General features: G+C 31.3%; 1 long non-coding RNA gene across 1 annotated transcript; it reads right to left on the bottom strand.

Moving 5' to 3' along the window:
• Nucleotides 1-50,085: 50,085 nt before the first annotated feature.
• Nucleotides 50,086-109,029, bottom strand: LOC123259257. The gene is made up of 4 exons (XR_006508199.1): nt 108,739-109,029; nt 108,540-108,653; nt 86,530-86,646; nt 50,086-50,229 (listed from the first exon to the last, which is right to left on the bottom strand). It is a non-coding gene; the product is annotated as an uncharacterized LOC123259257 (long non-coding RNA).
• Nucleotides 109,030-121,896: the final 12,867 nt, after the last annotated feature.

Consider the following 121,896-nt stretch of genomic DNA (forward strand, 5'->3'; position numbering starts at 1 on the left):
GTCTTGATGATCATTACCATTAATTTAGTTGGTAAATCAATCAGCGTCTCTTACAGTTCCCTCCGAGAACAAAGTTTAAAGTCAACACCGAAAAACAAGTGTGCGAAACCGACTATTGGGAGCAGTAGCCCACAAAACTTAATCCCGCAAGCATTGAAACCGATCTCGATCCCATTATCTGTCCCGAATTCGCTTAGATAACTTTTCGGCGAGTCAGATTTTCGTTCAAACAAGTTAAGTATTACGCTGGAGGATAAATGAGAAGAGCTGAGAAGAGACGAGACTAGGAAGAGCCAAGTTTCAGGCGGATAGGTTTGATATGGGTTGAGGTGTCTCGAGAGGAAGGAAATAACCGTCTGTGGATTATCAACGGATTATCTCGGTTGTAAATGCGCAGGAGTCTGACTGGGTGGTATGCCAGTGCTGGTGAACTCAAAATAGAGGAATGAAATACTGAGTGGTAAAAAAGATATAAAGAACCGAGCCAACTTTCGGGTTTAAGAAAAGTTTTAGCATTAACTCCTAAGAAGAGAGTTGCGCTTACGACTGTTCGTTCTGGTCTGCTTTAAAATTTAAATCAAGATACTATACGAGTGTCTCACAGATCAAGTCACACGTTTTCCCGTTGTTAGACCGCGAGTTTTCGCCCGAGTTATAAGGAGGATATTATTTTCGTCTACTTTCGATCGTAATTGATAGTTGTATATTATGTGTTAATCTCTGTAAATTTATTAGATACAGAGAAAGATTTAAGTTAGCTATTGACGTCTAAGTAGTTTTTTAATCACGGACAGAAAAATTTATGACATTCCGGCGAAATTTGGTGGTTTGGATCGTTCTTAAAAAAAATTATTATGCTAATAAAATTCATAATGAAAATTAATTGAGACTGATGAACATAAGTTAAAGTTTTAAATTTTAACTCTGGCTTAAACATTTAAAATGAAAAATTGCCAACTACTTCATTGTAGCAAATTAATTCTCTGTAAAAATTGGATTTTTCATTTTATAACACATTAGTAACATTTATTAGATTTTTTATATTAACAATAATCATTATTATTAAATATATCAAGCTAAAAATAATAATCGCTATTTTAAAATTATTTTAAGACTTAGCTTTTCTATTATATATTTATAATCAAGTATTTTCAACCCTTTTATTGTATTAATCCCAATAAAGCAACAACTCAACCTATTTATATATCACAATTAAATTAAACTTAGCAAATAATACTGAGCAGAATAATGAGGCAAATAAAGTTTTAACGTAAAAAACACACTTGTAGTCTAGTCGCTATTATTTCATCGAATAATATTCCGACGATGTACGGCCAGTTTGCGAATTGGTCGGAATAAGCTAGAATAATGATAAATAAAACATCACGATTCGAGCCTACAGAACTAATTATAGTGCGGATAGTTCAGAAGAGTGTAGTTTCATAACTTTATAGAAGTTACAAAAACTACCAAGCTTTCTTGAAGGTAATAATAATATTCTACCAAGACAGTTATTTTTCACCCTCTGTGGAATCGTACTAATTTTAAATATAAAACGTGAGTCTTTCTAGTCCCAGTTGATAATTTTTTAAGTCTTAACTTCATAAGTACGGTCATTCGATGAGTCAGATCTAAAGTTTGCTAATTAAGGCTCGAGTTTATTGTTTTAAATAGTGTTTATATGCAAAAATAGCTGATTTGCATGAAAAAAAAATTTTATTAATAGTTAAGAGTTAAATTGTTTGAAGCTGAATTTTGTAATAAATTTTTAATTGAATTTTTTACAGCATCAAAAATGAACTCTTTTATTATTAAAGAGTGAATTTGAATAATTAATCGGTTCTTAATGAAAATTTATAATTTATATTAAAATATGAAATAAATCTTTGAGAAAAAATACAGCAGCGCAATTGTCGATCTTTGATGTATTTGTTTTTATACTTTTTCGGCTGCACTATCATCATGGGCGTTCTCTAGGAAATATAATATTTCTCCATAAAAAAACTGGAGTAAAGATGATAGGGATGATGGAATATATAACGTTTTAAAACAAAACCATGAATAAGCTACTCTGGCACTGCAGGTAGTTCATTATGTGTCTTAGTTCGTAAGTAAAAGTCTCTACCCTTAATTCAACTCCTCTTTTTCATTTTCCGTTATTAAGTATGCATCGCTACTTCTGAATTATTTACGCCTATTTCTAGCCGAGTATCGTTAAAAGTTACTAAATAAATGGCCCTTTTTTATTACTCTCACTGAAATTATTTCATTCTGTCACCTCCTGTTCGTCTCCTAATATCACCGTCGTCGTAATAATGAAGAGCTTTGGTGAATATTAATTCTCATATTGTTCTGAACGTTGAAAAATTTTAACACTCTAATCTATTATCATTTACGATAGAAAAATATTTTTAAATTTCTCAAAGAAAATATTTTAAAAAACTTTGCAGTTGTAAAATTACGCGTAAAAATTTTTTTTTTGTAATACCAACCGCGAAACTTGGATTTTCGAGCTATAGTTAGGAGGGGTAAAATGAATGATATCTGGTCATCTATAGTTGAGTCTACTTTTCACGCAGACGTACACAGAAAAAAAAGTCATCTTGAGTCAAGTAATATTTACTTGATCCAAGTATATTCAACTGAAGATAAAATATATTCTTGAGTTAAGTAAATTTTTTTCTTGTATTGGTCAATCTTGGTTTAAGCAAATATTCCCTAGTTCCAACAGGCTTACCAACTTAAGTGAAGAAAAAAACTTCTTAATCCAAGTAAATCATTCTCTTGGTTTTTGAACTTGCTTGATGTACACACGGGCGCATTGAGGCCCGAGTAGGACAGGAGTCACGCGGAAACTCATTTTCAACATTAAATAAAAATTGTTGTTTATGGAGCTAGAGTTCCGGGAGTCGAGATTTTTTTTCAGAAATTTCCTCCTCTTTAAGGATCTTTTTTCTGATTGTCGATATCACTTATAGTTATTGAGTTATTAACGCAACAAATTTCTAACCGTGTACTTGGTATAAGTCGAGCAAATACTTGTATATACATATATTTTTGTCACTACACACTTAACTGTAAAACAGTAATATAATGGGAAATCAGCACGTTAAAAATTAATCAAAAATGTCTAATTAAATGAACATAAAAAATAAAAATTATGCATAAGGTTATTTTTTTAAATTTAATTCTTTATTAAAAAAATTTCGGTTTAGTTCCAAAAAATCACGTCGCCAACGTTGGCGCTACTTTCTCAAACCAAGAGGAAGATTTACTTGGGATAAGTATATGACATTATTAGTTCAAGAATAAATTTTTTCAACTAAGATAGCAGAATAATTTGAAACAAGAAGTAAATTTTGAAGAAAATGATTTTCTTGAGTCAAGATGACTTTTTTTTCTGTGTAAGGATAAGTGACATCTCTCTCTCTCTCTATCTGTCTCTACATTCCCGCATGGATGCTAAAAAGTACTATAGGATATTTAGTTTCGTTTATTTCTACAAGCATCCACCAGGGAGAGTATGAATCGAAAAAAAAAAATCTCGCTTCGCTCGACCGATAAAAACGTACTCGGTTTTGTTGAGAATGAACTCATAATCTCAGCCTCGTGACGTCACTTCAAGTTTACCAAAATACCTACCATTGCGCATACGTATCGAAAATAACTATTATCTAACGGCTAATAATTTCTGTAAGAGTAAATATTTTTTGCAATACGATTCGCTTGAGTTCGTGTCGATGCATTAATTATACTCACATAAATTTGTTATTTTTACCACTTCTGATAATGTGAAATTTCCGCACACTTTTCTCTACAATATTCAAATAATTTAATAGCAAAAAAATTCAATCACATTGATACGAAAATAACATCAATATTTCATCTCGTCACTGTGCCGTTGAAATATTTTTCCATTAAATATTTTTACTGGTTAATTTTTTTCATTTAAAATTTTAGATAAAAAAAATGTCACTATTTTTTAATAGATTGAAAATATTTCGAATTATTTTCTTCAGAAAAATTGGTTTGCGGTGTGCAATTAAATAACAATAAATTAAAAAGAAAAAAAAAACTAATATTTTAAATTGCGTACGGTCTGTAAAATCACTGGTTCCAATTTCGAGATAGCTAGTAGCCTTTAATGGATAACTTTTATGGATTTTCGCATCAATAGTTGACAATATCCCCGAGAATCAATCTCTTTAAATCCACAATACACGTATCGGTTATTTTGAATAAGCTTTTCTGTGATCTGAAGAAGATTTATATTAAAAAGCATTCGCTGAAGCCACACAAGACATGACAGAGAATACATTAGATATCTTATGCATTGGTGATGCTGCGGTTCCGCGGAAAATTTTTTATATTACCGTGTAATGTCATATTGCAATACCGCGGAAATATTTTAAATAAAATTCTACAAGAATATGAAAAAAAAATGTTAAATTTATTTTTATAAAAAATTAATTAATTTATTAAAAGTTGAGATAATTCTTGACTCTCATTGATAACAACGTTTATATTAATTTAATGAGCGGCAAAAAATCAATAGTCTGTGTAAAAGAAACAAGATGCGAGAAAGGAGAGAGGGCATACACGAGCACTGTCATTGAGGCACGACAAAAAGAGTAATGCAAGAAAAATAAAAGACAAGAATGAAAATAAAACAATGAGGGTGGAAACAATTGAATGGATTCTTAGGTTCGTTTTCAGTGATACATGACGCCACGGTAGTGACCCTCCTCGCCTGCAGAAACAACCCTATTTTCCTCATTCTCATTTACAGCCTTACCACCCTCTTTCTCTCTATTTATATTTTTTTTTCCGTTATCCCACACTTGAAAACTTTTCCACTTGCCGGTTATTTATTTCCATTTATTCACCAAGACTTTTTCGATTTTATCGAGTATCTTCGGTGAATTCACAATAAGGCGATTACCCATCTAATGGCTACTTTTATTTCAATTATATTTTTATTCAAGCTCTACAATCAACGCCTTTGTGCTCGTTATTCATCAACTAAATTCGTGATTCAGGTTTCGTTAACGCTAACGACTAGCTATATTCTCTCAAATACGGATAGTCCCTCGGCTGAAGAGGGAAGCCCGTATGCACTTTTAAGTCCCCAGGTTCTGATAACTGGTATTTATGTATTTTTTTGCTGATGATTACGAAAAACTAGGTTATTTTGCTCGCAGATGGTAAATTTAGTTGTTAATAACAATTTAATTATTTAAAACGCTATAACTCAGAAACAGCTGATTTGACAGAGAAATATATCTGAAGAAAATGTTTAAAATTAAAAAATCAACATAAAATGGTCTGATCAATTTTTTGATAAAATAAATATTTTCGGAGATATCGCGAAAAAGGAGAAGTAGCGGTCGAACCTCTCTGACGCGCGCACGCATCCCACGGACTCTATCGACATATACGACAAGCAAAAAGAAAATACAAAGACGAAAAAAAATTAGAAGCTCGGTGTCCAGCAAAAAATGAAAGATGAACGAGATAAGTATCTTACATAAACACATTCTAGGATGTCGAAAAATCAATGAGTTTAATCCACACATTTAAAAATTTATTTCTCAGTGTCCATTGGTAATTAAGAAAAAAAAACTCATGGAAATTAAAGAGTACACTCTACTGAAGATTTTCAGAACCATAATCAGTCGATAGGCGCCATGAACGCGGAGAAACAACCCCATAGCTGATGAATATCAGCTGATTTTACATAACTGTAGAATTTAAAAATTAATTTCTCGGTGTCCTCATGATTAAGAAAAGAAACTCATAAGAATCGTGAAGAAGACTCAACAGAAGATTTTCAGGCCCATAATCGATCGATCTGCTCCATAGGAAAGGAGAAACAGTCCCATGGGTTGCTATTTCAAGCTTATTGCACCGGAATGTGACACTTGAAAATTCAGACGTTTAAATAAAAATATGTCAGCTAATTGAATAGAAATTTGATTGTTTAAAAGAAAATAAGCAGCCAGTGGATATTAGAATAAATAATGATCTGTCAACAAAAAATTTTAACCGCAATTTTTCAATCGATTATAAAGCATAAATTTCAAATATCTTTCAAGTATATTGATAGTCAAATCAGCCGTTCCTGAGTTATAGCAGTTTAAACAATTAAATTGTCATTAACAATTAAATTTACCATCAGCGAACAAAACAACCTAGTTTTTCGTAATTCTTAGCAAAAAAATACGTAAATACCAGTTATCAGAACCTGGGGACTTAAAAGTGCATACGGGCTTCCCTCTTCAGCCGAGGGACTAGGAGTAATTAAATCAAATAGTCAATTAATTTTTTCTTACTATTATCATTTGTGATCACGTCTAAAATTATTATATTTTATTTTAAAATAGAATAATTATCAATCGGTGGAAAATTTTTTTTTTATTTTTTGGCGTCCTGATATAAAAATCATCCATATGGAGCCTGTTATATCCATAAATAATTTTTTAATCAAAGATAGTTTAGAAAATATCCGAGAGATGGCGCGTTATCGTTAAACTTCCTCATTAGAGGAGAGTTAAATTTTTAAGAATTAATTTCCAAAATAAAAATCATTTTTTGACTTTCTTAAGAAGCTTATCATGACATTAATATATGAAAATTTATGAAATTTCATTGTTTACTTTCATACATCAGAAAATTTCTTCGCAGATAAAAAAAAATTTGTAGACAAAAAAAGTTTTAAAAATAAATTCAGTAGAAATGATGAATAATAAGAATCTGCTATGCTTCCTGTTTAGTAACTTTTTTTGAGAGCCATCTGTTCATCAGCGCCGAACATACATTTCGTGCCTCGTGTCGTAATCAGCTACTTCTCGTTCTCTCTCATTCTTCTCCCCTCAATAATTTGTCCCGGTCTCGGTCTCAAAAAATGCTTCATCCTTTTTTTTTTATGTATATATATATTCTAACTCAACTCCACTAGACTTTTTTTGTTAAACTCGTACTCTTGCAGAAAATACCCAAGTACTCACCCGAAAACAAGACGGCTATTACATGTAACAAGCACGTACCTCAAGTAAAAGTAAAACAGAATAGAACAGAAGAGCCGGAGTAAGAGGAAAAAAAATAAATTAAAAGAAAATACTGACAATAAAGGTAACTAATCTTGAGACTAAAGCTAATAATGTCATTCACCATTGTATTTATATTTCATTTCGTCAACACGTATTCCGATAAATAAATATAATAAATAATAATAACGAAACGAAAGTGAGCCTCATAAAAAATAACGAGTAATAAGTTTAATAAAAAAATTATTACAACTTTTAATCAAGAGCATTTATCACGTCTCGCTGCATTCTCAATGAAGCCATCAAAGTTAATGTACATGTTTATATATATATATATATATATATATATATATATATATATATATATATATATATATATATATGAAATAAAGGGAGGGAAAAATATTTTTCATCTTTAGTTTTTATCCCCGTCGATCGTAAACTCTAAAATGCGTAGAATGAACTTTTGGGTTTATAGACGGCAATTGAGAGAGTATAAGTTGGATCAGAGAGAGCATTTTTTGACGTCGGGTGACTATTTGAGCCACTTATATATGACATTTCAACTTCTTTTTACGAGCTTATTTTCTGTTGGAAATATTTCGTTGGAAAGTATTTCGACTTGTACACAACCTTGTACGTGTGCTTAGATGTCTCTATGTTTGAATGTCTGTATGTCTGTAAAAATGTACTGAGTAGAGGGTGCTCCCGATCCCGACACTGCGCCGAATATAACGTCAGACACCGTACCCAATCCAGCAACAGGGGATGGGGAGACTGAATTACTGATAAAATAACACGAGGGTAACATATGTGATGGGGATAATTAATTTATTGAGGTTTTTTTCATTTCAAATGGATCAGATTTTTTTTGTGATTTTATTATTATTTTTTTTGTCTAATTACACACTGAGGGAAAATTTTTTTGTATATTATTCACACGAATTTAACAACCTGTAAAATATTTTTCTGTCATTGTTAATTTTCATTACAGGCTATGTGTGAGTCATTGATTTTTTTCAGTCAAAAAAAAAAATAGCAATGAAACTGAAAATAAGTAAAATGTGAATATTGAATGAGTAAATATCAGGAAGGGTTGGAAAATCGATAGGCGGCCGCTCAAGAACATTCTACGAGGGGAGATCTGGATTTTTTTCGTCAGCGTATATATTTGCATTGGTGTAAGAGCAGCACATTCGACGGTGAACGGCGAAGCTGCATAAATAAAGCTGAGCTTACCCACAGTCGTGATACAGATAAAAGAATCCTCGTGTAATTAATTTATTTCTGAATAAATGCCCTTGCTGCTCGGTAGTATACTGCTACTGCTACTGCTAGTACTAACTATACATAACAATTGAAGTGGTTTATGTATAAAACGCTGGTTTCCTATTGATTGATTGTTTTTAAAGAAGCGTAACAAATCTACGGGCAACTCTAATTCAAACTGTTTTTACTCTCGAGCTCGAGAGGGCCAATTTAATAGAGTGAGTGAAAATAAAGGATGCATCGGAGTATCCCAGGTGTTATTAGCCATAGGCAGCTGCAGATAAAGAAAACGAGCGTAACAATGGGATTACTACGCCGAATTACTATTCATCGAACTAATACCCATGGTAAATAGTAAATGTCTATCACGCGATTCGTGTTTCCGGAAATTAAGGGCGTACTAACCCAAATAAGAAACAAACAAAATGGGTCACAGAGTCATGATACCGGATGGTATGCTCAAACCTCTTCTCTAACTTTGTACTCAACAAAACAATTTTAAATTTTATCAATTTTCTTCTCACATCATGTGAGTCATCATTTTTTTTTTTTTTTATATTAACTGTCCTTTATTAAAGTAGATCCCCAATTTTTGATTAAAAAATTTCATTTATCATACTTCTCACATTTCAACGGTGTTTTTTTTGTATTACGGCTATATCTCTGGTAATTTTTTATCAAATTGATAATTTTTTTTATCAAAAAATTGAAAAAAAAGTTTTTTGGTAAGGACACTTTTAATTTTTTTAACGCGTAAATTAAAAAAAGAATTGAACTGGTATATAGCAATCATTAAAAATAAATTTATCGAGAGTTTTAAAGCCTAATATCTGACGCTCTCTGTTACTCATTAGAATAATAAATCAACAGAATTTTTTTTTCAAATAGAAAAATTAAAAAAAATTCCTTTTATTGATTAAATCCTAAGGTTTCTTTCATACTCTTAATATTCAAACTCAAAATTTATTTTATTAAGTCCATAAAAAAAAAAATCGTGTTTGAATTTTTTTCCACTTTGCCACTCTCGAATAGGACTTTTTGCGCAAAAACATAATGATCAAGAGTTGGTTAGAGGCGCTGAACCCCGAAAAAAGGTGTTACCCAAAAGAACCCCAGGTGTTTTAAAAAGTGACGTAGAAGTTTTAGCCGGTATATGTATATATGTAGGTGCCAAAGGCCAAAAACTCGTGTATCATTCTCCTTGATGTCTCACTCTTTTTTTCTTTCACATCATGAAATCTTTTTCGGTCCCTCCACTCTGGGTGAGATGCACTATTTTTTTTTCTTCTCTTTCTCAACTTTTCTCCTTCTTCAGTGTCTTTTTTTTATTCATTTTCGCAATTCTAACTTTTCCACTTTGTGAAATAAGAACACGTAAGACCGAAAATGCCAACTTGCCTTTCAGCGAATCTTGATAAAACGGATTGATTGATTTAAAACTTCTAGACGTGTTATCGAAACAAATGTTTCCACCGGATAATGGATGAGCTTACTCTCTAAGTCCGTGTATACTTCTTATGTTCCTTGTTACGTATAAAACTCTACACTACACAACATATACTCATCTTTTCACATTCTATTAAAAAACTCGCTCACACATCAATTTATTAATTATTTCATTCATTTGTCAATTAATTTAAAGGAAAAATAACAAAAAATATTAAGCAAAATTGATAGTACGAAAACGAGGAGTAGTTAAAAAACTAATTTTATCACGAGTTTTGATAAATTGAATGAAGATTCCCAGTTGTATATTTAAAATGAAAAATAATGTATGGAATTATAGTTATTACTTTTTTCTCTTATCCCCGACATGTTCGGAGATAAAAAATATAGGTATATTTATATAAGAACGTGTGTTCGCGGAAGTGCGTTAAATTTTGTACGAACATCCGTAGTAAGCGACTTTGATAAATTCAAAGAGCAGCTAACGACGCGCAAGCAATTCGCTTCTGTCACAGCGCTAAAGCCGACTTTACTCTTTTTCACCGTGCATACCTCCGTCTACATACATCTACACATATCCACTGAAAGGAGCGAGCTATAATGCACCACCCGAGGCATTAAAAGACTTTTAAAATTCATTTTATTTAAAAATTTATCTTCTCCCTCTGATTTATCATCACGTGCTTTCATTTATTTTATCGCTTTCAGCTTACAACATATCGGGTACGCTTACTCCAAATGTCGATCTCAACTTTATTTTCTATTCATTGTTTTTTATTAATCACTTTCAATAATCGCTTCCACACAGTAAAAAATTTTGTGTCATTGCGTCAAAAAATTTTGTGTTAAAAATTTTTGTGTTAAATATTTAACACTTTTTTATGTTGATTTAACAAAATAAATGTTAAATTTACACATAAAAGTGTTGAATATTTAACACAAAATTTTTTGACGCAATGACGCAAAATTTTTTACTGTGCATGCTTGCTAAAATATTGCATAGAATTTAATTAAAAATATTTTTGTAAAATTTATCAGTCAAAAGTACTCCAAAAGATGTAATAATTTACAAGATAAAAAAAATATTATCAACTTGTTAATTGTAAAAATTTTTTCAGCAAATTGACAATCAAAAAAAAAAAAAATTTTATTTTCGACCTGGAAAAATATTTTATATTTAAAAAAATTTTTTTCAACTATTTGAATCGAAAATTGACGACTCTTAATAGTTTCTTCATTGACAAAAATATATTTATTTAAAATAAACGAACCACTGGCTCAAAAAAACCTAACAAATAAATTTTACAATAACAATTGTTCAGCAACAGTAACATGTAAAACAGAGTTACCGAGCAATAAGATCAAATGAGCCGCATATTAACGTCTGTACTAAGTCCTTTTTTTCGGGCCCATAAAAAGGGGATGTAGCTTTTCGCAATTAAACGAAAAAAGAACATCGCTGTGACTGTGACTGTAACTGTATATTACATCTCTACATACACATCCCCGTGGATATTTATTGCATGAACATAGGTATAGAGAACCGCCTTGGAAAAGTCAGTGGTGCACGTAGAAATAGCCGGTGTGTCCCATATACGCAGAGGATTGCCTGGGGAATTACTTCGGGGGAGAGTACAAGAAATGCAAGAAATTCAAGTAGTTTTATTCCTGCAGAATCAGCACGTGTGTACAAACACACACTCACATTTACACACCACGTGTAATAAAAACTAAAAGCTAGATGTGGACGCGGTACGGCAGACAGTTGATGAGGAAATAAAAGACTCGGAATGAAAACAAGGAGTCGGGGAAAGAGTTTAGTCGGGAAAAAGGTAAACAGAAACCGAAATTCGCCAGTCGCATATGTCGTGTGGTCACCTTGACGATTTTTTGAGGGTCCATGCCACCGGGGCCGGATGTTCAGCTGAATGTATTTGGCATGTTGTAAAAATAACGCGAGCATATGTGCAGATCTGGGTCTAAGAAGTTCGCTATATTTGTACCTACGCGGCTCTCTTTCGCTCCTCTGTCCGCTGCATGCTGCTAATATTGCTGTTATTATTATTGTCATCAGTGTTATTGTTGTTGTTGTAAGCTGTACGTGTACTTGTGACCTTACAGTGTCACACTGGGAGTAATATTAGGATTCCAGTTTACTTTTTCCTTTTATTATATTTTTGTACACGTGTATTATATTTTTATAGCGTTGTTTGTTTCCGGTGAATCACAAAATATAAACACGCATTTATTTTGTTAATTACATAGTTGGTTATTTTTTATAGAAAAATTATGGGATAGTTATTTATAGCTTCACCTCGGTCGTTAAATTATCAGGTTTTTGCAAATTTGCACCACAATGCTTAGGCACCTGATTTTTTAATTAAAGCATGTCAATAAAACTTCTTTTCAAGGTAAATTATTATTAATTATATACTAGCTTATAGTCCGTAAAAAAAAAGTTTCTCTTCATTCGTTATGAAGTTACCAGCCGTCACACGGTCATGCGATGTCTCTAGCCTCACGACGCAATTCGTGGAAGTAAAGTCTGTCTTAGGGAAAAATACGTTGAAGTTAATGTCAATAGAATGACACATTAAGTACTAGGTTTATGACCCATACGATGCATTAGATACAATAAAAGTAAGTTTGAAGTTTATCTATTGAAATAATTGTATAAGCAATGCTCTATATTAGAGTTTTGGTAAGCAATAGAATAAATTCTGAATTTTCGGTACCTCGGTACTTAATCAAGAAACATAATTTAGTTATTATTTTATGAATAAATTGAAAAATAATGAAATTTGTTTTTCATTCAATTAAAATAGATAATTTTGACGCTACTGTATCTAATTTTGTCATCACAGGAAAGGCTTAATAGAAATTCTGTTCTTTATGAATCAATTTGCGCCTGTCGCGGCTCACCAACTCATTAAAACTTTCCTCTAAAATCACATTGACGTAAGAAACAATGCCGTATAAATATACATGTAACATAGGATGTTTATTTGAAAATTTACAAAGCTGGATAGATATATTAAGTACAATGTTTTTATTTGTCGATTAATAAAACCATCAAAGGTAATTTTGTTCAATTACAGATACACGTTTAATTCATCTCCTCCGGCATTCTATTTACTCTCTATAGAATCATCTTAATAATATACTGTCTTAAGCGACTTTTGTTTTTTCCTATAAACGTAATTTATATGAATGCCTGACGATCAATAATTTTTATTTCAATTAAATGTAAATCGACTGATAATCACCAGTAAAGATTAGTTATAAATTACATGTGTCAATATTATGTTGATTTATGCATCTAATTTGCAATCGTATTATCATTTTTATTCATAAATAAATAGTTTAATGCATTAGAAGATGATTGCTTAGTATCTTAACTGTTTATTTAAATTATCTTTATTTTATTTTTCGATCGAAAGGACTGTTAAAAAAATCCGACAGGTGGCGTATCACCCTTAAGTCTTCTCGCCACTGAAGAATGAAATCAGAGGTATTTAAAATAAAGATCTTTTTTTTTAATTAAAAATAAAAAATAAAACGATTATTTTTGTTTTTCATTTATTGCCACATCAAAAATTTTCACTACAAAAATTGTCTTATAACATTTATCAGACACATTTTTTTCTCACTCCATCCGAAAAACCCCGAAAATTTCTATATTCATTTCTCAACACAATATGTGTATCTATTATGCAAACAGTAAGTAGATAAAAAAGTATATTGCAAAGTGTACCCAAGAGCACGTAAAAGTATTTGTATATTCAAAAAAACAGTTTGCAGTAAATTTTACCCATTATATTTTTCTCCCTCACTCTTTTATTTATTTTTTCTTTCCTCCTTGTTGGTGTTAACTTTCGTGCTTTTTCCGATATGCATGTACAAAAACAAACATATACAAGTATGTATTAGTATAAATCCACACACAAGATGATAAGTATATAAATATGAGAGTAAGTATATACGTGCATCGTGATGATAGCCACCCATAAGCATACAGAAGAACTAAACGTGGAACATAGCAGAGGCGGTAAAGGATATCGGAGTCACGCTTCACAGCACATGCGCTTAACCTCTTGGAAAATTTTTAAAATATTGACTAGCCAGCGGTGAACCAACAGTCTGTGTCTGAACGATCGTCTGTTTTGCTTCATGTTGCTTTTTGTATCAATTTTTTTTTTCTTACTTTTATCTTCATACAATTTTTTCATCAAACACTTGACTCCTGATGAATGATGGATTTATTACTTCTCGTTTATTTTTATTATCAAATCGGTAATAAGTAAAAAAATTAGGAAAACGGATGACCCTGAAGGCCATCCCTGCAACTTCCTGCCAATTCTATTTCAACGCTTGAAATTGCACTTATGACGTTTTTGAGCTCTTCGAGCTCATAAATACAATTTATGTATTATTTTGAGCTCTCCGAGCTCAAAAAATAGCTTTTGTACGATTTTGAGCTCTTCGAGCTCAAAAAGTTGATAGAAGTTTGATAAAACACTATTTTTTGAATTTTCAAATCGCAATAACTTTTGAATGAATGAACCGATTTTCACGCAGTTAGTGGCATTCGACGCAATTTTTTAAGCATCATGAAGAATTTTCAAGTTTAAATTGATACAACGTAAAATTTTGGAGTAATTCCGAAGAAACACTTTTTTCGGTATTCTTTCGTCATCGATAACTCACGAACGAATCAACCGATTTTGACCGGACTGGCGGCGATCGACGTGGTTTTTTTTATGTTAAGAGCTGATTAGTTTTTGGAATTAATCAGTAGAGCCGTTTAAAAGTTATTCCAAAAAAACCACATTTGAAAAAATTTTTTTTTGCAGTTTTTTTGAGATTTCTCAAAATTTACTAGTTCGAATCGGTCCAAATTATGGTCAAAATCTAAGTTTAGTAAAACCCTTTCGAATAGCATCAACCACGATCAAATCGGTCAAGCCGTTCAAAAGTTATGAGAGGTTTACATACATCCACACACACACACACACACACACACACACACACACACACACACACACACACACACACACACATACATACAGACATACAGACACCATCGCGGGAATAGTCAGGGAAGCTTCCTAGGACCTCGAAACGTCGAGATTCGATGAAAACTCGAGTTTCGTAAAACGGGGTGAAAACAATAACTTCCCGATTTTCGTAGTGGGAAGTTAAAAAAGTAAAGCTGATGAACAAGAGTGCGTTAAATAACCTGAAAATAGCTTCAATAAATGAAAACGTAGATCGTAGATTGGGTAATGAGAGATGAATGGGGCGAGATTACCATCAGTAGCTTATTAATAATTTCAGCGGTGGAAAATAAGAAAAAGGAAGGAAGAATTCCGGCTATGAAGTCAATGGGGAGGGCGAAAAAGGTTTAGAAGGTAATCCTTACAGAAGACTGCCGAGACACAAAGATAATGGGCAATCCCTTTGCTAGGGGATTACCTATTAACCTTAGTTTCCTTTTGCTCGGTAGCTTCTCATCGTTACTTCCATGTGATGTTATATTCGTTGTCGTTGTTCTCATCCACCCGAAATTCAGAGCACGTTTCGCCAGCGAGAGCTCGAGTTGAAAGGTAAAGCCTTAACGAGTTTTAGATAGTATTTAGTGAAACACAAGTATCACCGGGTTAAACGTCTTTCTGATGAATTGATAATATGTTTTTGTTTTAGTTCTCAGGTCATATTTGCGTTTGAATTAATCATCTATGTCCTCTATGTATACATTGCCATTTATATTTTATCCGAGTCACTCGAAAAACGAGTCCCAAGTGCGGATTAGAAAGTGAAAACTAATCCCCATTTTCCTTAGGGAAGAAACTCGATTGTTCCTGCTGGCTGAAGTAGTTTTTGGCTTGATTTCAGTTATATCCAAATTTGTTCGTCCAAAACTTTGGAATAACTAATTCAGATTGTCTCATTTCGCCTCGATTTGACTTTTAAATCTTGAAGCTTTCAAACGTAGCTTTAAATTTTCTCATTAGTCGAAAAATTTTCGAATGTAGCTAAATATAATGATATCAAAAGATTTCATATTGTATTTTTTCAAACACTGTTCTTTCTGCATTTATTGAATGCATTGGAAAGTGTACAATATTTCTATTTTGAAAGTACTGTGTCAGATTTCAGCAATTTTTCCTTCCAATAATCGAAACTCGGAACTCAGTAGAAGATGAGGGCAGTAATTTAAGTTTTAATCAGGTATAATTGAAAAAATAATTGGTACGAAATGTAAGTCTTGTTGGGTGACTAAGAAATCAGAGAACAGAAGGTTGTGTTCATTGGCAGGGTGAGGTCAAGGATACAAGTAAATGTGGGTTGGATAGACGCGAGGGTAAGCACTAAGGCGAGGTACTTTTCGCTTCTATCAAGGTCTTCTACCTTCTACCTTCAGCCTCTTCTCGCTCGGTCACAGAGCTGAGACTTTGTTCTGTCCTTATCGAGCAGAAATACCATCAGAGTATACATCAACAGAGGTATTTAATAATTTAGAGCGAACCAGCGGAGAAACGCGTGAGCCCTGTTGCCGTGGCTTCGATGTGACATAATCAGCTAAATAATTTAACAAGAGTCGAACCCGGAGCCAGAGGATGAGTTTTGAGTTTGGTCTCGCGCTTCCCAAGGTCTTCCAGCACCGTGGGAGTTTAAACATTTGGTAACTATTCTATTCCGTTAAGCCCGAAATTGTGATGGTGGCATGAGGAATTCCTAAGTAAAGAAAAGTAGGAGACCAAATACCGGGATTGAGCGAGAGAAGATCACCGTAAACTAAATCAGGAAACGTTGTTAGATGTAATGGTGGTTCAAGATAACCGTACCAGCTCCAAATCACCAATCTGTTGAGGAATGTCTGAGGTCTTAATATTTCAGGGGAGAATCTTCCTGTGACAGTGTCACCATCGATTTTCGTCACTCTTGGCTTTCATTTTTATCAGCGAATAATATAAATTCTGAGGCATTAGTTATCTCGACCCTTGACACTTCATTTGTTTGATGATTTTTTCTGTTATGTTAATTAAACTTCACCGTTCAGAAAAGTTCTGCTAAACTTTAGTGATTAATGTGATCTTTTTCGTTTCAACTTTTAAATTTATCCAAACTAAAATTTTATGAAAAATCTGTGTTGTAACTTTAATCAATGTTCATTAGATTCAATTCAAGGCAATCGCGTCGACTGGGGAACTTACAATTCAGTAAAATTTTATTACACAAATCTTGCATCAACGTAACACCACTTACTTTCAAAGCACTCTCGTTTCCCGACCAATAATTCATCCTGAAAAAGTTATCAATCACCAACTAATTAATTAATCGTAAATGTATCATCAATTATAGTTTATCATAGATCAATTACAAAATAAAAAGAGTGATTTAATGGGTGCAATAAAATAACTTTCTCAACAAACGGTAATTTTAGTCTAGCTAGATCGTTAAGTCTGGTTGATAGGCTCAAATCAATAAACGATATGCTAATAATATGCAGCAGTCGGAGCCAAGTAAGGAGCTGGCTATATTATTCTCACAGCTGTAGAATATGCAATTAAATCCATCGTATTAATCTGGTGCTTGTCTATATGTAAGAAAAATTAATAACACCGTTGAGCTACGGAACGGCGAGGAGTAGTTGTAGTTTTCATTGAGAATAAAACTACCCGCATAAAGACCATTATGTTTGATTAGAGCTTATATTGAAGCGGCGATACCTTTAATTACAGGTAACCACTTTTGAGATCGGTGTGTTTTGTTAATTTATAAGTACCGAGTTCTTGCGCGGTTGCTGCTACAATCATCATTGATTTTGTCTGCTCGATAACTGGTAGCTTGTAACTTGCAGTTTATGGTAGGTAGCTTATAGTTGATGGTTTAGTATTGATTGCTCTATTTCTGCACCTTTTTTTGTAAAAATCCGCAAGTGACTGTGGATTTTTTGATGATGTGATGAGTAAAACAGAAACAGATCAAGTGGTTGAATTAGTTGTGCGGTTTAATTAACGTCAAATATAATTAGATGGGAATAATATCAAACGCGATACGAATACACGATGCAAATGTCACGACGCGTGTTCCTTAAATCAAGCGTATCAATGTCAGTCAGATGTAAACAGAGTATTAATTACAGATCAAACCATGCGATGATTGCTCGATTTCGCAATTACGTGAATACCTGTGATCTACAAGCTCTCTTTGCACAAGCCCACTGCACATACATTACACATCACACATCACAAATCACACATTTCATATACTTTGTGTTAACTGCACCGCGTGTTTGGTGATTTTGATTCTTCGGATTAGACATTAACGAGAAGCTGTTAACCACGCTTCAGTAATTCAACTAATTGAAGTTTGTTTCTAGTTCACGGCAAACTCAATTCCATTTTATTTTATCAAAAGTGGTTCTTTTATACTCCGAAGGGTTGGATCGATAAAACTTGGCTTGAGGTTATAAAAATACTTGACAGTAAAAAGTACAAATTGGCCAATTTTTCTTGAATTACTTGCAATTTTATTATTACTTTGTGCAATACTCAACGCATTTACATAAAAAATGTATTTTCCAACCCCAGGAACTCAAATTAGACTCCAATCGATAGACCTCCAGCAATTGTCAAGACAATAACTATAATAGAACTTTGAGTTTAATCGAAAAATGGAAATTCTGATTTGTTCATCAAATTATCTGTAACTTTATTTTTGCTTCATGAATCTTAATGTCTGAATGTTTTATATCCTTGGAAAGTCTGTTCTTTTTTGACGATTAATAAATACTAAATATAAATAATTGCTTGCGATCATTGACTTAAAGTAAATCTGTCAATACTATTTTTATTTATTTTCCAAAAGTCTTTTTTATGTTTCTAATTTTGAATTAAATATAAATATAACAATTATTTATCATCATTGGTTTTAGTTTTGAAGGAAAAATCAATAATGAATCATGGAGTAATTTTTATTTAAATACCCAGCACTTCCTAGTTGAAAGAAAAAATGTTTGAATTTTTAAAACTGGAAATTTATCACAAGAAAAATGTTATGATATACTTTTTGACTTTGACCTTGTCAAAAGTGTTGCGATACTTTAAACAAACGCTATTTTAATTATTCCCGCAATACTCAATGTCAAGTTCTCTTGGCATGAATGCAAAATTGTACGCTGACAGAATAAAAAGCGAGATAGACAGCACGTCGATTCTAAAATCCTGACCTCGGGCTCTCTCACAGTGGCTCGGAGCTTACGAGATTAATGAATAATTCCGGTTAAAATATTTATATCTCGACTGTCGTGAGTGAGTGAATAAGTGAGTGACAAGCGTCCTCTCAGGATAAATCGACCGCAGCTTTGAATTTTTATTCTTGTTCCCGTTTATTTATCTTTGTATTTTTATCCGTTTTATCTTTTTCACTCGCTCACTTTTCTAATAATATTTTTTTTTTTTTGGTTGATTGCATTAATTTACGCTCGCGAGCTGAGTAGTATCCACTCGACTCTGGCGAGCCGCCTACGCAACCAGCTTGCCAGCTAAGCTCTAGAGAGAACACAAATGTCAGCGAGATTAGTTTAATAGTTCCCGGAAAATCATTCATAGTCCGAGTGCTTAAATTCAGTATCACTTCATCCACATATTATACCTAACTCGAGTTTTATTTGACAGTTGCATATATTATTGTATATTTAACTCTGCGAATTCGTGTTTTTCTTCACCTTGATGTCTAAATCACAATAATAAGATCTGTCAAGCATTATTAACTCATGTCACAAGTCACTTGTTTACTTTATTTCACCAGTCATTTATTTTTCTCTTTTATGCACTAATTCAGCTACCAGTTAAATTTCACACGCCTTAGGTGGGATATTAAAGTATCAGTTTTTGCAATTTTTCAATGAATTTTTATTATGAAATTAACTTCAAATTTTTTGTGAAAAAAAAATGTGAAAAAAGTCAAAAATTAAAAAAAAATTTTTTCAATAAAAAAGATTATCAAGATCAATAACTGCTAAATAAATTTATAATTAATAATTAAGGTAGTTTGGGTGCCAAATGACTTCAACTTGACCCCATATTTTTTCATATTCATTCGAAAGATTATGATTTAATACATCTATAGAAAAAAAATCGGATTTTTTTACCACACCGTTTAAAAGATATAATTAATTAAAGTTTTGCAAAAATACACGATCTCTTATGAATGTCCTTGTTCAATAACTCCGTAAATGGAGGATTTATAAAATATCGGCCAACTTGACCCTTATATTTGTAAAAATGATTGCCGTAAGATGGACGGTGTGGCTTAATGTATATAAAATAAGCGAAAGGAAATTTAGTATAGACCGGATAGCTCAAGTGGTAGAGTAGCCAACATGTCTTCGGAAGGTTCTGGGTTCGAATCCCAGTCCGAGCTATCTAATAATTTTTTCTCGCATATTCTATAAACTCACATCAAGATGATCCTCCACATTCCTTTCTCAATCCTTTCCTACCAATATCCTGTTACGTGAATGTGGAACGCTTCACGTAATAATTACCGTAACTCCTATTCTTTCCCGCTTCACAGCATTATTTATATTTGTAAAAAATGTGGAACGCTTCACGATTTTGCGTGACCCTTATCATAAAAAAAACTTTCCAATAGATAGAACAATGTTTCACACATATTCTATCAAAATTTGATAACGATTTACCACATAGTTTTAATTTAATTAATTTTTTAATATCAAAAATTGGTTTCTATCTTTGTTGTTTGTCGGAGACATTACTCCCCCATCTTTATCAGGGGAAAAATAGCGACTTCTCGGTGCGCGGCAAATTTGGAATTGAAATATAATCATAAAGTTTTTTTGCATTAAAATAAATTGTTATTAAACATACATTAAAGGTTCACGTAACTTACAGCAGATTTAACATATTGAAGTGATATTTGCAAATTTAAACAATAAATAAACACCGTAAGCAACTGTTTTAAGTACCAACTTTACATAACCTATGACAGTTGTTATTGTTTTGTGACAGCCCAGTACTTGTCAGTTGATATTTTAATATATATATTATTATAATTATTTAACCATAATTATGAATTGAATTTATTTAATTAAATTCTGATTAGAAATAATTTTATATTTTATGTTATTTTTCGAGTGATCACTTGCAAAAAAGAAAAAAAAATATCTATTAATTTGACCTTGGATTGTGACAAGCAAACTACCTTAAAAAAATACTCTTCACATTCTTTATTTCTTTTTTTAATTTTGATGTAAAATAAAAAAAAAATATTTTTTCTTTAAATGTTATAAAATTCATAAAAAAAAAATATTATTTTGGAATAATTATTGTAACCTATCGAATTTCCTAAATTGATGATGAAAGTTTATGAATCGACAATGTAGTAACTCACCATATTTATGCCCTATTATTAACTATTTATTTAACCCGAGTTATGATGCAGCATAAGCTCTGATGAGGATATCTTTAACATGAAATTTATCTGGGTTTAAACAAGTGCCGAAGCATGGTGACGGCAGGTTTTACCCGGGCGTCAAAGATTTAGTTTGGTAGCGTGTAATGGGGAAAAACGTAAAAAAGGGCATAGTCATCCTGGATCCATCGATCAGCAGAGGGTAAGTCGATCAAGTGAGCAAACGGGGCGTGAGTTACGATACCCGAAAGCAAAGGACGTTTGGTCTGATATCCTTGAGGCCTACAACAGACGGGGTAGAAAGTAGTGAGTAGGTAGGCCCCTTCAACCGCTCGGAAATGAGTAAACACCTCGTTAGATTGACCGTGCGTGCAATCCCACTTAGGGAAACTGTTATTTATTTAATTAACCCGGAGCCCGGCTAGTTTATCTAACAACTCGATTCATTACCGCCATGAGATAAGTGCATCAAGAAATAGAGAGAGTTATTTTATAAAGCAATCTTTTGGTTAAACATTATAGCTAGTAGGTGTGCAAGAAAAGGCCTCCGAGGATTATGTATTTCCAGGCTCACTGTCATTAATTATTGGTGATAAATCGCTGCTTAATTACGCAGTGGAACATCGGGATAATCTTTGCACCGTCACCTTAAACCGGGCTTTAGAGTATTGAAAAATTAATCAAACAAGAACAAAGAGCTTTGTGCTTTTCTAAGATTGTCATAAATGATAAATAATAAACTTTTTTCACCGAGATATAAAGAGTTATATTAAAAATTTATAATAGTAATAATTACTGTTGATTCACTTTATCTTGACAATCTTTTGTCTTGAGGTATCGATGTTTTCACCAGTAAGAACTCTTATTATTGCCCCTCCCCCTTAGAAAATATATCCTTGTAACTGTAACTAAAATTCTTTTATTCGTTTGTTCTTGTCTCAAACAAAAAACTGAATAGAAAGAAGAGCATAAGCTTTTACTCTTACTCTGGCGGACTGCCAGCAAAGTTCAGCTGCATGAAATATTTTTGTTTGTTTCTCGAGTCACGTTCTATTCAGAATCCCTGAATTTTTAGTCTGCTAAATTAACATTGAAGTAATTATATACAAGCTTGATATTCCAATTATCTTAAATAAATTATAAAACATTAATACCTTGGTAAAGTAAAAAATATAAATAATAAATTCTAAATTCAAGTAGATACAAAATTATTCTCAAGAGTTTGTGCATAAAAGCGCATGTTTATAATTGAATAAATTATTCAAATAAAATGGCGAATCGATAGTAGAATATTTTTTCACTTCGCCGTTTAAAAAACTCTGGAGTATTGTAATAATTCAAAAAAGATAATGGTAGTTTCTTAAGTTTAAATGTGTATAGATTTTTTTTTTTTTTTTTTTTTTTTTTTTTGGGTTCTTTGTGTTCGGCTCTAGATACTATACTCAATTTATTATTCCGGATGTATAGCAACTGGCAAGAAGAGAGAAACTTGGTAAAGGTGAATTTTATAGCCATAAGCTTCACTACTCCTCTTACCGCGTATTATGCAAACAATATCCAAACTATATGGATTTTGAGCTAGGAAGTCAGCGAACCGAATAAGTGAGTGGGAAGCTATGTGGTATGTAGTTTGCAGTATCCATGAAATAAAGAAGATCGGTGATGGAATGAACGTTCAATCGCAAAGGGTTGCTTAGTATTTTCAATCATAATAGTAATACTAATAATGATAAATTATTATTATTATTATTATTGTGTTATTAAATGCTCAGGGGGGTTGTCCCCGGAGTCCGATTCTCCGAGGGCCCAGCCTGAGCTCCATCCATTACTGCTGGACCACTCCGCACAACAAGGCGGTTAGTGATCACAGCAGGCCAAAGTCATTTTCCTAAGTAGACGGAGGGAACCTAGTATGACAGCCTTCTGCATCCTGACCGCCAAGAATTCAGCTTTTGATGAGCAAGCTGGAACTCTGGCAAGTGAGGATACAAAAGACTGTTTCATCCCTCCGAGGACGCCAACAATCAGGACGACGAGCTTGACACGGTAACCTGGGTAAAGTTTGCCAATTTCAAACAGGAGATCCTGATATATCTGTCTTTTGTGCTCTTCTTTGGCTGAGATGTTGTATTCAGCCGGGGCCGAGAACTCAATGACATAAATGTCACGAGTAGCCTTGTCGAAGAGCACAATATCAGGTTTGTTGTGATCTATCCGCCGAGTTGTTGCAAACGGCATGTTCCAATAAATTTTGCAACTGTCATTCTCAACAACCTGGGGAATATCTCCTGGCAGATAAGGCAGCACTGGTGTCATATCAATACCGTAGTAATGACGAAGATAGTAGTACAGTACTCTCAGGGCAGCATTGTGACGCTGGATATATGCACCTCTCGCCAGCACAGGACATGCTGACAAAAGGTGCATGAGCGTCTCCGGGTGTTGTTTACACATCCTACATGACGTGTCCAGAAGCTGCACCTGGAGCACCTTGCTACGGTATTCTAGAGTGTTAATGACACCATCTTGGCAAGCAAATATGAACCCTTCAGTCTCGGACATCAGGCCAGCTGACTTTAAGAAGGAAAACGTCAGCTGGGTGGACAAGCCATGATCACGCACGTGTTTGAAGAACACGCTGTGCATGGACTTGTCCATCAGTTCGCCTAGGAGTAGTTTTTCCTCGGCGTTCCTGATGACGCTCTTGAATTCCTCCTTTCGGAGTTCCATAAGAGCGTTTATCTCTCCAAGACCAAGGGTTCTTGCTGCATATATAGCTGCCTTATACAAGAACGACCCCTTATGCGCATTCTCATGTTTATGAACAATTTGCATAAGAAAGTCATCCTCGTCTGCAGTGAAATTGACAACTTCGTGTGTTAAACCCAGGACCAAACGATCATGCAGCCGCTCCAAACTCTGCAGACCTCTCCCACCGATGGACCGGGAGAGGTATAATCTGGCGACTGATGAATTGGGGTGCATGCTCCGGTTCATGTTGATAGTCTTACGGGTTTTGATGTCGAGATCTCGCAGATCCTTTCGGGCCCATTTTAAGACACCGAAAGAGTATAGTAAGACTGGGACAGCGAGCGTGTTAGTAGCGGAGACTTTATTTTTACCGGAAAGTTCGGAGGACCAAATTTTCCGGAGTCTCCTAACATACTCGCTACGGAGAGTTGCTTGGACTTCGGAGACCGCATGCATGCGGTGCTCTTCCATTCCTAGATATCTATACAACTCTCCGGCGTCTAATTGTCTTAAAACGCTCCCATCTACCAACTCGACATCATCACCCGTAACAGAGCACTTACCCCTCGCCAGATGTACGACCGCACACTTGTCCAACCCAAAAGACATTCCGACATCCCGCGTGTACTCTGCTACGATGTTAAGAGCCGCCTTTAGATGATCTTCATCAGCACTATAAAGCTTCAGGTCATCCATATAAAGCAGATGGGTAATCGAGTATTTTCGATCACCCGGAGGCCCCACAGAGTACCCACGAGTTTTACGGAGAGCAACAGATATAGGCAGCAGTGAGATGCAAAACAGCAGAGGGCTTAAGGAATCACCTTGGAAGACCCCTCGTTTGTACTCTACAACTCCGGTTATGTGCAATGCGTTTCCACTTCCAATGTGAAAACGCGTTCGCCAGAGCTGCATTGTACGCCGAATGCATTCCACTATTTCAGGATTGACCCCCAGGCATTTGAGGAGATATAAAATCAACTCATGAGAAGTTGAGTCAAATGCCTTGCGATAGTCGATCCAGGCCATTGACAGGTTGCGTTGATAGTAGATCGCATCTTGTGTGACACATCGATCAACTATCAAGTTCTCTTTGCAACCTGACAGGCCTCTTTTGCTGCCACGCTGTTCATATATCTGTTGCCATACAGGTTCTATCTCATGCAAAATACGGTTGTTTAAAATTTTTGTAAAAATTTTATAAACCGCATTCAAGCAGGTGATAGGCCTGTAATTCTTTGGGTCAGACAAGTCACGTTTTTGGTATCAGTACGGTTCGCCCTTCCACGAGCCAGTCTGGAATCGGTTCGTCAGCTCTAATGTACGATGTAAATATACGGGCCAGATGGAGGTGGGTAGAAGTAAACTTCTTCCACCAAAAGACATTTATGCCATCTGGTCCGGGGCAGCCCAATTTTTGCTGCCATTTAGAGCTGAACGAACTTCATTCACACTGACTGCAGGGCTCTCTTCATCAGCATTCTGTCTACGGTGTTCCCGACAGAATGCTTTAAAGTCGTGCAGAGCTGGAGTATTGGCGTTCACGTTTGGTTGATCTCCATACAACTCAGTCCAAAAAGCTTCCACCCGCTCAGGTGTTGGATAATTCCCGGTAACATCGGTCTTTGGTGTCAGAAAGCGTGAAGGGCTGGATCGAAACAACGAGTTGTCGACCAACCGCTTCAGCCTTTTCTCTAGTGACTTTTTGGCAGTCACTAAAGCCCGCAATTTATTGAGAGACTCTTCCTTGATGACAAGAAGAGTACTTTTATTCAGTGTGTGATGACGCCACCGAAGTTCAGCAGCAATGCGCCGAATTCGGGGCGTGTATGCTCTTTGAGTTGTTTCAAACTCAATCACACACTGAATGCGGGAGACCTGTTTCCGGGATCTGTCAATTTTGAGTCCAAGTTGTGAGATGCGCTGTCTCAACCTTGCCTCGATTGAGAGACAATGTCTCTCTCTCGGAAAAGCCGAAACTGCTGCACCATACACAACCTGGCTCACAGTGAGCAGGGTGGAATCCTCCAGGATGTTTGCACTGAGATCTTCATTTACCGCTTCTAGCTGTTGTTGGGAGTAAGTTATCTTTTTAGATATACTTACTTGCCGTCCTATAAAGGGATTGTTGTCATCCAAGGAGGAACGGCGTCGCTCTTGGTGTAATTGCGCCGGAAAGGAAAGTCTATTAGACTGCCTTCTATCCGGCACAAGCGATCTTCTATTACGCCGAAGATAAGCGGCATAATTACGCAGGTGTTTAGGCGTAAAATGCTCTAGCTCCGGATGCATATCACTCCAAAGAGTGTGCATCCGGGCCATATAACCGTTCACCCCCGGCTCGCTACGTTGGTAGCACACCAAGAGGTCGACTCGTAGTTCCTCCGTCCACTTAAAGAAAGTCCTTAAAGCGCCAGGGTCGTCATCGTTCATCGGGTCCGGCGTGCTCCTCCCACCTGATGAATGGTCTTCATCCGAAAAGGACCGGTTGTGGGGAGCACTTCTGAGATTACGCCTTGTTGTAACTCAGTATTTCAATGCAGTGGGTAGTTGGCCCACTGCATCGGCTACGTCGTTCGCCTACAGACCTGGTGTTATGGTCTGCGTTTCCCGCGATGCGCCGCTTGGAGGCCACGTAGCAAGCACCGCTGCTAATTATTATTATTATTATTATTATTATTATTATTATTATTATTATTATTATTATTATTATTGATTAATTTATTCAACTATAAGCTAAGATAAAAGCTGAATGGCAAAAATACATAATATATTTATAATCACATTAGTACTATAATATATTTAGAGCCTATGGTGGTTGATTAAAATTACACTGATAGAAGAATTTATTACGGAGTACTAAACTGATTTAGTAAAAAAATTTTTATTCATTTATTTAGGAGAAACAAATATTTTGTATCCATCAATATTATTTGTTACAGTTTAATAAATTATTTCTTTATATAAACAAAATCTTATTACATGGAAATAAACATTTATTTCCACCAAATAATACTTAGTAACAGGTACTAAAAATTTCTTTGGTAAGTATTGTCGGTAGATGGCTAAGCTTCGATTCCAATATTTATCTGACACATAACCTATTCACTGACTCAGATTTTTTTATTCAGCTCGTATCGATTTTGGTAGATTTATCAAACCTCTGAAAACATACATACTCCCAATAAATAGCTTCTATTTATGTCTTTTCTCAGTGGAGTTTAATTTACATTTTTCAATTTATCTATTATTGATATTTTAAAAACTCGTTTAATTTTAAATTTTGTAAATGTCTCAAACAAAAAAATATAATTTAATGAGATTTTTTTCTTTATAATATCTTATAATTTTACTTAAAATTATTTAAAAAATTATTTTCTTTGATATCAATCAACGATTTATTGAGTACCAATAAATCATTTGTTAAATATTACCAAATATTTATTTGGTGGAACTAAATGGGCTTTAATGAATAATTTAGTACACGGAGAGAAACATATGGAAATCTTTCCTATAATTTTATCAGAAAACTTCAAACACATAATTAACAACCAAAAAGTATTTTTTATTTATTTTATTGGGTAGTGGGGACCGCGTGTTCAAAGATTGCGGTCTTTCCACATTAAATCGCGGTAACACCATCCCAGCTCACTAGGTTGCGCCCCGGGAGATTATGGTAATATACCGGCAGACGTTTCGGGGCCATAAAAATAATATGATGATGCCTGGACGCAGCTACTTGGCATACGACGAACGAGTTGTTGCTTCTGTTCTATCGCTATCGCTATTTACAAGTATTTATAAGCCTTATGAATAAGATGAATGTTAATGTCAAATATACTCGATCTCCTGAGTCTAATTAAACTAAAACTGAGTGCATTAACGAGATTGGTATGTGCGAAAACAATTTTATTCGAGTATAGAAGTTAACTATCTGATAGAAAAGAGTCGTAAAACCGACGGAGAGCCAGCTCGTCAGGATTTAAACATTGATGTGTTATAAAAAGGTTACTGCCGTTGCCTTGCTTGGGGAGTTTAACAAAGGGAGAGAAGGATAGATTGTCTAAAGACGGGGCATAAAACCTGATGTAGATGAGCTAAACTGTGAGCTTTAACTCTGTGGACGTATTCAGTGCGTGATTCTTTCAACTATAAACGAGAGATAAAACCCTTCGAACCGCTGCTGCGCGTGACTTTCCTTGATGAAAATGGATCTTCCTGAGAGTTCACGAGAGAGGACTCAACCATTATTTCACAGTCAAACTTTATTGGTATTATTTTAATCTCTATAAGGGCCATTTATTATTCATTTTATAAATATTATCACTGTGCTAGTTCTTCAGCTAAGCTTTAAGCCAATTATCGCATCAGGGGTAATTATTTTTTGTGTCAACGACTTAGAATTATTTTTTTGTCAATAGAAATTTACTTAATGAAATTATTAAAGTTTTAATTTTAATTAATTAATATTGTTATTTTAATTGCTTTTTTATTCGACTTTATGCTTTATGAGAGAATATTTTTCATAATATTTTATAATAATTAATATTTAGATTTTACAAAAAAAAAACTATTTAAAAAAAAATCATCAATTGGATTATTTTTTTAAATTTTTTCTCTTAGTTATCTAAAAATTAAAATTTTTTAATATTTTTCGGTAAGTAGACGTTTTAAATAATTTATTAATGAAATAATAAAAAGCTTTCAACTATTTTGTGATTATTTAATGAAATAATTAACCAAGGAAATGAAGTACGACAAATATACCCATAAATAAAATAAAAAATCTTCAAATTTATTTAAAATGAAAATGAAATTAATGTGATCGGTAATTAGGCTATTAAATGAAACTAATTCAATAGAATAAAATTTGAAATAAATGAATGGAAAAAGAGTAATAAAAAAGTAATGAAAGTACGAATTGAAAGGAAAAAAATAAATGAAATGAAATGAAATAAAATCAACCTCTTGGAGTTTGAGTTATTTTTTTTGTCTACTCCGCAAAATTACTTCCGAAAGCTTTGTCGAGGATTTTCATTTCCCGAAATTTTTTCTCTCCTTTCAAACTAAACTAGCGAGCAGACAAATCACCTGCCGGCGATCTTTTCAACCCATCACGGACTATACGTGCCCTTTACTCTCTTTTACTTCCACACTGTCCATAAATTTCGCTTTTGATCAACGTTAAAGAATAAATAAATTTCGGGTCACATTAATTGATTTTTTTAGCCTTTATTCTTTCGTCCTTCCCGGAGAATCCTTCAAAGTAAGTATCCTACCTATATTTATTTTTAATTAAACTGCTTGAGCTGTTCTGAATTATTGCTAAATTTTCTCGGAAAATTTATTGATATTTTATTTCATTGAGTTGCTTTATAAACTTTTTAATTTAATTTTAAGTATCTGTAAAAAGCGTCAATAACTTTAGAAGGAAACTTTTTTATATATATTATACACTTTGCATACGCGAACTTATTCGTAAACTTTAATAATTTCTAACTTTTCATTCAAATGTAAACTTTTTAAATTACACACGATAAAAATTACTTTTAACATTTTTTCTTTTTAAGTATTAAAATTATTATTAGTTTCCTCGAAATTTTTATGATAAATTTATTTTTTTTAACAAGTAATAATTATTGATTTATTTTTATTCAATAAAAATTAAAAATTGATGAATAATAAAATAAAATTTTTTTCAGAGTAAATTTTTTACAGTTCATTTTTAAAATTATTTCCTAGCTTATATGTAATAAAAAAAAATTTATTTTTTTAATATACAATTTCATAAATTTAGATTCAACAAACTCATCTCATTCTCTCATAATAAAAGTATACATTACAAACTTATACGATGCGCAGAATTAATTAGGATAAAAATATTTCCGTCTCAATTACCGGGTGAACAAAAATTAAATATTCGCTGACGGCGCGTTTCCTGCGACCAAAATCTGCATAATAGACGCATGAAGATGAGACGTATGAAAAGGAAAAAAAAAAAATGAAAAATGAATTTGTTGGCAAACAAAAGAAATTGAAAATTAAAGATGAAAGTTTTTGTGTGTGGCTGGATCATAAATGTTGAGTTGAGTGGCTTTTATGCAGACAATAAACTATTTTATTTTTCGTTAACCGAATAACCGAGAGAATGTAGTGTATAATATATAATAACAATAATCGGAGAACCAAAAGCCTGCATAATAGTGGAACACCGCAGACTTCTCAGTAATACATTTTTGTGTAGCTCTTTCTCTGGACGGAAATGTCGTCGACCGAAAAATTCATTTTTTCATTTCGGCATCCGACCACAGACACACTCTTTTGCCCACTCGTAAAAATATTATTTACGTCCCTGACGGAGACATATTCACACCAGCCCGGTTTTTTTGTTTGGACAGAGATCTCAGCTCGTGTTTTTGAAATGTTTGACTTGGCGAATAAGAGGCGATAGCAAACTTGAGAAAATAACAAATTTAAAATGTTACACGGCTATGAATATTTTAAACAAGATCTATGAAGCTTCTTATTCAATTATCTTTCTCTTGCACTTCTTTCCTGAGTATCGCACTCGGGAGAAAAGGAATAATGAAAAAAATTCATTTTTCATGCGACGTTTCTTCCATGAGTTATTTTTTAAATTCTAGCCATTTTTTCTCACTGCAAGCTTTCATGCACAAACAAATCTGACGGCTGTGTTGACTGACGCAGCATCTGGTGGCTAAAATTTCACTTGACTCAGAATAAATTTTCTTTGTATGAAAATTTGATTTTATCGACGGAAGACTCATAAATGTTCAATCGAGAGTTTCAAGTCCAAGATAAAACATTTTTATTTCTTAAGGTAGTTTGGTCGTCGCAATCCGAGGTCAAATTAATAGATATTTTTTTTTTCTTTTTTGCAAGTGATCACTCGAAAAATAGCATAAAATATAAAATTATTTCTAGTCAGAATTTAATTGAATGAATTCAATTCATAATGATGGTTAAATAATTATAATAATATAACTATTAAAATATCAACTGACCAGTACTGGGCTGTCACAAAAAGATAATAACTGTTATAGGTTATGTAAGGTCGGTACTTAAAACAGTTGTTCACGGTGTTCATTTATTGTTTAAATGTGCAAATATCACTTCAATATGTTAAATCAGCTATAATTTACGTGAACTTTTAATGTATGTTTAATAATAATTTATTTTAATGCAAAAAAACTTTATGATTATATTTCAATTTCAAATTTGTCACGCATCGAGAAGTCGCCATTTTTCTCCTGATAAAGATGGGGGAGTAAAGTCTCCGACAAACAACAAAGATAGAAACCAATTTTTGAGATTAAAAATTAATTAAATTAAAACTATGTCGTAAATCGTTATCAAATTTTGATAGAATATATACGAAACATTGTTCTATCTATTGGAAAGTTTTTTTTATGGAGTCAAGTTGGCCGATTTTTTATAAATCCTCCATTTCCGGAGTTATTGAACAAGGACACTTATTAGAGATCGTGTATTTTTGCAAAACTTTAATTATTTATATCTTTTAAACGGTGTGATAAAAAAATCTGATTTTTTTTCTATAGATGTATTAAATCATAATCTTTCGAATGAATATCAAAAAATGTGGGGTCAAGTTGAAGTCATTTAGCACCCAAACTACCTTAAATCTTGAGACTATCGCTAAGAACATAATTAAAAACCTAAAAAAATAAAATTCGGAGATAAAAATAGTTTATAGTCCATAAAAAGGTTTTTTAGTGCGGAAAATAATGAAAGTTGTTACGATTTTTAATACATAAGATCCTCGTAGAAAAGTGACGCCTCTTGTCTGCTTATTTATCGTTTAAGGGAAGCTAAAAAGGGGCCGAAAGTAAAAGAGATATCCTTTTAGCGTTGGGAGTCCTCCTTCAAGTGGCTCCCGCGCTGTTCCTCCTATGTAGTTTAGATTTTAAGGGTAACGCGTTGGGCATTGGCTCCCTAGCTATACCGGCACTTTATCTGCATTTTATTGCTGAAGGGTATACGCACCCACTGAATATAGGTGAAATGTGACTAGACCGAAGAAATGGTTAGGTTATATTAACAAAGAGGAAGCACCAAAGGCCAGGGAAGACTTGCTCATGGTATTTCGATTGCCCATCTAATCGTAGTTCCGTTTTCGAGCCGGATATATTGTTTGTGTGGATTCAAAGCGTTATCATGCCCCATACTTGTCCTTACTTTTTTTTTTCGTCACTTTTATTTGGTGAATGATGGATTTTCTAACTGGAAGCGACACTGAACCCTCTAATCTACGCTATTAATGCTCGGATTTCGTTCAACCCCTGCATAAATCTATTTTATTTAAATTTACTGTTGTATGTTTTATGACAAATTCTTTTCATAATATGTTTATTTTAGGTTTATACCTTTTTTCACCGCATCTCCATTTGTGAATTAGAGCTTTACTTTTAAAATAAAAAGGCAAGCTATTATGCAGATCAACTTGTTAATGGAACAATTTTTTTTGTCATAAATCTCTCGTGTTATTTTTATCGTGATAAAATGAGACGTTTTTTATGGGTTGAATTATAAATAATATCATGTTCATAAAATCCGTGAAAAAAAAATTTGTTTCATGATAAATTCAATCTTGAAAATTATATTTTGGGACAAATATAATTTTTTTTTTTAAATTAAAAAAAATTATTTAATTAAAGAAAAAAAAATTTTATCTTTTTCAAAAAACTTTTTTAAACCGAAACCACGAAAATAATAAACTATCGTGATTATTTTAAATTGTTATTATCAGTAGGAACGTAAAGTAGAGGATTTCCTAGCATGTAGAGCTTTCAATCAACAATTTACAGAGCAACCTGTTCCCGCGGTCAATTAACTGAATGAGAAGCAATAAAACTTTTCAAGCTTTTAGTATTATGAGTATGTTACTAAGCTTTTAGTATTCTTTTATGGGCAATTTGATGTTGGTTCAATCCTAGAATCCACACTAAGTTGGAATAACATGTTGCATACACGTCGATTTTTCCCTTCGTTTTTACCGCAATAAAAAGCTCGTGCATTTAAGTGCTTCACGAAAAAATTTAATTGCTTCTAGTGTTTTAGTTTATTTTCAAAATAATTCTCTATTGATGAATTATGTAAGAAAAATTTCTCAATTTTTAGTTCAATTTTTTATTTTTCAAATTTATTGCAATTTCCTAATTTTTAGAATATTTTTTTTTTGTAGTTAAAAAAGAGTGCAAAAACTCGGTGTCATAAAAATTAAGTTGCTTTTAAAAAAAGGGTGGTAGAATTTTTTTTTTATCACCGTGCAAGCACTCGTTAAATGTTATAGCTTGAACGTCTTTATCTATTTTTCTGGTGAAGACGTTGAACAAACTCCCCGATGTCTCTGACACTCTGTCCAAGTGACAATATATCTCAAAACATAAATTTTATTCACGTCAATAAAAAAGTAAAAAAACGGAATAATGACTTTTTAAAAAAGATCGTATGTATTTTACGACAAGATTTTTGTATATGTATCCTGAGGGACAATAAAAAATAAGCAAATCTTAGGTATAATTTTCTTAAGATTTTATTTTCCGAAAACGTTAATCAGGTAATCAGTTGACGAATGAGTGATCGTTAAGTTGATTAAAAATAACAATAACGACCGATAAAATGTATATTAAATCCAATTTATTGTAGACTATTAAATTAAAATGATTTTTTAAATATCAAGCTGTCTCGGGCAATAAACAAAGCAATAAAATTTATTTTTTAGATTTACATTTTTTCGGCGAATGCTCTTAGCCTCAGACTTTTAGGCCAGACTTCTCGAGAGTCCGATCGCATTATAAATAAAGTGACATTTGAGTTTAAGTCTAAAGATATAAATATAGCAAAAAGTATCAAGAAAATAAAAGCGAACAACCTTGCGAAGGTTAATCTCCGTCAGGAAAATCGCAAAAGTCCACTGGGAGCTTCCAGGAGCTGACAATAAATCACTGAAGGCGATCAGTTGTTTCGGAGAAGCTCATACCAAATAAAACGAAGAAGAGACTTACTATACGCTCCGAGCCGGAATTTCGGATCATCATAAAACCGGGTGATTCACCGTCGAATATATATGTATGAATGGCTGTTGTGTTATTTTTTATGTATGTATAGTTTACAGAGTTTAAGAGATACGTTAAGTAATCCAAGTCCATACCAACATTTTTAAATAATAATCCAGTATGTTGGAGAATTTTCTCTTTGTTGATGCTTATAACACTGTTGCATTCTTGGTACGCGGACATTCATAACATCACAACATCGCTAAATCTTTAAAAATGTGACGGATTTTATTGCGTCGAGACGTCGTTGATATTCTTCATTATGGGTTATGTTGCTTCAAGGGGTTGAAGAGGTCACACACATGGATATAGTCATTCTTAATACTATTCTGTATTCATTTATGTCTGCTGGACCAGTGAAAGTGACTATGGACACTTATCTGACGCCCACGAATATTTTCTGACACGCGAATTAAATGCGCAATTGTCCAGGAAGGTCATTATTGAAGCGATGTTGCATTGTGTTGGTCTTTGATGGATACACACGGCTGAATATATTATACAAAGCTTGATATTTTAAAAAATTAGCTTGAAAAACTCTGAAGTTATTTTTGATATTCTAAATACATAAAAATTGATTCTTAGAATTCGCCCCTAGTGGCCGGAATTTGAATTAATTTTTTGTCTAACTTTCTATTTTAAGTAATTTATTGTTACTATTGCGATGACTGGCATTATTATCGCTTAATTTTATAAACTTGAAGACAATGAAGACATAATAAGGAAAAAAAAAGATGTCGAAAAGTTTGGTGCGATAAATAATATTTTGGCGACGCCATGAACAACAGCGACAGTTTGTAGTAGTTAGTTATTATGTTATTATAATATTCTTCACAAAGTAGTATTATATATCTATTTTGTGGGTAAAAATAATTAAAAGTTTGTTTAACCCCCCATAGTACTGGGTAGTTATGTGCACCAGAAGTAATAGTAGTCTCAAGAACGTCTTCTTCACTTTCTGACACTTGCTGTTACGAGCAAACTGCAACTCGGCTTTCTGTATATACTTACTTTCTTTAATGCATAAACTTGATGAATATTAATGTTCATTTTCATGATTTACGAATACGAACTAGACTTTACACTTTATACATCAAATATAACATTATACATATTTATATTTTAGTGTTTGTAACACTTTAGTTTGTTAATTAACTTAATTCCAAGTCTATGGATTAACATTTATTTGAATAATCATCATTTTGGTAATTTTATAATAATAATTTTCATATGCACTAAATTTTAATAAAAATTCTGTTGTATTTGAATATATAAAATAATAAATAATTATATTTATTTTCACTTATTTCAGCACTTAGAACTTAAACTTGAAAAATCCAGATGCAACGATTTACTGCAAGTTGATTTATTAAACAGAAGACAAAATTTAAATTTCTTTTTTTAATAATTCACGTTTAGTTGATCCTGGTAAAACATAAATCGCACACAGTTAACCTCTTTATAATATCATGACTGCACGTTGACGTTGAAAATCCTGTTACTAAGTAAAATTGAGGATTAAAAGGTACTAAGACTCGGCTGTTGAATGTTTATCAAAAGACTCAAGATAATAAAGATGTAAACCGGTGAATTATTGTCCAGGATTTGAGCTTCATTTTTTAGTAATCTACAATATTTAGACATTTTATATCACTCATAAAACCGAAATTAGTCTCGTAAAATGCCTAAAAATTGAGTAAGTTTTCTACGAAAGTGAAAAAATTAATAGAAAATTAATTTTTTTATAAAACTCAAAATATTTTCAGAATTAACTGTAAGGTTTTTACTAAAATAAAGCTCTAAGTAATTAAATTTTTCAGAGCATAAAAAGTAAATTTTGTATTTTCAGCAATTAACTCTTTGATGATTTACACCAGTAGTAAACGCTCGATAACACAGTTTACTGCTTCATAATTTAAGTTCCTTTAATAAAACGTGATTAACTTTCTAAACTTTAAATTGTAACAATTTATATTTTAAATAATAAATTTTTAAATTTCTACTCTTATAATTCTATTAAAGAAAATTTATATTAATGTCAAATAAAATAAAATCTTGGTTCAGACAGACGATATCTGATTTCAAGCGACTAATCAGTCGAATGGGCAATTTTGATTACCAGCTGGTGCTTGAGAAATTTTTCGTGTACAACCAGGCGTATAATGAAAAGATCAATCAATTGATAACGTTTCAAATTAATGTATCATAAATGTCATCATTTCATTATTATAAATTAACAAATGGTTGTTGATAAAAAGTGTATCATGATGGCTAGTAATTAATTTTTTATTATTCAGTTTAAAGTTGATTAGTTAGAACAAAGAAAAATTCATGGACGTTGATAAAATAACGCGAAAATTATTAGGAGCGTTTATTGGACAGAAACATAACTGTTACGCATTAATATATCATGTTAGCAATATTATAAATATTTCTGGTAGACTTAAATTAAAGATAGACTTAGATGTTTTATATCCACAAATCTGTCGTTAATATTCATGGCTCTGGCCATTAACTAAAAAATCTAAACTGATATCTCCTCTAAAACATTTTATTTTAAGAGCTTTTTTCTTTTCTTAACTGATACACATTTTTTCACCGCAAATGACACGCGATAAATCAGAGCCCTGACGCATTCAGATGATCGCGCGAACTAGTATAAGTGATTATAAATTAACTATATACATTTTTTCTCAGTATCTTGCTTTGTCTGGTGTCTTATTTTCTAGTTTTGTGCACCAGATGTTTAACAGTTATGAAATCGGCATTAATAAAATTATTTTTTTAGTGTAGACAAACTTTTTAAAAATATCATTTATCAAATATATTTTTATTACACTCTTCAAAAAATTTTTTATAGTTATAAATTCTAAAGAGCAGTTAGTTAATAAAATAAAATTTTAATTATAAAGTAAAAACTAGGTCATAAATAATAACAAATTAAATTATAAATGAAAAATAGTGAATTATATTTATTGCAATATACAAAAGTACAATTTATATTGACAAACAAACTGATAACAATGATCATTGATCATTGGTATATTTTAAAAATGGTATTTATTATTTGAATTATGAAGGTGACCAACAAACGAGCTTACGGGTTATTGCACATGCAAACGTATCTGGTTAAATTGTGCAACGAGTGTGGGCAGAAGTGTCGTAATTTTATTCATGTAAACAAACTTCATTTTTATAATAACTAATTTTCATTCTTGATAACTCGATGAATTTTTAAAATCTCTTGACATTATTGATATTTTATTTTATTATTATTCTTGTTGGTATTGTTGTTTGTTTGCATTTTATTAACCACTTCTTTGGCATTTTATTTTTTATTTGTTTGTTATTTATACGAGGATTGCAATTTTTTATTAAAAAGATTCTCACTTTCCTTTCACTCGTTTAAATATTTCTAAAAATCTTAAAAAATTTTAAGAAAGAATAATAATGAAGGTCGCGAAGCCTCAATTTTAATTTTAATTAAATTGTAAGTTGTACTATGAATCATTGTAAATAATTGTGATGATCATTTCGTAGATATTCAATTTTTTTCAATTTTCTCATGTCTTCTATTTTAAATCATTAATTAGTTGATTTAATTATCAATGAAAAAAATTAACGAAGGGATAAATAATAATAATGAGTAATGAGTAACGAGAGAAGACAAGTAATGATTGATGATAATAATAAAGGTTAATAAATATGAGCTACGATAATGGAGTTAGTGTTTAGCTGAGGAATTTAATAATCGAAAAAGAAAATAAAGGGAAGAGGAGTAACAAAAAATTAGATTATTAGTGGATGCAATGCATTAAGTGGTTAAATTGTTAGTCGGTTCGCTCTTTAATCAGTTTAATTGCTGGACGTGAATCAAAAATCCAGGGCCATTACGAACTTAAACTTATGCCTTGCGTCATATGTTAACTCTCATCATATTGCAATCGTCGTCTGGCTTCATTTGAGTTACGAGAAAGTCCCAGTTGTTTTGCTCTTTCACATTTGGACGAGTAATAACACATTTGCGCCTCCCATCACACTCGTCCTCATCCAGAGAGAGACAGACTGTTTTATATTACTAGTGATATTAGTACATATAAATACATATAAGTTCGGTGACAGTGGGGCTCCATCATCTTAAAACATATTTTTATATTTTTTGCCCGAAAGAGTTGTAAAAAGTTCAAACAAATAACTGACACAGATTCTTTTTTCTTTGTAATTTTTAGTTCTTCACTTGTCGGAACTGTTAATCATTAGGATTAATCGTGATTATTTATTTTAATTGATTGAATTTTGGAAAAAATATATTAATAAGATTTATTTGCTGTTAAAGAGTTAAGGTAATTTGGTCGTCGCAATCCGAGGTCAAATTAATAGATATTTTTTTTTCTTTTTTGCAAGTGATCACTCGAAAAATAGAATAAAATATAAAATTATTTCTAATCAGAATTTAATTGAATAAATTCAATTCATAATTATAATTGAATAATTATAATAATATAACTATTAAAATATCAACTGACAAGTACTGGGCTGTCACAAAACAATAACAACTGTAATAGGTTATGTAAGGTCGGTACTTAAAACAGTTGTTCACGGTATTCATTTATTGTTTAAATGTGCAAATATCACTTCAATATGTTAAATTAGCTATAATTTACGTGAACTTTTAATGTATGTTTAATAATAATTTATTTTAATGCAAAAAAACTTTATGATTATATTTCAATTTCAAATTTGCCGCGCACTGAGAAGTCGCCATTTTTCCCCTGATAAAGATGGGGGAGTAATGTCTCCGACAAACAACAAAGATAGAAACCAAGTTTTGATATTAAAAAATTAATTAAATTAAAACTATGTGGTAAATTGTTATCAAATTTTGATAGAATATGTGTGAAACATTGTTCTATCTATTGGAAAGTTTTTTTTATGGGGACAAGTTGGCCGATTTTTTATAAATCTTCCATTTCCGGAGTTATTGAACAAGGACACTCATAAGAGATCGTGTATTTTTGCAAAACTTTAATTAATTATATCTCTTAAACGGTGTGGTAAAAAAATCTGATTTTTTTTTTATAGATGTATTAAATCATAACCTTTTGAATGAATATAAAAAAATATGGGGTCAATTTGAAGTCATTTGGCACCCAAACTACCTTAAATTTTTAACTAAAAATTTTTTTTGACAAAATATTACTTTTATTTTTTAATTAAAAATTAAAAATTTTCGCATAAATTTTTTTCATTGCTTTCATAAATTTTAAAATTCACCTTGTCGTAAGTTAAAAAATTTTTATTTTACTATTTTCTGTATTGTTGCTTATAAAAAAAAAAAAAAAAAATTAAATGAATTTCAAAATTATTATTGAAAACCTCAATAAGATTTCACAAAAAAAAAAACTTTATAAAAATACTATATCCAAAATTTGATTGACAAGTTTTAAAACAACAAACTGACGTTTCTTAGAATTATAATTTATAGATCCAATTAGTAAATCCAACGGTATAGTAATATTATATCTCTTTACAATTAATAAAATAATAATAAAGGGTATTAGCTTACGTTGAGTGGCGCTAATCAATAATTATTAGCATAGAGCAAACAAACTATCACCCAGAAAGTCGGGACTAAGGTGTGCGCAAATATACTTGGCAACACATCAGCTGGCGGGTATATAGTGGAGATATAGAGACGTGAGTGTGAGTCAAAAACTTTCACTACGTACTATACAGCATATAATATACAAGACATAGTGTAGAGTTGTATAGTTGTATAGGCTAATATAAACCGCGAGTACCGAGTACCAAGACTAATGTTAGTTAATGCTAAAGAAGGCACACTACCTAACCAAGAAATAAGACCCTGAGCGAGAGAAGCCTCGCCCATCACTTGTGTAACGAAATAACACGACCTGGTTCCCATAACTGCTCCAAGTAGCATCTACCGCATATCATTTTACTTTATATCATACAACACATCCAACACACGTGTTATATCCATGTATAATATCAGCCTCAGCTAGGACACTCAATATTTATTTGTCTACCACTATGTTGAATAAATAAATATATCACGTGAAATTACTCATTGAAATTTTCATGACAGATTTACAGCCCCCATAATATCGAGCACATTTAATTCTATTTTATTGTCGAGAGTCTTATATCTAGTGTGATATAAATTTTTTATTTATGGGCCCATTCAAACGCGCCTTTAGCTCCTGGTTGCATATTGATTAGCTTTCAATTTTCACACGCAAGGATAATATTTTCGAATAATTATCAGATAAATTATTCAAGGTGTTTAGCAATTTTTTTTTTCATTTTTAAATAATTCAATTATTCGGAAAATAATGATAAAAAAAAATTAAAGTTATCTCTAGCAGAAGATTTTTTTGGGATCATCCTGAATAATATAATTTTTGTGAAAAAATTAAAAAAATTTTTGGTGCTAAAAATGTCCCTTACATAATGCATAAGAAGAAATTTAAAGTGAAGTGAGAATTTACGAGATTCTAAAAGCTGAATTGAATGGAAAGATTTAAATTCTGGGAGGATAATTCCTTAATTCGCGTTAAGTATACGTGTGAATCTTGCGGAATGGGCTAGAAGGCCGCGATCCAGGCGAGTTGGTTGCAGTTGGGTGAGTAGAGTGCATTTGCCATGTTCCGGGTTCATCTTACTCATAAAACCTCGTCAGGAGGATTCAGGATGGCGAGAAGTATTGAGCGTCTTGGCCCTATGCTGTTCCTATACTACTATACGCTATAAAAAGTAAATTTATCTGTAAAATAGGAGCGCTGCGGATCCTATTGATGTTCGAAGGATCAATGATTAGTGATTCGTCGTGGTAATATTATAGCAATAAAACCTTCGCTAACATGGATTACGTTTAAATTAGGTATGCTATTACCCCGATACTTTATATACATACAAATCATACCACATTTCACGTTTTATCAATTTTTAAAAGTATTTTCAGACGAGAAATGTTATCAAAAAATTTTAAGCTTACTAACAAATAATTTTTTTATTTTAATATTTATTAACTGTTAATTGATATACTTTTACCTCAAAAAATATTTAATAAATTTTAAATAATATTTACTTGTATTCAATAAATGAATAAATTATTTCCAAATAAATGAATTTATTAATAGTTAATAAATTCTATTAGCGAAATAATTATTTTGCAATTTTTCAACCTCAGTTAACTTTTTTACTATTATGATTATTTATAATAAGTTATTTTATAGCTACGAATTTTAGTGTGTCATAAAAAATTCTTCGTAAAAAAAATTTTCGATTTTTATTTATTCTTTAACGCTCTCTTGTGATCATAAAATATTTATGTAAAGCTGTCGTACTAAGAACTATGATTTATAAATATTTTCAAATTTCTTTTATAAACGTACATAATTTTTTAAATTCTTATTTTAAAAAATATTCCAAAGAAAAGTAACATTAATTTTCACTTATTAAGTTGAAATTTATCAACAAGACAAAAACAAAATAATTTTTATAAAAATTTGGTTCAATTAAAAAAAAATTACATCTTTTTAGAAAAATATAATTAATATTTAAACTTAAAATAAAATTGCAAAATAATTAAATATTATAATTCAGTGTAAATATTTATCTAAAATTGAATAAGCGTCTCAATAAAATCATAAGGTTAATATGTAATAATTCATAAATTTTTTGAGTACGAGATTATTTAAGCACACAGTGGAACGATAAATTAAAAGATCAATTCATTAACATAATTCAAAAAGACTAATCATAATTACAATTAATAAACAGTTGAATTAACAGCCGTAATTGCAGATGAAATAATAAAAATGAATAATAATAATTATAATAATACAATGTAATTTAACATTAAGGTGCATTTTAATTTGTTAATAGTCTTTTTGAGAGTATATCATTAAGTTAAATTACACATCGTGCGATCGTATTACTTTAAATTAAACATAATGCTGAAAATCTAACACGGAGGCAGTTACTTGGTATACGGGGTCAAACGAGGTCACCCTTGCATGCACATTTTACACATACACCATTAACGTATAGTCGTATACTACACTTTATACCAGATAACTTTCACGTAATTCAAATGAAATACAAAACCTAATGGATCTCGGTACGTTGTTTGTGAAAATATATATATCTCTATACATATATATACACGCAAAATATCATTATCGATGTACAATAATTCGTACATAATAGGATCTTGATAATGATATCTATGTTATTGATACCCAAGTAATTGGTTTCCAAGATACACAACTTTTAAATCTTTTATACAATCATTTTTATTTTATCGTTATTATTGTGCTTGATATTATATTAAAGACTGATTGTTATTGATATTATGTTATTACTATTATTACTCTATAACTGTAAAGGGATTTGTGCAATTTCATAAATTAATAGGAGATTGTGGCATTACAAACTACTTTTATTAAAATATAAAGGAAATATATTGAATATGAATCTGAAACTTTTCATTACTATATTTATTATATTCGATATTCATGGAATGTTAACCGACTAAACAGCCGAGAAGCTTTGATGAATACTTGAAATTATTACTATTCACGATTCAAAATATATCAAGCATTTTGTATCCAGAAGAATATTATATTTCACATTGTTTGAATTCAAGAAATTCTAACCATGAAACTTTCATTCGCGATAAAATTACTTATTAATTTTCCCCGGGCAGGAAAATTTTTTTTTCCTGTACACACAAATTTTAATTGAGAATGTTAAAAAATAATTTTATTAAAGTCCTTAAACATGTCGATAAATAAATAATTATAAGAATGAATTGAAAAAAAAAAAGTGATGGTGAATTTTTTTAGCAATTCCTATTTTGTTGTTAATTTTTTTGTTTTCATTGGATTGTACAGTTGACCAATATGATTGTTGGACGAAACGTGATTACAGAACGTTCTCGCGTTCAATTACAGGTAGCCGTGACTGAGCCTGTATATTTCACGATATTCCGTTTCGTTCGCAATACATTCTGTGTAATTCTCTCTCGGCGTTCCACAGCACAATCCTAAAAATATAACTCAAATGTACGGTATCGCGATAATTTTTTACGGCTCAATTTTACCCATTATCAACGCAAAAAATGAACTACCACTTTTATCATACCAGACGTAATTTGAATTTTAAAAAAGAGAGAGGAATAAATTGCTGGTATTAAAACGTCGATTCTAATTTTTTAAATTACTAACAAAAAATATTATTACCATCATTGGCCATCAAACTACTGTTCTTGTTCCAATGTTCATTCAGAACTGCTTTTTCAGTTTTATTATTAATCTATTTTTTAAAGCCAAAGTCATTGACAAAATTATGACTTTGTCTCATAAAATTGTCAATATAATTACTCGATAATTTTATGGAATATCAAACTATTCCGACCAGGAATTTGTCAAGTGTTCTCAATCATTAAACTATCCAACCATATCCAAACTTCCTCAATTTTCTTAGATATCTCACGTGACATATAGATCGACAGTTAATTTATGTGTCCTACTAGAATTGGATTCAAACATTCTTTAATTAAATGTAACTATTCGATTGATGTTGACTGCTAAAAATGATGCAATATTATTTCTGAAAAATCAAATATTGAATAAGCATTAAATTTTGCAGTGTCATTCTTTATTTCTAAACCAAAGTAATTTAAATTGAAGAGTTTGATGTTAATTTTATCAATCTAACTGATAGTTCAAAAATAAAAAAAAATTTATAATTCAAATAAATAAAATAATCAAAAAAACGTTTTTATCGGGTCAAATTTTGGATCTAAACTATTTTCGAATCAATTTACATCTTCAAAATTTCCCGTAGCTTCAAAAAAGTTCACTTACGTTCACACCGACAAAAAAATTATCATAAAAAAAATAATTACAGTAAATTTGAAAATATTAAAAAGCTTGGAAAATTCAAAAGTGCACGCCTCATAATTTCATTTTTTTCAATAAAATTGATTAAAATAAAATATAAAAAGCAAAGTAATAAAAAACAGAAAACTGCTATGGTTTAGTGGCGCCATAACTCTAAGATGAGGAAAAAAAATACTATAATAAAATGTATAGATAGATATACAAAAAAATCCACAGTCATACATTAGTTTTTTATAAATAATAAATTAACGGCAGTGAATTGAACATTCATATTAATTAAGAAAATCCGTCGTGTGTTACTTTGGATAATAAAAAAAAAATTATTCTGGTACGATCATTTTTTCAACCAATTTTCCTGCCACATACACCCATTCATACACAGACGTCCAGAAAAGATTATGTTTAATGTTATTATTTACTACGTTAAACAAAAAAATTGTTATTGAAATATATCGCGTGACTAATGCAAAAAGGGCGCATAGCTACAGGTTAGTAGGGATCCATGCTAAAAGGGCGCATTAAAAAAATTTTTTTTGTCATTCTTCTTGAAATCACTCAAAACACAAAGATCTGTAAAAAAAAAAAATTCGATTATACTAAAGCTAAAAGGGCGTACTTCAAGACATGCGCCCTTTCAGCTTTTAGAAAAGTAGTGCCTAAAGCTAAAAGGGCACATAAAAAAAATTTAAGTTTTTATAAAAAATTTTGATAAATAGCTTCACAAGACATAAAATAAAAAAGTTTTATGAATAAAAAAACAATTTCTTAACAGCCGGTCCCCACACGGAAAGAACAAGATGACACTGGGTATCATCCTAGATTATTCTCAGTATTATCTGTGGTGAAAAAAAATTTCAGATAGTAGCTAGAAAAATCCAGATTGTACTGCGTGATATCTGGATTATACTCATTGTAATCTGGATTATACTAACTACTATCTGAAATTTTTTTTTACTCAGTATGATCCGGGATGATATCCAGTGTCATCTTGTTCTTTTCACGTACGATTGCAGCTTTATATTTCTCTTCTAGACAAAGAAGAATTTTGAAAAAAACGCTCTGCTACGTAATAGATTTATTAATTATCTATTTCGTATAGCAGGGTGTTTTTTTCAAAATTCTCATTTGTTTAAAAGAAAAACATAAAATTTCAATAGCTTTATAATCATGAATGCACCGAGGATAGTACCGTTTCTTGCAGTGAGTGCGACGCGAGAAAAAGAGGGGATCGGCTGTTTTTAAGTACTTAAACAATATTTAAAAAATAACGATTTTTAACTATTTTTATACAAACAATGGATAGTTAAATTAATCGAAAACTAATGGGATTGAAATAATTTTAAAATAAAAAATAAATTAATACAATCACGCATATTTTGCAATTTTTTAAAAATATTTTTAATTGTAATTTTAAAAGAATGTATGTTGAGTTAGAATACGCCTCTTTCGTGTGAATCTACCGTTTTTTTTTTAATTTTTAGGCTAAAAATGAGCATTTTAATTAATTATTTAGAAAAAAAATTTATAAGCCCTTTTAGCTTTAGGTCATAAAATTTTCAAATTCCTTAAGCTAAAAGGGCGCATAATTAGAGACACACGCCATTTTAGCTTTAGGAAATCAATGCTTGATTTTTCGACGAAGAATATGTCAACTAGTCGATTGGTGATAAAAAAAAAGTATGCGCCCTTTTTGCATTAGTCACGCGATATTCTATGTGCCTGACAAATTACTTGACTTGATATAAGTGTACTCATATTAACCTGTAAGTGCGATATAAATAACAAAAAATCAATTTCAGTTTCGAGAAAACTACTTTTTTCGAAATGTCGAGAGCAGAGCACAACCTCAACGCTTCGCTTATGAGGCGTGCAAAAATCATCAGAAAATGCAAGGGGTAGTCTAACAATTTTAATAAAAAAATTAATAATTCTCAGCATTAAAAGTCTGGAGATAATTAAAGCCGAAAGTTCAAACTAAATATTAATAAAAAAAATAGTACTCCCATAAGGCTAAAATATCGAAATTTCCTCCAATTTAACAGAATGTTACGATAAATCCGATTATACGAGACTTTATAATGAAGGTAGAACACGTTTCACTACTCACCATGACAAACTTTGTGAAGCGAGCAGTAAAGTCCACTGATCCATATTCATAAACTCAAATCTCCTGGAAATTTGAGCTGTCCGATGAGGCGAGGGAGAGGCCAAATTTCGCTGTCAGTGTGTTGTGTCAAGAGAGAGAAAGAGAGACTCTACTTGCTAGTGTCATAGTCGTAGTGTCGGGTCTAAACGAGTAAGACAGAACCTAACGGCAACATAAGCAACGGGATCGGGAACGGCAGTAGCGGGAGTTAGTGGAATATCTGGCAGTATATATGTGTATATGGCATGACGACGGTCGGCCTTTTCGACGAAAAGGGTTGCTCAGCGCCGTAAGGCGTCGTTAAGATTAACATTGCGCACCCTACACACCCCACACTTCGTACTCATAACCTCCACCCTCTTTCATCTATCTACTCCTTAGTCGAGACTGCTGTTCCACTGAGCATAAGAGGTGAGATCTCTCCGGTCAATAACGCTCCACCTATTTCTATTCTGACCTTGTTATTTACTCTTTATTGTATTCCCACCAATCGCACACCGTCTCTGGTCAATTTGGCTTTTATTGCTTTTATCTGATAACCGGACTATTAAATAATCATTCGAGATAACTTTTATATTACAATAAAAATCCTTTCAGGTTTATTAATATGTTTTCTGTATGGTCGAAAATATTCGATTTAATTTTTGGGGTGACGTTAGACATAAAATTATTTTTTGAATAAAGTAAAATAGAAAGAAATTGTTGAAAAAAAAAAAAAAAGTTCGTTAGGTTTATGATGTTCAGTAAACATGATTTGATCATACATGCACTCGACTCAACTCACTTAAGTCATATTATAAATGCTTAACAACAAAACGGCACCAGCGATTAGATTTAGAGCTCGAGGGTAGAAAAGGGACGGGCCGGCTTGACCCGTAAATGTCTGGGAGAACTTGGTAGATTATAGGTTGTTTCAGCGTGTGCATCCATACAAGGTCTTGTTGATGAATAAATCGTTTTGATAAACGAACAAAAACGTATCACACGGTGCCTAAGAAAACGACCATTAAAGTATTTAAAAATAAGCTGACAAGAATATGGAGCTCGTTGCCATAAGTTCTAGAGTATAATATCAAAAGAAAAAAAAAATTATAAAAGGACGAGCAACATAACAACCCGCTGTTGCTCTAATAAAAATATTATAAACACAGTAAATGTTTTTAAAATTTTTTTAATATATATTTTTTGCATTTATTAACGCTTTCGTGACTGTTATGCGATAAATTTAAATTGCCTGGTATTTTTAGGGCTCTTGACCTCCTAAAGAATGAGAACGCAACTCACAACGAACAAGATATTATGATGCATCCTAATTTCAATACTGCTCCGTTATATTTGCTTTTATTACCGATTCTATAAATACACACTTAATGACATGTGTGATACGTCATGTATTGAGGATTTTAAATTATGCTGAGGATTGAGAAAAAGAAACTTTCTCAAAAAAAAATAAAGTGCTAAAATTTTATGTGGCTTATTTTTTTATTTTATTTTATTCATCCGGACTATTAAATTATCATATTTTTGTTAATTGATGAATTTTTCATCAGGCAGTCGTAAGATGGAAGTTTAATGTTAATATTACGTTAAATAAGGTACAAATGTTTCAGATGTAGTTCAGCTAATTACTTCACGAAAAAAAAAAATTAACTTGATTCTAAAGAAAAACTTAAACTTTCACCAAGTAAAAAAAAATATTTAAATTAATTATTTAAAGGATTTTCCATATAAATTTTATCAACTAATTTTATTTATTTTCGACTCTTAAATACCGAAAAAAAAAAAAAAATTACTAACAAACCAATTACAAGAACACTCATGTCCTATCAGAAACACGGAAAAAAAGGACCTGTAACATGAAATTATTTAAATGAGAAATAAAATATCCTTTTTCACATACTTTTTAATTCAGATTTTTTTGAACATGATCGTGAAGGTTCGTAAGTCCTGGCAGTGGCAGTGGCCATGATTCTCGTGTATAAGGACGGATAGCCTGGAGGTATATATCCAGGAATAAACCAGAGAATATAAAGTTTAAGTGCATCGATGCCTAGGAGGAAAAACATGAGGCTGCGGATGAGGTGGAGGTCTCTCTCCGAGGATGACATCAATGACTCGAGGCGAATAAGCATACCTGGAGCCTGGATCAGCATAGCATAGCCTCCTTATTCACTTCGCTGTTGCATTAGGCGTCATCCGGAACAGTCGATGCACCCGGTCCTCCACTCGGGACGACGTCTTCGACTGACGACCGCCGGAGCACAACTTGCCGCAATATTTTTATAAATAAATCCAAGAATAATAAAAGCTGTCCAGGGAACCAACAGAGTCCGTAAAGTTGCGAGGAAAATATATATATATATATATATATATATATATATATATATATATATATATATATATATATATATATGTACATGTATATTTATACATGTATGTGTGTATGTATATTTATATACAGATATATGATCGTAAATCTCTGTCTTGTAGAACTGGTTATACAAAATAGGCACTTGGCTTCACCATCGAAGCTACTTCGGATGCAAACTCTACACCAAATGCACGTTCCGGCAAGATCTACGCGCTCCTATAAGTTATATATTATTTTTATATGGATATATAACATTACTATCAGCTCGGCAACCTTATATTATACTCTTTTTTGTTTTTTATTTTAATAAACGAAAGATTCGAACACAATGAACTGGAAAAAATTCGCAAGGTAGATGCGGACCGAAAAATATCGATCTACGATCTGAATCTTCCATTCAATTCAATTTCATTATTTGTTACTTTAATAAAATGTAGACTCAGGTTTTAAGTTGGATTATTAAATTTTAAAGTTTAAAAATAAACTTTATGAAAAATTTTTAGTTTGGATCGAGATCATATATCGAAATTTTTATGATAAAAATGAAATTAAAATTTTTTTGGTACTTTTTGATTGGATTTTTTTGTTAAGTTACTTGTTTGAAGGTGTATTAATTAAAATTTTGGCGATTGTTTAATTTTAAGGTTTGTTTTAGAAAATATTATACATCACAGTATATAATAATAAATAATAATAATAATAATAATAATTATAAAAATGATATAGTCGACTGAGTATTGATTATTAAGTAATAATAAAAAATTAAAAACTAATAAATAACTTGGATTTTGATCGTCTCTACTGCTAATTTGAATAAGAGTTTTTTTTCTATTGTATGCAATATTACTTATTCAGTTTTTATTTGGATCCAGTAATAATTTACTAGCCTGGAGAACTGATCTGAAGAACCGGCTCTGCATAGTGCAGTATACCAGATTCTATATATAAGGCAATCAACTTTCCTCCCGTTTGATGCGTCCAACAGATGTACGTGGATATGGCCTAAGGCCATCATTGGGCGAGAATTATTCTGCACAACACACACAAACATCGCTTACATCCACACATATGCACTATATACGCAGAAGATGATAAAAAATCAAGCTAATTGATAGATTACATGCTAAAGTTTATTGACGATCATCAAAAGATCATGAAGTGGCCTTTCTGGTGAATTTATTGCGCTTATACTTTATACTCTAGACCGGAAAGCTGCCGTTTATGCTCCAGGATAATGGCAATATATAAGACAAGATCAATAAAGTTTACTTCGATGCTCAGATTCCCTCGATAGGAATCACCAACTGTTCAGTTCCGACATTCCCTAAGTCAAGCTAATAAAATTATCTAATTACTTATAATTGTTGCATTTATATTTGCTACAATTGAATTTACCGATTAAAGCGAACTTTATTAAATAAATGAATAGTAACTTTGAATTTCAGTAATTGAAAGGAATAATTTTAAGAAAATCCAGATAAATAAAACTACAACAATAATATCCGCTATTAAGAAGCAATTGATAAATAATTAATTTAAAGTATTGGCAATAAAAATAATTAGCGAATTAAAAATGTACTTACGCGCGTTCAATAAAAAACCGATTCACTGGTTTAATTACTGAGACATTACCAGTCTGATGAGTACTTCGGAACAGCAGCTTTTAAGGTTTTAGCTTCTCTTTACCCTTCTTGAGGCTCTTCGTGATTGGTTCGTCGCTATTTAACGACTTTACATGAAACAAAAATGAAATAATATTTATTTAAATGAATAGTTAAGATACTAAGCTATCATTTGATAATTGATTTATTATTTATTTTTATTACTTAAGATGTAATTAATAAAAATAAAAAAAATTTTAAAGATACTCAAAAATATTTCTAAGAAAAAATAAAACTTAACTTTTTATAATAACAATAACTATGATAATAATAATAAAAAAATAATTTGAAAGATATTAAAGTTGTATCGAAAGTAAGTCATGGCCTCGTGATTTCACGAGTAGTGTTTCATGCCAGCGAAAAAATTCAATTGTTATAATTTATAATACAGTATTGAATATCTGTAAAAAATATTCCGATACATAACAAGGCCGTAGATTAAAAAGATTATAGTCTCGACCGTTATTGACAATGAATAAAATTTTTGGAATACCTCTATCATTATTATTATTATTATCATTATCATCAAGTTCAATATTAAATATTCAATTACTATAAGAAAATTTGATTATTATTATTATTATGTTTTATCTAATTTTAAACTCTTTAAAGTAATATATTTTTTAGATGGGTACGCGATTCGTCTTGCACGTGCTCGGTGTCTCGTAAATTGTTTTCAAAGGACCCTACTGTGCTCAGAGTCTCTCAACTATAGAATATAATGCGGTTCGAGGAGGGTAATTACCCCAAGCAAGAATCGTGCGAATATTAACATCAGGCCCTTGACTCGGATCCATGATATTCAAGGGTCGTGATATCTATTGTTGCTGGAATTGAAGCTTCATAACAGCCGACTCGAATATCTCTGCACAATCAATAACAAAAATATCAATAGTCTGATTAACTATCAAGCCATGAAATGTTTACGAAGTAATTTCGGGCTTTTTAATGAATGGAAGTTTAAAATAATTTGGGGGCAGGTGCTCGTATTGATGGATTTTCGTGCGTAATTTGCTGAAGTGGAGCGAAAAAAATAACGAAGATGATGAAAAAGTGAAGATATAAATATAATAATGTAAGAATGGAAGATAATTTGAAGTAACGGATTGTGAAGCAAGGACGGTAAGGAGAAATGGAGTAAGTACGTCCAGCTAAATTTCATTTCAATCACCTAACCAATGAGAATTGACAGTATTATACCTGAGTTTGATTTCGCGGGAATCGACTTCCATGGTGTTTATTTTTAACAGTCTCATTTATAAGATCACCAACATTCAAAATTATGAATTGCAATCGTATGTATGTAAGTATCTTTTATTAAAAAAAAAAAAAAAAAAAAAAAAAAATTAGGAAAACGGTTGACTCTAAAGGCCATCCCTGCAACTTCCCGCTAATTCCGTTAATACCTGACTGCTTTTTTTGAGCTCTTCGAGCTCAAAAATACAATCTGTGTATTGTTTTGAGCTCTTCGAGCTCAAAAAGATACCTTTTCTATGCTTTTGAGCTCTTTGAGCTCACAAGTCTGATAGAAGTTTCATAGAACACTATTTTTTGAATTTTCAAACCGCAATAACTTTTGAATGAATGAACCGATTTTTACGCGGTTGGCGGCATTCTACGCAGTTTTTTAAGCCTCATAAAGAATTTTTAAGTTTTAATTGGTCAAACTAGAAATTTCGGAGTAACTCCGAAAAAACACTTTTTTCAGTTTTCTTTCGTTCACGATATCTCTCGAACGAATCAACCGATTTTGACCGTATTGGCGGCGATCGGCGTGGTTTTTCAAGGTTGAGAGCTGATTAGTTTTTGGAATCGATCGGTAGTGCCGTTTAAAAGTTATCCCAAAAAAAACCACTTCTGAAAAAAATTTTTTTCCTATTTTTTTTTAAATTTCTCTAAATTTCTCAAAATCTATCAGTCTGAATTGGTTCAAATTAACAGGAAATCTAAGTTTGGTGGAGCCCTTTCGAATGGCACGATTTTTGAAAATTTTCAATTTTCTTAGCGGGAAGTTAAAAAAATTGCAATTGGATTAATAAACCGCAATTTCAATATCTATATAGTATGTAAGAGGATAATAAGGGTTACTTTGAACTCGGATGAGTGAAATTATTTTTAGAATTAATTTTTTTACGGTTACTCGTTTTTAACTTCTTATTATACCGATAAAAAAAGTTTTCCTTTAAATAATTTGAAGTTTTCTCATCTTCTATTTAATAAATTCTATTTTATATCAAATTAAAAATATTTCTTGAGTTTTTAAAATAAAATTTTTTAAAGTTAAATTATCATAAATTGCAGTAAAATTTTAATGCCTGTACAAAATTTTCTGGCGGATCAAGAGAATTTTATCACGCGAATCATTGAAGTAATTCGCCACCTATACCGTGGCAGTATTTTACATGTAGTACAAAGAAGGGAGTAAAAAAAGGATATTTAAGAGGTTGACACCTCCATATTGGATATTAAGACATGATATACGCATCGATTATTCATGAATCATGTTCAGTTATTATGATTCACGTTGAATTAACACGCAAACTGGTTTATAGCGTGGCTATGGCGTCGTTAGAGAGTGTCGGCACGCGCCACACGTGGCGGAAGTGCTCAGTAGAAACCACGTGTACTTAATCCATATAGAGGATAGACCGATGTAAGATATATGAATAGGCGCCTGCAGGAAGTGCCACGTCCATGATATTGATATTGATATCGATGGTTAAATATTTAAAAAAAGAGACTTCTCTGGAGTATGCTCGACATCAGAAGAACAAATCTTTGCTCAGCTCGCCAATAAATTTCCCCTAATCATTGGATTATTAATGGAACAATTTATGTAACGGTAACGGGTTGAAAAAATGTTACGTAACAACGTAAATCGTGGAACGGCAATAATCGCAATTGAATCAGAGATGCTATCAGCGAAGTAGTTCATCATCACTTATCAACATGTTTTATAACCACGGGGCGTTGTTGTAACCACGCATTACAACTTGAGCTCAGTTTCATTAAATTTACTGGTGTGTCTACATCTAGTCAACTGACTAATCACTAGTCACTAGTCACTATTCGCGTAATATCCATGCAATATAATATAATGCATGGCACCATGTTGAGCAACGGAGTATTAGAAGATCGGCCGAAAGATCTTAACAAGAGATACTGCAACTGCACACATTGAGTAAAACGATCACACTTGAACCGGTCTTTACTTATATCAACGGCTAAGCCTTTTCCTGGGATCAATCATCATTATTTTGTAGCCTCAACACCTACGTTCGACACAATGCTCTCACAATACCTAAATTGCATTAGATTATGCATTTACGGTGTAATATAAACAGCTAACGTGCAAGCAATTGCTTTTCATGATCCGAGGTTGTATTAAGGGAAGGGGGGAGGTGCTACGATGCTAACTGGGAGCAATTTTAACTGTTAAAAACTCCCAACAAGATGGAAAACATTTTTTTTATTCTAAACAGTTACTTTAGATGTGGACATGAACTGGTGCGTTAATTTTTATTTAAATACAGTTTTTAATTTTGAAAAACTTTAAACTGATAGGATTTATTAACTACACGGAGAGAAATTTATAGGAACCTTTCCAAAAATTATAGGAATGGTTACTATAATAAAATGATCATTATAGGTATCAATACTATGCTCATTATGGGAACCATACTCATCATTTATTGGAAACATTCCTATACAATAATGGAATAGCTTCAATATATTATGGGAATGGTTTCTATAATATTATAGGAATGGTTCCTATGATATTATGGGAATAACGCACATAATAATAGAAAAATTTTTATGTTCATAATAATGGAGCAATCACATCAAAAATATAAAGTAATTATTATATATTTTTTTGGTAATATATTTTTTTTTGTAAATAAAAATTGATCTTTCACTAGAGTGAAAAAATTTCTTTTTCATAATTTTTATTCACGTGTTTACTTATTCTTAAATTGTTTATTCCAACTCAGTTATAATTGTATTAGATAATATTGAAAAATATTGTAGCAATTCTAAAGTTTCTCTAATAAAAGGGATATTTTCGTACTATACAATTAGAGGAGCAAGGTATACCTATATGGAAATTCATAGTTTATTTTTACAATTTTATTTTATTTTTAAAACAAATTATTTATTTACAATACATAAGTTGAATATTTATTAAATCCACCTTTTGGGTATGTAACTTTTATCAATTATATGAACAATATTACTTATTTTACAAATTTCAAATTATGTTATTAGGAAGCAAGTAAAATTATCGAAATTACTAATTATTTCAAATGCTTCAAAGTGGTCATCGAAGTCACAAATAACTTGAGTTGTAATGATAAATATCTCAATATTATTAGGCATCATCACTATAATATTTTGGGAATGGTTCCCATAATATTATAGGAATGGTTTCTATAATATTATAGAAATGGTTTCTATAATATTATAGTAACTATTCCTATATATTATGGGAACCATTCCTATATATTATAGGAATCATGCCGATATTACAGTTATAATTATAGGTATTGTTCCTATAATTATAGGAACCATTCCCATAATTATAGTAACATTTCCCAAAAATTATGGATACAATTACCATAATTTAAGTAATCGCTCCTAAAATGGTGTAGGAAAACATTTCATTAAAATTATAGGAATGATTTCCATATTTTTCTCTCCGTGTATCAATAACTTTTTTAAAAATAAATATATAAATTAATTTATTAAAAATTGTTGACGTCAAATAACTTTTCTCCGTGTGAAAGGGTCCTCGGTAATAAAAACAACGCGACATCTATGAAGTTAAATGGAAAGTAAATCATTGAACATGTTTCATGGCGGCTACGCAGCAGCTGGTTCCCTTGGAAGTTTGTAGGTTATGTGTTGTGTGACCGTGGAACCAGTTTGAGGAGGGGGCGAAGGATAGATAAAGATCGCGCAGTTTAAATACGGGGAACAGTGGTAGCGGATAGAGCCAATACAAAGTACAAATACAGGATAAAACGGCGGGCATAAGAGTGGAAGGGAAATAAAGGACAAAAGTGTCATTGATTGATGATGATCGTAATTGAACAACTCGAGAGAACAATCGATGCTCTCTGAATGGTCACATAACCACAATACCCTGGATTAAGTTCTCTACACGCGACTACATACTGCTCTCCCTTCGCCCTTGTCCCTTGTCCCTTGTCTCTTCTCTCTTGTGCTCGGACACACTAATACAGTGTGGGTGGACGAGTCAACCCGGTAGGATTGGGTGAGTAAAGTGTAAATGAGGGGTGCAAGTTGACACGAATTCGCTATCTTTCAAAAGTTTACCGTGTTACTGTTAAATTCCGACCCTTGAAATCCCTAAAATCTATGGGTTATGTTGTTAGTGACGCTGCCAGCCGCGGTACAGGAGTCTGTTATATTACGCGGGCGGATACTGAGACCTCCGAGCGGGTTTTTATCTCCCTGTGTATCCGAGGATTTGCATGTTTTAATATGGATTCCTCATACACGTTTATCGGCCATATAAATACCAGGTTCATTCCTATCAGGATAAATGTATGAAGGAATAATAATGCAGTCAAGTGAAAAATACTTTTGGTTATTTTTATGGAGGTATGAGATCGCGTAAATAATAAACATTGTTGATACATTAATTATTGTAATAATTATATAAATTACAATGAAAAAAATCGAGGTTAATATTCTATACTACGGAGTTTTAACACTAAATAAATTTAGATTTGAAATTTTATCCATGAAATTCGGGATTATTTTCTCACGACTAGATTTAATTATTAATTGGCTTGATCATAAATATAAAAAATTACAAAATCCTGAGTGATAAAGAAATAAAATAAAAATATGCAAATAATAAAAATTATAATTAATATATACTTCATAAAAAAATGATAAAACAATTAATAAGATAAATAAAACGTGAATGCAATTCCAGTGAAATAGTAGAATTATATGCCGGATCGGGTGAATTATTTACGAGGGTCCGATTTACGAGCAAGTCAATAAAACAAACAAGTTGTCAGAATAATATCATCTGAAAACAAATCCAGATTTCTGCAAAAAACGGTATCATAAACTTTTATTTATGAATTATATTATATAAATGTGATACCGCAGAGATTTATTATTATTATTATTATTATTATTATCATTATTATTACTACACTTGAAGATAAACAGCTAACCACCCGAAAGAGTTTAAAAGAACGAAATTATGAAACAAAATATAAAAATAATAATATGTGCTAAGACCCACCAGCGAGTTGGTCTGCACATGTAAAACTTTTTGAGTTATTGATTCTTGAAAAGCAAATATTCATATGTTTTTTTCATGGAAACTATCATTCTCTCACAACAGCTTGACAGCGACGAATTTTTATTTTTAATATTATTTATGGATTGCTTTGACTGCTGGGAGCCCGAATAAGTTGACCAATCTTTTACAGCTTTATTTAGTGTATCTCCAACTTGTTAATTCATCCAGTCACCACTTTTATAAATCAGTAGATTATTTAATAAAGTTATATTTATTTTTTAATTTTATAAATAATTTTTTACTTTTTGCACGTTTCATAATGCGAAATATTAGAAAGTGCTCTTAATTTTATATAATAGGAATTAAAATAAAACAAGAATTGTAAATAAAATTAATTTCTTGTAATTTATTTATATAATTCATTCCAGCAGTGCCCAGTAGATAATTTTTTATTTATTTTTATTGATCAATTAAGAATTACGAGTTGTGCTTCAAGATTTACCAAACTTTTTTTGTTTAACTTTTACCTTTGATGAGTATAATTTCTTGATTTTCAGCGAACAAATACAAAAGAGCAATAAATAAATTTACCCCTCTGTCAAGAGAAGTTAATGATGTTTACTCTCATGTGAGTTTAATGATGCATTCGTGCAAGCAAAGCCATCTAAAATCTCTTTTTCCAACATTATACATGATACCCAACATATATATCCGTATATCCATTGATATGTATACTAGTGTGTAGATATAGGAGCAAAAACTATGAGGACAAAGCCGCAGTCTATTGAAAAAAAATTATAAGGGGATATTGTGTGACAAGAAGCTTGTATACCCCGGCATTAACCGTTGACTCTAACGATCATTAGTCAGTGTCGGAAGAGGCATACACTGGATTGTCACCGGGTATTTCACCTTTTTTTTCTCCAATCTCGTCACCCTTGTAAAAAAAACCAACCGAGTTATAAAATCACTCAACGATTTTTTAACGATATCTTCCGAGGCTCAAGCCCAGCCCGAAATCACTTTTTTACAATAGCCTACTTAATATTTAGCTGATACAATCAATTTGCATTTTTATTTGCATTTGGAGTTTTTTATTTCCATTGATAGGCTATGAAAAATTATGTTGTAGGGAAACTATTTATCTTGGTATTGTATCACGCTGCAGTCGAATCACTTATGCATGAGCACATCCATGAGAAAATTTTTTGGTTTTTATCTAATCTCTAACTTTGAAAATTGTGGGGATATTTAGTGAACAAACCTTCAGAACATCAATTGAAACGTCGGAAAAAAATTAATTTAATATTTAATAAGCTTTATTAACTGTTTATAAATGATTTTTTAATATTATATGGCTCAATAAATATTAATTAATTAAACGGTCATTACAATATGCCCATTCATTTTCATATTAATCAATTAAAAAACCTCTTCAGAAAAAATGATTGAAAAATCGCTTTTTTGCACCCTTTTAAATGTATAAGCCCTTAAAGATAAATGATGATTTGTAATTTTCAAGAGCTTGCTTAATCACGTTTTATTCCAATTACGAGCATATGCTGGTGACGTTTTAGCGCTTTGTTACCAAATCGTGTATAATGCTTAGAGATCGTCGCAAATTCATTCACACCCTCACTTTAAAAGAAAAAAAAATTTAGAGTATAATAATTTTCAAAGATTAATTATTGATTACGATCCACAAAAAAAAGAAAAATTTACATTTCTCTCAAATCTGGATGTTGCCGACTGTACACGGAGAAAAAAATTTTGCTATAGGAACTCTATAGTAGTTAGTTAGTTGTGAAAAGTTCCAGTAGGTTAACGTATTCTTATGGTAACAATACCGTTTGGCTCCTGCAACTCGACATCGTTGAGCTCTGAGAGCTAAACGTTATTTACCTCTCACAACTCTACAGGATCGTTCTGCGACTATAACAAATTTTTGGAAGTCTGTTTAATAATTTTTTTTAACGATTTAGCATTGATAATTTAATAAATAAATGCGGCAGAATGAATTTATATTGCCAACAATAATTGTATATGACAAATAAGAATAGTATTATAATAGAAATAAAATAATAATAGAACTTATATTACAAATAAGAGTTATTTGTTAAATAAAAATATAATCGTCACAAAATTATCTTATTTTCTTAATTATATCAATAAATATTGGGGATAAAATCACTACCGTATATGCACAAGAAAAGATAAATAAACGAAAACAAATTTTATTTTGTGTTAAATGGGGTCTTTTGAATGTATTCCGATAACTTATTACTTATCACAATATATTAAACTAATAAATTTAATTAACAGTCACTGCAAATGAACCTTGAAAAACCACAAATACAAAACTGTTCTAACGAAATTCAATTTGACAAAAAAAAACCTATTTCCTTAAATAAATAAACTGGAAACTTAATTGTCCTCATATATTTTTAATAATATGGATAACAAAATAATTCTGTTTGTCATTTTAGAAGGTTATGAAATATGTCAGCGCATTCCACTACTGCGTAACGCAGAGCGCTCTCAACTGTGCCGTTTGGCTCTGAGAACAATCCCGTAGAGCTCTGAGAGCTCAACAACTTTGAGTTATCAGAACTAAATAACATTTTGTTACTGTAACTCTACAACAAACAGTAAACTGTGTATAGTTGTGGTAACTCTACAGTTAGGTTACCAGAACGAAATTTTTTTTTTCCGTGTATGAACAAGAATTAATACTTGGTTATAATGATTACTCCTGTATATGTGAGTGTTAAAGTGTGTGTGTGTGTGTGTGTGTGTGTGTGTGTGTGTGTGTGTGTGTGTGTGTGTGTGTGTGTGTGTGTGTGTGTGTGTGTGTGTGTGTGTGTGTCAGAAATAGTTAACAGTTTGTAATCACTATGCCGACAAATTTACCGAGGGATAGAGACTAAACCATGCAGAAGGGTTAAACCTAGGGCGAAGCTGCGGCACCTTGCGAGTCTTTGCTAATTAAATATTCCTTGAGGGTTGGGTTTACTTTGAAACTGTACTAACCTTCTAACCGTACCGATCTATTTTGGCAAGTACTTGCTCCAACAAGACACTACAAACTGTCAAACTTGGCCCACGTCAGCAAGTTATGTCTTGATCTTCATACGCTTATGTGAACACTTATGGCGATTATCTTCTTCGTCCTCGACCATCCTTTTTTTTTAGACTCATCATATTTTTTTCAACGTTCAGCACAAGCTCAAAAATATTATTTAATTTTAACTTAAAATTTAAGTTTGAGTCCTGTAAATTTTTAATTATTATGTAAATTTTATTTTCGACCCAAGACTAGGCAAATTTTGGAAAACAATTTAAAAATTTTTTGTTTTAATTACGATTAATTTCAGTGATCATTGACACACAAATCAACCGTTGCGCTACGACTTTAGATGGATGAAAATACTAATTTTGAATTAGATAATTTTATTTAAAAAAAAAAAAAAAAAACAGTAAGCAGAGCTGACGATTTTTCATTAAAAAAAGGAAGTTTTTTATCCGGATTTCCATTTGTATCCATGTTGGCTGTCAACAGGTTTGACATTGTTTCTATTTGTCTCATTCCTTCTATTTTTTGTTCTGTCACTGCCCGGGGCCAGTGACAACAGAAAAAATACATACAGCAAATACATATACATATACATATACATAGGAGTAGAGTAAAGAGGAGAAAAGTAAACTAAACAGGCAGCGAGCTGAAGAGGGGTGCCTTTTCATAAGCACGTGACTCGATGGTTGAGTGATTGATGAGAATGAGGATTCACTGATCGCCGTACAGAGAAGTAAAGCTAAAGCCATCAACTAATTTGCTTTCACAGAGGATACACTATTTCCCGCTATACTCTTTGTTTACCAACAACTTATTATATTATTCAGGCGGACAAGACATTAACAAGTTAGTTTTTCAGTGCACTACACCCTTGTGAATCAACGCCTAGCTCACTACCACAATTTGGGGCATCTAAATCAAAATCCCTAGGAACGTTGACTGCTAAGTGACGATATAATTTCTATTTAGATACATTATTATTCTTTTTTCTGGATTTTTATAAGAATATTATTTAATTGAACTGTAATTTTTACAGTAAGACATTTAAAATATTGAGGAATTAATTTTCTGAGATATTATTAATTTTCTATATTTTTTGTTTTGATATAAGATGTAAATTTATATTGGATAATTTAAATGCAAAGAGAATTATACGATAGATCATACTCATAAGTAACAAGAAACAGATATAATTATTTTATTATGTATTCCCATGCATTACAACATGTGTGGGTCAGAATTTGCATGATCCAATCGCGGGTTAATGAAAAACGCCGTCTATCAAAGAATTTTTAAACAAAAATATTCACCGGGTGAATATGTTACACGTAAAACTCACCTCATACTCACACGCAGGATGAATAATACCCCTGTTGCTCGCATCTCAAAACAGCCTATCCCTTTCCGCAATTTTCCCCCAGCTATTTTTTTATCTACCCGCGATAGACATGCGTACACGTACGCGTTATTTCTTGGTTATTACGCTCCCCTAGGTCCAAAAAGCGCATATTTATTTCGCATGCCATGTCTATAATAATCTCACGTATGTATTACACGATACACATGTGTAATAAACTTCAAAAATTTTGCAATTTGCTTCCTTTCTTAATTTTCTCAAATCGTACCATTGAAAACTTTTTTAAACATTTTAACAAAGAAATTAATTAATTTTGATTTTATTTTTTTAAGACGCAAAAACATTTTTTTTTTTTTTTTCGTACTTGTGTCCCATGTCGCCGTTTCGCTCCGAGCAACTCGATGTCAATTTTTCGAGCGAATAAATAACAGATCTTTCATTTAATAATACGGCTACTTGAGACACAATTATTTTGAAAAGTTCTTTATCTTCTCCCCGACTAATTATAATATGCCCCGGAGTAATCGAGTATGTGAGCTCTTTTTTTCCAGTTACCGAGTAACTGCGTATGCGCTAAGGTTATTTATTTGCTACACAGACTTTTTACTTTTTTCATCGTAGGCGGTACATGTATTTTTTCCTTTACCTCAAACCTACATACACACGCACATGACACACGGGAGACTTGGATGAAAAATATCCAGGCCGAGTTGTAAAGTAACGTTTAGTTAGTAGGAAAACGTCTATATTTAAATAACGAGGAGAATTCTATCCTGGGTTATTTATTATTCTCATTCGTTCTTTGAGCATTCGTACGTAGATTTTTAACAAGTGGCCACCGTGACGCCCTTATGTGTCATAACAAACAGTGTCGGGTCTCGGGAATAACGCCACCGGAAAAGCCATTCGTTAATAAAATTATGTATTTGTATTTATAAACCGAGTAAATGACAGTCGAAACATACTTTTTCTAAAAACTCCTCTTTATTTTAGACTGGTGTTGTAATTATCACGCAGATGCTGACGGATATATGTGATTTTACTTATGGTTTTATGTTTTTCTTCTTTGTGAGTTACCGTGGGGTAAAATTAGTGTAATTTATATCTTTTTTTTTTCTTTAATTATTCAATTATGGAAAATTTAGGTCGAATATGGAGTAAAGATGTTTAGAGATATTTTTTTTTAATTGAGCAATAAATCTTAGACTTTTTATCATTCGACAAATTTTTTTAAATTGATAGAAAAATTTTTTTAAATCAAAAAATTCTGAATTGAAAATAAGAAATCAGTTATTAGTTTGAAAATTTTTTTATCATAAATTACCGAGATAATTTGAGTACAAAGTAATTTCCCAACAAATATAAGAAAGAAAAAATTCAAAAGATAAAAAAATATTTTATAATTACTCATCTTTGAAAAATGATGGCATTAAGTTGAAAACTAATTTATCCAATATTAAAAATTCACTTCAGTTCACCCGTCTACTGCATTTTGAAATTATAGCTCTCCGAAGTAAAGTATACTCCACACGAGGGAAATCAGAAACTTGTTATAATACTTAAAATTTGTTCACTCACCTTCTGAATACCAAGTAAACATCCATCACATTACACTGCATTCATCAGCCAATGAACTTCATCACCGCTCGTGAAATAACAGCTTACAGCCTCTCAACAAATTGTTCGTCTCAACGATTGCAAAATAAAATTAAAAACATAACTATAAAACATAACTAATAAATAACTAAAATTTGTGATGAAAAAACCTGTCATTGATCATCAGCACAAATTTTGATATTAAATTTTATTTTTCCAATTTGTTGATCAATCTTTACTCTTACTAAATTCATACTTTTTAATAATGATTAAGTAAATTTATTAATCGAATTTAAGTGATAAAATGGATTACTCGGATATTAGACCAATTATTGACGGGTTGAAAAACTAAAAGGTGGTATTTATTTTATTTAGCGGCTTAATATCAACGAAATAATTTTTATCAGAACAAATAGTATTAAAGACAGTAAATATCGATCTAACGTCAGTGGCGTTAAATTTGATGAAGAAATAAAGTTTAAAGGCACTTTAAATTCTCAGTGGTGGCATAATAAATCTTAGCTGGGTAATCGCGCTTTAGATTCTGGTGTACAAAAGCTACGGGGAGAATATAACAGCGACAAAGACAAAGACAATAAATATAAATGAATGAGAAAATGAATGAGTGTAAGAAAGAGAAAGAGAGGGTGAAAGTGTAAGACTAGAAAGTACAGGCAGCAGGTCCCCGATTATTATTTTCCTCAGCACAGTAGTAATAAATTTAAAAAGTAAATCCTCCCTTGGTTTGCATTTTTCTTAGAATAAAAATAAAATTTATAAAACGATCGGTGTGTAATGTGTAAGAGTATCACATCAGTGTAATTCATTCGTGAAAAATATTTTTTTTCAGCTTTTAGCAGCACGAAAATTAAAGTGCCTGAAATGAATATATGTGTATAAATGTCTGAGGGTATATCTGCTTAAATGTAATGCAGTAACTGCCATCGTATAGAGGAAAGCCACCTGCGCCATTCAGAGTTATCACTTCGCCCAACCAAAGGTCTTATCTACGAATCCAACGAGAATAACAACGGGATTACGAAAATTAAACCGGTTTCTCTTCATGTGTCCCTTCTGCATCTTTCCTTTCACCCTTAATCCTTGCGTCTTGGTTCTGTTTCTATTCGGCATTCAGAGCTTTTCTCTTCTCTTCTTTATTTAATTCGGCCATCAGCTAAATAACTGATGCTGTGTAAATGTATTACTAAGTATACGTACAATCCGGTACCGAGGTGTGTATAGAATCTAATGAATTCTGGATTCTGTCGGAGCATCAGCTAAAGCTGTGAGACTTTTATTTTGCTTTCCAGAAAGAGGAAACAAAGTTAATACCCCTGTATACCAGCAGATTTGCCCGATGAGAAAGATAGTACTGGCTAATGCTCCAAACTGCTGTCACACAAACTTAGCTTTCGGGGACGTGATCCACCGGATGGTTATTTCAACTCGTACTTGATGTTAGAATTATTGTTTTAGAGTTAGTCGCTTGTGTTTTGGTTCGATTGTTCTGTTAAAATTATTTTTAACTCCACTTTTTCGAATTAATCGTACCATCAAAAATTTTCAACTAAATTATTAAAATGGAAATATTCAGCTTAGTAAAATCTATTTTAACTTTCTGTAGAGTTTTTTTATTCAAAAACTAAAAAATTTCTTGATAAATCTTCACTAATAAATTATCATGTTATTAAATTTATAAACAACAGGATAATGAATAAAAATATTTTTCATAACATTGACCAAACACTGTAAAAAATTTTTGAAATGCGTGCGGAGTGGATGATTTTTAATTGATTTATTCCCTCCGGGAGTAAAATTCATTCCGAGATGAATTTAAATTGTATTATTCAATATTAGACCCGTATAAAAATCATCTGATATCATGATGAGGTTCATTATGAATATCATAATGATTATATTTTGATACAAATACGAGATTCATATTAAAGCCATGTCAATATATATTTGAGACCCGTAATAAATAAAATACTTATGAGAAAGAATTTTTTTTTAAAGTAGATCAGTTAAATTTTCATTTTTTCTGTTAATCAGAGGAAATGTATAATAATTGAGAAAAACAGTATTTTTATCATGCAACATACTGTTGAACTACTTTACTTTCTTCCTTGATTTTCTTAACTTAGACGAATATTTAAAAAAACACCAACTATCTTGGTTTGAAAAAAATTTTTGACTGAAAAAATTTTTTCTTCTTAAGATAATTATTTTTTATTTTGAAAACAATTTGAATACTCCTGAAAGTTTCTTTAATTTAATTAATTTGCATCGTTTCCTGTAAATAGTTATGACTATAATAATTTTATAGTACGATTTAAAAAGGCTAACAATATCATTCCGAATTCTAGTTAATATCATAATGATTTCATAATCAAATTACTAGAAATTGTCTTTCTCCAACAAGAAAAATAAAAATTTTATAATCTAGTAGAAAAAAAAAAATTTGTTCCCATAAATATTTTACTTGTTACAGGTTTCAAATGTATATTAATATGGCTTTTATATGAATCTCATATTTGTGTCAAATTATGAGATTCATTATGATGCTCATAATGAACCTCATCATGATATCAGATGATTTTTACACGGGGAGGTTGATAAGTATACTAAAAATAAGCTGATTTTAGATACTCGGGTGGATGTCCATCAAACAGAGACTAAAGTACAATACCTTAAAATTGGTCTACAAAATGATAAATAAAATTACAACTATATATTTACAAAATTATGTAAAATTAAATAGTGAAAATAACAAATATTATACACGCACACGGAGAAAATTTTATGGTAGAGTTTATTATCTAGTTATGTTAAAATCTATTAACTGAATTCGATAGTAGTAAATATTATTTAAATAATTAAATAAACCATCTGAATTGTAGTATTTACCAACCTGATGGTAACTACTACTATTATGATGGTAATCAGTAATAATAACTGTTATTATTTTAATTAGTTACTACTATTATCAAAATCATAATTCCTAATATAACCTGATGGTTGCAGTTACCATCAGTAATAATAATAACTGCTACTTAAGCTAGTAAAAAATATTAAAAAAATTAATTTATTAATTTAAAATATTAAAAAATTAATATATTAAAAAAATAAATTTTTATTTGTCTAAAACAATTTTCAACGCCAAATTTTTCAAAAAGAACTTGGAATTTCGAAAAAAATCAAAATTTTCAATAAAATTCAAATTAAAAAAAAAAATTAAAATTTCAAAAAAGAAATTTTAAATCAAAAAAATCAAATTTTCAAAAAAAAATTTTGAAGGGAATTTAAAATATTTTAATATTTCAAAGAAAAAAATGTACATTAGGTAAAATATGGATGTAAATAAAGGATTTAATTAAATTGATATTATTTTTTCTTTCAGAATTTTTACAATCTGAGATGGTTACAGTTACCATCTTTGATTGTAACAGTTATAATTTATAATAATTACAATTATTATTTTCGATAGTAATCGTTACCATTATTAATAGTAACTATTACAATTGTCAATGATACCACCTATTATTTTGTTACTAATTAATTTTATTACCATTTTAGATAGTAGGAGTTATTATTTTTGTATAGTAGGTAGTATAATTAATTTTTCTCCGTGCAATGGATGAATGATAAGAATAAACCGTACAAGAACATATAATGCTGAAAAATTGATAACTTATAAAGGCTTTCAATGGTACAATAGTTGACTAAATGATATTGAAGCAGAAAAAACATTAGAAAGATTTAAAAGATCATTAAAAAATTATATTAAATCGAGTAATTAATTGTAATTTAATTAATTAAGTTAATTAACTGTAAAAAATAGCTGAATGCTAACATAAATAAATAAGCATTTATATTATAATCAACTTTGCGGAATAAATTTTTTATTTCTTTTTTAAATAAAAATAAAAAAATAGTTTTCACTCCGCTGAGAAAAATCCCGGATTCACTCCGATCGGGGAGTGTCGAATTATTTCACTCCTGTAGTCCAAGTGGTGGGAGTGAATGGGGAGTAAAATTCACTCCCGATTTTTTACAATGTTTCTCCTTTTTTTCTGTCTCTATTGCATATGAATATATGAACGTACATCCTCGGCAGTTGTATCGCCCGGGGATATTGATATGAGGAAGGAAAATATCCGACGCAACCCTGTTTTAGTATGGATAAACTGTTGACGTGGGCTGTATAGACAACTGTAGCGTCCGCGCTACTACTTTTGAATACACAAATATCAATATCGAACGCGCTACCGCTAGAATATTATAAAAATCCGGAAGAGATATATCCGAGTTTCTGGTGCACTGAAACCCGACTCGACACACCTGATGTTTTCGTCAGCAGAGCTAAGCTTGCTATTATTCATGCTTTTCGGTCTCATATATTGCGATATTAATTTACATAACATCAGAGCCGGCTTTGGAATTTTTTGCTTTTATTCTATAATTTTTATTAATATTTCCCGATAGTGATAATGATAATAGTAATGATATGGTCGCTGGTTTTTTTATGAAGAAAATCATAAAAGCGTAAAATTTTATTGCAATTTTACCCCAGTCAACAAACAGAGACTAAAATAAGCGAAAGGGTTCGGCTAATAATGAATAGGCTAAAAAAAGACGGTCATAAGTTGAAAGTCAGTAAATGTGGTATTTATATATGGTTAATATGTATAGATATAGGTATACATAGATTATCTGTGGTCCTTTGGGGCGCAAGTTCGAACAGATATTTCAGGGTCGACCAGTCGTGAAAATGCAAAAAAGGGCTCTAAGCTATTGCGAGTAAAGTCGGTGATATCGCGCGCTATTAAAAAAGTTTCGTCGTTCATCCACTCATAAAATGCACGCAGCTAATCCCCGGGTAATTTAAAACCAAGGGATGAAAAAATTTTGTTGCGCATCATTACTGCGAAATGGCCTTCTGGCTCGGGAGTATGAACGAATCGTCAAGGGGACTGCGCTAATTTACCACCGCTAAAGGGTTTTTCGACCACTTTTTTTATCATCCTCATTATTATCATTGTTATAAGTCATTATTGTTATTATTATTTTCAATTATCTTCTGGGGAAGTTCATGCGAGGGCAATTTTCAGACGACCTCATTAGTATTTGATGCGTTAGTTCTGGTTTGTAATCTTCTAACTTTCAAAAATTTATTACTCTTTTTTAGAGTAGTGTCAATATAATTTTATTGAATCAGTTCTTAATTTTTTAATTAATTTTTAAAAGTTAATTGATTTAGGAAAAAACTTTCTGATGTGGTTACACCCGATTAGAAATTGTCCCAGTACTTATATTAGGGCCCGCTTGGGATTTGGTGGGGCAAGCCCTATAGGACTATCCCATTCGAGAACCTTTTGGGATATCCTAACGAAAAAATCGATGATTTTGCTATAGCTCTTCCCTACTGGGGTCTAATCTATAGATGACGATATGTCAATTTATACATGAGAATTTAAAATATATTTTTATATACTCAAAAAAATTAACTTGAATCAAGAAAAAAATTTTTTTCCTAAGAAAATAATCTTAAAGCGGTTCATTGTCTTGATTTAAGTAGAAGAATTTTTGAACGGAGAAATTTTTATTTATTAAATTATATTAACTTGAAGAAATTTTTAGTCTAATTTTAGATCAGAAGAAATTTCTTTATGATAAGAAAATTTTCTAGATTCAATAAAACTTAACCCCAGCTCAGAAAATATCGGAAATTGCTTTTACAAGATATCAATTTCTCGAAATTATAATGTCATAAAAATGATCCACTGATTTTTCATTATAAATCACTGTTCGCATTAAAAAATATCCGACGTTTTTTCCCTCGATCCGACTAGTGAAAAGTTACGAAAAAATGAGGGTTATAAGAATGAAAGGAGACGATATTTGTATCCTGTATAGTGAAAAATGAAAGCTCGTGAGTGAAATTGGGAAAAACGCTAATTGATATTAATGAAGAATAGTTAATTAGGGAGTGGCAAATGGCGGAGGGTTACCAAACATCTACAGTGAATCCATTGGGGATGTATTTGTACAATTGCCAAGTGGATAGTGAATAGATATTAATGATCTTTCTCTCCACGCAATCCGACTAGCAAGTGCTTCCTCAACAATCTTTTTATGTTTACTTTTAACTTTTTCCTTTAAGATAAATAGAAATAAATCTGACGTGACTTTTGACTAGATTCTGGTAATGCAATAATTATTTAAGATTCGAAATTCCTAAAATATAAATTTAAAATTGATAATATTATTAAAATTAAGTTAAATAATTGATGTTTTAATTTATTTAATTATTGTGATTAGAAAAGTTTGTGATAAGAAAATGCTTGTGAAAGAAAAAAGTTTGAAATAAATGAATAGAGAATGATAAATGTGGAATAGAGTGGGATTAAATTATAAATAAAATGCAGAGAGATACAAATTGAAAAGGAACTTTAGTTATACGAGGCTCTTATTAGTGAGAGAGCTTTTCTCATTTACATATTTTGATTATTTTCCTCCCGTATTCCCTTATCGCTTCTCTCGGTACACTTAACAAGATTATTATTCTCGTTGACGTCAATAAGATGAGTGTAACACACTTGACAAATGTTATAAATTTATTTCAATCTGTTCTGTTGAATTTTTTATTTTTTATTTTCATTGTACTTGTTTAAATAATTTTCAACAATCGATAAATAAAAATTTTTAAAAAATTAATATGAGATAAAGCTTAAAGTAGTTATGTATTGTTTACTGTAAAGTGTACACAAAATGAATATGAAATAATTAGAATAGCTTGTATCTTCATTAAAACAAGTGGTAATTAAATGAATGAATATTTGATAAGGTATGCGAGCATCAGGCATCTTGATGAGAATTTTCCATAATAGTCAGCTACCGTCTAGGTAAGAGTAGGGTGCACCCAATGTAAAGCAAGCTGAAGTGAAGTGAAGTAAAGTGAAGGGGTTACATGCAAATCCTCCGCAGATTGGAACGTTCGCGTTACGAGTAGTAGTAGAGCGAACCCAAGTGAGATGTAATGTCGTGAGTTTGCAGAACCCAGAGGAAACACCTCGGTGATATGATCCAACGATACGAGCAAGGGAACGTAATAGAAGTTGGGTTCGCTCAAAATAATATCTCGGGTCGAGTAGAAGAGTCTTCTTTGCAAAAGGGTTATTGTTGGAGTTTAAATCCCGTTTTTTTATAATTTACGTCACTTGGAAGAAATATTTTTTATATATATGAGATTACGTGAACACTAAAAAATTTTTTAATTTATTTATCGTGATTATTGAATTTGAACCATAATTGATAAATTTGTGGAAAATTTCATAAATTTATTATATCACTCATGTGAAATTTTAAATTGCTTCACGTGACATTTATGAAGAAAAATTAAGTGGAAATCGCTGAGATAAGATATGCAATCAAAATATATGTTGAAGCATGAAAAATATATTGATAATATATAAAATAAAACTACACGGAAAAAAAAAATAGAAAAATTACATTATATGGATGATTCTCTGTAAGGATGTTTTTCACTGTCCCAGTCATTTTTTTATTAGAAAAATTGTTATTTTGTTACTAAAAAAAATTTGTTACGAAAGTAAAAAAACATTTCTACTTGGAGCATTGAAAATTAAAATGAGATAAATTTTGGTTTTTTTGCTATAAATTCGTAAACCACCGACATAAAAGTCCCCTAGGCTTTCCCATTCCCAAAATTAAAACTTTAAGATTAAATTTTAAGTTATTCGTCCATAATATATAATTTAGTCCATAATGTTTATAAATTTAATTAGTTAACTAACAATCTTCTTCAATAAAAAGTACCAAAAATTAATTTGTTTCATTAAATTCATTAAACCAAAGTTTTTCCCAGGCATTTTAAGAACAGTCCCTTGCCAGAAGTTCAAAGCCAAAAAAAAAATCCAGCGTGTTATTTTACCTTTTGTAAGGTTTATAAGGATCTAACTAGCCTTAAGTTAATAACCATGGGGTTGTTAGCGCTTTATCGTCAATTTATTTAGTGTCAAAGCACCGTTTGTGCTTGAAATATGTGTCTGGGCCACTTCAAAACTCAGTCCCCTGGCAACTATTTTTATTTATAATTTATTTATAAAATTGGATCCATAAGTCTTAATATTATTCTAATTAATATAAACATTAATTGAGAACTTGAAAAGTTGAATGCATTGAAATAGTTTGCTTGATTTCTCTCAATTTGATAAAAAAAACAGTCTCCTGGCAAACAATCCCCTGTCTTGTTATATGGCAAAAAATACACAAATATCGAAAAAACAAAAATTAATTTGGCTGTTTATTTATTATCATTAAGCTGATAGTTTTGTAGCCCTTGTTAATTATTTTTCTAATAAAAATCAAAAATAATTGGGTCGGACAATTTTGTACAGATTTAAGAGAATCACCCATATAATGTAACGTGGCGCTCCGTGATGAAAACTGGAAAAATTAAAGTTTCAGATTGTAATTATTAAAGATTTTATAAGAATTACATTGTAAAATGTAAATATTGCATTGAAAGCTCTGAAAATTAACATTCAAAATTTGAATTTAGAAAAATATTATTTCAAACTGTAATTTTTCTAGTTTTGAATACGACGGGACACTTATTACTATTTTTAATGTAATTTTTTCAAGTTTTTTTTTCCCGTGTATAATAGTAGTTTCTCAAATATTTTTGTAATAATTAATATTAAAATTTATTTAGCAGTAAATAATCCAGAGACTGATGAAGCCTGAAAATTGCTATTTACTGCAGAGTAGACGTATAAATGCTTAATGCTTACTTATAAAAAACTTTTTAATCGATAAAAAAAATAAACAACTGGTATGTTACTTTTATATTACTTTATGTCAATACTTAAATTACAAGCTTGTAAATTATTTTAAACTAACTTTACGAAGTTTCTTAAAATTATAACTTAGTGTTAAACTTTTTAGTCATTTTTTATTGATCTAAGTACGCGACTTCGGGAGAAAAAATAGATTAGTTTTTTTTTTTTTTTATTTGAAACATTTTTTACTGACATAGAGTAAAAACACAACTGGTCATTATTATTATAATCAGCATCTCATAATAAACTCAACTTTTTTGTAATTCAATGTTGAATTTAATTCTAATTCTACTTCTACTGCCTTATACTTGAAAAAATAATTCCAAAGAAAAAAAAATCCTGTAATATTAAGTATAAACCGATTGAATTGGTTTGATGTCAGCAGCATATACTTATTTAATCGATAAGACAATATGGTATAGACAGAGTTTCTATCGTAGGATAGTAAAAAAAAATGTTAGGCGAAATAATAATAATATGAATAATGATGATAATAATTTAGTGGATGAAAAAACAGTATCGAGCTTAAACGCTTGTATATAAAACTCGGAAAAAGCAAGTTGCATATACGAATTTATCGAATAAAATATATTAGCGCATATGTATATTTATTTGCAAACATATGTGTAATATAATTAGACTAAGGTTGTGTTGAAGAGAACTAAATAGAGAAGGAGGAAAGAACAGGGATCGAGAGATAAAGAGCACAACGCAGCTTAACGTTTTTCGCGCTGCTTTCTGCAGGTTTCTTTGCACCGTTCGACCGGGTATAGTCGACTAACTTCTTATCCCGCGCATTAATTAAATTAATTAAGTCCAATTAGCAGGGCGCTACGCCTTTTTCCGCCTTTATTTTATGTACATTGTCAAGCTCTTCTTTAGCCGTGACGAGTGACTTTTATTCTGTTTGACACTTAATGTTCAATCGGTTCTTAAGAAAAAAATTTATTTTTATTTTAATTATCAATTAAAAATCTTTTATTTTTTTATCACGTCCAATTCTTCTAACTAATTTCTGAGATGACAGATTATTTACTTGTGAAATTTGATCAGGAAAAAAAATCTTTAAGCTAAAAAATTTTTTCATGGGTAAGAAGTAAAGCTTATTTAATGTTTTCTCAACTCATAATAAATTTCTTACTCAAAATATAAGATTTCATCCCAAGATTCGATCCCATGAATAATATTTATCGCACGATACCTTCATCTATACAATAAATCTCCCATATTAAGCAATGTTAATTTGAATCCTCGTAGCATTAAAACTAAATCATAATGAATATTTAAAGGTACATTTTAGTAATGCTCATAATTCCCAAGATTTAACATGTATTAACAGATTAAGCCCTGAATATATTATGAAGCGTATAAATTATTGTATTGTATAAATTGCTCTTTCACCCAGAAAACCACCAGTCATTTTCCGGATGACATTAAAAATATTGTCATTGACAAAATATTGCTTATTATTTTTTTCCACTTGCGTGAAAAATATATGTAGTAATTTTGTATATAAAAAAAAATTAGCAAAACGGTTGACCCTGAAGGTCATCCCTGCAACTTCCCGCTACTTTCGTAATTAAGCGCTCAAAATTGCAGTTATTACGTTTTTGAGCTCTTCGAGCTCAAAAATATAATTTTCGTGTAGTTTTGAGCTCTCAGAGCTTAAAAGTCTGAAGAAGTTTAATAAAAAACTATTTTTTGAATTTTCAAATTGCAATAACTTTTTTCAAGCACAAATTGATCAGACCGGAAATTTCGGTGTAATTCGAAAAAAACAGTTTTTTTCGATTTCTTTCGTCAACGATAACTCTAGAACGAATCAACCGATTTTGACCAGCTTGGTGGCGATCGACGTGGTTTTTTGATGTTAAGAGCTGATAAGTTTTTGGAATTGATCGGTCGAGCCGTTTGAAAATTATTAAAAAATAACCACATTTGAAAAAAATTTTTTTCGCAGTTTTTTAAGATTTCTCAAAATTTATCGGTTCGAATCGGTCCAACTTACAATCAAAATCTAAGTTCAGTCGAACCCTTTCAAATGGCACCAACCGCGATCAAATCGGTTAAGCCGTTCAAAAGTTATGAGAGGTTTACACACACACACACACACACACACACACACACACACACACACACACACACACACACACACACACACACACACACACCCATACAGACATACAGATACCATCGCGGGAATAGTCAGGGAAGCTTCCTAGGACCTCAAATCGTCGAGATCTGATGAAAACTCAATTTTCGAAAAACGGGGTAAATACAATAACTTCCCGATTTTTGAAAATTTTCAGTTTTCTTAGCGGGATGTTAAAAATTACCAACTATTGTTAAATGTATTTAAAATAATTTTCATCCCTCAAAAAATTTCTTAAAAATGTTCAGTGTTGTTACGGTTCAATCCTGTTTTTTCGCTGTAATCGTGAAAAATAAAAATGAGCATAAGTAAACAAAACAATTAAAGCAGTTAGCGCACTAGAACATATTAATTCAGTATAATTATATTCTGGGTTAAATGTGTTAAATTTAACGATCCCATAATTTAGTTTAATGCGCGTCTACATGTCTGAGTGTTAGTAGAGAAAGCAATTGTACAATATCTTTAAATTAAAGTACTCTGTAGTCTTGGTCCCAGTTAAAACCGCGAGTAAATGACCTCTATTCCAATCGAGAACGGTATTCTAAGTGGGTTCCCTTATCCGGTAACCGCACCCTTATTCTCATTCTAATTTCAACCGAGTCTAAGTGTAAGTCTGATGTACTAACGTTTTCCCGGCACAGTATGTTGTGTCCGAACCCGAAGATTAATCAGCAAGGGTCTGATTACTCAAAACAGTAAACAAAAAAAAATAAATAAATGAACGCGAACACGTAAGAAATTATTCGCGTAATTTTAGCGGTTGTTTGAATAGCGTCTTGTTCGTTTTCGCTGATGGATTAACTTCCTCGGGGGAAATAAAGACACTTTTATACGTGTCCAAAGCTATTGTAAATGGAGAAAATTTAGGCGTTTGTTGTTTTGTGTTCCTAAAAGTATTTTTTTCCCTTAATTCTTATTCTCCTCAGCTCCTGTCTTGCTCTCCTTTTTTTTTTTTTTTTTTTTTTTTCAGTTGTTTTTTTCATGCACTTTAGAGATAAGACCTAAGATGGTACTCGTACTCGTGCTCAGCGAATAGAAGGGAGCACCGCGACGAGAAGTTCGAGTTACTCAAACAATGGCATTTCGAAAATAAAGGGAAAGAGAACTCTGAAGTTTGTAAGATGTAAAGGATGCTAGAAGAGGGCTTGTTCCCAGCCGAATCATGATGAAAAAAATCCCTCCGAGGATGCTGTATTGTCATAGAATTAGTACCCCAGGGAATAGCGACGAGGATATTTTTGTGCTCAAGTATTAAACAAAAAAATTAAATAACAAAAATAAACAAATACGCTTTTTGCTCAACATTTTGTTAAGTTTTTTTAATATCTGTTACTTTTTATTAAATTGAATATATTTACACTACTTTCAATTGACAGAGTCACAAATTTTTCTAACTCTTCAGTTTTATAAAATTTATTTATTTATTTTTTTTTTTTTTTTATTTATTATTATTTAGAGTCGGTTTTAACTGCTGTGGTCATATCGCCGACTTTTAACTGTTGGGAGTGGTACGTTGGGTCTTTTTGGGTTGTGTAAATCTTAACCTACGCGGCAAGGGCCGAATATCAACCAAGTTGGTTTCTAAGACCAGCTTGGGATTCGAACCCACGCCTGGCCGGTAAGTTAGTCCGAGTTCTCTATAGGCCATGCGCCTTAGACGACTCGGCTAACGTCACCGGTTATTTATAAAATTTAATAAAACACAAATATTAATTTATTCACAAGAATAATAATTTTTTCAATTTAAACTTACAAATGACACCCTGATTTGAAATATAAATAAGGTACCCGCGGGTAATAAGGCCTAAGTGATAGAAATGATATTTAAAATAACCGCTTCCGCTAAATGATTCTCTAGTAGAAGCGTCTAGCATAGAAGTGTCGCTACAAGTTTATAGAGTCCCGATACAACGTTCCCTGTCTTTTATATTTCATCATCCGTCATATGCTAAAGTAGCGCGGAAGAATTCCTAAATAACGGTTTGAGTAAATGGTAAATATTTTTTATAATTTTATATTTAATAATTTAAAATCATTGTTCTAATTTTTATCAACATCTTAAAAAGTATTATTGCTAAATTTAAGTAATGATTGATCTCTAATACCAATTTTATTGAGTATAGTATAACTATTTCCAGTATGTTTAACCCGCAGGCCTTATTATCCTACCGTGATAAAATAAGGCCTATTCGCAAGTTTTTTGAAAAAATTTAATTTTGAGTGTTGTTTATGGTGAAAATTACCATTACTCCATTATATTTTATGGCTATTGTATTAATATAAAAATTAATGATACATTTCAATAATTAAATGCAATATTTTCGATTTTTTTCAAAATCTCCCTTAGCTAGGCCTTATTACCCGCCGGTACCTTATACAATGTTGAATCTCAAACGAAGCCAATAAAACTTGCATTAAAATCTAATGAATGAAACATCTAACTCCTTATAAGATTATTCTATCGCATCATTAGTACCTCAGAACACTCCGAAACTTAACCGTTCTCTCAGAGAGACTATTTTCTATTTCTTGGTCTCCTCCATCCTCATTCTCTTTCTACTGTGGCATATAATGTACAATAACATTACTCTGGTACACTATACACTGTATGTATACATATACATCTTTTCATGTAGGTAAATATACATGTAGCGGATAATACAGCTCAATTTAGAATGGCGCTATCGCGTCACGCTATTACCGCAAAAGTTGTCTCTTAACGCTGCTTAAGAAAATTATCATGGTAATCCAGTGAAACATGTACAGTAGAATTGGTTGCGGATTAGAGAGTGTCGCTCGATGCTTTTATACTCTACTCTATCTTTTACCCCTATTTCTAACCTCATATTTCACTCTACTCCGGTGTTCACTTGTCTCGTCTCGTCTCGTCTCGTCTCTTCTCTCCTCTCCTCTCCTCTCCTCTCCTCTTTTCTGTCTCACTCTCACTCCCACTCCCACTTAAAACTCTCACCGCGTCTATTTACCCTAATCCATCCTCTACTATTTGTGAATTTCCCGAGAACTCTCAACCCTCTACTCGTATTAGCCTTTACCCCTCAAATCCGAATGTAATGCTTGTTATCGAGCTTTGTCGTCTCACTGAAAAACACTCGCTGGCTAGAGATATTTTATTTTGCTTCGTTTTATTTAAATATATAAATATACTCAGGAAAAAATTGATGCAATAATATTCTAGTTGATATATAGATATATTAAAAGGTTTCGTCTTCTGAATTACTGAGATAATTATTCAGAGCTTTGATCTTACATGCGACAAAAATTTTTTATTTAAAAGATTTACTCCAAATTTCTAGTATCTTGGGACAAAAATAATAAAAATTAATTAAAAACTAATCTTTATGCTTATATTTGTCTGAAAAATGATATGAAAAAAAAAAACAAAATAGTTAAATTTATATGAAATCTACTAGGAATCGATAATCAATTATAAATACACGGAAAAAAGTAAACTGTAATATTCACTCGGATTCCGGTTAATTTTTATAGTTTCAAACAGTAAAGCGGACATCGGGGCGACAAAAATATAAATATTACAGAACTTAATGTAGAAAGTATCAAAGCCACAATTTATAATTTAATATCCAAAATAAGTGATTAGTAGCTGTCACTATAGTAAATAACGACTCTTTCATCTTAAAAAATTACAGTTTCAAACAGTAAAAATTGCTATTTCAATATATAGTCCATATTATGAGGAGAAGTGGAACTCAGATGAAAGAGAAGGGGGTCTCACTCTGGGAGAATTTAACATTTGAAACAGTAAAAATTATACTTTTAAAATATACATTTTACCAGTCCAAACAAGTCAATACACTGATAGAAGGATTTAGTACAGAGTACTAAATTGATTTAGTAACAAAATTTTTATTTATTTATTTGGGAGAAACAAATATTTTGTACCCATCAATATTATTTGTTACAGCTTAATAAATGATTTCTTTATATGAACAAAGCCTTATTACATGGAAATAAATATTTAGTTCCACCAAATAATATTTAATAACAGGTATTAAATATTTCTTTGGCAAGTATTGTCGGTAGATGGCTATGCTTTAATTCCAATGTTTATGTGATACATAACCTATTCACTAACTTAGATTATTTTATTCAGCTCGATTTTGGGAGATTTATTAAACCTTTAAAAACACACATACTCCCAATAAATATCTTCTATTTATGTCTTTTCTCAGTGGAGTTTAGATTACATTTTTTAATTTATCTATTATTGATGTGTTAAAAACTTGTTTAATTTTAAATTTTATAAATGCCTCAAACGAAAAAATATAATTTAATGAGATTCTTTTCTTTATAATACATTATATTTTTACTTAAAATTATTGATTTTAATCATTTTTATTTATTTTAAGTTAAAAAGTTAGGTTACACACTGAAATTAGTTGAAAAATTAATTTTTTTGATACCAATAAACGATTTATTGAGTACTAATAAATCATTTGTTAAATACTACTAAATATTTATTTGGTGGAACTAAATGAGCTTTAATAAATGATTTAGTACCTATTACTAAATATTTGGTAATGAAAGGTTTGTTACTAAATCATTTAGTATCTGTTACTAAATCTTATTAAATAGAACTAAATCCTTCTATCAGTGTAATTACAGTTTGATTTTTAGCGTTGCGTTTAAAATTTACCATTTTACTTTATAAATATTGACGTTGCTTGTATTAGAAATTTACTAACTTTATTTTATACTTTTTACATATCATAAGATCATTTTTTAGGCACGAAATGATAAATATCAAAGTCTGAATTCTTAATTATTATACTTTAACATTTTAGACATTTACATAGCGAATGTTACTGTTTGAAATAGTATTTTCTTCCATGTAAAGAGTAAATTGTAACGTTTAAATGGAAAATATTATAAAGTGAATAGTAAAATCACGATTTTACTGTTTGAAATGGTAATTTTTAGCAGTTGATCATTACTTATTATAAATCGACTGTTATTTATTACAGTTTACTTTTTACCGCGTATATAGATTTTCGTCTAGTAAGTAGAGCTTCTGGCAAAACATTTTATCACGTACTTCGATATGAAATATGAAATATGCTCTTCTGTTGGTGTCCCGATCCGTTAATAAACCGAAAACATTGCGAGATAACGAGCAAGCTCGCTGACTAAAATCAGCAGTTCTGTTTCTTTCTCTATCCTCTTTACAATCTCCGCTTCTGTCTTCTCATAACTCAAAGCGCGCATAAAAATATAAATAAATAAATGAAACTAGTGCAAGTAGTACTGTATTATACAGTGCATAAAAAGCTAAAGCTGAAAAGGATTTCGCGATTTTGTATTTAGCTGACATCAAACGAACGCTCGGAGCTTTCATACGACGACCTTTCGTCACGATAGCCTAGGGACATAATTTTGTTTTTTTGACAAAACATAAAAGAGCAAAGAATTTTCTCAATTTTATTTTATTCCGTTTTATTATACTTTTTAAAAGTTAAAAAATATTGTACTGATTCTTTGCGCAGAGAATCATGATTGTGATTAGTTGTCAGTATTTTTTTGTTATTTTGCGAAAGTTGGTAGCAAGGGAGGCAAAGCGCTTTGATTAATACTTTTCAATTAGTTTTACTAAATTTTTTTATATTTTTTTTACTTTGCTGTTTTGATATTTTTTGATGAAAATAAATCCTAGTTTAATTCACTGAGCTATTTCAAATTATAAAAAACATAAAATAACATTTTAAATTATTGACTTTTAATTTCTGGCTGAAAAATATAAATCCTCATAAGATGCGCGCGTCTTTGTGACCCAGTAAAGTTGTTGCTAACTGATGTTAAATTTCAATGGTTAAAAAAATCTCGGAAGAGGTACACGAAAATAAGAAAGTTAATCAATAATTTTTAAACTAAATAGTTGTTGGTAATTAATAACAATTAATTAGTAATGAAATTTCAAATAAGTATCAAGTTGGATAGACTAAATTTGAAAAGGATTTTTTGTCTGTTTATTAAAGTGAAATATTTTTTTTTAATCATTTAAAAAAAGTCTTTCCTACAAAAAAAAAATCTAAATTAGTAATTATATGAAAAAGATTCAAAATTTAATCAAAATTACATCTTGTTAAAAAAGTAAACAAAATTTTAAATTATTTTCTCTTAAAAAAAAAAAAAATTTCAAGTAAAATTGAATATTAAATAAAGTTCGTTTATTTCCCTATTACATAATATTAAATAAATAATTGCCTTTTTTCATCACAGCCATTACTTAATATCTCTTTAGCTTGTGCATCCGCAAGCGTAAGAAAAATATGCAAGTTACGGGATAAAGATAATTTTACTCGCATAATATGAAAGAGGAGAAAACAACATAATAATAATAACAGCATAAACGACATGATGTAAAAGCATAGAAGGTAAGAAGAAAATAATAATTTTCGTCTTTGAGCAAAGGTTACAGGAGCCTCCACATTACTCCTTGAAAATCGATTTACGGATCCAAGATGCCAACTAAATGATGCATGACGAAACGGTAGACGTAAACATGAGAAACGATTTGGGACTTGCGTCAGCGTAGCCTGGTCAGCTCCCACAGGCCTGCAGTCAACAATTTCGAGGTCTCAACGCGTTTTTGATTAATCCTCGGGGATTCTATCTCTCCAATTTTTAAAAAATCAATTTTTTTTTCTAGTATAGATAGAGCTTTTATTTTTGCTCTATTTTTGGTTGTGTATCAAACTCATCCAGGACACGGTATTCGATCATTAAATTCCCGGGTTTTTTGCTCTAACAATCTATCTTAGTTATCTTTGAAATCTCTTTATATTTTTTATTTATTCAATTCCCCAATTTATCATACTATATTATTGCTATTTCATTTTACTTTTCTGTCATCATTTTTATTCATACAGATAGTTCATTCATTGTCAATTTTGTTATGGTATAATTCAATTATAAATTCTTTTGTATTATATCAATGCTGATAAAAATATTTTAGTTATTTTTTTTTATTCACGTCATCTATTAAAAAATTATTTTAATAAATATAAATGAATATTAATATTTTAGTGAAAATTTAATTAAGATTGAAACTATTATTACTTTTTGATTAACAATTTATAAATTTAGAATCACAAAAAAGTTAACAACAAATTTATTTTATTAATATTTAAACTATAGATATTTATGGGTAAAAATAAAATTTATCAGCAAGTCTACCACATCAACGTAAATTTTTAATACCACTGAAATATTTTAATGTAACAAAATTTAACCCATTTCCATAAAAGCGTATATTATTAATACTAAAAAGTTATCAGTTTGGTAATTGACTTTGCACATAAAAAATACTGAAAAGAAATTCTGGGCAGTAATTCAATAAGAATATATTGACAGCTTGAAACATAACTGAGGTAAACTTCAAACTTTTAACACACTATAAATTTCACCGATGGAAACTTTAAATCGCTTTTCCACAAGTTGTTCCTAACAGTCTGTTCTCCGGAAAATATCTTTCAAACTATCGTTTGCTTAAAATCAATGATAACAACTATCTGATTATCTAAATTTGCAGAACACTAACTCGGCTACTGTGCCTGATTATTTCAACAACCAGCCGTATTTAAAGCAATTGGTTAATTGAAACGTTAAATTAAAGTACAGACTTATAGAAAAAATAAATTATTTTATTTCTACACGGAGAAAAATTAATTATAGTATTTACTATACGAAAATATTAACTCCTACTATCTGAAATGGTAATAAAACTAATTAGTCACAAAATAATAGGTGTTATCGTTGACAATTGTACTAGTTACTATTAATAATGGTAACGATTACTATCGAAAATGATAATTGTAATTATTAAAAATTATAACTGCTATAATCGAAGATAGTAACTGTAACCATCTCAGATCGTAAAAATTCTGAAAGAAAAAATAATATAAATTTATTTAATTTAATTCTTTATTTGCATCTATATTTTAGTTATGAACATTTTTTCCTTTAAAATATTAAAACAAGTAATAACACAATCGTTTAAATCCATAGATGATAAAAATTTCCAAATATAAGAGCCGTTATTGATTATTTTGAAGGATTGACTATGATTATAATCATAGTCAATAGTGATAATTATCAAAATAGCAATCATCCAAGATTTGGGTTACTAAATAAGTCTTATTATTATCAATTATTAGAATTTTTTCACAAGATAAAATAATGAAACATCATTTAATGGTTCCATTATAATTAAATTAATTGTAATCCTATCATCTATATTATTAAGAGAATATCATTAAGAGAAAATATTCTATCTCTAAATATGATGGCAATAGCCTATAATATAGTCGGCTCGGCGCCCGCTTTTCGAAAGAGTGGGACCCGGGTTCAATCCCGGCATGCACCAATATTTTTCAGTAATTATATATAAAAAATATGTGCGTTACGTTGCCACACTGTAAAAAAAACCGGGACAAGTCCAAAGCGGTGTAGGTGTTAAAATTTGCGGTGTTAAATTCCAACACCGAAAGTGGTGTTAAAATAACACCGCTGCCGGTGTAAATATTTTTTTCCGGTGTTAAAGCGGTGTTAAAATATTTTTTGATGTTGAAGATATTTTACTCGGTGAATACTTTTATTCACTAAATTATTACTATTAGGCAGTATATTCATTAATTCATAAAACTATTAATTATTGAAATGGTAGGTGTAAAATTGTGTCAGTTTTAAACAAAGTCTGTATTACATAGGTAACAATTTAAATAACTACAAACCGAAATTAAAATTTGTTCTGGATGATACTCATAGACTTTTTATATTTTTTTATGTCATACATTTTTTTCTTAACTTTTATAGGCACAATTTTGTTTATTTCAGTAAAAATCATAAAAATTACACCGGCCCATAAAAAAAAAAGTGGTCTGTACTTTTGACCGGACCTACCTATCTTTATGTATTTTGACGTGATGAATCCGAATCTGAAGTCAGTTTTGCCCGCCCACCCTCAAAATTATGAGTAAAATGCAAAAAACCCCCCAAAAAAGGCAAAAAATTGCGAAAAACTGCAGTCATCGTTCTCTTCATTCTACTTATAGGGGAAGGTGGCCTAAAGCGGGTATGTTAAGAGCCGAGAAAATTTAGTATTTGTATGTTAACAATAATGATTTTTTTTTTGATAGAGGATTTATCGAACTTTAAAATCAATAAGCAATATTGTATAAATTTGTATTAATTTATGATTTATTATTCAAATTATAAAAACACTCCCAAAAACCGCTTTGCCCTAGAGGGGGGCCTAAAGCGGGTAATCCGTTCGGGCAAAGCGGGTTGGCACTACAATTAAGGGAAAAATGCTTATTTTAGATATTTAAATAATAATTTTAGTTTCATTTAATCAGTCTCCAACAATTTAAAAGATTACCTTATTTAATATAGCAATACTTCAATATAAATGACTATTAAATCGATAACTTGTAAATAAATTCTTTTAAAATGACAAATTATGAAGTCAAAAATTAAAAATAGTAAAAAATGTCGTTGACGTCCAGGTTGCTTGCTCCGTTTTCCTTTTATATTTACTCACCACTCAAAAAAAAAAAGTATAAAACAATATTAGAGCAAAGCGAGTATCAACTCTGACATCCGCTTTGCCCTACCCGCTTTGCCCAAAAACACGTTTTTTATTCAAGTGATGCTAACCTCAAATAATTCAAAACGAAACGCTAATATTTTTCTCTCAATTTTTGCTTTAATAGGCTCAAATTAATAGAAAATTATGAAGGATATAATAAGTGTATTCGTTTTTGAATAATCAGAAAATACAGAATTTTAATTTTTTTAAGAAATTATTAATTTTTTTTTAATTGCGTGTAATTACGCCATACCACTTCATTAGGGCTCGTTTGGGACTGAGCGAAACTCGGAAGTACGCGAGTAACCTCGACATGTACATACCTTGTCCCTCGCGTTTCATGCATCGGCGCAAAAGCGTCTACCCGCTTTAGGCAGGGTACCCGCTTTGGGCCACCTTCCCCTACTTCATTTTTTATAAATTTTAAAATTTTGTGAATATTTCAATTCTAAGATTATATTTCATCCATTAAAATGCACCTGAGTCATTAACAATCGTGATCAATAGATTTTTTCTCATATTTAAAACTGCAATTTTCTCGATTTTTTTTATTTTTTGAAATTTTTTTTTAATTTTAAAACGTCAATAGGACAAGAAAACTTCAGATTCAAATTCAGTGGAACAAAGTACATAAAAATCATACTTGATCTGGGTTCACAAAAATTTATTCATCGCTGTGACTGCAGTTTTTCGCAATTTTTTGCTTTTTTTTGGGTTTTTTTTTGCATTTTACTCATAATTTTGAGGGTGTACGGGCAAAACTGACTTCAGGTTCGGATTTAGCTCGTCAAAATACATAAAATTAGGTTTGGTTAAAAGTACAGACCACTTTTCTTTTGTGGGCCAGTGTAATGAATACTACTTTAATATATTTTCTATTTATTTTTTTAATTAAAAACTAAATTTTATTATGTTTTATAGATTTTATAATCTTGATATTTTAAATAGAATGGTTACTCCTCTTTTACACTGATATTACTTCGTTTTACACCGATTTAACACCGGAAAAGTTACGCCGGTGTTATTTTATTTTAACACCGCGCGGTGTTAAAATAAGTCCATTTTTAACACCGCTCTTTTTATAGTGCAGCCTCTGGAAGTGGCAGAGATAGCCGGGCGGCACACGCCTGACTTGGGCGATCACCCATTTAAGCAACAACTTGAATGGGTGACCACTCTAGTCGGCGTTGGTTAGCGCGAGGAATCTCTGCACACTAGGAGAGGGGCCTAATGCTCCAGTGGTCGATAAAGAAGAGTTTCTTATCAATCACTGTAGACTTAACCCAACTCCGACTGTACTAACATGGGTTTTCTCTGTGGTTTTCCCATGTTACTGTTCCATTAGCCGAGTGGTGAGGATCAGGGTGAATACGGTTCAGAAGGTACAAGTCGGTCCACAGCCGCAATGATAAGGCAGAGTTAAGACAGTAACTAAGCAAATGATAAGGCTTAGGAGTGTAAAGGGGCGTTATCACGCCTATACACTAGAAATCTGTAACTAACTAACTACTCTATCTCTAGATTCATAATTAATAAATGACCTTTCATCTTGTAAATCATTGATATTTTTAAAGATATTGATCTAAAGATATTGAGGAATTACGATTTTGATAATAGTAGTAACTAGTTAAAATAATAAAAGCTATTATTACTGAGTACCATTATAATAGTAGTAGTTACCATCAGGATGGTAACTACTACAATTCAGATGGTTTACATAATTATTTAAATAATATTTACTACTATCGAATTCAGTTAATAGATTTTACCATAACTAGATAGTAAACTCTACTACAAAATTTTCTCCGTGCATATATAGCCACAGAAAATTTTTTCACAAGAATACTAATGATTTATGATAAAAGTGACTTTAATAATTTCAGAAAAAAATTGACTTTTTTTAAAAATTCGATGAAAGTTTCAGATTTTGAAAAGACCAGGGAGATAATAATAAAAGAGAAAAAAAACAGTAGCAAGAAGAGTTCCAAGAAACAGTGGGGTTGAAATAGTAGCTGAGCCCTTATGGCGCCCTTGGGTTAGCTCTAAACCCCTTGAACATCAATCCCCGTTCGTCATCATCAGTGATGTATTCTGTAAGTAAAGTATAGCTCGATAATAGCTCCACTCGTTCTATTACTATCCAACTGATCGCCGTGCCAGCTAAGTTTATATTAAGTAAAACCCTTCCAGCGAGCGTTGTTTAATGGAAAAATGTTGCTCCAATTAATTTTGCTTCATGTAGTATCTAGATTCTATCAATCACTCTCGTGTCATTACTCTCTCAAATACTCTTCAAACATATCTTTGTTTTCGAGAGTTTTTCTTCCAACAAAGGGTCTAATATTTTTCAGTAGATCTGATTCATTCAACTCCATCCAAGAATTATTAACTCAAATATTTTTACTATAAATTAATTTCTACATCTTAAACTAAAATAACTTCTTTATCAGTCAAATTAATATCTTATTAAAATTCAAGAATAATTATTAGAAGAACAGATAAAATAATCCTTTTGTTTTTTAGATTTTTTCCGGATGAAAAAATTCATCCGCGAGATGTGTCATATGCAACACAAAGTAAAGTTTATTATAACGCTTATTCATTTTTTAAGAAAAAACTTAATTGTGTAATTGATTAAAAAAAAAAAAAAAAATTATAATTAAGTAATTTCTTACAGAGTATTTTTTATTTTTTTTTAAATATCGGCGCCCTTTTTTCTTGTCATATGCGCACGCAGTCTAAAAAAATCTAGCTTGATCAAGTGGCGCCATAATTTTCACGTGACAAATAAGAAAAGTTCGTTTGGCTTTGTACGGTTGTATCGTAGTGAATTTTAATAAAAATTCAATTAAAAAAAAAATCACGTAAGCTAGACCACTGATATGAAATACGGACCCAGTTTATCGAATTCTTAAACTAATAAAAAAGATCCGGTCTTGAAATATCAATTTGTTCGGGAGTAATTGTTGGTACATCCAAAATGGGGTGACATCCGGACGTCCACGTAAAATTTTTTTCAAAACGTTTTTTTTTTTTCAAAATAGCAACATGAAATGATTTTTGAAAGTAAAAGATGGTTTAATTTAAGTGTTTTTTTGGTGTACATCTACTTATATCATTGTATAAATGTAATATGGTTGTGATAGAGGCATTTAAAGATCACAAAATTGCTTGACCTTGACGAGTCGAGTATAAAGCACAACCTCACGCGCTTCGCGCTATGAGGCGTGCAATAGCTATAAATATGTTTGATAAGTTTGTTCAGTAGTTGATGTATATCTTGACATTTATATCGAATAAATAAAAATAAATGTTAACGCAGGAAAAAATATATCTGATGTATGTTTGTGAGCTGCATATATTTTTTGCATGTATGTATTTTCATGCGGGATTGATCAATGGTAACGTAAACTTACATGTAACTCCATCTTTGTGTCGCTTTCCAAGTTATCAGAGTCATCCTCTTCTACTTCGTCGTCCATGAATTGGTTCAAATGTGCAGACGAAATTTAATTTTTTGCAAGTAAACCTAAAACAATAAATAAAAAATTTTTTATTTAATTATTTTACTTCAGTATTTTTATATAATTTTTGTTTCTTCGAATCATAAAATTTAAAAAATTTTTCAGAGTTCAACTCAGCTCAATTTTGAACGGAAAATTTTTTGGAATGAATAAGTGGAAGTAAAAAGTGTAAAATGGAAGGCCTGTGAATCGAAAATTTCTATGAAAAAGAAGGATAATGGTAATGGTAATGGTAATGATAATAATAATGACGTATAGTATAGTGATCGTTAATTATAATGTACGTGGATCTGTACCCTTGTGTTACACACGGCGCCGCGTTAAGACCTTCAATTTAGTGGCATGAATAAAGAGGAGTCTCCAGGCTGGCATGGCGTTTCTGGTGGATAATGTACGACGCCAAGTTGAAACTGTTCCACCGGGAGTGCGTCGTCTATCGGAAAGATAAATGAGGATACATGCAGAGAATGAGAGAGTGAACATTGAGAGGGAGAAAATTCAAGTAGAGGTACACCAGCAGGCGGCACGAGGGTGAGGAAGGCAGGAGAGGTTCCTCTCTAAAGGACTTTCCTCTAACTGTTACTCCAATTGCTCCTGAAAACCGCAAAGTGCTCGAGCTAAGATATTAATCTTGCTGTTTTGTATGAGAAGCCAAGTCTCGACAGACGGAACTCACGTTTCTGAGTTGTGAACGACTTGTCTACTCTTACTTACTTACTTCCCTATAAAATTATAAATTATTAACTTTCCTCGGATAATCAATATATTTATACTGATACATATATCTATGTATGTCGCTATTTACGGTTCAATCATCAATCTCCAGTTGTACCACTAAAATCTTTGCAAGCTTATTTCACCATCCTGAATTATATATATTTTAAAAGATACTTTTATTAAGTACGCTGAAAGGAAACCAAACTTGATTTATTAGCAAAGTTATGTTGGACCAAAAAAATTTTTCCGAGAAAATTGCTTTTTTTTTTCCTTCAAACATTGATAAGAGAATTTTTTTATAATTTATAAAGATTTCTTAACTAATATTATTTTATATATATTTTTCAATAGTTAAGAAATCATTTACATCCACTTTTTGTTGTGATTAAAGATTAAAAAGCAAATTGTGAAAAAAACATAAATACAGCTTATCATAAATTAAACCCGCTGGCATTCACTTGACATAATATGTTTTTTGCTGAAATGTAAAAATTATTAAAAGCTGAAAAATTTGTAGAAATAAAAATGATATAATCACGTGTAATTGACTCGGAGGTAATTACAAAATAATCTCAAAGAAGTCTCTCATAACAAATTTATAAACACGAATCCCATAAATTATCCGTACACTCTACTTGACAGTAAAGTATTTCAATGCATGTACAAACACAAATTCAAATAAGTTAATTAGTACATTAACTCATTTGCTGAACATGAATACTCCATTATTCTATACTAAACCTTCAAAAGATTTTTTTTTTATTTCACATTCAAATTAAATTTTTAATCCTAAATAGTTCTCCCTCATTTTATCAGTTTCATACAAATATTTCTTTTCAATAAATTCGCATAATTAACGTGTACGCATAATTCGAACTCACTCACACATTTTATGCATAAGTGCTTCAGTATAAAGAACTCGAGTTGGAGGATAATATTAAACACGCAATTTATTTCCAAACCAACGTTTATAATTAAAATTCAACGGAAACTGAAAGCTCTTTGATATGTTTGAATGTGTAATTGCGGTATAACTTATACGAGGTATTTATGCTTAACAATATATAATAATGTGGTTTTTTATGTTATTCTTTGTGTGTTCCTCTTTATGTGTATTCATATTTTATTCTTAAAAAAAATTTTTTATAATAGAAAATTTTTAACAAATTTTCAGTTAAAAATATTTTAGCTGATTTTTTAAGACATTTTAATTGTATCATTTAAATTAAAAAACTCTGGATTGTAAAAGTAATTAAAATTACGAGAGTTAAAATTACACAAAAGAGATAAAAGTGACATAACATAAACTGGGCGACATTAAAAGAAGAAATTCCTCGAATAAGAGAATGATAATAATATATATAATAGAACATAGACAAACAAGGAAAATTTTGTGTTATATCTGGTAGTGACATATTCACGAGACTCTTTATGCTTTGTTTTTATTTTCCGTGTTTGAAATTTTTTCTTGAAGTAATATTACAGAATTGAGCCGAATACGAATGACAAAAATAATACTTTTCGCGATTCACTGGATCCCTCTTATCGGCTCAATAAGAACTGTCGTCGGCAGATGATCCATTGAAATGAATCCTGGACGTATTGTGACTAACACTTGATACTTTGGAATAAGTGTGCGTTTTGTCACGTTATTATTCTATTGTTCGGAAAAACGTTATCTTTTTTTGTGAAGGTACTCGGCTCAAGGATTTTAATATTGGAAAATTCTTACATAAAAGTAAACTACGATTATTTTTTTTTTCAACATGAACTGAAAAAAAAAATATTTTTCTTCCCAGAATAAAAAAGACGCCATTCGACCATACCCGAAATGGAAGGTAGATTTCATAGAATGAATTCTCATCTTGTCTCAATAACTTTCGTTTGACGTAGAATGAAATTTATTTTAACATACATAAGTAGGTTGTATTACACATTGCCTGAAAATGGTTCAATTGAACTCTTAACTTCGATAAAATAACTAATAATGGTCAAAAAGTTAACGTTATATACGTCAAATTAGAAGTGATTTTATAAGTTTTCACTTTAATTTATCAAAAATCAGCTATCTTTTTGCTATTAAAAGTTATACATAAATGAAGTCACCGAAAACCTAATTTCTCCTATTTTGATCATTTTGAAGAGCTACTATTTCTGAACTAATCGAACGACTTCGCTCATTTTAAGGCTCATGCAAGCTAATTATCTAAAGAATTTGTATACTAACTTTCATTGGGATCTGTTATAAGTTATTATTCTCTACAGAATAACATTCATAAGTCGGCTGCACTACACATTGCCTGAAAATGGTTCAATAGAACTCTTAACTTTCATAAAATAACTAAAAATGGTCAAAATGTCAATGTTATATACGTCAAATTAAAGGTGATTTCACAAGCTTTTACATCAATTCATCAAAAATTAGCCATCTCTTTTCAACCAAAAGTTATACATCAATGAAGTCACCGAAAACGTGATTTTCACTATTTTGATAATTTTGAAGAGCTGCCATTTCTAAACTTATGGATGGATTTCGCTCATCTTCAAACTCATTCAAAGTTATTATCCAAAGAATATGTGTAACAAATTTCATCTAGATCCGTCAAGAACTGTAGACACAATCGCGGCAACATCCCGCGTTATATTGCATATATATTTAATAACTATATTATATTAAATATACTATATTACATAAATTTTTTAACTAACGTTATTTTTGAGCTTTACTCGACTAGTTAAGTGATATTACGACAAAATTCCGAGTAAATTCCGACATGAGGACCAATGCAAAAGATTGATTTCTATGAAATCTACCTAAAAATATTATTTCTTATTTTGAAAGGTGTCAATTTTCCTTAATCGACAATTTCAACAAAGTCACATTTGAGAAAATAAATGACCGGTAAATAATAAAAAATTACTTAGTTAAATGCAACGTAAAATGTAAAAATAACTAAAAGCTTAAAATTATTTACAGCGTTGGTGAATAATGTTTAAGAAATAAATGGAGTGGAAAGAGTAGCACGGCAACAGGCTTGTAACAAAAGCAGAAACTACCCTCACAGTGTCTTATTTACGTCGTTCGAAGGTTTAAATCACGTCGTTGACACTCGCACTGTGCGTAATGGTTTACATCTAACCCTCCAAACTCCAAAGACGGTTAAATTTTGGGTCTCTACAAATGAGAGTACAAGCGGTAAACTTATAAGCTTTTCACCGTAGTTTCCGCATTGCTCATTTTAAATGTTCATTTTCAAAGTTCTCAATCTTACATCTCGTTGCTTTTTCTCACTCCGTTATTTCGCTTATATACTCAACACTACAGAATAAGCAATACGCATTAAAGTAACTATAGTGACTAGTGAAAGAGAACAACAACGATAAATAGAAACGACACTGAGGATAAAAGAGCGAACGAGACAAGAAATTTTCATTTCGATTCAAATCTCGAAACTGTTTAATTCTATGGACAAAGAACCAACGCTTTTATGCATTCGCGGTATTGTTGTACTTGTCATTTACTTTCTTTGATGATGATAATAATTAAAATAATAACACGTCCTTCTAAAACTTTTAATAAAAGATTTGGATCATCTTTTAGATTTCTACTTATAAATAAATTATTATTATTCGTAAAATAACAAATCGGTTTTAGTTTTTCACTGACAATCATAGTAAATTTATCTTCCTAGGAAATTAAATTTTTAAATCAACGTATTATTTTTGTCAAACACATTTGTCGCTTGAAATTTTTTAATTTTTCAATTAAAAATTCATAACAACAACATTGATGTTTTTATTAGCGACACATATAACACGGGCATTTGCAAAATTAATGACATCAATTAGAGGAGTTGATATTATATTCAAGAGAGTTCCAATTGCTTATAATTAGCTCGTCAAAATTCATGAGAAAAATTAATTATTTATTATCAAATATTTTCGGTTGAATTATCGGTGGACCGTGCGGCTTTCGTGGTTCCAATTTATCTCTTACTCTGTTTTTGCCAACATTTATATCAAATTATAAATTATTTCAATTTGAATATTTAATAAATATAGACTGTGGAATAAATTTTCTGATACGGCCAATTTTTATATATCGCTGTTTTTATATATACTCGAAAAAAAACAATAATAAATTATGTTTTGTTTATTCTATAATATAAGTATGCTCGTCAATTAACATTTTTTATCAAATCAAAATTAGGTAAGCTTCTAAGAGAGAGAAAAAAAATTATTTTTATTTTATAACTTAATGCTTCAGGCTGAACTCTCCAATAGAGAGGATTTAGCGATCATACGCCATCTGTCGGAGATTTTTAACACTACATTTACTCGAAAAATTATATATCGGCATATCTGGCCCTATCAGAATGTATTTTAACAGAAATATTAAAAGTTAACTTTAAATTTAAAGGATTGAATTACTCACATTTAACTCGGCACAATGACGCTGATGCGGATAAATTAAGAATGGATTAGCATCACGACCAGTAAATGAAAGAAAACTGACGTACAAACTGATTTGAATGAAACTCTGTGTCATTTTTCGTAACCTTTTTTAAAGCGGATAGGGCTTATATGTGTATACATCTATAAGATCGTGGACTCGTCAACACAAAAAAGCAGTCGAATCACCTTATTTACGAGTGCTATCTTATTCCTTTCTTTATATTCTTTTCTTTCATTCGTTCGCCGGTTGGTTCATTTTTTTATCATTTTTTTCGCCATCTCATTCGAAACTCACTGGAAACTTGGAAGAAAGATGAACTTCTCCTCCCACTGTCACGAGGAATGTGCCGGCTTTTTTTTATGTAAATGAGAAAGACCTCGTTTAAAATATATTTCCCATTGGGGATCCCACGGTTGTCTCCGGTTTCATTTTAAAGAAAAGAGGGGTAGATTCGAAGATCGCATTAGTGAAAAATTTCAATTTCGAATTTTCAGAGCCGGGGGTTTGATAAGAAACGGAATAATTATTAAGATGTTTTATTCCTGTTCAATCTATTACACTTCCTCACAAATTTTTAATTGCTTTTTCTCCCTTTTTAACCGCTAAAATTCTATTATTATTATTGTATTACAGATAATAATTAATAGTTTATCGTTTTTATAGAAACTCGTTATACTTCCGTAGCTATCAAGTTATAAACTTGCTACTTCATTATTATTTATTTTATATACGAATAATATTAAATGAGTTAATGAAAAAGTTTCAAGTTTCGGTAACTATATTACAGGTTTTAATTATTCTTGAGAAAAAAACTTACAGTTTTAAAGTTAAATTAAAACAGGTGGTTAATCTATTTTTTCATAATATCTTTAAACTCAAGATTACACTTTGTACTTCGTAGTAATTGCTGTAGTCTTTACACTCTAGTCCATAATTTTATATAAAATCGATACGAAGTTTATTTTCTACGACAAGTAGGTGATTAAAACACTTAGTTATAAAATTTGAAAGTATAATGTAAGTAATTAATAGTTTCAATGTAGACTAAAAAAAAATTACTTGAGTTGAAAAAAATATTTTATAGTATTTTTGATTTTATTGATATTTTTTTTTATTTTGGGATCAAAAATTAAAAGCAGTAAAATTTTTCAAAACAGTAATTTTTTTCCAATACAAAATTAAGTTTACTTAAAGCACATTACTTATACTTTTTTTTTTATTGTGGGATGAGCATCGTCAATAGATCATTGAATAAGTGACATTGTTGAAAAAGAAAAAAAATCATCTTGGGGTTTATTTAGACCGGAGACCCGAGCCAACAGTTCCCGATAAAAATGACTGTTTAACTTCTTGCTTTACAAAATATGATAAAAAGGAAAAAATGTGTTTTCTTTTCGTTAAATTAACGTCCAAAAGATTTTATCCGTTGATGAACTGTTTCTCTTTGATATTCTGTCATTGATATATTCATACAAATATAATACACCCATATAAAATATAAAAGCATAGGAAAAGTCGAGTAAGAGCTGCTCGGAGGAAAATGTGGAAATGAAGAAGAATAGAGGCGAGAAGGACAAATTCGGGAGTGGAGCGGGGACATAAATTTAAAAGCGGGCAAACACGAGACGGTAAATCAAGTTTGTTAGTCCAGTAGCGACACCCCTCGACGTGTATCCGGCATCGCTATTGTATTTGTTTGAGGTTGGAGGTGTGAATGGTGGAGTTCAAGTCAAATAAGAATAAGTAATGATAATAATAATAATAATAATAATAATAATGAACAGAAAAAATAATAGAAAATAGTCAAAATGAAAAGCGAGATATTTTGGCGGGTTGCCCAAACTTAAATTTAAAATCTCGAAATATCAAGTGTTTTGGTTTAACGCCAATACTACGCTATCATCTATTTTATTTCATTTTATTTATATATTTATTGTTATTTTTTATATTTTTTTTCGCTGATATTTTTCCGGCCTACCTCGATTTATCGCCCGTTATTCACAATAAATATCGATTGTCATATGTCATATATCGGGATGAAAGAGGAGGAGGAAAGTACGTCCGAGAAATAGAGAATAATAAGTGAAATTGCCGTAAAGAATGTGGTTAAATTATCTGGCTGCCAAAGGTGTTTCGGTTCTTCATTTTCTTCTTTCATTTTTTGCGCTATTATGAAACAAATTGAAAAAACGCCGCAGCTATTTGTTATTTTCTTTGTTGGAAAATTATTGTTATAATCTCAACTGCTCCGGGAAAAAGTCCTTATACTGACAATAGAAAGTAACAACACTAAATAAATTTATCGATTCTATTTTTTGGTATTTAATTCATTTTTTCATTCACTACGAAGTAAAAAAATTGTCAAGTCAGTTATTTAAAAATAACTCTTGTGGTAAAAAATTTTTTTAGACATTTTTTTTTTTTACTAACAAGTTTTCAATGTTAATTTTCTGAAATGCGTCATGGAGACAGTTAATGAGGCCATTTGTTTTCTACTAATACTATTAATATTTCTATTCATGCTTAGAAACTTAAACCGAGGCATCAACTTGATAAAAATTAAAGAAAAGATTGACAAAATTTTTTCTCCGACTACACGGAAAGAACAATAACCCACTGTACATCCTCGTATAGTATACTCCGTGGTATTTGTAGTGAAAAAAAATTTCAGACAGTCAATATTCTTCAAAGTATACTAAATTATTTTTGGACTGTACTCAGTGAAGTCTCCGATTTAATCGATTAATTTTTCTGGTCATATCGCGTAAAACTTCACGGGATATAATCTGAAAAATTATTTCGTGTAAATTAAATTATACTCGGTTGAAATTTGGATTATGGCCACGGTGACTCCGCCATTTTTTTTTCTAGGGCCTGCGCGTAAAGTGCTGTTTATAATTTGTGAGTTATAGTCAATCAGCATATTGGACATTAATTAAAATATAATCAGTGAATTATATGAGTATGTGACTATTTATATATTTTGATATGAAAAAATATTTTTTTCTTAGCCTAACATTTTTAAGTTCGAAGAGTCTCAGAAAAGAAAAAAAAATTTTTTAACCCCAAATTATCGGAAAAATTGTGCTTTAATGCTCCTTAAATGTTTTTGATGTATGTAATAATTATTTAAAACAATATTTGACTAACCTAATATTTAAAATACATAATAGATATGATAATGCTAAGTGCGCAGGCGCTAGAAAAAAAATTGGCGGAGTCACCGTGGGCATAATCCAAATTTTAACAGAGTATAATTTAATTTACACGAAATAATTTTTCAGATTATATCCCGTGAAGTTTTACGCGATATAGCCAGAAAAATTAATCGATTAAATCGGAGACTTCACTGAGTGCAGTCCAAAAATAATTTAGTATACTTTGAAAGATATTGACCATAGTCTGAAATTTTTTTTCATTACAAATACCACGGAGTATACTACCTATACGAGGATGTACAGTGGGTTATTGTTCTTTCCGTGTAGATATGAAAAAATATGAAGAGAAAGACGGTAAAAATAATACTAAAAGCATTTGAAGTAAACTGGTATAGATTGACATGACAGAGCGATTAACGAATAGCGATTGTATAAGTCGATGGCGAGGGAGCTTCTGACTAATTACGGAAGAGTCTTTATGGATTCACGGTCGCTTGAATCGGGCAAACTTTGCACTCCGTTAATTAAACCGTTGCCTTGACGAACGAAACCGGGACGGTCTTGGAGCGAGCGTCCCCAGGGAGATTCAACCCTCATAGTTTTCCACTAAAGGGACTTCATTTCGCTGAACGAACCTGCATTTGTCCAACTTTCGCTATCGATTCGTTTCATCTAAGTCACAACTCTGTGGACATTCACCGATGCTCCATTTCATTTTCTGCTCCATTTTCTTTTCCTTATCACTCCTGTCATTTTCATTGTAATTTTCACTGTTATTATTATTATTATTATTATTCTTAAAAGTTTTTTATTTTCAACGTTTTTAGGTGTTTTTCTTCCCCAGTGTATCTGCGAGCGCTAAATTTTTATCTTTCTGTTTAGTTTACTCGGTTTACTTCTCTTCTATTCGGCGATATTTTCTCTCCGGCACTCCACGTACTTTTCAAGAGTATTTTGTTCCACTAAAATTTAGTTGATATTCGGATCACGTCGTCCTTGTCGTGTCCCAACATAACCATCTGTTACAAACTAATCCGACAGCTTCACTCGTATTACGCTTTATTTGGTTGCGTGTAAAAAAATATAAAAAAATAAAACTAAAAAATATCACTAGACTTTTAAATCCAATTATTGTTATTCCTGGGTTATAATGAAACCTACATAAATTTACGTTACGGAATAAATTTATTTGCAATGTATTCTTGAGCTTAATACTTTTTTCGTGCTTATAAAAAATTTAATTTTTTAAGAAAGGTTTATCCTCCGTGAAAAAATTTTATGATGTGGCCATATAAGGCTTAGAGTGCGGGAATAAAAAAATTTATTATAATTTTTTATTTTTTTCTATAAATGTGCAAGTCGATTAAAATTTTTTATCAAAAAAAAAAATTTATTTTTTATCAACATAAAATATTCAAAAAATTCCATACCGTAAAAATTGTAAAATTTCCTCAAGTCCTGTTCTTCATTGAATTTCGTGTGTTAACAAGTCCATCAAAGAGATTTTATACCAATGGACCGGATTTAACGGAGTTTATAGACCAGATGGTGTCTTGATCGGGTTCGCAGAAGTTTAAGAGAGAGTGAGTGAAAACGGAAACGAATAAACCTAAGTGATACCCCGGTGCAGTCTCTAAATCCCGAAAACGGCACGCTTACAACAAGAGAGAAAAATAAAATAAAAGAAAAACGGGTAATTGTATCCGAATAAATTGATCGACTTCGAGCATGTGTTCAAACTGAAAATAAGTATGTTCCGTTCGATTGTGCGTAAATTGATCAAGATACCGTGACTTTTATTCCCTGCACCCCAATCCAATCTTTTAAAGTTAATATTCTCCTTAACATACCGTATACATTTACTCCTTTTAGAATTTCCCTTTTATTTATTCCCTTTTCTTTTTATACTAGTACCCCTCTCGAACCTGAGTCACACATTGTAAATTTTATGTCACATCGACATCGCCTGGTTAAATTACACGTCACATTTATTACAGTAGTTTAACGAAAAAATTGCGCCAGCACAGCGAGAGAAACTACGTCGGAAATAAAATTAAAATTATTGCCTTTATAATGGAAAATAATGATAAGAAAAAAATAGGCGAATTATTTCATATTTTTTGCTGAATAATAGCTAGGGCGTGTTTTACTCAATTTTCGTGTGTTCGAATGAGTTAAATTGAATTGAAGCAAAGGTACCTTTTATTTGAGCTTGTGTGTGAGTATTGGTGTGTTGGCTGTGTGAAACTGGAAAATCCGTTCCAAGGCTAGTCACGATCAACGTGCGAGAGTACTTGTACTTGTAGTAGCAGTTTGTTAAAGCAGTATGTGGTTCGATTTTAACGTTAATTTCATCCGGATTAGAGGCTATTTGTGAATCGAGTGGAAATGCTTGTTCAAGTATTTTGTTAATTAACTGACTATTTGGTTAATTCTTATTTCTGGTATACAAAAACTAAATTCAATGAATCATGTAAAAGTTATTTTATTTTTAATTTTTAGTTTGAGGTTTCTATAATTACAGAGAGAAGTTTTTAGTTTGTTTAATTTTTCAAACTTGTATTAAAAAGTTAGTTTAATCATTAAACTTCTAATTAATCAAAAAAAGATTAGTTTTATAATTTCAATAAATTTTTTAAATTAGAGGCTAAAAATTAAAAATTAACAATTTCAAAAAAAAAATGAGTCTATTGCTCCAAATTTCTCGATAATTGCAAACTAACTAATGAACGAGGAGCAAATTAACAACTAGCAATTTTCCCGATTGAACGAGAGCCCACACAGTGATTAGCAAGGGGCAAAATATAAATCAGGATTACACGTCACTCGTCATTACCAAACGAAATAAAATTACATTATCGGCTTATAATGAAGAAGCACTTTGCTATTTCGAATTTTACCACAATTCTCTATCCTGGATACTGTTTCCAACAAAATTGGATTGCATGTATCCGTAATTAGGCATAACCAAATTATCCAATTAGCGTTTAAATTCTTGTAAAGCTTGACTCTGGTTCTTTCCTTTCTTTAGGAAAATAAATAACAATTACAATTATAAATAAAATAAAAATAGTATAAAATAATTGATGAGGGAGAAAATGTAAAGTACCCATGTCCTTTTAACTCTCTGGTTCTTCAGCGGGCGTATGGAAACGAGAGCAAATTCAATTACACTCCTATCCTGAATTCAATATTCTCTGGCAGAGACTTTGACTGGTTGCTTGTACCAGTAGACAGTAGTATATAATAGTAGTACAGAGTACAGAGGAGAGTTTAGGTTCTAACCAGTATTTGGCGATAGTAATAGCAATAGTGGTATCAGTCAAGGCAAAAGGCAAGCAATAGTATTGCTTGGAGTGATAGTAATAGTGGTGCTTTCTATCAAAATAAAATGAGATAGAAGTAGAGTATGAGGTAACTGGTGGGGAGTGCTGCGTGTAAACGGCAAACACTCATCCAAACAAGGGTGAGATTTCTCTTACGAATATGTGGTGTGTGTGTGTGTAAGTCCGGATCAATGCCAATGCCTAGTACACAAATACTTGACAGTACAGCACGTACGTTGATATCGAGATCGAACAGCACGGTGGGTTAGCTACGGCGGTTTTCTGCAACGCAATAGCCTAGCTTTGTCGATCCATTAAATTACAAACATACGTTAAATTTTATACAAATGTCCAAGAATACAGAACACAGAACATAGACATTGAGAGCTTATTGGTCCAGGATCCACCAAGGGTTTAATTCGCACCGATGAACTATCGGTATTCGACAAATTACTTGCCGCGAATTAAATTCTTTCAAGCTCTTGACTACGCTTTTATTCTCCGAGATTAATTCTTCTGTGCATCGGGTATCTCTGTAGGGCTCTCGGTACCCAGCACTGCTTCTGTGCTGTTATATATCTATTGTATTATATTTACCGTGCTCACGTTAAGACTTAATAGGCACTCGTTCCGAGACAATAGGTTTAATTATTAGAATGGAGCTTAAACTGTATTGATCGTACGTCACTTGGAATTTATGGGATGTGAGATACTGAATAGAGTTTTTTATATTTATTTTTGAGTTAAGCTTAATTTAAGCTTTTGACACTGTTTAAATTGTTGTTAGAGAGTTCAAAATGTGATATTTATTTTGAAAGAAATCCTTCAAAATTATTTTCTGGGTTCAAAATTATTTCTCTCTTATTAAGTTAATTTTAAGTAAGACAATCATGATTTCACCTTAAATAAATATTTGTACTATTAATAAGGCTTGTTGGAGCGTTTAAATATTGAAACAAGTGGTAAAACCAAAAAAGGTCCGACTGAAATGGAGTTGTCGAATTAAAGTAAAGGTATATGACTTATATATATACATATGAAGATAATAATATTACATTACACATCTAGAGGACTTGTTTGGGCAGTCGTTGAAATGTTAATAGCAAGGCATGACAAGGCAAATTCAGTTAAAAGTTTATAAACGCCCGAGTGAATTGAAAACTAGTGTCGGTCCTTCGTCACATCCCTTATGTATTAAACGACTCAAATGTTTGAATAGCTGACCAGCGTTCTGTTGTTCTCGTAATGAAACTTGTGTGTTACATTCTCCATGTTCGTATGCTATCCATTCCATTCCAGTCCATTCCTTCTGTTCCTTTCCATAACTACTGGGTTGCTCTTACACTCTGGGCAGCTACGCTATACTATTACCCCCAGCTATAACAGTGTGTACGTAATACTCTTCGCCTAACTTCCCTTCAGCTTTAAGCTCGAGCTTGAGCTCAATTCTCTTCTCGGTCTATACACCCTAATACCAATGACTATCTAAACGTATTTTACAGTACACACGTTGCAGACTGTAGTGAAATAGTGAAATAGAGTCGGTATGTTATCCCGAAAATTAATCCACCCACGGCAGTACCGCGTTTTCATTACGGCATGTTTACTCAGCATCCGACCGTGGCCGAGAACTTTCGAGTAATGTGTTCCCAGGAAATATTGCAGATTACCAACCGCAAGTAGCTCTCAGTACATATTGTTATGCTCTAAATCTCCATGGGCTTCTTTATAGAAAAAAACTTTATTTGTTCTCTACAACTCATCATTTTCACGCGAGTGTTATTGTAAATAATATTCGTCTTTTGTTATTTCACAGCAACAATTTAAAAAATTTTGAAAAAACAGACAAAAAGTCAATTTTTTTTATAATCTACAGATATTTTGTTGAAGATTTTTGTTCCCCTGCTAATATTAACTTGTCACCCCAAAAGCTATTACATCAGACCGCCACCCCATCATTGGAGAGCTTCCAGGAATTCAATAAGACAGATCATTGTGAAAAATCATAAAGATAAACTAATCATATAAGATAAACTAATTAACGGGATCTTATCGTCTTTTCCAGCTGACAAATTTCTAAGAACCCTACGACCCTATTGCAAACTCTAACGACTAATACTCCTTACTCTCTACACAACTGATTACAAACATAAAACATAACACAAAATTTATCAAACAATTGAGACCGAATTTACGAGGTAACACCTCCCCACTCAGAAAAGCTAAATGACACTGACAAAGAACTTATAACCGAAAACAAACTCGGCTAAGCGTTTTACAACGAACCCGATTTACAGGATAATTTTTCATGAGAACCGGCGACCTAACACACGGAAAAAAGAAAACTCGAAATATTAAAGTATAAAATGTAAAATCGGTCCCGTCGTAATCAAAACTAGAAAAATTACAGTTTGAAATACCATTTTTCTAAATTCAATTTTTTTATTTAATATTCAGAGCTTGCAATGTAAATATTAAATTCTACAATGTAATTCTTACAAAATTTGTAATAATTACAATATGAAACTGTAATTTTTCCAGTTTTCATCACGAAGCGCTACGTTGCATTATATACTGTAATTTTTCGAGTTTTCTTTTTTCTGTGCATCGGGATTCTAGATCTCCATCTGAACCGAGGTATTTAATTCTTCGTTCTTCTTTTCCGCCCCAGCCGTGCCTCTTTTGCATAGCATTTGAATTTTTTCAATTGTAAGCTCAAACGAGGACAACAACCGATCCCAGATATATATCCCTTGGCATCGGATCTTACCACCCTCTCCTTACGGAAGATCCCGGGTTTTCGTTAGCACACTCAATCGTTTTTTACTTATTCCACTCCTCCACTTTAATTCCTCACGAGCTCCACAAATTTCTTTCTCTTTTATCTGACCGTATTTCTTTCATTCTTCGTATTCAGGGTTTTCATTAATCTTGGCTCCATCCACGTGGATCTACCGAGGAAAAGCACCGACATTTTAGCGCATTTGTAATGCAAATTATACTTTTTTATTTTTTATCTTTTCACTCTGTAAAATAAATGTAGTCTTTAGTAAAGACTTCCTGGATGTTAAAGTACGCTCGGATCAACAGTACTTAATGGTTACTCTATTCATCAAATATTATTCTTATTATATTATTATTATACATTTTTATTGTTTTTTAACTACTGTGCCATCAGCTATTCATCATACTATCGTGACAATAGAAATGGACTTTCATTGTAGCTTTTATTTACATCTGAAAGTAATTTATTATTTTTTATTTTTTTTATTTTTTAAATGTGATAAAATTTCAAAAAATCGAAATTTTCGCCTTCTTATCGTAAAATCATTTACTAAATTGCCCAAATATTTTTATAAATACTGTATCAGTTCCAGTAACTTTGAATGTACTACTTCGATTTGTATCTAGCAATGTAGCCAAAATTCCGAAGAGTTTATGGAGGAAGTTGAAAAGGAATAAAAATAAACTCCCGATAAAAGTAATCGTAAAAATCGATTTTCAATATATAATAAGATATTATAGATTTAAGGCAGTGTTTCTCTGGGAAAATAGCTTAAATTTATCGAAAAGGGAGACATAAAACCGAAGACAATAAAGGTTGCAGATCGGCAATATGTAAACCTCTACATAGGCAATCCGTAGGCAAGGATGCCGGTGATAACGAGTAGAGAGGTACGAAACAGATATTCGGAGAAGGAAAAGGCCCTCGGAGAAATGTCATCGGTGCCTTGACCCTATGCGGGTCGTGGGTCACGGCTATAAACCGGCATCCCGAAGACATACGGGTGTGGACTTCCTTAATTTTGCGGAGGAAAGAAGTCCCTACACTCAACATCTTTTCTCTTCTCCCTTTTCTTCTGTTCTTCCTTTCTTTATTCTTCTCAAATACATTCATTCGCTTTACTCACTCAGCTGGGGACATTGGCCTATATATTTCTGGTCGCGCAAGGGACTGCACTACCGGTGACAGCTTTAGCACCGAGCAATCAATAGATAACGGCCCGCAAGCCTCGAAATATCCGGTTTGGCTCCCTTATTTTTCTGCTCTAAAATTCCCATGTTTCCCCATAACCCATAAAACAAATAACGATATATAACTCTCACCCTATTTCCTATTCAGCTAAATTCAGATCAATATATTTTTACTGAAATTGACCGCTGACTATTGACATTACATTACCTTCTTTGTTATCTCAATAATAACGTCCAAATATTGCCGTAAGATGTTGACGCTGAAAACTAGGTCATCTATCGAACGTCAACTGCAATATAAATTACCAAAGAGTGTTTGTTATTTCTAGAATATTTGTTTTTGGCTGAATTTGTTATCATTTCAGAATCAGGACCAAATATCCTGCCAAAAATATTATTGTTTTTTTGTTTGGAAAAATTTTTATATTTTAAGGAAAAAAATTTTTTTTATACCCTTATAGTAACAATTTTTTCAAAAGTTACTCAAACAACTGTCTCCAAACCTTGATACAATTCAATTTATTACTGTGAAAATTTTCAAAAATTAATCAATTAATAAAAAATTTTTGAATGTCTTGCCAAAGAAAAAAATTTTTTAAAAAATAAAACTTGATTTAAAATCACAAAATATACATCCATTCTTCAGCGACAAATCAAGATAAGGATTTTCTCAAGTTCACCATCAGTCCTGTGGCATCAAACCCCTTAAGCTGGACAAATTGTTGAATTTTGTAGATTTAACAAGGGGATAATGGTCAAGTCTGAGCATGGACATTAGAAGGGAGCCGTTTTTTCTTATCACCGAGATGATATCTGGGAATGTCGGGTGTTTTCGACACCACTGACACCGATACCGATGAGTCTTCTGTCCGTATTCGAGCACCATGGACGTATAGTGACTACAAAAGTGGGATCTATATCTAGCCCGGACTTTAGAGATGTCTAAATTCGCGAAAGCAGATAACTGATAACAGAGCAATTTAGCGACCGTTCTAAAGTTTACCCCTTAAGTATTTTTATAGCCCGACGTTTATTGCCGGGAGATACAGCCCCCGATTTTTTCCCCGATCTTGCTTACCCTACTGTACGCTCGACACACTACACGTCTGAATCTAACGATTGACCTATGACCCGGTTATATTGGTTTTCGCCCCGCCAAAGACACTCTTCTGTTATATATCCTGCTCTGGCTTAAAGGAACACTCCTGCAACGGAATACTTTCACGAAGCAGAAAACAGAAGCCATCTTTCATCCGGTGTTGGTTTTGGTCTTGAGCAGGAGCCCAAAGAATCCAGAACAAAGCTTATGGCCAAGATGCCTCGATTGTCTTAATACCAGACCTTACCTATTCACTTTTTTGGGAGGGTGGACACTGTTTTTATTGGCTATTTCTCATCCGGGATTCCGAGTCCTTGATTCCGGAAGCCACTCGTCATTCCACGTGATCTATTACTGCTTTCATTTTCTCTCCGGTGAAAAAATTTTCTGATATTAGACATATATGGCTTTTTATGTCCTCTCATGATCATATATGTCCATATATAATTTTTCGACCAAGGTTAGTATTAAAAATTCTTAACAGAGGACACATGGCCGCAGAATTATCTCCTTATTAAAGATTTAATTTTTTGATATTAATTTTTAAGCAAAAGTCATTTTCTTTACTGCTATAAAGAGCTTATCTGACATTGGTTTTTAAGTCAATCCGTCAAAAAATAAATCAACCAAAAATAGTTTTTATCTGTGAATTGTTATTTCTTTCTGATATCTAACACCTACTACAAAGTAACTAGCCGCTATATTTCTTTCAAGTTATAATTGTCACGTCCGGAGCTCGTTAGTGACCACTTACTTTGGTATCAGCAGATAAGCATCCAGCTAAGAAAGCAAACTAAAAAAACAAAGCGATTAAGCCGATAAAAAATAGTCATGCATACCGGCAATATTTCATGACACTCGATTATAAGTATCTGGAGAAAATCAACGACAGTTATTTCTATTTTATTCGAGATGACGATTATTTGGTCATTTATGATTGCTGCTATAAATACTGGAATAAGAAAGATAAAGTAGTAATATTTGATCATGGGCTGTAGGCCTATATATATACACCAAAGGAGCGACGATTGCTCATTGGGGCTGTATATTACAGTATCATATAACTATCATATGATATAATATAGTTATAGTTATAGAGTGTGGGGTAGAGGTAGAGAAAGGAGAAAGGATGAGGGTGGAAAAGGGGCATCCTGCGAAACAAATGATAGTTGGAAAAGTTTTGTTCATAGTCGGTGCACGCCCCAAACGACGCGTTCCAGTCACTGATTCCCTCATTAATTTTTAAAAGATCAATACTAATGGCTTTATTTTTTCTTTTTGTTTTTATCTAAGAAAAACTACATCTAAAAACTAAGATACTTTACTATTGTAGGAGTAGATTTTGTCGGGCACTGAATCATCTTATGGATTTTTTGGAGATGTTTTGGGTTTGTTTTTATAGCCCATTTTTTTATCGACGGCACATAAAAGGGACGAGACACAAGATGAGACGAGACACTGTTCCGGATAAGAATTGATGAGCTTCGGGAAAGGACAAATTTACTTGCTCGATCAAGTGATTCGAATCTCGAAAGCAAATGCGAAGAAAAAACAAATGGTCGAGATTAAAATCCATCGCTAAGTGTCGGGATTTATGTATCAATCATCTTGATGACACTTGGGAGTTTTTGACAGCATTTTTCGAATATTCCTTCCTATTTTGTGGAGGAGGGCTTAATGAGGAGGAATATGCATCCACGAGTACCGATTGTTTACTTTCGTTGATTAAAAATCTCTGAATTTATCGTCGTTTCAGGAGAGTATTTTTTATCGACTGATTAATTTCGGGTTTTTATGAACTTGATAAATTTCCTTACATTTTTCAGGTGAAGAATAAGAGAGAGTTTTACCGAAGACAATAAGAATTTTAATGGAGGAATTTCATTTCAAGGATTTGATTAATTGATTTTTAAAAGTGGTTTTGTACAACAAAAAAAAAGGGGATGATGGTTCGTATTTTTTTTTTTTTCTTTAGTTAGGTGACAACATTGCCCTAAGTTTTATCGTATCCTAGGAATTATCATATAATGTAGATATATTAAAAACTACAATACAAGCTTCCTAGACTATTATAAAATTCGCTTCGCGTACTATAAAAAATCTTCAATAGCCTCACAAGAAAGTTAAAAATTTCAAGTTGAATTACGACATTTGTAATTGAAATAGTATATTATATCGTTGGCATGAAATCGAGGCAAATTTAGTAAAGCTGAACAGCTGTTCACGTGCCAAAACGCCGGCGATAAAGCGTCAACAGTATGTCAGAGACAGGAGCATGAAGTATTACTTACAATCTGGTATTACGCTCTTTCCCCAAACCATTTCTGCACCCGAGCCCATTCAATTCAATCCAATTCAATCTGTTGGTGAAGAAGAACATTATCAATGAGACGAAAAACTATTTAAACTTCTACGGTCCCTTCTAAGTCTATAAATTAAAACAATATCACCAGTTCCGGATCTCCATTGAAAATCCACCGCCGCCCGTCAACGAATTCGGTGGTTAGAAGTTAAATTTTACATTATCAGTTATATTACAGAAATGCTTTTATCAATGAAGATTTTAGCAAGATACAATGGGGAAAGCGAAATACGTTCGCTACTAAAAATAGTCATGTAAGAGCAGCACATATGTAGTATATGTGTCCTTCGACATTACCCCCATCTGAGGGGATTAACGATTCGACGAACTCGAACGACGTTATGCTCCCCAGAGAATCGTATCAGTGGATGAAGAGACTATATTCGAATTTGAGGTAAAGTATCTCTTATTTTGAGTTTTTTCCTTCAACTTAAGGCTTTTAGTTCAACAAAACCATTCCAACTCACTTTTATTGCTCCTCTTTTATATATCATAAAAAATTTCTATATATAATATTCAATATATATAACATCAGACAAATAAATCAGCAAGTTCTTTTATTTATTGACAATATGGATGAATTTGCTCCATTTCATGACCATAAGGATAGAGAGTTCCTTCAAAAGTAATATGTTTTTTCAAATATAGCGACATCAGAAATTTTTTTAACAGATGACTAAAAATTAAATTATCCTTAACCTTAATAACAACTTAATAGTACAAGTACATACTTGGGAATTAAAAAATGAAGTAAACAAGAAAACGAAAGTGAAAAATCTAATGTAGTTTTGTAATTTGAATACATAAACATAACTTTTTATGCAGTAGTAACATAAAAAAATGATATAGTAAATTGGTAGTTGACGTAAATTCAAACCCTCTTCATGGAACATTTTCCGGAGGTTCTTCTTTTCTTTCTTCTTCATCTTGTTCGGTAGCTCCTTCTTCCTCCTGTTATTTAGCCGATCCTTGGAAGTTTTTGGAGAAGCCCCTCGACGTTAAGTTCAGCCTCTATCCCATATCGAAAAGTACATAATCCTAAAGGCCTAATAACATATTCCTCTTGGGAAAATGGGAAGTAGACGACAGGTATCGCGGGAGGATTTGAAAAAGAATCGAGAAATGGGCAAAGGGAATTGAGGAGGCAAAGAAGACGCAATGCACAGAAGTCTTGTCCACCCTCGTCTTCTTCACCCAAAAAAAAAGTTATCTCCGTCCTTATTTTCTCCTTTTCTTCCTAGTTTTATTCTCGGTAGTGATCTCGCCGCGTTTTCCTGCCACTTCGATCCAATTTCATCCATCTTTACTGTTGTGTACCTAACCAGAAACCGGGGTGATGGGAAAACCGGTATAGTCACAATAAGAGCCTGCCAGTGATAGAGGAGCGACATCAATACGTTCGAGCCCGAGTTAAACGAAGATAACCATAAAAAGGGTATCTTATTTTCTATCTGGTGACTCCCTACCAGTGCCAAATCTATATATTTGGCATTGAGCGGAATGCCTATCGAAAGTCATGCGAAATTGGGTGGTTCACGGACTATTACCTCACCGGATGGCTTCTCACGATAAATTTACCAAACCTGATTATTTAGGGACGACTACCCAATAATCCTCTGGTCCTCCAACACCTGGGCTGCAGAAATTAAGTAAAAAGCTATCTACTATCTCCTCTGCTTGTCACGTTTTTTATTTTTTTTTTGGATTTTATCTTATAACCTATAAAATAAAGCTAAATAAGACTCCCGATAATTCACCCTTAACTTCTCTCAATTCAGATACTGCTCGTCGCTAATTTGATTACTTGATAATAAAATAAATCAAGGTTAACTTGTTTCTCTCTAACAAATAATTATTTTTACTTAAGCTGATTTTTTCGGCTCGAGTTAAACTTAAAAAAACAACTTTTTAATTCCACGATTAATTATTTCAGAAGTTATAATCTCAAAATTTCTAAGTCTCATAAAAATTTAAGCAATCAACTGAAACTAATTTTTGGACACATCTAGGGCGAGATGTAGAAGAAATCACTATCATTATTACTATGAACGAAAAGATCATAAGAATGGAAATAGGCATGTGGTAACTAACAAGTATCACGTCATATCTATGATGTCAGCAGCAGGAACAATATAAGGACATAACAATATCTACAACACTAGCACTAGCAGTTGAGAACGGGCGTCTGCTAATCGTCACGATACTTAGGGGAACAATGGTAACTATATAACTATATGCCCTAGACGTTCTTAGTAAATGAACACACTATTCACCCTTGTATATACGTAGATACTAAAATAAGAAGCATGCAATATAACTTTGGTGAAAATGTTCAAGTATACACACCCTCATTGTTAAAATGAGGCTTATTAAAATGAGAATGCCGCTATGGAACATTTAGTAATCCACAGAGTACGATAACGGTTAATTGTTCATTTTATATTATACATTCTAATTTAATGATATTTGTTTGCTCAAAAATATATTTAACTTTTATGGAGTTAGTTCATTTTTAAATTCATAGTTTCAATGTACATCACGTTCTCTCATTTCTTAGAATGATAATAAGAAATCCTAATGGATGCCGTTACTAATTGGGTTTAATTTTTAGTTGGATTACTTTTGTATAAAATTCGTTTATTTATCAAATCTAGAAAAAGGAAGATTCTTATGAATAGTGACTGATAGACTGATGGAGAACAGTTAATGAAAATGAACACATTGGCCGTAGAGACAAATCTGTTGGGAAAAAACATGCAAAATATTTAATTTTTACTGATTTTATTTAGAGATTTGTTTACTCACATCATTGATGGCATTTGGGTCGCACAGGGTTCCATCAGCAATTGGCACATTTGATTTAACACAGCCTTTTTCTGGATAGTAACATTGCAGCATCGTACAAATTGATGTTACATTCTGTAAAATAAATCATCAGTGCAATGTTAAGTAAAGAAATTTTTGATAATTGAAAATAATAATGTGGTGAATTAATGTTTATTACACCACAAATCCAGTAGCACCATTTCTTTGACACTGCTGATCAGCATCCATTAATTTACCAGGCAAAAATCTAGCAATCGTATAATTAAAATCATCTGGCTTATTTCGAAGACACTGTGATGATTCATTTCTAAAAAATGACCATTGATAAAGCATCCACTGTCAATTAAATAATAACGCGAAACCATACTTAATAAACTTTTCCATATCTTCTCGACTACATTTTGACCAACTAAAAATATTTGCCGATGACTGAATTATGGGGCTCATAATGAACGAATTCTGATAAGAACAATGGCTAGGACCTGAAGATTTTAAAGTTATTGTTAATTTAAAAATTAAAAAAAAATACTTCACGAGAACTCTTGGATTTTATACCATTTGCATTTGTTTCATGGTTAATAAAACTATATCCATCATCATAAGCTCCTAGTCAACTCAGTCATCATAAGCTCCTATAGCAGCTTTTTTAATGCTTTTTCTTTCATGATCTAAATGACAAGCACTAGTTGACAACGCTTGACCTTAAAAACATTGTTACTAAACTATGAATTAACAGTTTTTCAAGTTAAAAGTAAATTATCATTAAATAGTTACCATAAACGATAAGAGTGCATTTTTCCTCTTCTACATTATAAAAACCGCAAATTTTGCGACTAATGGTTACGAAAAAAAGTAAGAGATTAATAATATAATATCAAATAATTCAACCTGTTGATAGCGAAATCGATAAAACTTACTAAGTCATAGTAACGACCAAATCATAACTATCTAACGGAATAACGTCTTTCTGTTCGTACCAAAATTTAGTTGAGTCTTGCAAGCAATTGTATGAAAGATAATTAGTACTATTGATATGACCTTTAATGTAACTCAGAATTCCGGGTTCACTTTCGAGAACAATTTGTTTGATGTTCAATCTATATCTTGGATTTTCCAAAAATCTGTATCGCATGTCAACAGAATTCCAAAAGGAAAGTAAATAGGGAATTATTTTCCACGGGTTTAGCTTAAATTTTCTGTAAATTATGTTTATAAAATTAGTAATTAAAATTGTAATCATAAATTTTGATAAGCACATTCAAATTAACCTACTCGTATAAGTCGAATGCAACAACAACCATTATTTCTGGATAAACGATAGTAGGATAATTATCTGGCAATTTTCGCAACTCTTCAAAACTATTGTTCTAAAAATAAAAAATCGATGTTTTAAATCAATACTGTTTGATTAACTTGAATTAAAAGTCACTTATGATTACCACTATTTTATGTTTTTCAATATCTGGTGTAATGTATCGAGCATCAGCTATTCTCAATTCTGGAGTGTAGCGAACAACATGTTCAATAGCCTTAGAAAAATTAATAGAACTAATTACTCATAATTATAAAAAAACTTACATGCGGCAACTCTCTAAAGTTTATATTAATAGTATCTGCTAGCCACTAACAATTTTGTTCTTCTCGTAATTAACACATCATCCGATGGATTGAGCCATAGTTTTTTGTCAGATTCAAGAGGATTAAGTTGTTTGAAAATAAGATTAGATTCATCTATTTCATAAAACTGTTCCTCTTCATCTATTTTAAATTTCAGAAAATCAAAATCGAAATATTAAATAAGAAACAGAAGGACAGAAAAGTTTCACTTTTGAAGCAATAAAAAATTTACCTTTAAATGCGCTAACCGTTAAAATAACGACTAGAGTAATAACTATATAAAGTGAATCTAAAAAAATGAATGGGGAATATTAGTAAAAATAATAATAAAAATTTACGTAATAGTTACTTTTGATTTTGAGTAAGTTTGTCAACTGAAACAAAATATTAAAATGAAACCAAATAATGATTTTGTAATGTCTACTACATTGTCTTTATATAGATAGATCAGATTGAATAACCGTCTAACTATTTGTATAATTTGAATAATTATTTATATCATTGTAAAACTTGTGCAAATAGAAAGACTTCTAATTTAATTATATAGTAATAAATCCTGCGGTATTTTAAATGAATATCAATGACTATCACTTTATTGTCAATTTACCGCGTTATGTAAAAATCCAACTAAATAAATATACGTCAATTTACTTAAATCTCGAGTGACTAGATCATTTCAAAGGATAGTAATGTCACCTTGATTATAATTATACATTAATTTCACAATAACAATTCATTAAAAAATGAGTCGAAGTAGAAGACAATTTGTTACATAATTAATGAATTTCTGCACTTTATATGAATATATATGAATATGAATATGACAGGTTGAAAATGGCAGCTGGATAGCTCGGGTGAATTTAAAAATTAAAAGCAGAATGAGAAAATAAATCAAGTTTTCACGGTGTTAAAAAAATATTACACGTACAGAGATCCGAATGTTACTTAATCATAAAATTCGTTCTGTATTCTGATTTTTTGTATTGTCTGAGTCTGATCGTATATTCGCGTAGTAAAAAAACGGGCGTTTTTCTGATCGTATGTACCACGTCCGGCGCGGGTGCGGAAAGATGCGGTTCATAAATTTCGTTATACGACCTTGCAAGACCACGACAACGCCTCATAAATTTGCGGGGTGACCATTCCATATCTTCCTATTATATATTATCTATCTACAGATAATTCTTTAGCACCGCGTATTTGATACTGACATCTGCTTTCTCCACTTCTTCTACCATTCTTTTTGCTTACGACGTTCTTTCGGACCAAAAATTACAATAAATTATTTATTGCCCGCAGTTGTGATTAGAATGCATTTTTAAAATGACTATTGTATTCTAGTGCTACTTATTTTTTTAACTTTATAAAATACTGCTTGATTTTGCTTACATTTAATTCAATTTCAATAATTATCTGAGGAATCACAAAATAGGAATAATTATCTGAATATATGCGGAGTTTTCTTAAGATTCGACCCAAACTTTGTCTTAAAGATTAAAGATGAGCTATAACAACAAACTGCTGTTAAGAATCACCGATAAAACGATAACCATAATTTTTTACCACACCAATGAAGCAAAGCAAAACATTTAATCTCTTGGAAGGATGGTAGCAATAATCAAGCACAAATATAAATAAATACAATGGGGAAAAGCATTGAGCGTGCATCGAGTGTAACATTAACGAACGCCATAAAAAATTTATTCGATTTGAGGCGAATAGGTATCATTAGTCGGTACATTTAAAGTAAATATTATTGTCCCTGCTCGAGTGTAATAAACAATAGTATTTTACTTGGCTGCTCATTTCACCAAACTCATTTTCCTCTCTGACATCGTAACAATTGATCTTACTCGGCGACCCGGTTGGACCGCGTAACATTTAGTTGAACTTTACGAACCACGATTATTGCCGAACAGCCAACACACAAAAGTGTTTTATGATATAGTGCTTTCGCCGAGCTGGGGGGCTCTACGAGCAACAACTATCCTATCGCATTGTATTATTATATAGAGTGTACTGGTAGGTATGTACTATAAGTATACTATACATGTATATATATGGTAGAGTAGGGCTGTGCTAGCGTGAGTTCTTAGATCGGGGAATGAGTTGAGGAAAACAGCAGGAAGTAAAAGACAAGCCTGCCAGTGAGTGTATGTATACAGCAAGATATAAGAGGAGGGTGAAGAATAAGCAGAATAAGGTATGGGTTACAGAGGTCTTGTATTTTCGGCGAGCGTTATTAAATTGTGTGGAAACCAAAGTTCCTTCTTTGCTACACCGTATACCGATTTATGATCTTCAAGATAAAACACTTTTTTAAGTAAATATAAACTGAGTAAGGCATCTTTTGTACAAGTTCCATTCTTTTACATTTCTATTTTTATTGAAGAAAATTATTTTTGAAGATTTGCCTTGAATTGAGCAAAAAAATTTTTTCATTTAAGAAAGTCTACTGAAACTAAAAAGAAAATTCTTCTCAATGATTTTTTTGGCTCAAGATTTTTCCTTTCGAATCAAGTTAATTTTTTTATCAAAGAAGATCTTGAATGGACTTACGTTTCTTGTTATTAATTAGAAATAAACTAATTTGTTTTCTATTTTTAGCCATTTCTTGACCCACTTTAAAGCATGTGCATAATGACTCACATTTAGATCAAAGTGTGAGTTAAAATCATACTGTAAAGACACTAGGGAATACTCAGAGCAGTAGACAGAACTTTAGGTGTAGTGTTTGTACCATATGACAGCTGTTTTGAGTATTTGAGAGAGAAGAAAAAAGAAGAGACGGATAAAAGGAAGGGTGTAAGGGTAATTACAGTATGTCACATCGGCGTCAGCTACTAATAATCGTCAATGGCTTATTTTTTTCTGGTAAAGATTTGTGATTCCGAGTTGTGAGTTCCGAGGGTAATAAGCTTTATTTGTTGAGCTGTTAATGACGTCTTTTACGAGCCATTATCGCAGTATGGAACTCGGGATGAAACTAAACTTCAGAAACAAAAAGCAATGTGTCGTTAAAGTTCGTGGATTAAATCGTGTACACTCGTTTATTTAATGCAATATATCAGTGATCTGAATGAGGGTGTCCTGTTAATTTGATGAACAAAAAATAACTATTTTTAATAATTAAATCGACAAGCAATCATTATAAGAATTACTAAATGTTAACTTAATTTTTTTCGTAATAACTAACGAGTAAGAATAATTTTTCCAAGCGATTAAACTCACGGGTCATTAGTCTTAAATGTTAGAAGATCGTAGTAAGCCCGATAAAAAAAATAATAAACTGATGCGCTGTACCACTGAATGTAAATGAAAGTGAAGGAAAAAAAAACATAATAGAGTTCTATGTGAACAGATAAATCTATGTCTATTGACAGGACCTCTCGATAACAGCTCGTATTTTGGGACATCCGTGATCACGCGTGCGACGTGTGCTGATCATTGGCACCCCGTTGATTTTCCCGAAGTTTCCCTACAGTTCATGACCGCTTCCATCTTCTGTACTTGGATTGTATTATCTATCATATTATATGACCAGAATTAAATGTACTGCGTCCTAAAAGGGGCTTTTTTACGCCACCGTTACATCCGACAGGCTTGGTTACTGTCGGTCTATCGCGCAAACCCCACGCAACGGGGTGCTTATTGCGCTGAGGCGCTTAAATTATTACTTGCTATTACTATTGTGCTTAGAAAAAATTTATTAATGATGAAAGTAAAATAAATGATTTTGTTATTTTTAAATTCACAAAAAGAAATAATAGAAAAAAATAGTTTAGATTAATATTTAGGTGTAATAATTATTGTATTTAATAAAATAACTATCAAAACTGTTATCTATAAAAATTATCTGATGTATTAAAAATGAAAATTAAATACATAAGTACCTAATAGATTAATATTTATGACTAACGACTTTATAATTGCACCCAAACTTATTTCTGGCACGCTTAACAAAAGATGACAGAGAGATGCGCAATAGTGATGGCTTCTGATAGTGAAATAAAATTAAATTATCAACGAATTTTCGGGGAAGATAAAGAGCTATATAATTATAAAGTATAAAAAGTGAGAAACAGTTGTCACTGCTTCTGTTGTCGTTGATATGTTTATTTATTTATAGTTATCATCTATATTAACTCCATCAGTGACATTGACAATGACAATGCGTTGGTATGAAATGTAAAAGTAAAACCGTCATCTATGGAAGATTAGACCAGACAGTGAAGTGCAGTCCTACGTGAATTTATATCATGAATCACATATTTGGTTTAATACTGACGAGTAGATAAATGAACGAGTAGTGTAGAGTGGACAAGGGAAAAGCAAACCAGCTGAAATGACCATAAGTCTGTTGATGTGTCAAAGCACCAACAGATGTTCCACACTGTATATTTATATCTACTATATCTAAATGTCATACCTTTTATTCTATTATGTTTTTTTTTTTTTTTTTTTTTTCATATGTGATATACATCTCGCGTTCATTTAATTAACTTAAATATTTACTCAAAAAAGGGAACTAAAAATACATATTATAAATTATTACGAAAAATTATCGGAAAAGATCAAATTTGAGTTTTTTTAATTTTTTTAATCACTAAAAATTTATTGAGTAAAAACAAAACTCACAAGAAAGTAAAAAAATTTTACTTTATTTTTTTTTTTTTTGATCCTTATAAAGTTGGTCTTTGTGATGCGATAATACTGTTAGAATCGTACGTAAGTATACAAGACTAACTACCCATAAAATGAGATGAGACTTGGAAAATTGTAAAGAAACATGACTCACGGGAAAAGTTTTAAAAATGGCACAAATCCCTACCGACAATATTATGACGTCGAAGTTTGTACTCTGTATGCACATAACGTGACAACTTTTGTGACAACGAAGGATTCAAAAGTTGTTATTTTATCCGATTTTTCTGCAAATATATCGCGGAATATTTCCTACAAATTATATTAAAGCATTATTTATCAAAATAGTTATTATATCAATAAAATACCAAAATTACTTGAACTTTGTTATCGATAGTTTGATCATTTTTATGATGTTAGTAATTGCTAGTCTCTTGTGAAATTCTTACTGATTATTTTTTTCGAAAACAGGATGCTTAAACTTGTTATTAAGAATGATATTTTAAGCAAACTTCAAATAAATAAAATCATAGGAAATATATCGTTAAAATATCCTGTAATATTTCTTGAAGATGATTTCATGATACGAAAATAATTCTCCGAGTTAACTACTAATTCAAATGACATATATTTATAAGCAGTTGTGGAGTTAGTCCGCGGTGTAATAATATTGCGTCGAGTCATGACTGCAACAAATAAAAATTGAACCTGACTTTTTTTTATGGAACTTTGAGTACGACGAAATCTATTTATAATAACATTTGTTGTATTTTATTATGCGTTTACTGATTTTCTTGACTTTCTATTTTGTACTCCATGTCAAGTTGTTTTATGAGATCCTTTTAAACTTAACCAAACTATTCTTCTCCTTTTTCTGCATTTCACTTTTATATTTGCAAATATTTATACGTTTTGTAATGCGATTTTTAACTTTGAAGTTTTAAATGATGTTGGAGTTTCTTTCGGGAAATAAAAATTAAGCTCTTTACTCACAAAGAAAAAAATTCACCAAGAGATTCCGTTTATTAAGCGTAACAGCGGCCAAAAGGAATTAGATTCGTTTACGTTCTTGTAAACACGCAATAAGACAAATTAATCTTACGAGACTGCTATTAAAGTATTTTGTTGGCTTGCTTGAAAGATAAAAAGTCAGTAAATAACTTTTTAAATTATGGTTACTTTTTACTAATCATGTTAGAAAATAAGTCAAAGTAAATGATTTTTCTGAGTAAAATTATTTTTAGATTTTTATAAAAATTAAGTGTTGGTATAAAATATAAATAAAAAATTTTTTTTATTCAAAATTTATTTTAGGTCATCTGAGATTAAATTTCATATCTTGCATATTATTCTTTAATAACAAGACCGACAATTTTTATCAAGTCATTAAATTTTATGTCTTTTTGATAATTTTCTAATAATTAATTAAAAATCACATTAAGTACTTGAACCTATAAAACAACGACGCGATGATGATAATATTTATATATATATATATATATATATATATATATATATATATATATATATATATATATATAGGGGAAGGGGGGGGGCAAAATGGGCTCCCTAAAATTTTCAATATCCAAAAATATTTAGGGGCAAAATGGGCCCCCAACATTTTCAACTCTCGAAGTGTTTTGGAGGTATAATGGGCTGATTAGACTTTAATAACCAAAGAATATTTTTCAGTTAAACGTGTTCTAGAATTTTTGAATTATAGAAAAAATTATATAGGTAAAGTACAAACTAGGTCGCGAGTTAAATAACAGCATTATTTACTATATTTTTTGTTAAAAAACTATTTATTTTACAAAAGCTTCCCTGACTATTTTTGCGATACTCTATGTGTGTGTGTGTGTGTGTGTGTGTGTGTGTGTGTGTGTGTGTGTGTGTGTGTGTGTGTGTGTGTGTGTGTGTGTGTGTGTGTGTGTGTGTGTGTGTGTGTGTGTGTGTGTGTGTGTGTGTGTGTGTGTGTGTGTGTTTGAACGTAAACCTCTCATAACTTTTAAACGGCTTGACCGATTCAAACGGGATTGACAGCAATCGAAAGAGTTTCTTTGCCCCTAGATATTTTAGAATACTTAAGGTAATTCGGACCAATAGATTTTGCGTAATCTCAAAAATAAAATTTTCAGAAAATGTTTTTTTTTTTTTAATAAATTTTAATCTGCTGAATCAATCGTTTTCAAAAACTAATCAGCTCTTAGGCCTAAAAAACTGCGTCGATTGCCGTCAACGCGATTAAAATCGGTCGATTCGTTTGTGAGGTATCGTGAACAAAACAGGGAAAAAGTGTTTTTTTTTTCTTACATAACTCCATTTATTCCTGGATCGTTTTTGATTCAACGAAATGATTTTTAGAGCTTAAAAAATCACTTCAATCGCCGCCAATAACGTCAAAATCGGTTGAATGGTTCGAGAGATATTTAATTTTAAAAAATTAAAAAAAATATTTTTTTAACACATCTTTGAAATTTCACGTCCGATTGTTTGGCTAATGATAAATAATCTTTTTGTTCTAGACAGACTGCATAGAATGCCTTTAATTTTTTTTAAATCGGTTAATTCATTTGTGAGATATCGTCAAAAAAATTCTTAAAAATTGTTTTTTTTTGTGATACATTTTTATTAGCTTCACCAATCGATTCGAAAAACTGATCGGTTTTTAAGCTTAGAAACCCGCGTTGATCGCCGTTAACGCGACTGAAATTGGTTGATTAGTTTGAGAGATACCGTTGTCAAAATAATTCAAAAAACGTGTTTTTTTTTTTTAATTACACCGACATTTTTTACCTGATTTATTATTGCTTTTGGCGTGAAATGTGGAGCGCTTACGTATGGAGCTAGCGGGAAGTTGCAGGGATGGCTTTTAGGGTCTATTGTTATCCTAATTTTTTATACTGAATACATAATAAAAAAATTCAAAATATAAAACAAGTAAGAAACATATTGAGTTTTTTAGGGGGCCCGTTTTACCCCACTTTTCTCAATTTTTTAATTTTGATACACACAAAAAAATTAAAACCATAAACTCAGTAAAAGGCCAAAAAAAGTAAAACGAGTTGAAAAACTCATATTATAAAAATTTTCTGAAGGTGGCCCATTTTGCCCCACATTTTCAATTTTTTATTTTTAATGAACAGAGCAAATTGAGGTCAAATACTTGGCAAGGGACTAAAAAAAAGTAAAACCAGAGAAAAATACTAAGGATATCAACATTTTTTTCTTAAGGGGCTCATTTTGCCCCCCCCCCTTCCCCTATATATATATTTAAAAAAAAAAATTTGATATAAAATTATAAATCAGTGAGTAACATACAAAGCGCAATAAATAGCAAAAATTACTGAATAAAAAATCATGTTGGTGTTTGTATTTTTTAAACTACTAATCATTGTATCTGTGATGGGAGAACTAATAAAACCGAAATGCTTATCAGAAAATTTTAAGGTACGTATGATTAATGTATTTTTCCGTTTTGAATCTGATAATAATTCAAGTCTTATTTTATCCAGTGTCGTGAAAACAATCACTGTTGTTCCAACTATTGTTCCGCGTCAGAAAATTCACCATTAAAAATTTGCAAAAGTAAATTCTCCGAAGTTGAAATACATAAGATTCCAGAAAAATCATTGCTAGGGAAATTCGTTGAAGCATGGAAGTCATGTTCTGAATTTGGAAAAGTCGTACGTGTATACCATGTGAACTATGATTAGTTAAATGAATTATTTTCTTTGCATTTAATGTAGGAAAAAAAATAATTTTCGAATTTTTATTTCAGTGTATATACAACACACAATGTTGTTCCAAAGAATGCAGCTCGCAATTCACTTTTAGGGGAGGCAAGTGTGCATGAGCTTGATTATTGAAATCTTTTTTAATTTAAAAAAAATATTCTAATCAAATGTAACTTTCATTTTTTTGTCCAAAAACTAAAAAGAAATTTTCAATAAATTAAAAAAAAAAATTACTTGATTAGTTTTTTAAATCTAAATTCAGCACAAAATATTGAATGTAAAAATTATTATCATTATTTTATAATTTAGTCACAAGTTCAAGGTTAAAAATTTAATCGAAAAATTCTACCCAGTTTTAAAAAATTTTAACAACTATTGTAGTCTATGATTAATAAAAATCACTATTGTCGCCCTAGACCCATAAATTTTGATTTATTGAGTCAACAAACCTTGATAATATGATCTAAAGCAAGCACTTACTACGCAGCAGATCATTTGGAAATGACCTTGTTGAATATTTCATCAGCAATTTAAAATTTCTTTTGTATACTAAAAAATAAAACGCCCAGCAGCAGCGTTTCTAAATTAATTCACTCTCAAAAATGCATATCCCATATTAAAGTCAGGAAAAGGGATATAGAACGTGGAGGCTGAATGGTGTAAGCGCAGAAGCGATCATCCGTAACTCATTTGAACACTCTCGACGTGCTGTGGCTCTTATCGTTGGTGCATAAATCGACGGTACTCCAAGTGGCGACGAGGATGATGCACACGCTTCACTACAGAGTACATCGCACATACATATACAGATAGATAGATAGATAGATAGATAGATAGATAGATAGATAGATAGATAGATAGATATAGATAGATAGATATATATATATAGATGTAGCTGTGTAGCTGTAGCCACTAGTCACAGCCGGTTCTTGCACATTGAAAACACATTCACGATCCAATTGTGAGGGTACAATACAGCCCCGACAGCCTCAAGGGGATTCAAGGACTGCATCAAGCATTTCGGTCTTCTCCTACCGATTTTCTCTGCACTCTTATTTTTATTTCAACATTCTATTCGCTTTTTTGTTTTTTGTTCACGTTCTTTACAGAGTTCTTTACAGAGTAAGAGCAGCTACCTCTCTTTGCTCATTTCATCACTTTTCTCAGTTGTATTTTTATTATTTTTCACTCTACCGTGCCATTACTGTCTGCTTTATTGTATTTGCTGGGGTGAGGTATCATTCCAGAAGGGATTTGTAATTCGTGACGACGCATGTCAACGAATTATCTTTTATACATATATACTGTCTGGTACATGACATCGGCATGTAGCTTATCTTATTCCAAACCGTTTTACCATTTTCTTATGTACCATTATTTTTTATTCCAATAAATATTATTTGGACTTTACGGTGTGTCTGTTTAGTGTTGAAGGGAACTCGATGTTTATAGTTTTCATCAGTAATACACTGAGAAAAAAAATTACTTTTACTCAATTAACAATTTCTTGGTTCAAGAAAATCGCTGACGATCAAATATTTTATTATTATTAATTATTAATTTCTGAAGAGAAGAGCGTCAATATTAATCCTTGGATAATAGATAAACAAGAGAATATAGCTTTATTTAAATTAAGTAAAAATTATTTCAATCAATTCAACAAATTCTTGAGCTAACAATATTTATTCTTGAAAATTTTCAAGAACATGAATTCTTGTATCAAGAAAATTTTCTTCATTAAAGTATTTTTTTTTCTCAGTGTAGATCAAGAAAAATTCACCATCCGTGAAAAAATTTTCCGGCATGACCATACGTGGCTATATCAGCTATGTGTGAAAATAAAAAAAATATTTTTTCATATTGTCTATATATGTGTACGTCAATTATCATGTTCTATTGGAGAGAGATTAATTAATTTAATAGTTGATTAAGCTAAAAATCAATATCAGATGACATAAGCTTCAATTTCTTAACATAAATTGTTGTATCGCCGAACAATCATTAAATTAGATACTTAGCTGTCAATGTGTAGAAAAAAAAATAAAATTTATGTCCAATTATATTTTGATAAAGAAGTATATATAACTGGAAATTTCGATTGCGAAATACACCTGCGCGTTCTTATTTTAAATGAATAAGGAATCAGGGTTTATTCTTTCGATTAGTATCAAAAATTTCAATACTAAACTAACTTCACCTCAGTCACTTAATTTATATTATAGAATAGGCGAGTTTTTACTCCCCGATTGAATTTACTGTACCGTTAACACAGTTCAGTATAAAGAGATTTCCTGGGCAAATAAATCATTAAATACTCCGGCTCTATGAAAATAAAACTGACCCAAATAAATATTGACTGACACAAATAATAAATGTCGACATTTGTTCCAATGGATATAATTATACTGAAATATATTATTTATTAGCTATAAAACAATATATTTACTTTGACATACATTTGTTTGAGATCGAATTATTGTCACAAATAAATTTATGTTTAATAATAGAAATAAAAATAAATTGAACGCATTCGGCACTGTAATATTAAAATTTTTCATTTTCGCGTCGGTTTGTTTCCACATTCGCATGCAAATAAACACAATTAAACCTGAAATATGCAATTAAATTTTGAGAGTTGGGTGAGTGTGTCATACCGGGTAGATTTATGTGATGTATTATGTTTTCGATGTTTGTTTGCATACAAATAAAATTGTTTATTTGGGTATATTCGAAAGCTTTATATAATTTATTTAATAAAGGCACCAAGAATAGTCGAAAAAAATCGAGTTATAGAGTTACCCTCGATATATCGTGTGAGGCATGAATGTTTATCGTCGATCTACAAGACCGAATGAAAAAAGCACATGAATAATTATTTTTTATCAGCCCCCCCACGCAATTTAGAAACGTTTTAAATTGATGATATATCAATTTTAACCAATGAATATAACAGTTTGGCAATTGAAATACAATAAAAGACACATTAAGCAGTTTTGGATAATTTTGTAGGCAGTTAGCGGGTAACTATAAAAAAGTAATTCAACTGTTATTTGATAGCGTTTATGAGTAATTTATATGATTTATGTAATAACAGAGTTCTAGCCTACAATTATCGGAGAAACAATTTTAGTTGATATTCCGAACAGATGTAAACGAATTAAAAATTTATTCGGAATAATTGAAAAGTAAATTGCTGCAATTTGATCTTTAAATGATAGTTGGTTGGTTTGTTGTTTGTTGTTTTTGTTCGAAGGGGAAGACAGATAGCATTGAGACTGGTGAAATTCCAAAGAGAAGGGCCAATGACCAAGTAGTCAGTTATCGAGCCAAAAAAAGAG

Source organism: Cotesia glomerata, linkage group LG2, assembly GCF_020080835.1.
Source record: "Cotesia glomerata isolate CgM1 linkage group LG2, MPM_Cglom_v2.3, whole genome shotgun sequence".
NCBI classification, from domain to species: domain Eukaryota; kingdom Metazoa; phylum Arthropoda; class Insecta; order Hymenoptera; family Braconidae; genus Cotesia; species Cotesia glomerata.